A 121,896-nucleotide genomic window follows, 5' to 3' on the forward strand; every position below is an offset into this window, starting at 1 on the left:
CTGGGATGTGGCGGTGCTGTAAGTTTGTTCTTTTCCATGGCAAGATCTGCTGGGACAGGTTTGTGGTGCTCCAGGATTGGGCTGAGGTTCCTGCTAAGGAATGCAGGCATCACTGTGGAAGGATGTACGCAAAGAGGAAGGTTTTGGGATGTTTTCTAACTGAGTTCAGATACAGACTTTTAAATCCCCACATTGCTTCCAGCTCCTGAGAAGGCAGTGACCAGCAGCAGGCTGTCACTGTGACTGCAGACGGCCTCAGTCTGTCCCTAAGAGCACCTGTGTGGTCCCCTCCTCCCTCAGAGGCAAGGCTGCTGTGGTGCACACTTCCAGGTTGGGTCACCTTTGCAAGCTGTGAGGGTGCAGACCTGTCACCTCCCTAAGCTGTGTCCTTTATTCCATCATTACCCCAAAACTGACTTCCTGGGCAGTTTCAGAGCCTGGCTGCCTCACCTGTCTCATGTCCTATTAATTAAACCAGAGGAGGTGGGAATTAGTGGGATAAAAGGTGGGGAGCAGGGAAGCACTGAGCAAAGGACTTACCAGGTTTCTCAAGGGCAGGTTTCGGGAATGCCAATGTTTTCATCATTTAATGTTTTAATTAATGACCTTGGTATAAAAATTAGTCTTATGCTAATGAAATGCTCTAGAGATGCAATGCTGTGAAATATCCTCAATAGAGAGGCACATAATGTCATAGCAGAAGACCTGGGTGATCTCAACATGAGTAGAAGTGATTAAATCTAAGAGTGCCAGCAGTGCAAGGTCGCTCACAAAAGGGCAGATGAGGAGAACTTCTGCTACCAGCTGGGAACTGAGCAGCAGCTTGGGAAAAATGCCTGAGTCACGTAGTTAATGGTGGGTGACCACACTGCAGAGATGAAACCCAGCCCCAGGACTGGCCTGTTGTGTCCATCTCAGCAAAACGTGCATGTAAGTCAAATAAAGGAGGAGTATTCCCAGGTGGTGTGTGACCCCCATGGCATGCAGGGGCACCACCAGGAGCTGTACCAGGCTCTGTGCCTCCGCTGGCATCACAATTCATGGTGACAGTGATGGAAGGAGCTGTGTTCCCATTGCTGAATGATTATATTTCACCACCTCTTTTGTACCCATTTTCATTTTGATTCCAGGATAATTTGTATCAGTTTATGAAATGTGGCCTTTCTTTCATTGCAGAAGAACACAAACACAACTATGTTGTCTAAGTATTATTGACTTAAGGCGTATATAGGCGTGTGTTTATAAAAACCTTCATTTTTCTAATTTTCCCCTTCCCATATTCTTTTTCATTTTTATCACATTTCTGGTTGTTAGAGGCCCTTAAATAGAAATAAACTTTCTAGGTAATATTTCTTAATAAAACCCATCATTTATTATTGTTATTCCCTACCAGTAAATGCTCAGCTCCTTCTCTCATTTGTTAGAAGTCTAGATTAACATCTTTTGTGGCAAGGCTGGAATAGATACCTGAATTTGACTGCAGCTGTACCCAGTTGTAGGTGTGCTAACAGGTCAGGTCTCAGCCGCTGGCAGCGTGTCATGTGTGGCAATTCCTTGCTGCCACAGCTGGACACTGAATATGGAAGAGATTCTGTTTCAGGCTCCTGCATTTACCCTGTAGTGCTGAGAGGTGAGAGGCTTCTGACACCAGTGCCTGATCCTGCACCACTTGTTGTCCTTGCTGCTCGTTGAATCTCAGCTCAGATCCTTCCCCTCCTGTTTGCTTCAACAGTCCACCAGGAAGTAGGGGTAGAGATGCCTCTGGAAGACACCTGAGCTGTTCTTTACTGTATTGCCATTTCAAGGAAAAGCCTTTTGTGTAAAAGACAAAAATAACTAATGGCATTAATATAAACATATACTTTAACTACCGTTTAAGGCTGTTACTGGGCTAAAATAATCCCTGGTGCTGCATCCCAAGTGCACAGTAATTATGTGGCGAATCTCTTTATTACAGGGTGTCAATCAAGCAACGATGTAGCTGCGAGTGAAATCTCTTTGTGTCTCCACTGATATTCCCAGCATGGAGCTGCATGCTCCACGATGCTTCTGGAGCTCTGCGTGCCTGTGCCCAGGATGTCTCATTAAAACATGGCTCTAGGAAGGAGAATTGGGCATAACAACTGTGCTTGGCTTTTGGAGAAGGAGATGCTTCAGGAAAGTATCTGTCCAGCTCCCTGTGTCAAAGGAAAGCACACAGAAATATTTGTTCTAATTGTATGCATGGCCAGGTGATGCTCACAGGCCACTGCACTGCAGTCTCCAGCCTGGATGGCCAGGTGGTTGGGCAGAAGCTGCTCCTGCCTCTGCTGGTCCTGGCAAGCACTGAGCTGTACATGCAGCCAGCCCCACCACAGCCCCGGCCAGAGCCTCAGTGGTGCTCCCAGGACCTGCCTGCACCACGGGCTGTGGTGTGCAGCCTCCCCTGTGCTTGCACAGGGGGTCCTGGGACCATCTCTTGCCATTCCTCCTGCTGGGACCAATGCATGGTGGCCAGGGACAGTGGCATGGAGCTGAAAGACTGCCAGACCTTGAGTGCAGCTGGCTCCTGGCATCCCCACACAGAGGCTGGGGCAGAGGTCAGGGCAGGCAGGTTAATCCTGCAGCCAGGGTCTCTGGACCCCAGCAGGTTGGGTGGATTATTTGGTTTTAGCCTGGAGGATGTTCTCAGCTGCTGGGATCTCATCTGCCACTTCTGCAGAGACAGAAGTCCTTGGGGAGAGACATGGCATGCATCCTGTGGGACTGCACAGCACCAGGGACTGCAATGAGTCTCTCCCTCTCCCACCCTACCTGGCCATTGCTCATCGAGGATAAATATTCCCTTTACTTTTACACTTCCAGTTGCACTCCTTATCTCCTCCCACTCCCCTGCCCCTCCACCTTTCATTTCTCCACCTTTCCTTCTAACACTGCCTTTCCCTTGTCCATGCTGTAATATTGGTGGGTCAGACAATTTTTGAGCAGAGGTTATAGAAATAATCCAGTGTTTTGCTCTGTGAAGATCTATCCAAAAGAAGGGCAGAGAAATGCATTTCCACGTGTTCTTGACTGAGGACCAGAGATGGTGGCTCAGGTCTGGCAGCTGAGGTGAACACAGGCTGTGTTCCCTGGGGGGAACTTGTGTCCAGTGTGGAGCAGTAAGGCATGGGTTGGGCTTGAGGCTGGAGCCACTGCTTTTCCCAGGAGCAGTGTCCCAGCCTGGCCAAGGTCAGAGTTTGCCCTGTCATCCCATCTGTCTATCATCACATAGACAGAGTGGACTGTCCAGTACACAGATCTTTTGGGTAGGACCATAAATCCCACATCCCTGCTGGTTTGTGAGGGTCTGAGGAACCAGGATGTGATTTTCTTGGTCCAAATTCCCCCTTCCTCTCCCCTATAACCAGGGTAGTGGCTGCTTTGCTGCTGTTGCTTCTCACCAGGGCCTGTGTTTCAGCAGCTTTCACAGGACATGATAGCAAATCACTTTGGGGACTTTTTATGATAAAAAGTGCAATACAAATAGATAACATCATCATACTCCACTATTAACAGGCTTAAATCCCAAGGATGGGGAGAAGCTCCTATGGAGAGCAGAGCTATATCTCAAACACTCCTGCTGCAATTTAAAAGCACTCCCTAGCCTGGCAAGGCTAATTTCACTTTTTTTTTTTTTTTTTTTTTCCTCCAGGGATTACATTCGGGGCTCTCCCTGCTTGAGGCAGGAGCCCTCCATGCTGATTGGATTCAGACAGTGGTTTTGGTGATTGCTCTCTTTGAGTTCTGATGGAACATGATGGAGAAGAACATGTTACATGGTTGTCACCCCCACTGAGGCCAAATCAGCTGTGAGCTGGGCAGGATGTGCTTACTGAGTTGTGTCCCAGGGAATGTGCCACCCGGGGTGGGCAATGGGGACAGCTGGCCAAATTTCCCCTTTTTTTATTGCTGCCACTGCGGTCCTTGGCTGGTCTGTGTGGGAGAGTCTCGGAGGTGAGGCAGAACAGTCAGTAAAAATAAAATAGAAAATGAGAAGAGCATGAAAAGCAAAAATCCTTTTCATAATTAAGGCAGATATTCCACCCTTTCAGTTTGTACTGAGGGATGGAAATTGCTTTTTCAGATTATTTCTTTGTCTGGAAAGATATTTGTATTCAAATATTGCTGGTGTGGTTGGTGTCTTGACTGGGCCTTTTCATTTCAATGGCCCTTCTGGAAGAGCCACGTTTTCATGCATTAAATTTGGTTTCTGCCTTGAACAGTGACTCACTGAGCCCTAACCTGGGTCATCCCTGGTGATGCACACGAAGGCAGTGGGAATGCCAGGGATGAAGAGTGGATGAAAGGATGTCCTCAGCAGGAGGAAAAGGGATAGTAAAGATTGAGTTGTGCTACAGCTACAGCCCCACAGTGCCTTCAGGAGAGCATCTTCAGTTCCTGCAGCTCACCCTGCTGCCAACACCTGCTCAATGCACGACTGGGCCTCAGTTCAGGCACCTCTTAGTTCTGACTGGTCTTAAATCACTGCCTTTCCTTTCTCGATTTCTTTTGCAGTGGGGGCTTTACCCCACTCAGCATCATTTCCCTGCTCATCTCCGGCTTAGACAAGGCAGGAAACATATTTTCAATGTATTAATTAAAATGTCTTTGCAGCAGAACATCTGCATGGAGAGCGATAGATCACCGAAGTGTGCGTGTGCGCGTGTGCCTGTGCGTTGCAGCCTTCCAGATAACGCATTGCTTTGCATAATTTATTCCAGCCAGCACAGCAATAATTTTCATAGCCTGTGATCTTCAAGTATGTGATTATCAACCTGCAACTCGGCTCCATGTGACCCAGACTTTAGATTATTCCCAGATAAAGGAGATGCAGGATGTTTGGTGCTCCATCACCTCTGGCCAAATGGTTGTATGGGATAAAATCGAGCATTGTTTTGTTAGATCCCACCTTGCTGAAGCAATGGATCTTCTCAGGTATTCATCACTGTCAGCTATTTTGGGAAAGGATGGTCTTTGCCAATGATGCTATTCAATTTCCTGATTGTTCAGCTCATATCAGTTTAGCTTGAAAGATAATAAGATAGAAACCAGAGACTTCCCAGTCAATAAAAGGAAACCTCAGAGGCTTTTTCAGTCTTGCATCTGTCATACTTTGTTGATATTTTAGCTGCCAAGCATTTGACAGCTGGTTGTAAAACTCTTATTTCCTCCTTTGAGAGAATTAAATGAAGAACATTTAATTTATTCCATGGAGGTTTCCCCAACTGACCCATGGAACAGGCCTCTTTCTGGCAGCTGGACCAGATCTGGAGGGATTTGGAGCTTTCTTCACTCAAGGGAGGAAAAAAGTGATTTCATTAACTTTTTCCTTCCTTTTTTTATCATCAAACCAATTCTGCATTTTCCAGCATTGGTCCTACTTCCCATGAATACCACAAACCATCACTGGCATCTGTGGTGCCAGCCCAGCCCTGCCAGTGGCAACTAACATCAACTGAGTGGAGATCTTGCACTGGATTGCACTGGGGTCCAACCTCCAGGCACTGGTGCAACTGGGAATGGCAACTGGGAGCATTTCTCCTGCAACAGGCACAGGGTGCTCCTGCATCAGCACGGGCACCCAGCACCGTCACTGGGGACATCCCAGCCCCTTCAGCAGGCCAGGACTTGAATGGGCTCATGGTTAATGTCACTAATCAGTATCAGGGGAAGGTTCCCTTAGCTGTGCCAAGGGCAGGCAGCTGCTCAAAGCAGCACAATAATTATGTATAGCCCAAGTAATTATTTTTGTCACATCTTCCTGGCAGGAGAAGACCATTTGTGGGCTGGGTTTAGCTACCTTCCACAACATGCTTGTGTCTTATTTATCCAGAACAATACACTCAGTGTGATTTTTCTGTAGTCTTTTTCCTTTTAACGTCGTTTCCAGCCCACACTGCTTTTAATTTGGTGAGGTAAATTGAGACTGGGAGGGGAAGCTGCAGAAAACCTCCAAACTCCCATTCTCTGAGCAAAACATTCCCCTGGGATCTGATGGCACTGCTGAATAGCTGGTCCTTCCCTTCCCCAGGGGCTTGTGAGTCTCAGTGGAGACAAATGCTATTTTGGATGGCTGTAGTCACTGCACGGCTGGGGCTCGTCGTGGGATCTGCTCACATCGTTGGATCCTTCCCAGCAGCTCCTTCCTTACCTGGGGACCTCTGAGTCAGCAGCCCCAGCTGCCCTGTTTTGAATGTCGTGTCAATAAAAGGGACATTACCAGAGCGCTGCCTTCGAGTCCTGCTGCTGGCTTGGTGTGGATGGAGGAGAATTGCTCCCCACACTCTTATTTCAAGGATGCACTCAGCCTTCCTGGGCCCAGCTAAAGAAGGTGATGGATGTGAAGGTCTCTGCTCCTGGAATCCTGGGGATAGGAGATGCACCACAAGGCTCATTCTGAGCCCATTTCCATTCCCTCCCTGAAAGTGCTCATGTTCTCCTGGATCTCCAGTCAGCCTTAAAATAGGAGAAGAAGCTGAGATGGTGTCATTAATCCCAGATTTGGTGGATTGAGTAGCTGGATTCCCATCTGAATTTCTAATTTGTTCACTGCTTTCAGCCATCTTAATTTTTTTTCTGCTTTTCAGAGCAAAAGAGTTTAAATGTCCACAGCAGAGCCATAACCAGTCCTGTACTGTAGCTTCACCTACACATCTCAACTATTCTCTCCTTTCTCCCCATCTCACTTTAGCCCAAAATACAAATGACCCTTAAATAGCCTTAAGTAGTGCAGGTGGCCACGAACAGGAACCAGTAGCCAGCCTCCATGGTGGCAGTCATACAGGGTTCTGCCATTTCCCCTTGTTATGGACATCTTGAAAATGCAGCTTGAAGGTCCCAATGAGGTTTCCCTGTCTGGACTTTGCACCCCTCACCTGTTGTATCTGCTGTGGAGTTTCACAGCTTTGAAAGGCACCTTCTGTTTTGCATGGGGACAACCTCCAAGTCTGCTTAATACATGAGTGCTCACTCAGAGGTGTCCTTTCATTTACTGCTTTCACCATCAGCAATCTATAGAAGTTTAGGGAGCCTTAGGGAATTCCTGGCTTTAGCATCTTTTGCTTGGTAACAGCGCAGCTGCTCCTGGTGCAAATGGGTTTCTCCCGGCCCCCTCCCCACCACGTTGCAGCATCGCCCATCCTCTCTTTCTTGGCTTTCTCCCTCCTCCTTCCTCTTCCTCTGGGTGTACTTGCAAAGTGTTTGCTATAACTATTGAAATGGATATAGTGGCAATTTGGGGAGAAGATGCTGTTTAAAGCTCTTTAATTTAAAGGATGCTAATTCACTCCACTTCATCCTCGGGTGAGTTATCCAGCTATGTGCAAACCTCCCTTTCTCTGGGTGTCAAATAGGAAGATGATTTTCTTCAGTCTATATTTAGAGACTTTGCTAAGCCCATGGCCCACAGACCATCCTGCAAGGACAGCTGGGGGAGCAGGGAGCTCGCAGAAGGCAGAGACTCTTTGGGACACCATCCCCATGGAGCTGGGATGCTGCTGGGATGCTGTAGCCTGCACTGGGGTTCCCTGGGCTCTGCTTTGCCTCTCCTGCATAGGACCACAGAACGGGGGGAACCTGAGGCAGGCTGTGTTTGGCAGCCAGGGATCAGGGTGAAGGCAGTTGCTGGGAATAATAATAAGAAACTTGGCTACAGATCTCCGTCCCAGGCGCTCCAAGGGCTGTAGTTAACCCATGTGAAAAATTGGCTGGAGACCTCCCTGCAAACCAGGTTCTGCCTCCAAGTCAAGCTGGATAAATAGCTCTTCAAGCCAGGGGGGCAGCTCCAAAGAGAAGCCACAGGGCAATTCCATGTGTTTAAAAGATCCCTGCAGTTACCACCCCAAATGATTCCTGTCCTGGGCCCGTGTGTGCTCCATTATCTCCCAGGCTGATCCACCTGTCCCCACACAATTGCTCTGCAATCTCCCCCCGTGGGATATTGCGGGGTATTCCACTGTATTAGCAAGTTGAACATGTTTTTACTGCCCACTGTCTCTCCATGCAATATTTCACTGTCTCCCTGGCTATTATCCTGGCGGCACAAAGTCCCATTGAAATTCATGGTGCAAGTCGCCCATTTGTTTCCTTTGAGCTTTGCAGGGTTGTTCTATGCAGCTTTATGCATATCATTTTTTGCTATGCAAAGTGAGGGTAATGACTTTACCTGCTCTCTTTCAAAGCACTGAACAAAGCCTGTCCCCATGCTGTAGAATGATTTTGGAATATTTGTTCTAGGGTTTGAGAGGGATGAATCAGAGCTCTTAGGGAATGTGCAATCTGATGCTCTGTAAATAAAAAGAAAGTCTTGCTGCATCTACATGTCTCCAAGGCAGGCATGTGCTCCCTGTCAACCTTTCTTGCTGGAATCAGCTTCAGGGATGGCTTTGGCAAAACTGAATAGCTTCATTTTAATGACAGCCCTGGAATAGCATCACTTGGTTTGGCCAATGCCACTGACAAACTTCGAACTGGCTCTGCCTTTTGAGGAACAGATGATGCCCCTCATGCATGACAAGGTGAGACTCCTCAAGCAAAGGGTCACTGGAGATATCCTCATGGACATCAGGAGCATGGGAGAACCAAGTGCACGGCAACAAAGGAAGGTTTTGCTGTGAAGACCTTCAGGCTCAGGCTGGCCCTCCTCCACCACCACCACAAAGGAGACTGAACCTTGGGTACCCACAGCATGGCTTTGATGTCTTCAGTGAAGCCCCCAAACCAGTGGCCACTTGTAAAACTGGGGTTCACAATGTCTGTGCTTGGATCTGTGCAGTGCCAGGAGGGAAGAGACAAGGCTTCCCTCTCCGCACACTGGTGTTTGGACATGGCTAAGCATGCAGGGTAGATTTTGGACATTGCCCTGGGATGCATGGTTTGAAATATGTGTTTTGCTGGACCATGATCAAATTGCCACGTGAAGGTTTGGTGACAGACTCCTTACTTTGAAAGCATGCACAAGCTGAGAGTTATTCTCCAAAGAGACTTGTGAATAGCACCTAACAAGTGCACTGGAGAATTTCTCATTTTCTTCATGGACAATGTATGTGAGATGGAGAAAAAACAAAAAAAAAATGGTAAAAATCTTTAAAGAATTTGCTCATTTTGAATTATTTACTCTGTCTACTTTCTTGGAGTCCCCACGAGGAAGATGCTGTGCAATCTGCATTACAATAGCATGTCAAGGTATCCAGAAGGTCTAAAAGAAACCATCAACGGTAGGATGAGTCCCCTGGGGCCTTGGTGAAGGACATCCAACCGTGCTGCACTGAATCCAGAGTTGCAGATGTAGGCTCCGCAGGGATGCAAGCACAGCAGGGAGGCAGTGATCAGCATCAACGAGGATGAAGAGCACCAAATGAAACCATTTTCAGACTTAGTGGTCAATACAAGCAGCACACAGGATGGGGAAGTGACTCTGCTTTGGGAGGTGGGTGAGCAGGAATGTCTGCGTGGAAACTGCGCCGTCCTCATGGACATCTCCTCAGCTGCCAGGCCCAGCAAGTAAGGGTAGAACTAGAGACCAAGCCGGTCCTGGATGTCCCCACCAGCTTCAGGTGGTGAGCAGAGCAACTCACGATGCACAGTCACTCTGCACCTGGGCTGTGGGCTGGCAGGAGTCCCCTGTTCCCACTGCTGTCACCTCTCGCTGACTTTCATTGACTTCTTGAGACTTTCAAAGTCAAAACTGAAAGAGAAGCTCAGAACAAATGAGGACCTATAAAAACACATCCAAGCTGCCAAGTCTACAGCAGATGTGATTTGCAATGGATGAGGTATTAATGCCTTGAAAAATTGGAGTAATGATGTGCAGTAATATTTGTCATCACCAAGGCTGAGTATGTTAAACAAAAATGTTTTGAAATGCAGCTTCTGCCTGGGCCTGGTAACTTTCCCAGATGTAAATATTGCAGTTGTTTTCCAAACACTCTCTAAATACCATAAGGCCTTAGTCCACTTACAGCACTAACAGCCCATAAAATGTCATTTTTTGTTTTCTAATTAATCTGATGATTTTTAGATAGGATTTGACAACAGCAGTGAAAAAGCATTTCAGGCTGAAAAAAATTATCCCTTGGATGTCAAGTCACCCACAGCCAAGCTGGTCCATCGCTGGGTGCTGCAGAGCAGCATCCCCTCATCCTGGATGGTGACTCATGGTTGGGCAGATCTACTCACCCTCCAAGCCAGGGGACACCAGCCAGTCTCGTGGGGATGCAAAGGGGGAGATCACACCCTTCCTGCAAGGATCATCCTCCCTTTTTTCTGGTAAGAGCTCCCCTTTGTGGTGCATATTTCAGATGCCCACAGCAGCGAGGGGAGCTGGAGGCAGAGCCCTCGCGGGGGTCCCAGGTGGAGCAGGGCTGGTTGGATTTTCACCCTCTGTGTAAGGTGGGTTGTTGCTGTTGAGGGTCTCACTGTGGGGCTTCAGGTGCTTGGGATTTTTAAGACAGTTGAAGCCACTGCTTTTGCGGGGAGATGAACAGTGTAAGCATGCAAAGTACACCAGACCTCCATCCCTTGCCCACACGGGGTCCTGTGGAGGTTGGTGGGGACTTGTGACTCTCCCCCAGGCTCTGCACAGAGGCAGTCCCACGGCTGTCACATCCCACCTTGCCCTCCAGACTCCCCTCTTTTGGTGAGCGCTTCCCTCTCTACAAGGACACCAGGCTGTCGCACTCACTGTGACACAAGGAGAATCCAGAGTCAAGCCCTGCTCCCGTGGGCACTGCAGGGGAACAACTCAGTCCCTGCCCTGAGCAAGGACAGAAGAGACATTGCCTACCCAAAGTCACACTTTATTTCCTTATCTTACTCAACACCTCCCCGTTCTGCATGGGCAAATGGAGCAGTGCCCAGCCAACACTCTGTCCCTTGGCCAGCATTTCTTTCCAGGTGATTCTCAAAAAGGCAGCAGAAGAGCTCTCATTCCCATGCCCTCTCCACATCATTGTGGGAAGCAGCCAGTGTTTTATTAACCACCTCTCTCTCCTTGTTAAACTGGGTTAGGACTGCCTGAGCCTGCTGTGTTAGACATCTTCTGCTGGTGGAGAGGAAGGGCTCACAGAAGCTCTCCTGACCCCAGACACCTTTCTCACAGCTCTCCTCCCGCCATCTCGCATAAATAGATCATTCATCCCAGCACGGCTACGTCTTCTTTTACTCCTTCCTGTCTTTAATAATATTATCAATGTCTGGTTTAGATTTTTACTAAATATAGGGGCCAGAATCTGGACTGGCGTCACTTCCTCCCAGAAGAACTGGAACAGCTTGCTCAGAAGTACTTGCTCCTTTTATTAATTTATCCTGGTTTGCAAAGTTGTTTGATTGCATCAAGTCTTTCCACCCCCTGTTGACCTGGCAGCTGGAAGAAATGATGCTGCTTAAAGCCTGTCCTTGATCCATGGGTGAGGTTTGAGGTTTTTGGTGCTGTCTCTCCCAAAGCAACCCTGAGGATCAGGGACAAAGGCAGCAAATTTGCAAAGAGCCTTTGGCAAATCTTCCCTCTCCTCACTGCTGATCTCCATGGGTGAAGATCTCTAATGGAGCACGGGTGGCATCCGTGTCCCCTCTGGGTGGTCCTTCAGCTGCCAGGTGTCAGTTGCAGCTCCAGGGCTGGCATGAACCCACAGTGTTTGTGGCTGGCCCAGGGTTTGTGTGGCACAGACGTGGGGGCTGAACCCTAGAACACCCTGCTCTGGCACCAGGAGAGACCTGGCAGTATCTGTTCCCTGCCCAGGAAATCCAGCCTGTTCCTTCTCCAACAAAGGCAGAGGAGGGATGGGATCTCTATCTGTCATCTCCCCAGGAAGACATTTGACCCCAGAGCCACCCTCATGGTGGCCCTTGCTATTTCATGTCATTGCCTGGGTATTTATTAGTCCAAAGCAATTTCAGTGGGAATTCCTTGCCTTTAGGGCACTCTATGAGACATGGAAGAATGGGATATCCCTGCTCCAGGGAGGAAGGGCTCTTCCATGCTTCAAGGGCATGAGCACAGGTGGTGATGGCGAAGGGGAATGGAAGGACCTCAGATCAACCTACTCACCCAGAGACCAAGCCCCTGGGGACTGGGTCACAGCTGTGGAAGAGAGGATGCTGGATCCATTCTCCATGCCCATCCTCTCCATCATGCAGGGTATCTCCTGCATTCCCACGGGCACTTTCCCTGGGCCGTGTGTCTAATGCAGCTGAGTGCTGTGCCAGGTTGCCAGCTGCCATTTGGAGAGGGGCCATTGCTTGCCTATTCCCAGGCTGTCTCCCAGATATATTACTTCACGCTTCAGGTTTTTTGGCTGTGGTGGTGTTGGTGTTGTTGCTATTAAATTGAAAGGAGTAAAATTTCTCTCCTGCACCCATCCTTTTCTCTCTCCCCTGCCACCTTCTTGCAGAGCTGCAAAACGAAATTGCTGCCTAGGAGGTGGTTTTGGAGATGGTTTGAGACACCTCAAACCATCACAAAAAAATACACGGGCCAGTCCTTACCTCAAATGACAGTGCCTGGGGAGAGAGAAGACCACTTCTGTTCCAAGGGCCAGCTCAGTGCCAGCCACACTTTAATCATCCTGATTAAAGGTGTATTGTGCTGCTAAAACAGCATAAAAAGCCTGCCCAAAATGGGGAGGCAGGATGGCAGACTCTGGGACAGGGGAAGGGAGGTCTGAGGCAGGAGGATGCTTGGGAAGGGCTGAGCACAGGGGCTGAGTAACCCTGGGAGCCGTGGGTGGGGGTCGTGGTCCAGCCCCATCAGTGTCATGGCTAGTCCCAGTTCTCGTGCTCCCAGCATCACCTGGCGCTGCCCAGCTGGGACCAGTTTGGCCCACGGAGGTTCAGATTTGGTGTGAGGGGTGGGGTGGCTGTCATGCACACATGGGGTCACACAGAGATGTTCACACAGGCTCACGGAGACACAGACCCGTGTGTGTAAATACAGACACACAGACACACCCTGGACCCTGCACCCTCCCACTGCACAGATACACCCCAACACACAAACACGATCATCCCTGCACCCCCTCAGGGTGTCACCACACACACACACAAAGGCAGATGTCCCCGACACGGGCACTCACACCTTTACAAGCCCTGCACACTCACAGCCCCACTCTCACAAGGTGTCACTCACACAGGCAGTGTCACACACATGCAAATGTCACAAATACAGTGTCACGTACACACGGTACCGCGCACTGTCACACACCCAGTGTCACAGTGTCACACACCCCGTGTCACACTCGCAGTGTCATCCACACACAGCCCCCAGCTCCCGGTGCCAGCCCGACTCTGCCGGCCAAGCCGTTTATCGCTCCGGGCCGTCACCGAGCCCCGGAGAGCTCTACCGATCCGTGCCATGCCGAGCCGGAACCGAGCCGAACCGGCCGTGCTGAGCCGTACCGGACCGTGCTAGGCCGTACCGAGCCGAACCGTGCCGTGCCCCATGGCACCGCTCCACCCGGCCCTAAGCGAGCCGAACTGCGCCTTGCCCATCCCATCCCAGCCGAGCCGCGTCGAGCCGAGCCGTGCCGAGCCGTGCCGGTGGAGCCCCCCGGGCCTGGCAGCGCTGCCCGGCGCCGCCTGCACGGGCAGGGCTCTTCGCCTGACGCAGTGAGGAGCTGCAGCCCTTCTCTTCTCGGAGGCCGGGCTCCAGCGCTGGGATTTGCTCGGCTCCGGCTGCGTTTCCCTGCCCGCCTCCTGCCCCCGGCCCGCCCGCTTGGAAGGGCGCGGGGAGCCGCAGCCGCGGGTGCGTCCGCCGCCCATCACCGCGCTTCGGGGCTGGGCGCGCCGCCGAGAGCCGGGAGCCGCCTCCGGAGCAGGTAGGTGCGCCCGCATCCCCCGCCGCAGCCCGCCCGGGCCCCCCCCGCCGCCCCCGACCCCGAGCGGAGCCCCCCGCTCTGCTCCGCTCCGGCCCCGCGCCCGGTGTCGCCCCGCCGCGGCGCCCCGCGCTGCCCGGGAGCCCCGCGAGCCCCGCGCAGCCCCCGGTGGCCGTTCCGTGTCGCCAAACTTTTAGCGGCTGCAGCCCAGGTTGGGGCTCCGGCGGGAGGGGAGCGCGGGGCCGGCGGCGGGGGGAGCGGGGCGCCCTCCCCTCCGCGGGCGGGGAGTCCCCAGGTTCGGCCGGGGCTGCTCCCGCTGTCCTTATCGCCAGGGCGAGCGGGAGATCGGGACTGGAGCAGCTCCCCACGGCCGGGCCGGGGCCACGGAGCCGAGAACCCCTCCGGTCGCTCGGCCCGTGTTCCCTCCCCCACCCACGGGGATCCCCACTTTGGGGTCTCCCTCCGCCGGCGGGGTGCGCCCGAGCCGGAGCATCCCCCGGGGGAGCCTCTGCAACTGTTGCCTGCGGGAAGCCCCGGTGCTCCGGGGGAAGAGCCGGTGCCGCGGGCAGTAGCATGGCCTCGGGGGCAGGGGTCTTCCGCCCGGGTCGCAACTACGCCGCACGGAGCGCTCGGACAGGGCAGACCGTCGCCCTGACCCCAAATAACCCTGGAGGCTGCGAACCTTGGGGTGGGAGCTGTGGCAGAGCCGCTCTCCGGCTCTGCTCCCCCCGCCCCCCCAATCCCTTCTGCATTCCCACGCCGGCAGTTGGGACCTGCCTCCCCCCACACGCGCTCCTTCAGCGGCTATTTCTGTCCTCGCCAAACGCGCCGCACATAGAGCTTTAATTAAAGAAAATTAGTGGAGGAGGGCGGGGGGGGGTGTCCGTGCTCCGGAGAGGGGGACGGTCCCCGGGACCTCGCCGGGTGCGGCTGCCGTCGTCGATAGCTCGGGGGAGGTCGGGGGCAAGTGCCCGCCTGAGAGTTTGAGCCGCTTTCGCTTGCTTGGTGTTTTTTTTTTTTTTTTTTTTTTTTTTTTTTTTTTTTTTTTTTTTTTTTTTTTTTTTAGAAAAGGGCTGCGGTGGAGGTGGGGGGTGGGGGGGAGTTGGTACGGACACACGACGACGCGGGAACGTGTTCCTTCCCGGAGGGTGTGTTGCAGTTTTAATTATAATGACAGATCTTGCCGTAAAGTTCCGTCTTGGTTCCTGAATACAGGCAGAGCACGAAGCACCGACAAAGTCGCCCGTCGGACTGGGGTACTCGCCCGTCGGACCGGGCACTCGCCCTTCGGCTCAGCGGAGTTGTCAAATAATTTTTTTGGTTGCGTTTTAAATGAGGCTTGGCCGGGTCTGGGGGTCCTCGGGGCGGCGGCGGGGCGGTGCGTGGAACCCGGGGATACCAGGGACATGCGGGAAACCTCCGCTCTCTGGGCAGGATCCCTCCAACCAGCCCAAAGCCCCGGCGGTCCCCAGTCCTCGTCCCGCTCCATGTGGAGCGTGGCTGCTCGTCCCGTGCGCGGCGGGACCCGCCGGGCAGCCGCGCCCGGTGCTGGGGAGATGCCGGGGTGTCCCCCCCGCAGCCCTTTCCTCCTCCCTGGACAGAATCCTCCGCACCTCCGCTCATCCCTGCCTTTCCGGCTCGGGCAGCCCGCGGGACCTGCGGTGCTGCCCACGTCCAGGCTGTGATTTGCAGCCCCGGGAAAGCCCCGCGGAGGGAGGGGAGGGGGGGACTGGCATCACCAGGCTCCCCCGGGGCAGAGCCACCGCTCCCGCCTCCCGGGCCGGGGACTCGCCTCCTCCCGTCAGCTTCGCGCTTTCCGCCGCCGGTTCGCGCTGGATTAAATATTTAGAAGTTTGCAGCGGTGAATAAAGCGATCGTTAATAGAAATTGATGGCACCGATGCAAAGGGGGTGGCACCGGCGGCAGGAACGGCGCGGCTCAACGGGAGCGGGCGGGGCGCTCCTGGGACGGTTTTTAAGGGGTTTCACCCCAAGTTGAGGGTTTATCGCTCCGAATGCTGTGGCAGCGCCAAAACCCGGGAGCTGCTCTTCACATTTCCGACGATGTCTTTAAAAAGCATGTTTTTTCCGTCCTGCCTGCCTGGAAAGAATAACCCCCTGCTTTCGCAGAGACGAGGCAATCCGCTCGAATTTAGCACCTAAAATCCCCCGTCAGTATCTCCCGCCGTGCTGCCTGACACCAAGCAGGGCTCACACTCCTCTAGACCCTCTGGATTTGCCGTGGCAGCGGGGGGATGTCGGTAGGGATCGAGAGCGTGTCCCCAGCCCCTCGAAGCGCAGCACTGGGCAGTGGGGGGACCCCGTCCTGGGGAAGGCTGGAGCAGGGATGAAGTTTGCCCGATGACCTGGAGGAGCGAGCGGCCCCCGGGGTGGGGGTCGGGATGGCCTCCGCAGGGTGGGGTGGGAAGGACACGGGGCTGGCCGGGTGGCCGGTGAGCCCTGGCCCCGCACGCCGGGCTCCGCCGCCCCGCTCCGAGCTGGAGGCAGCGCTTCTGTCAGCGGCGGCGATGGGGCAGCGCTCGGCGGAGCGCGATGCGGTCCTGGCGCGGGTGCGGAGGCAGCGGGAGAGGGCGAGGGAAGACGAGCTGGAATAAGATGGAGGGACGAGCAGAGAGGGAAAGAAAGGGCGAGGGTTGCCCGGGGAGCGGCCGGGGGTGCGGGCCCACCCGTGCCCTCTCCGCAGAGCTGCTTCTCGGTGCGAGCGGCTTGGCGTGGGGATGGGGAAAGCGGAGGGCAGAGCGGAAAGCTCTGGAGCCGACCCGACGCCCCTGCTACGGGTGCCAGAGACAGTCTGTACCCACCAGGGCGGGTCGGTGCCGTGCCCACGCCCGTCCACGCCCCTCACCCCGCGCTGGGGGACGCTCCCCCGGCCCGGTGCTGCCCACGCGTGTCCCAGCCCGGCCGCCGCTCCGGGCTGGGGCAGCGCCGCTCTGTGACAACAGAAAGTGGCTGGAAAGGGGCGAGGCGTCACACGGTCTGCCTCCGGGAGGCAGGGAAAGGCTGAGGGACCGATGGGAAGGCATGAATGAATGAATCTCCATAAAGAGCCCCAAGCAGCAGGGAGAGGGAGAGAGGAGGAGGAAGGAGAGGAGGAGGAAGAGCCGGAGCAGGGCAGGCAGCAGCAGACGTGACGCCGGCAGGTAAGGGGGTGCCAGTGCCCCACGGCCCCGCGGTGCCTGGGATGGCAGGTTGGGGGGCACAGCCAAAGGGGACAGGAGCTACCGGGACCCTGCATGGGTTTAGTTTTTTTTTTTTTTTTTTTAAGGAAGCATGTTTTCCTCCTGACTCGTTGCAAAATGTGGAGTCCCCAAACTTCCTAGGACTCCTTTCCTCCCCCGGAACTGCCGTCCCGAGCCCGCCTGCTTTGGAGGGTTGCGGGCTGAGCCCGGCGGCAGCTCCCGGCGGGGACCGGCCCCGGCGGCTGGACCTGCTCCGCACCGGGGCAGCCCCGAGCCGGGCCAGTCTGCCCGGTGGCAACGACACTCAGCTGGGCGTCTAGAGTTACATTGCTGGGGATATCCAGCTTCTGCCGCGGCCCCTTTGCTTTCGGGGCTCAGTGGGGAGCTCCTCTCCCCCCGGTCTCCATCCCCCTTCGGCGTTCCGTCCGTGCCGTGGTTACATAAGGCAGAGGAGCCCGTAGCCAGCGCTGACGCGGGCCGGATCATCGGGATCGCACCCAGGGATGCCCAGAGCTGAGCTCAGCCTTGTCCGGCTGCTCGCCATCCTCGGTCACCCCTGCCCCGCTGCCCGCGCTGAGGCACCCGCTGCCTGTCCCTGCTTGCTGCGGGGACTGTGCGGCGCAGGTAGCCCTACACACACAGACACCCTGCCCTGTCCTGCCCTGCCCCTGCCCCTGGCTCTCCCGCAGAGCTGCCCCGCACTAACGCCGCTGGAATGCGCGCAGCCCTCGGAGCGCACAGCCGCACGCACACCCCGTCCATGGAGCAGCCTGGCTCCCGCAGACGGGCCCACGCCAAGGCGATGCACACTGGAAGTGTTTGCACACAAACACAGCGCTGCAGGCAGCACACGGGTCACGCTCCCGCACACACGTGGGCTGGTGCTCGCCAGGGGCTGGTGCTCGCCAGGGGCTGGCTGGTACTCGCCAGGGGCTGGTGCTCGCCACCGGCGGCACAGGGCTGGTGGGTGCTCTCGTCGTGCCGGCCGGGGCCGGCTCCCAGCCCAGGCAGGCGCTGGGAACTCTGCTGGGAACGCTGCAGGCCTGGCAGGGCAGCCCTGGCTGGCTGCGGTGGGCAGCTCTGCGGCTGCCCGCAGCTTCCCCCTCCCTGACCGAGGTGCTCCGAGCAGGGATCAATAATGCCTTTCTGATTGGCTTCAGTTCCCCATTCAATGTCACTGCATTAGGACTTGATTTTTCTCCCCTTTGACTCCTGGCCAGATTAGATTGTGAATTTGGCTGATTTCAAGCTACTGGGGGAGGGAAGAATCATACAGCGAGCAGAACTGAAATATCCTACAGGATCCCCTGGAGGGGAGAGAAATCAGGTCTAGATAAGAGCTTGTTCTTCCTGTCTGGCTAATGCTTCCCTGTTTGATGATCAGAAAACACAAGATCTAACCTCTCACCAGGATGCTTAACTGTGAAAGGTCAGGCTTTTGGCTTGTTCTAGGTGTAAGGTTTGTTACTGTGAGCAGTGGATTATGTATTCTGCTTCTCCGGTCTGTGCTAAACACAGGAGCGCACGATGCATGCAAACAGCAGGACGTGGTCAGTGCTTCTGAGGTTTATGAGTTGAGCTCTGGGTGTAACACTGGGGTTGGAGGAACTGTGATGGGGACAGGACACGAGGTCCATGCCCTGGGGAGCCCAGAGCTGTCCCATCTGTTCATCAAGCCTCAGCCCCATCCTTGGGCAATTTTTTCCAATACTTATTTCTCCATGTATGTGCTGGCGATGAGTGAGTGGGTTATGTCAGTGAAGCCCTGCATTCCAGAGGGACACAGAAAGCAGCACCCAGGAGCATCCCAGCTGTGCTGGTTGGGATGCTCTTCCCTGCTGGCTGCTCCAGGACCAGGATTTCATGCTGAGAAAAGCCACAGCAGCACAGCATCACCTGCATCATCCCAGCTGCTAGCACTTGCAATTGGTGTTAGCTCCAAGTGAAGCAAAAGCCTGGGATTATGTGGTTTTTCAGCAAAGGGCACTGGGAAGTCTGGTGGAGTGGAGAGACTTGTGAAGGAGCGGTTGCAGGGTAGTGAGGAGCCTGAGGAGAAGGGGATGTGGGGCTGGGGGCTTGCTGCAAGTAAGCTGTGCTGTTCTGGGCAGTGGGAAGGCAGCTGTAGAGTCACCAACAAGGCTGTGAGGCGCAGGGCTGAGGAGATGGGAAGCTGTGTGGAGGCTGTAAAGGGGGTATGAGCAAGGAGCACAGCCTTTAGCAGTGTTTGGCATGATTTTGTGCAGCTGCTGTATTTTCTTGTTGCTGCAAACCCAGGGCTTGGGGAGGGTTGGAGTGAGCCCGATGTCAGGACAGCACTGGGGGGGAGTACCTGGGTGTGGGGAGATGGAGATCTGATGGCCAGCAGTAAACTGGGCCCAGAGGAGGCTGGTGGGGAGGAGAGGATCTGTGTGGAGCTCGATGGGACAGCTGTGGAGTCATACACTGCCCAAACTGTGGGTGAGGAGGGAGGCAGAGCTGTGAAAGCAGTTGGTCTGTGAGGACCTTGGGGTGAAGGGACTGGAGGCCCTGAGCCTTGGTCCAGGATGCAGAGTGGTGCCAGGGGCTTGGTGGGGAAAAAGAGGACAAAGAGCATGAAATGATTCGTGTGGTGTTACTTGGCTGCTGGAGTGGGGAGTGCATGTATCCAGCACAAGGGTTATCTCAGTCCCTGAGACATCTGTGTAATAGGAGCAAATAATAATAAATACCAAAGAGAGGAGTTGTGAGAGTTAGCTCCAGGTGAGGGGGACCTGGAGCCTCATTGTGCCATGAGGAGCTGGGGCAGGAGGGTCTGGGGGAGGTGGCACTGAGGGGTTTATGAGCCTGGGTAAGGAAGCTGGGGGGACACAGCAGGAAGCTGGGGAGGTGGGAGTTGGTGTGGTTATGGCAGGAGCCCATGAGAAAGCTGTGTGTTTAAAAAAACGCCTCAATAAACAAACCCAAAGTGCCTATCAATCAGGGCAGGCTTAAATCTCTTGTTTGGGCTTGGTCTCTGCACTCCCTGGTCTGGTCCCCTGTGCAATATGAGGTTCAAGGTACAGTTAAAGAAGGCCCAGTGGCTGTAGAACCAGTGCTCATGAGGAAAGCCCTCAGCTAATGGAAGTGTGGACAGCTCCCTCGGGGAGCAGAGCATCCCACATCTGTGCCCTGAGAGCTCCTTGTCCTCTCTGGGGACTGATGAGGGAGAAGTGGGGTCCCAGGGCTCTGACCTCTGTTCTGCTGGGTGGGGTCCTGCCCTGCTTGGTGACCAAACCATCAGGGTATTGTTCTAACACATCATATGTGTTCAGGGCTCTCAGAAAAGCCAAATGACCACAATTCTGCTGGCTTCCCCTACCCCTCTCTCCTTTGTGCTTAGAGGGAGTCAGTGGGAAAATCTCCAAGATCTGTTTTTTTTTCTTTCCTATTCCAGCATTTCTTTATGAGCTGGACAAGGGCAATCTCTGAACTCATTCGTATTTTTAAATCTGCAGGAATAAGTGTATGGAAATGTATGTGTTTTACTGTATCAGCTGCTATCAGCTTTTAACTTTATTACAGTAAGTGCAGAGTTTTCGTGGGCCAAACTCATTTATTGGATTTAATGGAGTTAAACTGCAGGCAGATTTGGCTACTTGTTTGTGTATATCTTTGTAAAATGGACAGGCAGAGATCATAAAATCTTATACTCTCTATGGCATCTTTTAGGGAAAAGTCTTCCAATATGTTTTATAAACAGCATACATATTTTGCTACAGTGTATTCTCATACCTAACACAAGGCACTTTAGTGCTGCTTCTTTTCCCTTTCCCAGAGCTATATGTATGTATATGAACTTGGATTTGCCTGCATTCTTTTCTCTTGCTCCTTTCCTTAAAAGAGTCTTTAGCAGTTTTAAACAATTTAACTGGATTTCTTTTTTTCTTTTTGGTGTATTTGTATATCTTCCTAGAAATGGTAATAAGAACTCTTGCTCTGAAGGGCTCAAAACGAGGGAAGAATAATGTTTGTAAAGCCTCTTGCTAAATATCCAAAGCACTCCTAAACCATCCCAGCTGCAGATGCATGATCTCAGGAAGTTTCACAGGTGCTGTGATACATTTGAGGGGCTGTCTTTCCCCCCACCCTTTTCCCTGAGATTCTGTTTTCTTCTATTTTCACAATGTGATGCTATCCATCTCTTGACCTATCCTGGGCTGGGTTTAGATGCTGCATGTGCAGGGCCTTTCCCAGTGTAACATGGGAAACTGACACTTGAAGCTGTAGAAAAAATGTATTTCTAGGAGATGGATTTATTTTCTAATGAGGTATTTGATGTTTTTCCAGGCTCAAAACAAATTAGACCCAGATCTGTGGCTGCAGGGCATTGGGAGGGGAAGTGGTTGATGAGCTGAGCTAATTAATTGCACTTACTTATGACTTATCAAATGGTGATCACCACCCCATATGGAGCGCTTGAGTGTGTGGAATTGAGGGGAGAGGATATTGATATGTGGGATAAATGTAAAGCAGTGGTCAATGGCAAGGACATAAATAAATCTGGAGATTCTGGTGACATTAAAATAAATTGGGGGTAGTGAGGTATGAGAGAGACTGGATGTCAAAGGAACCCTATAATGTATTTATATTCCCACTCAGGATTTGCTGGGGTTTCTAAATAATGCATTAATTCAATTACACATTCTTAATTAGTGTTTTCTCAAATTGGAGCAACATCATTAATTTACTGCGTCATATTTTTATTTTGCTGGTGTGGTGAGTTTCATTTTCGACTCTTTCCCCTCTCTGGTTTGTGAGACTCGTAACACTCAGCTGTGATGCTCATGCCACAAGCTGCAGCTTCTTTGGGAATACCAGTTTTCTGTATTATGATTTTTTAAAATATTTTTTTTTTTTACGCTGACAGGCTGCACAGCACTGACCTGACCCTGTAATAGAAGGAAGAGGGAGAAAAAGAGCCCAGATCTGAAGCAGCTCCTTTTGAATGCTGAGCAGCATCTGTTCTCCGTAGAGCAGGGTGATCTGCAGCATGCTGGGGCAGGATTAGACCCTTTGGGCTCCCCCAAATGGGGTTATTTCATATTTTTCCTCTCTGAAAACTCATGGTACTTGCAGGGGTGGGTGCTCCCCGTCCCTCTGGGGTGAGTGCGACACACAGGGCTGCTCCTCCCAGGCCCTGGCACTGCGCAGGGATGGGGGGGCACAGGGAGCTGCGTTGCCACCCCGTGGGGCTTGTCTGCCTGCTTCTGCACGGGGAAGGTTGAGGGACAGCTCCTGTGCCCTTCACTGCTCTGTCTGCAGGGAAGATGTGCTCCCGAGAGCTGCTCTCGGGCATTTGTTCTGCGGCAGCTCCTGGAAAGCAGAGCTGGGTCAGTGGCACGTGTGCAGGTGGGTGCTGGTGCCAGGGCTCTGGTCCTCACCACGAGCCAGGCTTGGGGTTAGCACTTGCTTGAAACAAATGTGTTTCCTGGTTTATTGAAGTTAGAGGATGGTAGCTGATCAGGGGGACGAACGCAAGCCAAGACTGCTCCCTCCAAGCGACGCCTTCCAGACCGACACTTGTCCCAACTTCGCAGAGAGCAGTCTGGGCTTTTCTACCCCCCACCCCATTTCTTCCTTTTAATTTTTGTTCCTGGCTTTGCTTCTCTTCCCCGCCCTCTGCCCACGCTCTGCTCTGGCTCGGAGGCGAGCGGTGCAGCCTCCAAAGCCCCATTCATCACCGCCTGCTCGCCCGGCACCGGCAGCCGCCGCTCCATTGATTGACTGCGGCGGGGAGTGAATTTTAAATCGTTACGCTCCTGAGACGGCTTTTAAATATGAGGAAAATCAAGTCTGTTAAGAAGCCTTGTGGAAAGGGTGTCTCCAGCCAGGGAATTCCATGTGGCACCGGGTGCTGTTTGGATCCAGGGGAGATTCTGCTGCTCTGGACCTCACGGGTGTTCTTGTGTGAGCCTGGGCCACTCCGTGCTGGTGTGATGAGAGTGGGCAGGCAGCTGCTGGTGGAGAATTAAGTAGAAATATTTCACTGTAGAAAACACTATTGTGTAAAGCCATCCATCTGCTGCCTGTCTAATGCTTTGCATGAATTAATGAGCTGATTGATTAGGAGAACCTTGCAGCAGCCGGCTGAGGGAAATATTCTTGTCCTCATGTTACAGGTGGGGGGAGCTCAGAGGTGCACAAGTTAAGATTAAGGTTTCCAAGCTGGGTTGGATTTTTTTGCAATTAGTGAAGTCTACAGCTGAAGCATTTGTCTGTCTTGATCAGTCAGATTTTTTTGGATGTGTCTTACCTTCAAGAGAAGTTGTGAGAGCTTGCTGTGGCTGCGACTCAGCCCCGGACAGTCTCTCTCAGGATCTGATCTTCCAGCATGTTTGTGGAAAAAAAAAAAAAATCTGCTTCAGCTCTTGGCTGTGGTGTTTGCAACCAACAGTCTCCTTTCTTTCTACTCTCACCATTTCTTACAACGTTGGCTGTTTAACACACCTTCCTGTCGCTCCACAGCCTTCACCAGTCAAAGCTTTCTGTAAGCATCCCCAGTTCCTCACAGTATCTCTCCTGGCCACCTGCAGCTGGCAGAGGCAGGTTACTGATGGCTGATGCATGGAGCATCCCTCTCCTCCACGCTACGACGAGTGCAGCTTTTCAGGAACGGTGCATTGAGCAAATGTCACTCCACAGCCCCAAAAATCTATCAAAGGAAATGACAGTGGCTGTAAGCATTAATCATCCCGTATCATCAAAATAAAGTTGTTGCAATGGAGTATTGTCAAAGGATAAATGTCTTAACTTCAGCTCAGTGCTGGTTCCTTTAATGCTGGTGGTTCACCAAGCAGGAGATGGTACTTGTGTGGCCCAGGGCCTCATCTTGTGACATTATTAATTAACCTTTCCCTCTCCAGGATAAACAGTTGGTCAGTTTGGTTACCAGGAAAAAGCCTGGGACACTTGAGAAGCTGAAGTAGTTTCTTTTTATCATTGTCCTGAGAAATTTGTGCCTGGCCTGGAGTAAAAGCAGGGGTGTGTGGAGCAGCACTGTAGGGGCACTTCCCACTCAGCCTTCTGAGTGCCCACTGCCCCCCCCCCAAAAGAAGGGTGGATTTGTTAAAACAATGCAAAAAAGGCAGTGATTAAAAAAATATATTAAACATCTGATTTGCAGTGTAAAAATGCCTGTTTCTGCTTTACTCCTGCCAAAGGACGGGGCTGGAAAGCAAACCCTGTAACCCTTGTGGTGGTCTCACCTGCTCAGAGTGAAGCAGGTACAAATGCTGATGTGGGCAGACATCAGGAGTGTGCCAGACACGGCTTCCATCAGGACCAGTGGGATGAGGGATGGGACTGCTGGTGGATTGGCTCCTGGGGGTGAGGGAGGCACTGCAGTAATGTCTCTTCCAGCCGCCGTCTCCAGGGAAGGTGGTGCTGAACAATCAATTGCAAAGTCTGGTGTGTGGCCCAAGGGGGATGGAGAGCTGCTGGAAATCTCTTTGTGTTTAAAATCTGGGCATTCAAGCCAGTCTCCTGTGTTTTCTGGCACCATTGAACTTCTATGCTGCCCGGGTTTGAGCCTTTGTCCTGTAGGGGCTGCAGGGACCTGGCCTGTGCTAGGAGCAGGCTGTGCTTTGCCAGCTGTGCAGCAGAGCAGGACACTGAGGGGGCAATGCAGTGGAGCTCTGCCTCTGCCCAGCCCTGCTGAGCAGGCAGCTGGGGCTGGAAGTGAGGGGTGCACAGAGGGTGGATGGGGATTATTCACACCTTGCTGAGCCCTTCTGGTGTTGCTGACTTGTCCTGGCTCCTTTTTTTATATTGTCCATGGAAATGCTGAAGCCTGGGCTCAGGAATGATGCAACTGCTCGTGAAGAACATCTACCACAGAGGACCAAGGGGAAAACTTCAATAAATCAACACGTTTCAACCTCTGTCCCAGTTCACAAAGGAGCAGAAACTGGGCTGTGGAGTTCGTGTAACTGCTTCATATATAAAGAAAAAAGGAGAAATAAGTCTGTGGGATGAGATTCTTAAAGCTTCATTAGAAACCATACAGTTATTTAGGTTGGAAAATTGCCTAAAAGATAAAGTCCAACCATAATGCTTAGAAGCAAAGTGAATGTCACAGCCCCATCCAAGTTCAGAGAAGTTTGTGTCTTTGTTTACTGCATGGGTCAGTTTGTTAATCTTGAGCTTCACTAATGGACTTGATGATCTTGGAGCTATTTTCCAATGCAAATGATTCTGGGATTCTCCAACAATTTTGCAGAAAAGTCCTCTTCTGTATTAAAATAGTTTCCAGTTGTGACCTAGCTTGCAGGTTCTCTAATACCACATTGGCTTTAGGAAAAAGCCCCAAACTTTCTGCATGGCTTTTCCCCCTCTCTGTCAATAAAGAATAGATGATTCATGTTATGAATTTTTTTTGTCCATTCTAGTCCCAGTCTTAACAAAACAGCCATGAAACAGCATCATCTTGTATAGCCCTTATTTGTGGGGGTAAACAGAATAACACGCTTTGTTTTAATGAGGCTGGCTTGGGAATTAAGCGTGTGTCACTTATTGATCTTGCTTTTTCTCCCTATTTATTTTAAAAAGCTGTTGTCTTTATTTTCAGCAGGTGAAATCTGAAGTGTTGTTGCAAATGCTGACTTTCTTCTGTGGTTTAGATTGCAAGCAGCTCCTCGGAGCCAGGGCTTGTGGGGTCCTTGGAGGTGCTGAGTTACAGGTAACCTGTCCTGCACACAGCATGTAAAGATGGGACATGACCTCCTGAGCTGGTCAGGTTTTCTGTGACCATCTGAGAACCCCTTACCTGTCATCAGAATGATATCTAGAGCTGGCAGCTGCATTCAGTGGGTAAACCTGGAAGTGAAGTGACATGCCCAGGGTTATCTGGGGTGTCAGTACCAGAGCTGTGCTGGGACCAGGTCCTTCAACACCTGCTTCTGCACTATCCACAAGACTTCCTTACTGTCTTTGTCCTTAGTTTTGCAGTGCAAGGAAATTCTTGTTTAATTTTAAATGTTCTCCTAAATCTTGGTGACGGCAGATTGACGTAAGCGTGCGCTGGATCAGGGCCTGTTCTCTTATGCATATGGATGCAGACACAGCTGTAAGCCTTTTCCATCTCAAGGCTTCTGCAGGGAAAGGAGAGATCTTCCCTCCCTGCCCATGGGTGTGTCCCCTCTCCCCTTGCACCAGGAGCAGCAGCTGGCCTCCAGTGTGAGAGCATGGGGGTGAATTTGGGTAGAATGGCTGCTTGCTTGGCTCAGTCATTGTCCATCAGGATTCCTGGTGCAGCCTGTGTGTGTGTGCAGCCTCCTGGGACATTTGGGAGCTGGGCATGGCAGCAGGGAGAAAGCCTCTGTGTTGTGGTTACACCTTCCTTGGACCTCACAAACTGGGAAATTCTTCAAGCTTGATGCTCTTGAAGGTTTTGTGTTGTATGTCAGCACATGAACGACAACATTGCATGTTGGCCATGTCTTCTCTGCCAGCTTGCCCAGGATTTTGCTTTTGCTGGTGTCACCAGCAGCCAAAATGTGGCTGCTGCCCTGCGGTGGGAGAAGCAGCTCCTGAAAAGGGCAGCACAAACAGGCAGGGTCAGATGGCAAGGCAGGTTGTGTTCATCCCAGCTGGTCAAAAGCAGACTGGAAAGCCCAGGCTCTGCATCTCTCTTCATGTGCACCATCCCCTCAGTCACACCATAGCCCCTGTGCTTGCTCCAGAGAGCACGAGCTGCTTCCTCATCCCGCTACCATATCTGCAACATCCAAGGGGGCTTTACCAGCATGGATTGTGCCCAGGAAGCTCCTGAATCAACCTGGATGCAGCCTGATGAAACTGCAGGGAGACAATTAAAGGAAAAAAAGGTGGTGGAGAGAGCAAGTCAGCCCAAGTCTGTTGATGGCGATTCCATCTTACTTAAAAAGGATAGCAAAGTATAAACCATTTAAATATTTCATCTGCAGAAGAGCTCTGAATGAGTTTGTACTACGTGTGCATGTGTGATGAATGACTGGGGGTGGCAGCAGGAGCAGCAGCAAGCACCAGCCCTGCTCAGGCCCATGTGCATGTGGGGGAAGTGGTTGTGTTGGTTAAAGTGCTTTACTTAGAAAGGGAATTCATATTTTATTCTTTTGTTGGTGAAAGTTATCACTGTCTTAACAGGTTGGGTCTGACTATCTGAAGACAAGGGCCTTATCCTGCTCCTCGGTGCTTTTTGCCTGTGGGGTGCCTGGTGACTCTGGAGGATGCTCAAAATAGCCCCAAATCAGAGCTGTGCCTGCCCAACCTTGTGGAGAGTCACGAGGTCACTGGTGTAACTGGGAGGAGAATTTGTCCTTCTAGCTTTAAAAATAGCTGTGTTTTCTTTAATGGCGTTTTCCTTGGGGCAGCCAGGAGCTTGCAGGAGTGCACAGCCCAATTGAGGTGCTGCTGAGCGGGAAGGAGTGCCTGGACACCCCAGTTAATCCCATTTCTAAACCACATTTGTCTCTAAAAATGAACCAAACCAAGCTGGATTTCTTCTTCCTTCCAAAATTTTTTATTTGACTGGATTTCTAGAGCCAGATTGATGATGTTTCCTTTGTGGAAAATGCTCTCTGGTATAACTAAATAGGATTCTGTAATCTCCAGCAGGTGAAGTGTTTAGTTAGGGTCCAAGGGTGGTGTTTTTTCATCCCAACTCTGTCTGCCCTTACCAAAGTGCGGGGTTTTCTAGCGATGAGTGATTTGGGGCTTATCTCTGGGAAGTGCCGTGAATGCCAGACCTGTGCTTACACAAGGAGAGAAATGCATGAATTTTTCCACATCAGTAGGAGCTGGAGATTTTGCTAAAGGTGTCTCCAGCTGCAAGGAGCGAGATACGGCTCTGCTGGAGAGCTCTGAAAGGCAGAACCGAGTAGAAAATTTAAATGTGGATTTAATGCCTCAGAAAGCCATCTGTAAGGGAAGGTGCAGGTGCTGGCTGGCTCTTGGCCATGCAACAGGTCACTTGGGCTGGCTGGTTGTGAGGCTGCTGAAGCACAGGCGTGGTGTTTAATCTGACTTGGGAGATGTTCATTAGGGAGCCCTGGGCTGTGGCACAGCCCAAGGCCGGTGATGTCTCTGTGAGTGCCCTCCATGCACTGCTTGCACAGGGTCCGGCTGGATCAGCTGCTTGTGCCCCCATTTTTAAATGGAAAAGCTGCATTGAAGGTTGTCAGGACCTGGGATGCAGACTGACCACAGCCAGGGCAGGGTGACTGGGATGCAGTTGTCTTCCAAATTCCAGCCTCTTGCTGAAGAAAAGGAGAAGCAGTACATACAATCTGTTTGCTGCCCTGTTAGATGATGAGGCAATGGCTGGACCTCTTAGCTGATACTACACAGCACTTTTGTGGAGTTACAGGGTGCCTTGGTTAAACCCCAGATCTGTATGGACACGGGGCTGACAGCTGCACCTCCTCCTGCTGCTCATTCCATTTTGGCAGGGAGGCTGTGCTGGGCATTCTGGTGTCCAGGGCAGGTCTGTGCAGAGCAAACCCGCGCTGGGAGGGAGCATCACCTCTGCCCTGCTCAGCTTCTCAGGCCTGAGAACCATCTGTGCTCACCCCACCAGAGCAGTGGTCGTGGTCAAGGTGCAGCAGTGCCCTGTTTGGGGGTCCCTGCAGCCCCCTGTGCCCCAGCCTTGCTGCTGCTGGGTGCTGCCCTGAGCATCACATCAGCCTTGCCCCTGGCTGTGCCCCCTCCTCACACCCCCCCGCGGGCTTTTGTTGCCCAGCACGTAGCTGATGTCAGTTTGTAAAACAATACTTCAGCATTACCCAGAGAAAACACAGACAGCATTGTACAGCTGGGAGCAACATTGATTGAAGTGATATTTAATCCAAGGAAAATACATGATACATAGTCTAGGATTCCTCGCTTATCCATCGCATAATGCAGTTCATGGGGATTAAATATCCCTCCTGTAAAGTTGGTTGAGATCAGTGTTGTTATTTGTTTTGCAAATGATCCTGACAGTGATGCTGAGAGCTATTGATTACCAATGATTCTTTAAAAATTACTATTATACTGCAAATTACAAACCTTGGGGGTATCCAGTTATATGATAATGGAAAGGCATTGGTGTGTAATGACACATGCATCATAACAAATTTGCTCTGGCTATATAATGGAGATTGAAAGGGACATGATTTATAACCAAGAGAATTAGCTGCTTGCCATGATACATCTGAGGTAACATGACAACTGTCTAGTTGTTCATTGTGGCAAGAAGTTCTGATGATTAGAAGGATTTAAAAATAAATGAAAGGAAAAAATAAAAGCAAAATCTCCTCTACTTTTTCATTTAAAATATGTAAACCACTCTTCTAATGAATAAATAGCAAAAAATCCCTCCATCACTCTCCCAGGAGCATCCACAAAGCACTGCACAGGTGCAAACCAAGGCTGCCAGTCCTGGTGGAACTCCTGGGTTTGCCTGGAAAGCCTGCAGAGCTTCTGGCCGTGGCTGTGATGGAAGTGCAAACAAGATCCCTGAATCTGCTGGGAATTTCAATGCATCTGTGCCCTTGAAGGCAGTGGAGGACACTCGTGTTGAGTTGTGTGCTCTCACTCCTGATGATGAATGCCTGATAACACAACTGCTTGTCTTCCAGGCTCTCCTGGTGTTCCCCAGCTCCCTAGCTGAGGACTGAATACTTGATGTGTTTGAGTGGAGCCTGAGGGCTGCTTCAGCCTATGGTGGCTTTAGCAGAGTCACAGGAGCCTTGGCTACTCTGGGGGCAGAGCTGGCTGCTGTGACCTTGCCCTGCCATCCTGGGATGGCACAGAGGGCTGGTAGGAGGATTTTGCATTGAGGAAGGTGTGTGGTGTGAAGGTTAACTCCTGTGGCATCCTGTGCTCTGGGTGTGCTGCAAATAGCAAATGCCAGCAATGCAAACAAACCATTTCCTCATCACCCAGCTGATCCATAGTGGAGCCCACAGACAGCAGTGCCTGGGTCTGTGCTTCTGTGTTAACATGTTCAGCTGGGCATGGTGAAATGCATGTCCAGGAGCCAGTGCCAGCAGAAGCACTTGTCAAACAAAAGGGAGGGAAAAACAGTTTCCCTTCTTCACCAGCACCTTCTCAGCATCTTTTGTCATGAAGGTGTGTATTGCACTGAGAGTCACCAGGCTGCCAGTGTGGAGAAACACCCATGGACCGGAGTCCTCCTCCACAGACACTGATTTACTTTTGCCCTGTGCTCTTTTATTCTTTGGTGCTGCAATAGTAGGGACACTTGCCCAGTAATTTCTTGAAAGAATTTTAGCACTTGATAACATGGCTCTTCAGGTGGGAAAAGAAAGAGGTGCATACTTGTTTAGGTATTATTCTGTACAAGAGCTGAAGATCCAGCTCCAGCCTCCCATGAATCCCACTGGCTCACTTGGGAGTGGTATGGAGGATGTTTGAAATAAGAAAAGGTAACTTGGAGCCCACATGCCCGAGTGGTTGGTGGGAGGTGAGTGCATCCCTGAGCACAAGCAGCACTGTGCTGTTACCCACCTTATCCAGAGGAATTACTCCCTCTGCCTGAAGTGTAAGCAGTGTCCTGGGATGAGGCTGCCAGGCTTCCTCCCAGAGTGAGGAGAAGCAAGGGCTCTTTGAGACCACACCATAGAAGCAGTTTGTGAGATAAAAATCAGTGCAGAGTAAAATTCTCCTCCCTGTGGAAGTGCTGGCCCTTGACTTGCAATAAAGCACTTGTGCTTTTTACTCTGCAGGTCACTGTGTGCTGTACCCTGTCTTGTGGCCTGTTCCTGTGTGTGCTGTGCTTCAGGGGTAATCAACAGCTGCAGAGATGCTGTTTGTTTTTCCAATAAAAATGAAATCCCAGTGTTTTGTCAGTACTTCATATATGAGAGTTTCTGCTTGTGGAGACAGAGAGCTTTCCAGAGGAGCTGCAGTTTCAAGATTGTGGAGGAGGGTGAACCAGAGGGGAAGACTCTGGGACTCTGCAGCTCAGTTTCTTTTTTGAAGCAGGACTTTTGCCAGTGGTGACTCAGGTTGGTGTTGACTTTGTCTGGACAAGTCTTAGAACTCCTCCCAGGGTGGATATATGTGGTGGGCTGACTGCTCAGATTCCTGCATTCTGTGGGGAGAAGAGGTATTTGGGGGAACAGGTCATGGGCTTCATCCTGTGACTGCAGACCCAGTGTGAGATCCTTTGGCACTTCAGAAAGAAGGAGGGGCGAGGCCCTGAGCTGGAGAAGTTGTAGGGCGTGGGAGAAAGGGCTGGTTTTGGCTGTTTGTTCATCTTCTTTATCACTCCCACCTGAAGCTGGGTCAGGGTACAGAACTGGACAGGAGATGCCCTTACCCAGAGCGTGCCTGACCTCTGCACAGATGTGCACAGACATGAATGTGCTCAGGAATGATGTTTTTCCCACCGTTACCTTTGTAGATGACCTGACCTGATGTCTCTGATCCAGGCCCTCCCAGATGAGAGGGCTCTCTTGCAGGAACTCTTTGACTAGCAAACACTTCACAGTGGCTCAGGGGAGGCTGGAGTGGGAGGAAGAGAGCCCTTGTTCCTCTCAGCTGCTCTGGGTTGGGTGGACCTAAAAGTAGCAGGTATGAATGCAACTGTCATTACCTTAATGCTTTGTATCACAGCTGGAGTGGGACACTGTCACATGTATGGATTCTGGGAGGTCTTTTGATCTAGCATTGTGTCACCTTTTATGACAAAAATCAGTGTAAAATGGTCGTGGTTGAGCTGTGTCCTTCAGCCCAGTAACCGGCTGCACAAGTCACTGAGTCAGTGTGCACAGCAGCAAAGCATTATTTTATATTACTGGGTAATGCATAATTCAGGAGGGACCTCTGGGTGACACAGGGACAGAGGGGCCACGCAGCTGTCACTGCACTGTGTGAGTCAAATTGGCTGGGTGAAGGTGGGGAGTCCCCCCTGTCCCCAAAACACTCTGGGCAGAACCTGCTGTCCTTAGACCAGCATCACCGGGGTTGTGTTGTGTGAGACACACATTGGGGCAGGATTTGCTTCTCCTTGGGAGAGTTTATCTGGAAAATGTGGGTGTACAAGCATTTCTGGGTGGAGTACCCCACCCTGGACCATTGCCTGGCCTTAGGAGTGAGTCAAGCAGCCCCTTCCAGCTCTGATAGCATCTCCCTTGCTGGGACAGAGAGGGACAAAGGGAGCCTCAGGATGATGTGGTCATGGTTTAGAGAAGTTTGTACGGGATTTGATGACAGCTTAGGAAAACTTCCTTCCTCTCCTGTGTGCTAGTGATAACTTTCCATTTATTTCTCTGCCGTTGTAATGAAAGTCCAAGTGCTACACAACTGCAGAGCTCCTGACATTGGAGCAGCCAGCATGCACCATTTCTCTGGAAAAAAGGATCCATCCAAATGGTTCCTTTATGTCATGCTCTAATTTTGCTGCTGTTGGTTTATTTTTGTTTTTGGCTTCTTTTATTCACGGTATTCTTAAAACTTCCCTTTCAGGGCTTAACAGCTTAACCATTTCAAAATCATGCCAAGCGGAAATGTAGCATACGATTTTCTCACTAAACATTGTGCTGATCGCTCAAATGTATTCTGGATTTGTGGAAAAGCTGCAAAAAACTGGGATGAAAGAGAGTGAGAATTAGCACTCAAATGAAGAGCCAGGTCTTTGCATGATTGGGAAAGGTCTGTGGAAGCAAACAGAGTGCTCCTGGTTACCTTCTTGCTCTGCAACATGCCACACTGGCATGGCTCACAGCAGGATTGGTGGGCAGGCAGGTGGTGAAGCACAGGTCTCAGTCTTTAAACATGGGTCTTAGTCCTGGTTGTTGGTCCTTGATACCTGAATTATGCCCCAGGCTCTGCTACCAGATTACTCTCTGGGCTTCAGCAGCTCCTTCAGTCTCTTGGGCCTCCCTCTCTTCTTCACAGGAAAGGGATTATAGTGCCAAAAATAGCCTATTTTCCTAGGTGGGCCTCTTTGTGACTCTCTTCTGTGAAATACGTCTTTCTCCCTGTTCCTCCGAGTGAAATACAAAGGGGATGTGATTCACCACCAGTGCTGATGTGCCAAGGCAGCAGGAAAGCTGCTGGTGTGCAAAGGATGCTTTGCACCTGCACATGTGCCCTTCTGACACACAGATCCCCTGCCTGGGCTGGTGGCTGCCTGCTCTGCTTGTCCTACTGAGTAGCTGGAGGATTCAGGGCAGAAATGGCCCTGCTCCTGGTGCTGATGGAGCACCTCTGATGGGAGCAAATGCCGCATTTGGGAGGCAGAGTGGATGTTATGTGGTCATATGGACAGTCCTGTCCTGTAAGAACTGATTTGGGATGGGTCTGTTGTGACTTTTGTTTGGCTCTTGCTCCTGCAAGGAGCTGCATTTTCCCAAGGAGGAGGAGGAGGGCAAGGGACACATTTGGAAATGCAGACTCTCTCTTGGAACTAAATTATCACCATCTAATGACTGCTGTGACTGCTGCTGAGCAAACCTGGGCTCCTGGGATGATCACAGGGGTGCAGACTGGCACAGGAGAAGTCAGATCAGTGTTGCAGAGCTGGGAGACTTGTTTTAGTCCTGACTTTCAAAGACAAGGATAAGAGAGTTATTTTTTTTGCCATTTCTGGCTTTTTACAGTTGCTTACATTAGAAGATCTTTAAGGGTTCCCACTTCTTGCAGAAAATGCCTGTGGGACCTTGAGCTGCGGAGCTGGGCTGCAGACCACAGCTTACAGATGCTCTGAGCTGGAATTTGCTCTTTTGTTACAGCTCTCAGGCTTGTGAGGTGAAGTGAGGGACAGCTGATGAATATTAGTAGCTTTAAAATGAATATTGCTCTTTAGAACATTTAATCTTTCATTAACAGTGAATATAATACATGCTGGGGTGCGTGCAGACCAAGAAACACTCAGGTTCCTGCAGTGCTACAGCTTGGGCAGCTGTGAGTTCTGTGAGCAAGGGATTTTCCAAATCATCAGAGGATGTGAAGAAGGGCTCAGTTTGATTTCCAGAAGTCTCATCTGTGTAAATCCTGGACAGGGGACAGGCAAGACCCTGTGCCCTGCCAGAGCCGTGTGTCTTTGAAGCTTCCACATCCCTGTTTGCACCACAGACCAAGAGCTGAACGTGGGCCCTGATTTATTTAAAATATTCCTGGGAGAAGGGGGGCACGTGATGGTCTGGACTACAAGCAGAGGTGAAGAACATGGCCTAGGTACAAACCACAGTGAGGGTGCAGATTGTGGACATGAAGTGAGAACGCTGAGTGAGCGACCACTGTTTGAAAAACCTTGGGATGCAGGAGAATGGAGTAGAGGGATTCCTCAATTTGTCTCCTTGCCTCTCCCAAGTAAAGCCTTTCTAGCTGATGTGGTTGGCTTGTGCAGAGCATCTTGGCTTGGTGCTTCAGTGGATGGTCTCCAGTTGGGGTAACAGCTCAGAGCTGGTGGGGGGGAAGCATTAGGGAGCCCAGGGGGCAAAATGTCTTGCCATGATCTTCAAAGAACAGGAAGGAAGAGCATTTTTTCTGTTCTTGTTCATATTACAGGAAATTTCCCCACTCTCTTTTCAGTTAATAACCACTGGGGCAAGAGGCTTTCCTAGCTCGTAGGGGAGCAGATCTGAATAAACCAGTAACAGTCATGTTGTTGAAGAGTGGTTCCTCTTGAGTTGTTTTTCCACTGTTTGGATAAATAAGACAATAAGAAGAGCTGCTGAGATAGTTGGCAGAGAAATGGATCCCCCAGGAGATTGGGACAATGTTGTTTATTCGTGGGAGCTGCCTGTGCATGAGGGGTCAGTCCTGCAGTTCTGTAGAGAGAAAGGAAACAAACATTCTCTGTTCTAGCACTGGATTCATTGCAAGGAGGTATGCCAGGGATCATTAGTGCCACAGCCACCATGATCTTTTGCTCAGATTAGTTTTCTCTTTTTAAGGCAAAAAAAAAAAAAAAAAAGAATAATGGCAGGTTCCCGTTAGATCAGATACAGACAAAGTAATAGCAGTATCACAGAGATTGAGGTCTGCAAGATTAAAATGTGAAAGGGAGGAGAAATGATAGCTTTGGCCCTGCTTGCTGTTACAGCAGCCATGTGAATAAATGACTCTATGCAGATAAGCAGGGCAAAAATAAAAGGGATGCTTAGGACGAGACGGCAAAAAAAAAAAAAAGGGAACTAATCAGCGGATTCAACCACTGTAATAATGCAGTAAACATGGAAAATTACATTATATTAGCTCCTCTGCTTCCCCTTGTAGACACTAGCCACAAAGTCATCGATAGGTGATTCCCTGTGAAGGTGCAGTGCTGCAGAATCCAGAGCTCCCTGCTCCTGGGGGAAGGCGTGAGTGATGCTAAAGGGGAAAGTTGACTTTTGAACTGCCTGAGGAAGAAGTGGCTCAAGTGGAGATGCAGAAAAGCTCATAGCTCACCGAGTTAAAAATCTGCTCCCAGGAAAAGGATGGCCGGTGTGTTTGTCCTCAGTGCCCAGGCAGCTGTAGGGTTTGTGCTGAGCTCCAGCTTAATTGCAGTCCTGGGATGTTCCCCTGATGCGGGAGAAATTGGTCTGCTGCAGATTTTATATATATATATATATATATATATATATATATATGTGTGTATATATTTCTTTTTTAACTAGTGAACTGATTTCCATTTTGTTCAATTTCTCACAAAGAATGACAAGTAGCCACTGCAGCTTTTCCCTGCGTTCAAGCAAAACCAGCATGTAACATTATTTGCAAATTAGCTTCATCCCTCTGGCTCCCAGTTAAAGCAGGAACTGCTTGGTCCAGAGTTGCTCCCAAAATATCCATTTAAACCATGTAATGATTCTGACTCTCTCATGCATAGTAGATGAAAGACGATCCGCGATTTATTTTTGAAGCTTTGAACCCCAAACATGGTCAATCATAGAAAAAAAGATTAAAAAAGGAGGAAGTCATGATAATGCAAAGCTGGGAGAAAAGCAGCCCTACGCTTCACAGTAAAATCCGTTTTCTTTGCACTTTTTTATTAACAGCTTCAACTATGATCAGTGCATAAATCTACCTGCAACACAGGATGTTGGAAAATTACCAAGAGACAGCGACGTCCTCCCTGCTGCTTGTTGAGAAAAGAAGGATGCACCTTCAGGTATGGGCTGGAAAATTGTTTCATCCTCTGTTCCCTATTTGTGTTTCACTAAGCTTGCTCGTTGCATTGATTAGAGGGGGGAAATAAGGTGTTTGCAAAAGGGAAACTTCAGAAGGGATTCTCTAAACTTGTCTCAAGCCACAGATAAGTGTCTGCCTGCACCCAAGCAGTGCAAGGCTCTTCAGGCTCTAGTGGGGGTTAGTGGTGGCATTTTATCCTGCATTTGCTGTTGTTCTTTCCCTGCCCCCGTGGAGGTTTTTGATCCTCCTTCTTAGTGAGAACCAGATCAGCTCCGCTCTGGGTGCTCCGGCAGCATTGGGAAGCAGATCACGGGCCCTGCCATTCCCTGTTCCTGGTTCAGGGAGAATCAGCTCCCCTCTGGGTTCTCCTGCAGCGTTGGGAAGCTGAGCACATGCCCTGCCATTCCCCGCTCCCGGATCACGTCGAACTGCGCATACGAAATCGCCGCTTCCCCGGCCCTTCGCAGGGATCGCATGGAGGGCTGAGCAGGATCAAGCTGCGTTGGCTGCTGCTGCTGAGCAGCCTTTTTAGAGCAGGAGCAGAGCTAAGCACTCCTCCTGGGTTTTCTTAATCCAGCCTCAATCCATGCACTTCAAACAGGAGCCTTGTTTTAGGGCTGTGCTGAGCACTCTAGTCTCCCAGAAAGCTGTTCTTGTGCCTGGAAGGGCAAGCCAGAAGCCAAAAAGCTGGTTTTACTCTCTTTTGAAGAAGATGGGAATTGCTCCCCTTGAGTAGGGGAGTATGGAGGGGAGTTGTGGTTCCCAGGACAAGAAAAGGGAGGGTTGGTGACTTTCTGAATGTGGATTTTTCTGACAGTTGTCTGATGCTTTGGGCTCGACACGGACAAGCCACTGATCCTGAAATCCAGCATAGCAACTGGATTATAGCTGTCACTTCCATCTCCCTAGGGAGAAAAAAGGGGTTTTCTCCCTAGGGAGGAAAACTGAGGCCAATTTAAAACATGCCAGCCTTCTCCAGCATGCTTCCCTAAATGTATGTTTTGTAGCAAACAAGGACCTAAGGGCTACTTAACTCTTGGCAACTGGTCAGCACTGTGATGTTGCAGGTTGGGGTTTCTCATTTATCTAGGTGGTTGCTTGCTTGTTTTGCCACCTGTGCAAGTGGTTTGAGGAAATAGTGGGAATTATCTCATCTGTCATCTCCGTGTTTATAGATGCCTGTCCACTGGGAGTTGTTTCTGGTAAAGATCTTGCTCTTCATCGTGTCCATCGCTCCTGTTTGCATTTCCCTTATCGCAACATTTGCTCCCTGCAGTGATCTCTTGGGACTTGAAGTGGACAAATTGCTGTCACTAGGGCTGGTTTTCACCTGGGGCCTCTAGGAAGGTGGCACTACTGTGAGCACTGGGGTCCCCAGCATGTGACATGGGCTCCAGAGGAAGCCTGTGGTGGGACCTGATGTCCTGACATTTCTGTTGGAGTGTATCTGTGCCAGTGGGTTAATGGGGTGGAGCGAGATGTGCTGGGGTCAGAAAGGAGCTGCAGATTTGGGGACTTGCCTAGTCTTTGTTTCACTGATGTGTTTCATGGATGTGCTGGCCAGCACCAAGGCTTCCTCATCTGTGGGAAATACTGGCAGTCTTAGAGAGGCAGCTTAGATTGAGTTGTGTCTGCTGAATGGTGCTGGGTGCTGTCTGGATGTGGATTAGTTAAATAAGTAGTTCTGTATGTGTTTTCCAAAGGTGAGGAGACACAAGAGGGGGCGGGTGAGAGCTGCCCTCATGGTGCAGGATCACCTTTGTGCTGAATTTTCAACTGGATTTCCAGCTTTTTGCCACTTCTGCCTTGGCTGTGGTGCTCCATCAGTACTTTGCACCACACTGATCTCTCCCCAGTTTTTTCTTTAGCCTCTCCCTGCATGACACACGATGCACAAGGGCCTGACGCCATGTGCCAGGAGACACCATGAAGGTGGGGTTTGCTCCCTGCAACCTACTGTTCCCACCCTGCATTTCTTGGGAGAACTCTGGCATCCTGTCAGGCCACGGGGGAGATGTTTTTCACCCCTTCCCACATCCACGCATGCCTTCCTCCCTGCAGGGAAACCCGCCTTGGCACAGGACAATGTCGGATGATGCTGCACATTCAATATGAGGATGCTCCTCTAAAGCAGGATGAAGGCTGAGAGTAACGCCTTTTAATGTTCCTTCTCATAATTATCCTCTTAATTACTCAATGAAATGCCCAATAAAACAAATCACTATAATTTCTATTTTATTCCCTGCCTTTTGCGGGTTATTTAAGAGCTCAGGATACATTAAGGAGGCGCTTTCTCATGAGGGAATGCTTCCAATAGACGATACTTGCTAAATGGTTTTATGTCCCTGTCCTGTGTGTTTCATCCTCATTTTCCATGCCAGTTTGCTAATTACCAGAGGCACTGGGAAGCACTGCCTCCCTTGCTCCCGATCTCTGCTGTGATGAAGTCACAGCTCTGAGTTTGTGACATCCCCATGGCAACAGCCTGTGATGTCACTAGTGGGGATTACAACTTTGCAAAGCATCCAGGCGCAGGCAGCCAGGCTGGAACTCTTGGGCTCTCACATGTCTTTAAATAGCAAGGAACTTAAACGCAGGGAAGTCTTTAAGAAGGCTTTAGATTTCCCTTTTTTTACCCTGAAGGAAGGGAGGCTATTGACTGCAGGGCTGCCAGCAGCAGTCCTGTCCCCTTGTCCTGCAGCAAGCCCAGCTCCCTCATGCAAACTTGGGGTTTGCTTAGGGGGAGCTGAGCCCTGCAGTGACCTTGGTGCAGGATTCCGTGGCCAAGGGCTGATGTGTTGGGCTTCTCCCCAGTGTCCCTGGGGACTGCAGGTGTCCCCAGCCCCATGCAACTCCCTCTTGCTCTGTACTTCTTGCTGATAAAGCGAACATAAAGCAAACCTGGGGACCACTGATCCCCACAGCCCCTCTAAACTGCTGGCTCCACTGGTTTTCTTCTGTGCTTTTTGTCTAATACTCCTAGTATTTGCGTAATAAAACATTGTTCATGCACAGGCAGTGAGGGAGGAAGATTCATGTGTGTGCCTCTCTGGCAACAGGAAAATCATATAATGACCACACTTTATTTTGCACCTGGGGAGGAAATCCAGCTCCCACGGCTGGCACCACAAACACTCAGCCCCAAAACTTACACAGGGCAGCCACCTGACTGGTATTTATGTACCTTATTTAAACAGCAGAAGCAAATCAAGCAGATGGAAGAGTCAATCTCTTTATTTTAGCTTTTCTAAGGTAGGAATAAAAATGATATTTCAAAGGCCAACGTGTCTCAGCTGAGCGGTGGTGGGGAAAAGCCGGTGCCGCAGAACATACTGTCCTGTCTCCTGCTTCCTCAGATCATAACTTCTAAGCTGGATTCAATAGAAATAAATGTTCAGTAGTTCCGGTGGTGGCCTTTGGAAATGGAGCTAATGGAACAAGACAAAAAACTAGTTACAACATTTTGACAAGCGCTTAAATGTTTAATGCTATGCACGGCGCAGCCCAACTGTGGGGAGGTGGTGGGTGCACCTGCAGGGAGCTGTGCCCCTCGTTAGCACGACAACGAGTCCTCCCACAGACACAGGGAATTAAGCAAATGCTGTTTGAGCTGTGTGGTAGTAAACAGGCCGAGGGCTGCTGTGGCTTTGGCAGCCTCACACCGTGCAGCAGGTGAAGGGCTTGGTGGCCTCACGCTGGAGTTCCCCAGAGGGAGAGGAGGGTGGCCAGTTCTTGGAGAAAAGCGGTGGAGGAGAATGCATAACATTACCCTGAGCTGAGACAGGGGAGATGAAGAGGCTGCAGTGATTAAATTGGATCTACTGAAATCCTTCCAAAGCAGGCTTAGGAATTAAGAGCCATCAATGTCACATTGAGGGTCACTCGCTGCAGGACACCTCCGGCCGGTGCCCGGCCTCCCCCCCGTGCCTCTGTTTAGCCCCATCTGAGCCTGAGGAAACTCATCCTTTGTTTCAGGGTCCGGTTGGACATTCCCCTCTGCCACAGAACAGCGAATCTCAGCAAGGAAGGCCTCTATGAAGCCAATTTTTCTGGAGAGACTGTGTATGGCCAGATTTGCTTTGAATTCAGGTGTCATCAGGGATTTAATAACGGGGGAAGGCAGTGGGGACAGAAGCCATTGAATGGGCTGGGCTGACGTTGCCTTGGTGCAGAGATCTGCTGGCTGGTCCCTTGGCAGCAGCAGTGATGGAGACTAAGCCCAGGAGGTGTCAGCTGGTGTCCCCTGTGTGTCAGGGACAGCGTGGTTTGCTTGCTCAGACGATTCTTACCATGCTTGTGGGACCCGACTGAAGCCACCGTGCTGTGCTGCAGGCTGGTCATGCCTGCCTGGCCCTGGGGCTGGATCCAGCTCACCACAGGCTCACCCAGAGGAGTCCCAGCCCGGAGCAATGCTCCAGCAGCACGGCAGTGCCATGGCAGCCTGCACACACCAGCTGCACCTCCAATGCCACTATGGGAATATTGGTGGGACCAGCCAGAGCCAGGATGGAGCCCACCCATGAAACTGGCAGGCATTCCTTGCCCGGGAGTGAGCTACCAGAGTGGCTCAGATGCTTTGGTCATGCTGACCTGCACTAGATCAGGAGCCCAATTCATCTGCTGCCACTGGTGCCACATTTACACACATCCCCATCAGTTCTGTGAAGCAGGGCCACCTCTCAGCCTCATACAGGCACTGAGCAGAGCCCCAGAGGGACTGTCCTGCTTGACAAACCTCTGTCTGATCTGGGACTCCCACTGAAGGTTTTTTTATGCCCCTCCTCCGCCTTTCTCCTTATTTTCCACAGCTGGAACGACGGGTCACAGCAGGGAGATTTTCACACATCATTAGAGCCAAGTGTCCAATTCCACACAGCCGTCAACCCCAATCAGAGCGATTTAAAAGGCAGCGCTTCCTTTAATCATCCGGGGACGCTCAGATCTCTTAGTGTGAACTGAGTGCTCCCATAGGCACGGGGAGAAGCCGGGGAAATGATGCTGAGATGAGACTTGTGGTGTTCAAAAGCAGCGACTCCTCACTTGCAGATCAGCCCCAGGGCAGACCTGGAGAGTGAGGTCCTTCCTTCCTGTCTGTCTCTTCTGGTTTTCCTCCATGGATGACTGAGGTGGCCATGGGTCCGTGTGTGCATGAGGAGGGCTGCTGTCTGCAGCTGAGACCTGAGCCAGGGGTGATGGATCAGAATGTTCCTAAGCAGGCGAGAGCCTCAGCACCAGCATTTCTGACTCACGAGGTGGAAGCATCCTGCTGTGTGAGGCCCTGAGCACTGGAGGTGTCCTGGAGACCTGCGGGCGCTGCGTCAACCTGCGGCTCCACGAATTCCCGCGGAACAAATGAGTAACCCAAAATCTCGGAGCTCTGCTTCACCTCTGGCTGCTCCAGCCAGCATCCCTGACCCTGGGCCGCTGTAAAAATGCGTGCTGGGCTCTGTGAAGTGATGCAGCTCCACGTCTGTGCCAGCAGCAGGAGAGACACAGGCACAAAGTCCCGCATTTCCAAACGGCACCTGGAGCCCGCAGAGCCGTGCGTGCGCAGCCTGCCAGGGGCACGCTGCATTTTCCCTCTGTGCAACCACACGACCTTCTCTTGGCCTTCTCACAGTCCTGCCACAGCCCCCATGCAATGCAGATTGCACGTGGATATGGGAAGGACGAACACATGAGAAACATCACGGAATTACCAACACACCTGAGCGCAGGAAGATGAATATCCTTCCCAAACGCTCTGGCATGCGCAGAATCACTTCCCACAGTCTCCCTGTCTCAGAGCTTTCAGTGCTCATGATTTGTCCAAGGGCAACTTTGCAAAATGTCAACGTTTTTATCAAAATTCCCTGTGACAGGCTTCAAGGTTTAATTAATGGAACTTGGGGGTGTTTGTTTGTTTGTTTGTTTGCATGAAATTAGTTTTATTTTTTTTTCCTAAGAAAGCAAATGTTTTTCCAAGGAAGAAATGACAGCCCCTGTTTTTTTTTTTGCTACTCTGCCATGTCTTTCTGGCTAGCCTGCTTTCTAAACCAACCTGTGAGCCTCTCCAGCAGGAAGCTCAGCAGCTTCGTGGTCCTGTGTCACAGGTTCCTCTGAGAGAGTAGCACTGCCACAACCGCCCAAGGCAGCATGTACACACCACTGGCCAGACCCACACGTGCCAAGACACCTACAGCCCTGAAAACACAACCAACTGATGCTGTAGATAAAATCAGCAACTTGCAGACAGGGTTCTACCTTAAAATCCCTGAGACCAGCAGCAACACAGGCAAAGGCTAGGAGAAATTTTGCCATTACCCTCTGAAAACCCGAAAATTTCTGCTAAAGAAGCAATCACGTTGGTGTTTGTTCTGCCCTTGCTGCTGCAAATTGATTGGATTGATAGGAATGAAGGCAGTGGTGTAAAAGAGAGTCAGAGCAGCCTTCTGGACTTCGATTTGATCTCTGCCTTTCATGGTCTTCCCTTTTGTACTTGCTCATCGCTTTTAAAAGCAACTCTTTGATGAGAGGTGGCAAAATCTCACTTAGGCAGAGCTTTCTTGGCAACGAACATTTGACTTTTGGAGCTGCCCTCATCTGTTGGGTAAACATGAAACGATCATCTTTGACTGGAACTGATCCTCTAGAGCCATGTCATTTCACTGGGGAGAGGTATTTGCACCGATTTTCAATGTGGATTATTTCTGTAACTGACTGTAATAGTTTCTTTGGCAGCATTAGGGCTTATTATGTCAGGATTTATTTTGGCGTGAGGTGATTCAACATGCTGTTGTCCTGTAACTTCCCTTTGCTTGCTGAAATCCAGGGGCCCATCTCCTGCTCCCACCACAGACACAATGGGAGCAGCCTCTCTCCCAAGGTCAGCTTTCCCCCAGCTGCTTCATAAATGCTGAAGGAGCAAGTTAAGAGAAAAAATGCCCTGTGAAGGACAGGTAAAAACTCACCTAGGTGAAACATCTACATAGAAAAGCCTCCTAGAAAGAGGAGGAGAGGGCAGCAGGGAAGGGATTGCAGCTTCAGAGGAGCAGTGCAGGCTCTGGGAGCTCCCCGGCATTAGCAGAGGGGTTTGCTGCAGAAAACACAATTGAGGATTAAATGTGGATTATACTGCAGCGATCCTGAAACATCAGCAGTGCTGAGGCAACTAACAAAGGACTTTATTTCCTTAGGAGAAGAACTGCTGGGCCCAAAGCAGTTGTAGATAAAACTCTCCAGGAGCTGCTTGTGATGAAGTGGTGAGGCAGTGAGCCAAGGCAGCATGTTTTGGTATCTGGTACCTCCTGGAGAATTTGGCAATGCAAACTGGTGGATCTGCTCCCCAAAACCCCATGTAATATGGGATTTTGGACATCACTTCACCATCAAATACTGCCCAGGCTCCACCAAGTATCAGAAGAAAAGGTTCTCATAAACCCCTTCAGTGCTGTTCAGTAGAAAAGAATGAGTAAGACTGGCTGCTGTTCTCTCTCTGTCAGCATCATTAAAATAATTTGGGACCTTGGGCTTATGGTGCACCTGTCTTGCTGGGATTGGGAGAGGATTGGGCTCATTATTTTTGGTCTCCCCTCAGCCAAAACAAAGGCTTATGTGTAGGAACTCCTCTGGGCTCTGCAGTCAGCCAGGCTTGGGACTTCTTTGGTTTGGCAATTCCAGCTGAACACCTCAGGGCAAACATCAGCTCGGTGGAACTCAGATGGAGAGATGGATGATTGGGATGGATGGACTAGGTCATGCTGAGGTGGCAGAGGCCAGGAAATTGGGACCTCACCTGCAAACCCTGCCTTTCTCAACAAAAGACATTGAGCAACACTGACCTCCTCAAGCTGGAGTTTGGATCATGCTGTGCTTGGGCAAAAGGAGGCATTTCAGCCTGCTGAGCTGACCCCTCTGGCTCCCTTCACAGGCTGAGGCCCAGCAGGGGTGTGTGCAGGGAGGGGGATGTGCCCTCTGCTCCATAACACAATCAGCAAGGCAGTGCTTACACCTTGTCTGCAGCAGCAGGGCGTTTGTCGGTCCCCTGGCATGACCTCGGGGCTGGGAGGAGCAGGGGGCTGTCTGTCTGTCCATCCTCTCCCACCACACCAGCCAGAGTTAGCCACAGCTCCTTTTTGGCAGCCTGATTCCCTGCTCCAGCAAGTGCTGGGCTAATGGGGAGGCGGCTGCAGGAGGAACACTCTGTTCAGCAGCTGCACATTCCATTAATTTAATGAGGATTTTCTTTTTTTACAAGGCAGATGGTAAAATAGCTATTTTCTGTTGTCTAATAAATACCATCAGCAAGGCAGAAAATGTGCAATCTCGCCAAGTCCTTTCTGATTCCTCGCCCTCCTGTACTGGTGCGTTTCCCCGTTCTCTGCTGGCAGCTGGTGGGGCAGGGAAGTGGGATGGGAGGGAGAGGTGGGACACCAAAGGCAAGTCCAAAATTGCTGGTGGGACCTGCAGATTGAGTTAGCAGCTTTCCCTGATTGGGCAGAGCCTCGGTGTCCTGCTGGGAGAGCTGTGCTCTGGCAGCCTCTGCCGATCCAATTCTCACTTCATCTGATTGCAGTAATAACAACTCACACAAATTTCCTGCCTCAACCTGAAATCTTCCAGCTCTGCAATGCAAATAATATAATGTGTGATGAGGAGCCCAATGACGGGGATAATAATAATAATAGTGATGAAGCCTTTATTCAATGAATGAATGAATCAAGCAAGCAAAAATAAATGGTATTCAGGGCTTGGAAATCAATAGGAAGAGAAATCAGGAGGAAATGCAGGGGGACTTGCATCTCTGGGGGAGCGCTGTCCTTAGGAATGGCGTGAAGGAGAGATGAGCAAAGCCCTCTGATCTGGGCACTCCTCGTCTGCCCGTGCTGCTCCTGGGCTCGCTCCTCTCCTGTGGTTGTACTGCTCTGCTGAGCTCACTGCTGTGCCTGGCCCCAGCCTCCCTTGATCTCTTTGGCCCCCTTGATTTACAGCTCTCCTGGGCTCTCTGAATGTGTCTAGGCAGCTGGCAGGCTACAGACCTGACCTGGGGTTGGGTAATAACTTGTCTTTTGTCCCATGCCCAGGAGGTTGGCCATAAAAAAGCTCCAGACATCAATTTTCCTCTCCACCGGGGTGGAATTGCAAAATGATGAGTTGGTCTTTGCCCTCATTTATCTCTTTTTTCCTTTCTCCTCCTCTTTTTATCTTCCTCTATTCTTCCAACTCTACTGTTCATTGCTCTCTTCTTCAACCCCTTTCCACTATCTCCTCCATCATTTACCAGCCTCCCTCCCCTCTGCACATCACTGCTTCTCCTCTCTCCCCCTTTTCCCCTCTTCTGCCTCATTTTTTCTGTGTGTTTCCTTCCCATCTCAAAATTTTCATGATTTTTCTTGCTGTGCATAGCAGTTTGATATCTATACCTTTAATAGCTTGCTAATACAGTAATTCTACAAGAGACCCTTTAAAAACCCAAAGCCTTGGCAGGTAGTAAAACTCACCTTTTAACTTGGCTTCCTCTTTATCAGGGATTCATTTCAGACAGGATTTCAGGATTTCTGTGTGCACAGCTCTGACACTCTCTGTTAGTAAAGAAAGAAAAAAAAAGGGATTAGTTCCTGCAACAGGTGAATATGTGAATATGTTTCACAGCTCTGGTGAGCAGGATCTATTCTCCACCTCCTGCAGGTACCTGGGAGATTTAATCATCTAACATGGTGCTTCTCTTTGTCCAGTCTGTGTTTAAACTGTGCTTTACCTGTACCTGTGCAGAGAGCTCCTGGGGAATGCACCAGTGGGGCATTCCCATGAAACCTTTCCATTATCCAAGGGATTTTTCCACTTTCTGGAGAGATGCCATGTAGCAAATTCTGAGCTGACATCCTGCTCTCTCAGGTGCTACTGGCATGGGTTGAGGTTACTGAATGCTCTGTCCCAGCACCACCAGTGCCAATCCCTGCCCTGAACCCACCTGTTGAGGTCTCCCATGGCTCCTGGCCTGTATCTCCAAGCAGTGCTTGCTCAGGTGAGGGACTGGCACAGCTCCAGCCTGGCAATGCCCCTTCTCCAACCTCTGAGAACAGAATCTTCCATAAGCCTAAAGAAAAAGGACAAGCTTCTCCTGCCCTTTTCCCCTCTAGCCTCTTTAGGTGGTGTCTGCAGCTTTGTATTGTGTTTAAATCTATGCAAATATGTTAGTGGATAAAATATGCAGAAGGCGAACCTGGGAAATTTAATCTGACTTGCAAATGTGCTGGGAAGAGGCACTTGGAAAATTGAAGCCAGGCTTTTACTCCTTTTGCCCCAACACCTCCAGCAGGACCTGCCCTAGGGCAGTAGGGAAATAGCTGAGTCCTGACATCCTCTCCATCTCCACTGTTATGTGGGCTTGGGGGTAATGAAGAAACCTGGGTACTCTCCTGTACTGTAAATATTGCAGTAGGACTGACCTCTCCTGGGCTCCCCAGTGTCATATAGTTTCCCTGCTGGTCCCTAAGTGTGGGTGGAAAGGGCAGCATTTGGTTTCTCTGCAGTAGTGGCTGAGGTAGTGGTGTCTTGGTGGGAACATTGAGAGTGATGGGAACAGGCAGCGAGCAGCCCTTGGAGCTGGCAGCAGGCAGTGAGAACTGCCTGCCAGTTCCTGCTTCGGGACTGCCAGCCCTCTCCCAGGGTGAGGAGCCCAAATTTCATCATCTCTACTGGGTTCCTGAGCAATGGGGCAGGAGATGGCACTGAGCAGGGAGATGTGACTTGCAAATCTTCCTGTCAGGCTGTTTTCTGGACAGCACAAATCTGGAATAATTCCCTGACCAGGCTGCCAGCTTTATACACAGGAGATGAGGTAGGAGATAATGCAGCATGTCTTGTGCCAGATATTCAAGAATTTCTAAGTACGTTGCAAACAGGGAGCTACAGGGCAGCATTGCTCTTTCCATTTCACATGCAGGAAGGCCCTTGAAAATGGTGAAGTTTCCTGCCAAGTCACCCCAGGGACCATAATCTCCGTTTTATATTTACAAAACTTTGGAACAATGGCTCTCTGCGCTTCCCTGACAAGACAGGAGAAAGTATTCATCTTTTATAAGATAAAAGAACCTGATCTGACAGAGGTCCCACTCTGGACTAGTCAAACATGGTATTTTTCAATAGCAAAAGCTGGCTAGCTCCAACCAAAATGGGATTTTCAGCAAGCAGGGTGACCAGAGTTTGGGGAGAGGGCCTGCAGGTAGAAAGACAGATACAAAAAACCTGTGGTGAGTCATATTTCCTTGATAACAGAGTTGTGAGATGCCCTTCTTGCATTGCTGAGCAGAGCACTGGTTGCCATCTGGTCTTCCTTCCTCATCTTATTGACCCTCACCAAAAGAGTTGAGAGGAGCCCAGGAGCCCTGTTGGGGAGGCACAAGTGCCTGGCGGGAGCTGACCCAAGAAGTCTGTGGCTTTCTTGATCTGCTTTGATGTGAACTGCTGGTTCCCTTCACCAGCACTGTCAGACCAACATTCCAGGGCATCCAGACAGCAGGATCCAGGTTGGAAAGGCAGCATGAAATAACTACAGCTGCTTGGACAGAGCTTACAGAGGTGACAGAGCCAAACTCTTCCCAAGAGCAGCAGGCAGCCTCACAGGGGGCAGAGGGCACACAGGCAGCTTGGAAGGTTCAGGCTGGGATCTTGGAAGGAGATGTGCACTGAGAGTGTAGCACAGCTCCACAACAGATGGCCAGAAAAGGCTGTGAGATCTCCATCCTTGGAGGTCTCCAGGACTCAGCCACACCAAGCCATGGCTGGTCCAGCATTGAAGATAATCTTGGAGATAACTTGCAGGAGAGCTCCCTCCTGCATCCAAGGGACAGCAGGCTGTCACCTGCATGCCTGGAATAGATTTGGCACCCCAAACTGTTGTGTACTTTGTGCTGAGAGGAGAGCCAGGCTTGAAATGTCACCTCATTAGAGCTGATAGGTGAGATCTGTTACAGAAAAGGAGAGCTATCACTCTTCTGGCTCCTGAGGGGACGAGCTCTTCAGCCAGAATGACTGGGGGATTGTAATGGAGTTAACTGAGATTGCCACCAGGGAGCTCAGACGCTGGCATTTAGCTGAAGAGCAGAAAACATCTAGACTTCTTTCAAACCCCACGAAAACAGCATTTTCTCAAAGCAGAAGGAGGGAGCCCCTGCCACCTTGGATTCCTGCTGGAGGCTGCATGTTTGGGGCAGTGAGTGTGGTCAGTCAAGGTTACAGCAGGTGGATCAGCCCTTTTATTTGTGGAGGGTGGTGCTGTTGTCCACGGTTACTCTGGGTCTGCCCAGGAGATCTGATGGGCTTCCATGGAGCCAGGGCTGCCATGCAGCCATCAGTCTTCCCTTCCTCTCGCCCAGGTGAGAAATCTTTCTTCCAAATCAGCCTCTATCATCTTACCTGCAGTGGGAAGCTGCCCCCCTTTACTGGGGGCAGACTCAGGTGCAGGGGAGATTTTAGCAAACATCTCTGAACTTCTGTGTTAAACAGCATCACCCACGGGGGATGGTTTTGCTGCACATGATCCCTCCCTGCTGCAGAGGTGCCCACCTGAGCCCCGACCCAGCCCTGGCCTGGCAGCTGCTCTGCCCTGAGGGTCCCCTCTCCAGTGGCTTTGCTTCATTAATTTCCTGATAAGTTGAGAGTTCAGCGCTGAGTCTTAAGAAATTGGCAAAAACGCCAAGCCTTCATACAAGGGTAAAAATAGCCCTAATAATTTAGGCAATTAGTTAATTAGCCTCATTTACTTGAAAGCACAGAGTGGCGTGGGAAGACTTTTCTGCTGGGTTTGTTATGCTTTTCTCATTCACTTTGTTTGCTTTTCCCTTGCCATTTTCTCTGCTCCCTGACATAGATATAGGGACCCACAGCATTCCAAAGCAGTGGAATGCCAGCAGGGAAGTGATTGCCAGCCAGGACAGGATGCAGGGCAGTGCTGCAGGGAAGCAGGACTGGTTCTGGTACCCAGGCTTAATGTGTCACATGGGCAAGTGGGTAGTTCTTTGTGATAGGGACTGGTGGTCATGGTGGTCTTTTCCAGTCTCAATGATCCTGTGTTTTTTTCCATGCTGTTCCTTCCTGATCCCTCCTCTGACCCTTCATTGCAGGTAGAGGCTGTGGCACATTCAGGGTGTCTCACAGCTCTTTGTCAAATACCTAAGGGCAATACTCCATGTTCATAGCATTCCCTGTTTGTTCCCAGTTAGAGAATTCCTGTCTAGTCTAATTCCTTAGACTAGAACTGACTGAGAGCTGAAAGGAGGCAAGATAAAACAGGTGTTTACTGGGGGGAACTGGGGTGCTGGAGTAGCACAAGGCTCAAGACTATGTTGGTCCTTAATATGGTGGCAGAGCAGCCTCCTGTTGTTGGCCTGTACCTGCCAGCCCCAGGGCTACTGCAGCCCTTGGTCCTCACTGCTCCCACCCAGCCCCTCTGCAGCACGTGTGGCTGGAGCCTTAGGTTTTAACTTCCATATTTCTCAGATTCTGTGCTGCCTAGGTGTGTAGCTCTGAGCTTCATATTAAGTGTTAGTAAAGTCTCTTCACAAAGTTAGACAAAACAATCCTTTTCCAGCTTGAGACCAAGGACAACTGTTACTAGCTTCAGGACCAAAAGTATAAGCAATGAAGAGCTGAGGGGAGCAAACAAGAAGGATGGGACTTCATAACCCAAAGCTGTAACTGGGCAAGTAACCCCAATATGGAAATGGACCAAAACTTATAAAAGTGTGAAACCTCGTGACTGGTTGTCCATTTTGTGACCATTTTGGGTCCATCTGGGGTGTAGCCCTGGCTGGGCTCTTGTGCTGCCCAAGGTGTATCCACTGAGGCCTTTTAATAAATACTTTATTCTTTAGCTCTGTCTAGTCTCTGTTCCAGGTTCAGCCTCTCAAGACATCACAGCCTCCAGTCCCAGCTGCTCAAAGCCTTTGTCAGTGCCCTTTGCATGGCTGCACAAGCTCACCTGGTTTTGGAGAGCTGCTGCTCAGGTCCCCTCTGTCCTCCTGTGACTCACACGAGTCCCATTCATTATTGACCTGGGCACCTGAATGAATTCTGTCTTCCTGAATTATTTCTGAAGACATTAGATCTTCTCAGATTGTTCATCTTCCCCAGAAATGACAGCATGCAGGCACCTGGGAATAAATGGTGCCTTGGAACAATTTCATTGTTTCTATTCCAGGCAACAGGAATTCCTCAGATCTCAACATCAGTCCCTAAACCCTGGTGTGTTAGCATAACCTCCAGACAGCTACGAGTTTCTTGACCCAGAAAAAGGATGGGATTTATTATGAACCCTGGGAGACCAGTGTCCTTGCAGCTCGTGTACCCTAATGGTGTGCAGCATATTGTGTGCTCTTCTGGCTGGACTTTTCTTGTCAAAACAGCTCTCTGTCAGCAAATGCCACTTCCACAAAACAGGCTTATGTGTGTGAAATCAAATCTGTGTTGATTAATTTTCAGTTTGGAAAAGAGGGGGGGAAAAACCTGTTAAAAATGTCAAGATGCCTTCTCCTTTCATTCTTGCAAGAAGAGCTTCAATTCTTTATCTCTTAATGACCTTTTGTTTAAAGCCTTTGTGTTTTCTAAGAAGTATTCAGAAGAGGACGAAGCAAAATGAAGTGTTAAATATCTTTTGAAGGAAATTGTGTCCGGTTCCATAAGCTATTTTTTTTTCTAATTATTATTTAAAGGGAGGCAGGAATCACACTTCTTTTCTCTCTGATTTTTTGCTGTTTTGTCCCAAACCATGTATACTTCCAAGGCTCCTTGCTCTGCCCTGGCTGACACATGGACCCTGTGCTGTGCACTGTGACAAAACAAACAAACCTTTTAGCAGGGCCAGTAGTGGTAGGACAAGGGGTGATGTTTTTAAATAAAAAGAGGGTCAATTTGGATTAGATAAAGGGAAGTTGTTTAGAATGAAGGTGGTGAAACATTGGAACAGGCTACCCAGAGAAACTGTGGCTGCCCCATTGTTGGAAGTGTTCAAAGCTAGGTTGGATGGGGAGTTGAGCAACCTGATAGTAAAAGGTGTCCCTGGCTGTGACAGGGGGTTTGGACTTGGTGACCTTTAAAGGTCCCTTCCAACCCAAACTCTTCTATGATTTTATAATTCTATGATTTTTTTGCACAGACAGTTGTGACAAAGCTTTTATATAGAGCTGGTCCACATTGTTTCACTCACATTAAGGGCTTTTGTTTAGGGTTTTTTTTTAATCCTGGGAAGAAGTTTTTTTGACCTACATAAAAAAGTTTGCTGAAAGCTCTTGCATCCTTCAAAATCACTCATAAAGCTTAAAATTTTTTTCCAAGTTATTTGATACTCATGTAAAAAATTTCATTCTGGTTTTGTTAGTTTTCCTTTCGTCATCTCGGGTTTTTTTTAAACTCTAAGTAAAAAGCAGAGTAGTGGGGGAGAAAGGAGTCATTAAAGAAAACTGAACATTTCTACTTGAAAGGACAAGAGTTGAACTGGAAAATGTTCTTTCAACTTAAAGAAAAAAATAAGGAAAAAGTTTTGGTTTTTTTTTTTTTCCTGAAGGGTAAATATAAACGTTTCCAGTGAAAATGTTCTGAGGGGAGAATGGTTATTTTGGAGCATTTCTCTTCCTCAGCCCCATGGGATGCCCTTAGTTGTACACTTAAAAATCTGAGCTGCACAGATCAGAGCCAGTGAATGCTTGGGCTCCTCCTTGGGACTGTGATTTCCTACTGTTGCTTGGGGGGACAAACTGTCTGGGTGGGGGGGTCAGGGTGAGCAGGGGTTTGCTGCCAGACTCAGGGACAGTTTTAACCTCTGGAGCTGGGATTTCACCCATGAACAGGGCACGAGCACTCGCTCTTATGCTTAATGAACCCTCTTTAAAAAAAACTCTTTACTGATGCTGTGAGGGGCAGTCTCAAAGTCGTGGAGCCTTTTATTCAATCTGCATCTCTTCCTGTTGCACAGAGCTGAGCTCTCTGTGTGTGCATCACTTTTCTCTTTCCTGGCACCACATCCCTCTCAGCCTTCTGACACATATGTCTCTTGCTGGATTTTTTTTCTCCCAGCCTCCAGCACTCAAGCAGCCGAGCAGCATTTGTGTGTCTCCAACAAGTAGCCACTGAGCCTGAGAAATGCATTAGCTGCCTGACCTGGTTCCATCCAGGTGTGAAAAGATGCAGTGGCTCTGGCTCAGCTCCACCTTTTCTGACCATGTGAGGAGAAGCAGAAGGCTTCTCCTCTCTCCACCAGTTTGCATCATTCAAGTCTATTAAAAAAAAGAAAAAACAAACAGGATAGGAGTGGTGAGCGGATAGACAGAGCCAATCATGGGGAAACTCTGCAGACTAAAAGGCATTTACTGGGTTTTCTGTACTAGAAATGAAAGGAAAACCCTTGAATTAGCTGTCTGCCTGAGGAGCTGAGCAGAAAGGGATGAAAGCTGAGATGCTTTTGCAGGAGCAGAGGGAAATTGCCAGCCAGGAATGGTTTGTGGGCTCTGAGTCGGGCGTCATCGTCAGAGGGGTATTCAGCATCTCCTACTGCAAGGTGGAAAGCCTCCCTCTGTCCAGCTTTTGTGCCTTCCCCTGCTTTCTTCCACAGCTCTCCTTCTTGGCAGTGTTTCTGCAATCCTCAATTCATGCTCAGGGCTTTGGAGCTTCGCCTCATCAAGTGCTGGTGCTCATGTCTGGAGCACTCAGCTTGTCCCTGTGCCCAGGAGGGTGATGTGGGTGCTGAGCAGCAGGATTACAGCTCATGGTCCTTGTCCTCCTCACCCAAGGGCCTCCTGCCCCATGCCTCTGTACCCCATATATCAGCACATCCAACCCTCCCAGCCAGTGCTTTGGGCCACTTGTCACCATTTTGTAAAGCAAACAGGTCACCTGGGAAGGGAAACAGCAGCTGTTCTGCTTCCCAGGGTTTCAGGCATCTGCTCTTTGCACACACACACACACACACACACACACACACAGACACACACAGACATACGCAGGCTGCCTTTACCTAACAAACAATTATTTAACAAAGTATGCAAATAGTATAATTACTGTTATTTGTTTAGCTGTTATAAGTGTTTGAAATGTAAATGTCAACTTTGGGATTTTTTTGCAGGGTATGTGTGTGTTGCTGGCTTTCTCTCTCTCTTGTGTGTGCTCTCCCTGGATTGCAATTTGATGAATTTCTCCTTGTCCTAGAAAAAAAAGCTAATGTGATTTCTCTGCGATTACAGCTGAAGACGTCGAAGTGGGGATTACTCACAGTAACTCCTCTTACTTAGCAGATCTGAGTGGGAGGCAGGATTCATTACACCGAGCAGAGAAACAACGGGGAAATCTCTTTCAGCTTGTGTCTGCCGAGGCAGCATCCTCACCAGGGCTTCCCTCCCTGGAAGGCAGAGGGTCAGTGACAGCGATGTCAGGATTTTGGCAGCAGGCTCACAGGAGCCTGTTCCTGGCCTGCCACAGTTCCTCCATGCACAGGAGGAGCAGCAAGTCTGAACTCCGGTTTTCTCCTCCTGAAGGAGACTGGAGAAATAGAAACAACGTTACAGCCACCAGCATGCTCCAGGTAGAGCCCTGGTAGTCAGTAGAGTGACATTTCCAAGGGTGTGCCCCACTGTCACCCGTCCTGGCTGGCATTCCGTACAGATGGAGCTCTGAGGAGATGCTCATCATTGGTCACAGCCTGTGGTTCAGGCAATCAGTCCAGGGCTTGTGACCATTGCCTCAGTCACTCTGTACTCTTGCTCCTGACTGGCTTTGCAGTCCAGGCTCAGCAGCTGGTCCGTGCTGGGAAGGCTGTCATGGACAGAGCCCTCCTCTGGAGCTGCAGCACCTCTCTGATATTTCACAGCATCCCATACCTGCTGGGCAGAACCCAGCCGTGCTCTGGCTTTAGAGCTTTCTCAGATGCACAGATCCAAGATGAATCCAGTTGGATTCATCAGCTGGCAGCAAGCCTGGCACCAGCTTTTCCTTCAGTTGGCTCAAAAGCCAGCCCGGGAGATGGAGTGAAAGTGGAAAGGCTGCACTGCTGCCATATCCCACCCTCCGTCCTGTCTGTGACCCCTGTTCATGCAGAGTACTGGGATGAGGAGCTCGTGGTTTTTATGGGAATCCCAGGGCTGTGAGAGGGGTAAGAATTTTCCAGTGTGAACCAGAGGGACTGGAAAGAATGAGGCAGTAAACACAACTAAGAGCTCGGCTCCTGGAGGAGCAGGGTGAGCTTTGTGCCCAGCTCAGCACCAAGGGGTGAGCCCCAGGATCCAAGTCTGCTGGGATCAGTGGCTGTGGCTGAGGGTGTGTTGGGGCATAAGCCTGCCCAGAGTGGTGGAGGAGCACAACCTGGGCTCTGTGGCATGGCAAGAAAATGCTGAACCAGGCTTTGCTGCTGCTTCAGGTTTCCCCCTGCTCTTTGGCAGGGCTTGAGTTGCTGGCACAGGAGCACTTTGGTGTGCTGGCAGAGTGCTGGGAGTTGGTTCATGGCTCTGACACATTTGTCTCCTAACTGGGGCTGTCTGTGCTCTCTGGACCAGCTTGTTAGTGCCCATCAGCAAGGCTGCTGGTCCCTGGGCACTCCCACCAGACAGTTGTGCCATGGGGTGGAACCAGCAAAGCCATTTGGTTTTTAGTTGCAAAGGCAGGAATGCAGTGACCTTTGGCAGATTTCATAGCCCAGCAGGCTCGTGTAATTGAAGCTGGTGATGATTTGTCATGGCTCTAAGCTTTCCCTATCTATTTCATTCCTCACTCCCTCAGTCTCTCTTGTTCCCTCTTTCTCTCTCCTTCTTTGTGATCTCATTATCTCCATGCCTTTCTCTTTTTCTCTCTTTGACCATAGCATTTCCCAGCATGGAGAGGTACCTCAGGATCTATTAGTCTTCGAGGGATTTAACTTCTGCCTGTCACAGTATTTTCTCCACTTCACATCCATTATCCCAGAAAAACTCTTTCTACCCATGACCAGGAGACCTGCACCTGCCAGAAAAATCCAGGCCATTCCATCATAAATAATACTTTGCTGTGGTCAGTACCCCCAAGCAGCCATGAGCTCCAAATCCCAACTTTCCTCCCCCTGTCAGGTGAAGGTTGAAGTGACATTATCACTTTTATTGAAATTCCCTGGTAGAAGGTAGGTTCAATGCTATTAACATATTTCAATTCAAGCCATTCTTATTTTAATTAGCCTTAAGTAATTAGTTCTAATTCATTGCCATTTTTTGCTCTGCATATTTTGGGTTATTTACTTCCCTTGCTAAGTAACAATTTGATGTAATTATGTGCTACTCATTCTTTCTATTTACATATGCTCACTCACTCAGATTTCCTCGTTGAAATTTCAACAGATCCTTTGAATTCCCTCTTGAATTGTTTTCTGAGTTGTCAGCGGTGTGGAAATTGTGGGGTGGAGAGAGAATTGATCCTCTTCTTTGGACATCCCTGCTGCCAAAGGCAGTGAGAGTGCCTGTGAGCACCTGGGCTGGCAATGGGCTGCTCTTGGCAGGGAAGGTCCATTGCCAGGCTTTGTTCCTGGGAGTCTGGATTCCCATATGAAAGGAGTTTGGGGACTGTATCCAACTCTCTCTGTCTTCCTCTTGGGTTGCTTTAGCCCAGATGCCAAAGGGACCAGTCAGTGTTGCTGCTTCCTTTCATTTTCTTTGTGCAGCCAAGGATGCTTTGGCTTTCCAGAATGGAAATGCCCTGGATTTCCAGAAGTGCACCTTTTCAAGTCCTGTATTTTTTAGACATTTTGAGTACTTCGAGCAATTTGTCACATTTACATATGTCAGTTTCTTATCTGGAACGTACTTTTATCTCAGCAACCATTTTTCTAATTCCTCTGAAGGACTACATTGTTGTCTTCTTCTTTCCTTAGGGATTGCCCTTTTCTTACACCTTCTCCATAGCTGAGGTTCTCAGAGGGTTGTTGTTCATCCACCTGAGGCTGTTTGCTGTTAAACTGCTCTGAACCCCTCTTTTTTACTGCCTCAAAACTTGATTCTGAGCAGTCTTAACATCTGCCTTCCTGCAGATCCTGCAAAAACGTGGATTTCATGCTCACATGGAGTGTGTTTATACCTGTGTGTATATGCCTCACAACTTTTAAGTGCATTATCCAACTCCAGCCGAATTTGAGAGAGGGTAGCAGTCTCAAAAATAGCAAGTTCCCTCAAGGTTTGAGCAGACAGGCTGAGGTAGAAGAGAGATGCCCTACTTCTACAGAGGAAAAAGCTGCCATGTTGTGCTGAGCCTTTATTTGATGCTGGTGAATCCATTTGGGAGAGAGCACAAATCTCAGCACCCCACCCACAGGAAGGACTTCAATCAGCCCGTGCTCCTTCTTGGTGCCCAAGTCAATCAAGCTCAAAGAAAACAGGAATTCATAGTTCTGATGCTCATGGAACTACTTGGGGTTTTTTTGTTTGTTTGTTTGTTTTTTATTTCAAGTATCTTTTTCACTAAAATCTTATCAGCCGTTTGAATCCATGTTCCATTAGCAAATCCTACTTGCTTCATGAATATGCACGTTCACAATGTGTAGCATTGGCTTAACTGCTCCCATTGAAGCTGGTAACAAAACTCCTGCTGACTTCAAAGAGAATAGAGTCAGGCCAATGCTGAGTGCTTTGGAAAATCCCACCCCTTGTTGTTATTTTATTCTTAACTCATCCACTCAGGAGCTGTGGGATGAGACTAAATACTCCAGAATAACTAAAGAGGGGGAAAAGTTAACAAAAAGAAAAGATCAAAGAGCCAAAAATGAAAATCCAGATTCTGAGGTAAATATTTAAGGACCTGTCCTGCAAGAGGGGAAGTGAGAGCAGTTCTGCTTTGTTTGAGGAAGGGTCACAAGCTGCAGCCTTGAGGCAGGAGAGGTGCTTCACACCTCACACCGAGGCCAGCGGTGGAAGTTCAGATCTGAATGACACAAAGTGTGGGACCTCCAAACTGTGTCAAAGCCACACATGATCATGAGTTAGAGTAGAACTGATTCCTTAAATTCTGTCCTTACACATCAGTTTTCCACGTCTAGGAGGGTCCAAAGAGGTTCTGGTCGCCTCTGCTGGCACCAGGAAAAGGCAAAAGCCCAAAACATCCCATGGATTATCAACATCTTCAAGTGAGCAGATCCCTCTTAAATTACCTATTCCTCTGCTCCTCTCTTGCTGTGAATGATGCAGAGAAAAGGTGTTGCAGAGCTTTACAGCTCTTCACTTTTTTTTTTTTTTTTTTCCCCAGATGAATGATGTTCTCAGGTCTTCGTTTTCCCAATATTTGAAGCCATAGCTCCCAAACTGCCATGGGAAGATGAAGGTTCTCTACTACCACCCAATTGAGTGGTACATTATGCCTGCTGACTTTAAGGGGACATAAACAAAATTGTCATACCCAAATGATTTCCACTGGGCAGAGCTCCCTTGGCATGAACACATTCTTACCTGTTTTGCTGAATCAGGGCACGTTCTTCTTGCAGGGACTTTGTGTTTTAGTGTGGGCTATTTTGGTATTTTCTTCTCCTAAGATTATTTCCACTGGAAAAACCACGGTATTTTTCATTCCAGCAGTATTTTTGGTAACAGTTACTATTTCCTGACAATATGTCTGTATTTTAGGACAAAACCAAATTACATGTTGGAAGTGCCTTTCCCCACTGCAGTTTCTCCAGCACTACTCAGAAGCCAGTTACATCAAGAACATAATCTGGAAGAGGCACAATAGGGGCTATATTAAGTTTTATACAGACTTGCCATAAAATTACATGCAATAGCTACTTGATCATGTTATATCAATCCATTTTTGCCTGGCCATTTGGAAAGCAATTGCTTTTATCTTGATGGCTTATTTTTTAATTCAGACCTTGCAAGGATTTTACCAAGAGTTTTTTTGTCCAGTGGCTGCAGAATTCTCCTGGTCATGTGGTTTAGTACAATATGACTGTTAGTGCACTGTTGCATGATAAGGGGTATTGGCAAAAAAACCCCTTTCACTGTTTCGTTGTTTTTCTGATTTTTTTTTTTTTTGTCTTTTACTCTCTGCTCCTTGACGTCTATAAAAATTTTGACAGTGGTTAGAACTGGATGCTATAAAACAGGCTAGAAACTGTGACAAATTTTTTTTTTTTTTTTGCTCTCCTGCCTGCCACTGTGCTCCAGAAGAATGTGAATTTACCATCAAACTTCTGCAGAGTTAGATCCTCTCTTTTAAGCTTGGTAATAATAGGTAAAATCCTACTCCCTGGCTGCACCATATAATCATTATTATCTTACAAATCCTAAGTGCTTTGTGTAATCTTCAAGGATGTGTTCCTAGTACTGTGCTTTAGGAGAAAATAGAAGGATCATAATTGTGGAAAATTGCATTTTGTTGCATCTTTTGCCAATTCCCTGAGATCAAAATGGTTAATTTCCCCTTCCTCTATGCCTTGTACAAACTTTGAATCAGTGCAATTTACTCTGGTGAGCCAGAACAGGGCTGCAGATTTATACTGCAAATTTTTCTTGTTGCTAGATTCCTTCAGCTTGGTTGTGGAAAGACCTAAAGAGGTTGAATGTCCAGTTTTGATTAGATACACATTATTCCTAATTTACCTCCCAAATATCTGTTGTTCTTCTGGTCTGTACTTTAACTTGAAGATTAATATTGGTTTTCTCTAAAAAGAGTTGTGAGGTTGATTTTTAAAACAATAAAAATTAAGTTTTAAAAATTAAGTTTTAAAAATAAAACTCAATAAAACTCAGTAAGTTTTATTATTAATAAAGGCCTGTATAGATACGGTTGCACTTTTTTTTTAAATGACAAAGGAATTTTGGATAGCTGCAGAAGTAACCCTAAGAAAGAGGGGAAATGATGAAGGAAGAAATTCGTACAAATGCTGCCTTGTTGGAACCTCTGTTCTACTTTGCAGTTTCATTCTGAAACTTATGCAAAAGCACCGTATGGGATGAAACTTTTAGGTGTATTAAACCCATCCCATAATGTTTATTTTTGTACATGGACAAGAGATTAGAGCTTTTCCATTGAACTTCCAAAATCATCATCAAAAGCCATCGTTACTTTGTGAGCACTTTGTAGTCTGGTGTCTGTCCTACACTAGTTAATTCATGTAAATCTAAAGAAGTGGTTGCAGGCAGGATGGCATCAGAAATATGGAAATAGAGCATCTGGGTAGAAAGGGTAGCTTTTTGCAATGTTTCCACTGAAATTATTTTCTCCTGCCAAGTGAACAGATGCAGTGAAAACAGACAGTCTTATCGGCAGCCTTTCTTTTGGGGAGAATAAATGAGTGAACGATCTATCAAAATATTTCTTTCATTTGATTAAACAGATGATATTTATAGTATTTCTAAATATAAACCAAACTGAGGTGAAAAAGAGGAAGGTTCACAAAGAATGGCTACTCTACAAAGTCAGGTGCTGTTCCTGTACCCAAAAGTATTTTTAAATTCCTATTTCTTCACCTAAGCTGAGTGAATGCAGTTCACTGCACGCTGAGGATGTTTAGCAGACTTACAGCCCTGATGCTCATATTTTGGTTTGATGCTGTGGGCTGCAGATACGTTTACTTATAGGTTTCCTTTTGTTTCACATTAAAGTAACAACAGTATGCCTAAGGGTTTCAAGAATTTGCCTTTTTCTTATGTTACAGTACAGGTTCTGGAATAAATAGCTAGAAAGGCTGAAAATTTAGCAATGAGATAATAGAAACATTTGTACCTTGCAGAAAAATACAAGATTCTGACACTAGGTTGCATTCTGAATAGAATATTAAGTTATTATTAAAATATAATTTAGGTTAATTTTAATGTCATTTAGATATGAATGTATAAAGATTTTGTTATGTGATAAAAATAGAAATGGAAAATTCTCCTGAAGTCTTGCAAATGAAATGTTTATCAAAACATTCCTAATTATTTTAAAATATGATTTTGCCAGAACTAATTCATGTCATGAGAAATTTCAGCTTTGTTGAAATGCAACTTTCTGCTGGGAAAGTGAACTAACACCTGACCAGGGCTGCCTGGCTGTAGAGCCTGCTGGTCACATTTAATTCCTTTGCCAGAAATTGCATGTTATCAACCCTTTGACCATTGGTATGATACTGTAATGTTGGGCTTTTTTGGTTTTGCCTTTTTCCAAACTGAGCTACATCTTCTTATTAAAATAATTTTACATTTGTTCTGAAAATTTTCCATATTTTTTATATTTTATATAAACTCCCTTATAATAAGACAAAGCAAACCCTTTTATCTTCCTGCCCCTTTCATGGAAGTCTCCTTTGGCCATTTTATTTGTGATTTTGCCTTTTCCCTTGATTATTTGTTGAGATTTCTGTTAGACTCTTTAGCATTCTGTCCTGCTTTTGAGTTACAGTATTCATCTTTGGAACTTGTTGTCCCTGTGTTTCTTTATCAAGGGAAGCAGCTTTTTCACAAATGCATTTTCTTTGCATTGTTAGCAATCCCAAAAACTGTCCTGAAATAAGAGTTTTCACTGCTTAATGTAAAATGTCCTCATGAGTAATCCTGAGTCATTTAATTTCATATCTTTTAAAATGTCTTTTCTAAGATGGTCAAACTGACATTTGTGTTCTCTGTCAACATAGTATTGAGTCTAATACCGTGTGTTCCCTTCTTTCCACTGAACAATCTGAACCCAGAAGATATCATTATTTGAGTGTTTTTCCTCAAATATTTAAATGTTGGTATGGAAGATGATTATTGACTTTTTACTTAAATTATGTAGTCATTTGCAAAAATCAATTTTCCTTATATATTCACCAGCTGTATTTAAGAACTAGCATTTGGCTAGCAATTTTCACAATTTAAAATAGAAAAATATCTCATGTGGTGGCTTTCCTTAAGAGATCTCCAACACTTCCCTGTCACATTAATCTCTTTTTAAATAGAGGAAAATTGAGGCAGAGATGTACAAATTTGTCCCAAGAAACTCAGTGGTTGGAACAGGAAGGAAAAGAGAAACCAAGTCGAAAAGGAGAAACCAAGCATTGCTATCTGTCCTGCTGGACTGTCATATTGTTAAATGAACCTGTTCAATTCACAGGAGGGTAATCTGTATCACTTAGGCTCTAAGAATCCTCTGTGTTCCCTGTTTCTGGACAGACAGGTGGATGCTCCCTTCACATGTCTGAGTTACTTTTGGTATCACACTGTGAACTGAAGGTCTTGCTCTGCCTTGTCTTGAACACGTTCCCATGAGCACTGCGAATAGCCTGTTAAATATGAATGATCCATCTTGATTTTCCAGATGAGTCAAGAAAAAATACTGGGAATTTTTTTTTGACAGGTGTAAGCCAGTTGGTGTAGAGAGCTAAAGTCTCCAAGGCATTTCCCTGGCCCCCAAGGAACCCCTTGGCTTCCAGCCATGGGCTTTTTGTCATCAGCTGCATCCCGTTCCTGACAGCAGCATGCCCCAGGAAAGAGCACAAATCTCTCTCCTGGTGAATTAGCACTCACAACTTTTCACTGATTTTATCCCCACTCTTCCTCGACATTTGTTGGCTTTGGAGAAGGGTCCTGACATACTTCTTGCAATTTGTCTGCCCTGCTCAGAACCAGCTGCAACATTTCCTTTGGAAAGCTGTATATGGATGGCAGCCTGGCCTTCCTCTCGTGGCTTCTCCTGCCATTTAGTTCCCTACTTGTTCTTCTCATGCTGATCTTTGAAATAGCAATATCTGGTCTTCCTTTAGAGTTCCTGATTCCTGACTTCTGGGTTTTGCACAGATGACCTGTCCATGTTATATAGCAGGAATGGAATCTGGAGAGGTTTTGGCAGGATGGCTCTAGGAGGTGGCTTCAATGGCTCTAAGATCTAAAACCTGAGCTGGCACTAAGAACTGGTCTTCTGAGAGGACTAAAGCTGGCTCCCACTGAAGTCATGGAAGGTAATAATCTCATTTATATATGGAAGACTTATAGCAAGAAGCTTCCTAGAATACAGTAGGATTATTTTTGCAGTGTGGGTCATTAGCACTGACCCTGGACTATGGCTAAACAGAGACATGAAAACTTCTGTCTGCAAAATAGCTCTCCAGGTTGTAAGGAAACCCTTAAAATTGCAATACATGGCTATTCAAGACTGGGAAGATGGGTAGAAGAATACAGGTGGTGTCTCAGAAATAAATTGGTGGTTTGGAGAAGTTTGGAATTGCTAATCTCAGGAAAGCCCAAACTCAGTAAAAGGCTTGGTCTTTTAGGAAGACTGCCTTGAGAGTTGCACACAGTTGAGAGACCTCCTAGGACTGCAAAATTATGACTTGCAGGTCACACTTTAAAAGCAATTGGATGTAATCTGTACCTTTTGCATGACATAAAAGAACTAGATGAGATAATCAGGCACCAGCATGTCCTCAGGTCTTTTTTAAATACTGAGATCACTCCAGGGTATGCTTATGATGATTTCCCCTCCTGCATCTCCTGTCTGCTGAGGGAACTGCTTCTCTTGTGTCTGTTCACTGTAGGTGTTGGCCAAGTGCTCCCAACCTACCACCATTACTGGCATAACTTGCATTGTCTTCTCTGGTCTAGCACTCCCTGTTTCAGCACTGGAAAGGTGAAGTGTCTAGGCCAAGTTCATCATCCAGATTCCACAGTCAGTGGAGAAAGTTGAACACCTCCAGAGTGCAATTCATCCCATCCAAAAATAGATGTTTAAGACAGGAAGAATGAATCACTCTCTGGGGGTTGGTGCACGTCTCTCTGTTCACTGATGATAAAAGAAGTCTAGACAATTACCTTAACCTAGACATCCAGCTGTAAGACACCTTCAGCTGCAGGAGATCGAGCTGTGCTTTCAGGTCCCTAAGGACTGATTTCCACCCCCCCGTTCAAATGGGAAGCAGTTTTGATTTCACAGCAGCTTTCAAGCTAAAGTCACTGACAATCAGAATCTCAGTGAGGCACGTATGGCAGTTTTACCATAACTGAATAGCTTTTTAATGAAAGGGTTTTTTACCCTCAGTCCCATCTGGGAGTTATCCATGAGAAGTTGATGGTGTTTTGAGGAATATTTCTTTCTGTTACTTGCTGAACCATTGCTACCATTAAATATTGCTGCATAATTTCCTCCCAAGGAGTCTGTTGCATGTAGATAATATTCAAAATGTGGTCCCCATTGATTACTTTGATTGAACACATGCCACACATGACGTTCTCCATGAGCAGGAGCGCAGCTCTTCAGATAGTGCTTGCAAACACTCTCATTTGTGAGTTCATTTCTTGTGGTCTGAAATTCATCTCTCATCTTCTCTCTTGCCTTCCCATGAGCTCATTTGTTAAAGTATTTGGGAAAGGCAGACAGGGAAAGGCAATGGATGACTGCAGAAGGCAACAGAGCACCAAGATCATAAGGAGCATCCACAGAGCCCTGGAGAAGGAAACCACAGTGGAGGCAGCTGAAAGGAGGAAAAGCCTCCAGCTCTGGACAACCAGAGAGCTGGAGTTGCCAGTTCCCAGTCCACCACTGCAGCTCCTCACTGCCCACCTTGCCCCATGGAGGTGACCAGTGTAGGAGCAAAGCTGGCAGAGCAATCCAGGGTTCTTGGATATTGGCTGCTCCCCTTTCCAGCCCAGCACTTAGAGCAAAGCCACCTTCAGCTGGTGTTCCCATGGAGAGACCAGGGAGCAGGGGCCAGCACTGCTCTTGGAGCACAACCCAGCTCCAGCCCTGTGTGGTTGTCCTTGCCCCCAGGACAGTGGTTCCTGTTGCCATTGATTGCAGAGCAGATAGATGAGGATGATGATGTCTCCAAGGGGACAAAGGGTTCCCTGGCAGAGGTGGGCAGATGTGTTACTGCATGGGCAGGGTGAACTGATGGAGAGGAGGGTGCCAATCTGATCCTAAAGCTTCCATCCCAGACAGGTTAAAAGGTTTGGAAACTACACAGCTTTGGCATCTCTGCAGAGGAGAACATCTCAGCTCACCTTGAAATATGTGAAGATTTAATTCTGTTGACTTTCACTTTTAGATAACTTTTTGCCCTTGCTCTTTTAAAAGTTCAATTTAATATGGAAGTGTTGTATTTTTCAACATGGAAGTGTTGTATTTTCTTCAAGGAAAATACTTGGAAAACATATTGACCAATATGGTTCATGGAAAACATTCATTTTTTCAAGATGTCTTTTGTCTCTCTCTTTTGGAAGATGTCAGGAAGTTTGGATGAAGCCTGAAATGTTTGGGGTTATTTTGTTTGTTTGTTTTGTTTGTTTATTGATTTTGTTTTGCTTTTTGTTGTTTGCATGTGTGTGTGAATTTTCTAGTTGCCAGAAAAAATAATTTGCCCAGTGATGTTACAGGTGCCTCTTTGCTTCCCCTGCCAAGACATCTACCCACTGCTGCCTGCAGGAGCCCTCAGTGGAGTCCAAGCCCAAGCAGTGGATGTATTTCTCTCAGGGATTTCCTTGCTTCATCCCTCGCTGTGTCAGAGCTGAACACATCCTGCCAAGATTCAAGCAAAATATTCCAGAAAAGGTTGAGATATTCACCGAGCTCAAGCTACTGTACAAGAAGTACCCTGGAGCAAAAACAGAGCTGCGAGACACCATCACACCGAGTCGCTTCCCCCACCCCGGCAGGCACCATGCCGTACCAGACAAACTCCTCCAGATAGGATCCAGGCAGAGATGTTTGCTTAACACAGCAGCTCTTTGAAAAGGCAAATAAATGGACAGTGAAGCTACACAGACGTGTCACTGTGCAGCGATTTCCGTTTAGCATTTACGTTTAGTGCCAGGAAACCCTGACTCATGAATATGAAATCAGAAGGAAAGGAAGAAAGCAGTTGTTCATTATTAGAGCTTCGAATTGGGCATGTGGTGGAAATTAGCATTAAAAAACATGCAGGTTAGAAAAAGAGGGGCTGGCTCTGATGGTCCAGGAGGCTTGAGGAGCCTGGCTCTTCAACCAGGGGATGTGCTTTTGTGGGGGCCTCTCTGCTCTCAGGCTTTGCCCATGGGGAGTTGCTGATAGAGAAGAGCCCTGGAGCTCAAGGTTACCATCATGAGGCTCTTGCTCATTTTGGAGAGGGGGAAAGCAGGTCCTGAATATTCTTGGAAATCCTCCAAATTTACCTTGAGGTAATGGTGAGGAAAGGCAGGGAAGAAGAGCCTCTTAATTACCAGAAATAAGAGAAATAACTGAGAGGAACCTCCAAGAAAACAGATCAACCTTAGATAGAAATCCTGAGGTCCCTAAAGGAAGCTCACCTTTAATGAGACTCAGTGGGGTAAAAATGAAGGGACCCCCAGCCCTGATGCTTCTGGAGGTGAGATGCCTCTCTCTGCCCCTCACCTGCATTCTAGAGCTGAGAAAAGCTTCTGTGAGCCTGGGGTGAACGTGGCTCTCTTCAACAGAAGCTATCTTCCTTCCAGCCAAAGATATATTCTACATGTATATCTGCACATATTTCACCTTGAGGGAGCTGAGCTTGTTCTGCCAAGGAGGAATGCGGGTCAGAATCATAGAATATCCTGAGCTGGAAGGAGTCCAGAAGGGTCATTGAGTCCAGCTCCTGGCCCTGCACAAGATGACCAACCCCAAGAATCACACCAGGCACCTGAGAGTCATCCAAACTTTTCTTGAATTCTGGTAGGCTTGGTGCTGCAACCACTTCCCTGGGGAGCCTGTTCCAGTGCCCAACACCCTCTGGGTAAAGAACCTCTTCCTAATGTCTCTAAGAAGAGTGATGCTATTGCAGCAAATATTTTTGATGGTACTGGGAAGGAAGAAGCAAATAAAGACATTGCTGCAGGCTGGCAAGGGCTTGTTTTCTAAAGCAGCTCCTTGCATCAAACCCTGGGAGCAGCTCAAGGCAGCAAGGAAGTGTGTCATCCCCTCCAGTGCCTTCATCTGAATCTGCCCAGCTGTGCTGTATAAGTACCCCTCCTCTTCCTTGCATTTTGGTAATTCCAGTGCCCTTAAAATACGACGAGAGCTAATCTGTCAGCGTGGGGCACAGCAGCTCGCAGTAATAGCAAAGCATTTGGCTGATACCCCTGGCCTGGAGGATGCAAAGTGCCAGGCAGGGGTTGGACAATGGGCTGGGTGGGCAAGTGCCCACAGAACCGGACAGATGTGCCAGGGTGCTCCTCACCCAGGTGTCCCCCTCTGCCCTCAGTGACAGCACTGGATCATGGTTGTTTTGCAGAGGCAGGCTTTGCCCCAAGGCCAGGCCATGGGAAGCTGCTGGCAGGGCTCTGCTCCACCCCATGCAGCTATGACAGCTTCAGAGAGTTGTTAGCAAGCCAGGCGCGCTTGACGTGAATAATTAAAATACCTGCTGTGCTTTTAAATAGTTCAGAGCCAGCCTTGGAGCTGCATGTGTGAGCCATGGCTGCTGTCTGTGGAGGAGGCCAGAGGAAAGAGGAGGGCTGATATCCAGTGGAAAATTCAGGGCTTGATGCTGCTTCTGGCAGGAGGAGGGATGATGCTGGCAGCTTCCAGAGGGATGCAGGCAGTCCCTGCTCCTGAGAGAGACTGGAGGCTGACACAGCTCTCCTTGCTGATGAACAGACATCACAGCACAGAACTCTCCAAAGTCTCCTGTCTGCCAAAAATTTGAGCAGCAGTGGAGCTCAGCACCCACCCTTCCAACTGTCCCAGGGCTCTCATGCTGGTTCAGCTCTCCAAGCCTGTGGGACGAGGACGTGGAGCAGGGGAACAGGGACAACCCCACAGCCTTGGGTCTCAATCAGCACTGGCAGCGTGGGGCCCCTCAACTGAGCACACACAGGTGGGCTCTGGGGAGGATGCACTGTCTTTTGTAAAGATTTCCCCAAGATATCAATTAGACACTGAAATCAAAACAGTTTCTGCATGAACAACTAACAAAGAGTTCCCTGCAGTCTCTCAGCAGCCGGACTCCTTCTGTTCCTACCCCCAGCTGCCAGAGTTTGTATCAGAATAGCACTGAAGGGCCCCGTGCCCCAGCACGGAGGAGCTTCATTGAACAGGAGAAGATATCAAACATTGTGGCTGTGTCAGTGCTGCTGGAGCGTGGAGCTGTAAATCATCTCTTCTCGTGAAGAAAATGGCTTTCTGGGCAGGGGATGGAGGGAAAAATGACATTCCCCATGAGTTAGTTTCAGATTGAATTAAACCATTGTTTGATCATACATCTATATCTTTTTTATATATGTATTTATATATATTTTGCTGTGGAGACCCTGGACAGTTCCAATTTGGGGTCACTGTGCAGTGATTTTTTTTTTCCTCTTTTTTTTTTTGTTCAACCAACGAACCAAAAGATTGGTTATTTTCACAGCTTTGCCATGATTACCTCCAGGGCAGGTAAAAGCAAAGTTTTTAGAGATGGGAAAAAAAAAAAAATCTGTTTGGGGACTGGCACGGTGAGGAGACAGAGAGAGCTGTGTGCTGACAGCTTTGCCACAGTATGTGAACATCATCCTGATGTTTGGCCTGTTCCCTGGTCCCATGTGGGGAGTGGGAGCTGCCACCTGCACCCCTTTCCTGTGCCCATGAAAGGCTGGGGCTCCTGAGCTGAACATCAACAAATTAGTCTTCTTCTCCCCCACTGCAGAACGTTATCCATCTAAATATTTCCTTTAATTTAGAGCCATGTAGAGTTTGAAAAGCCCTTCAAGTTCACTTGGGCTGATGAATTGGTAATTGAGTGTACCTGGATGTCAGTGCCGGCTCTGCCTCTCTCTGCATTTGTATCAGCCCGTGTTTGTTTTCTCCAGCTGTAAATCACTCAGAACTTGGAGAGGCTTTTATCAAATCCTGCTAGGAGCCAGTCGTTCTCCCTTTCACAAACACATTGCTAATGCCACGTGGAACCCACTGGCTTTGCTGTTCATTTAAAAACAATGAGGATGGTATTAAATGGGAAGAAAAAAATCCTTAGCAACAAGGGAGAAGGAGGAGGAAAAGAATTGCTCCTGTCTCTCTGGAGTTTGCTCCTTTGGTCTAATGTCTGTCCCACTGATCTCCTAATGTGCTCTGCTTGGAGAGCCTGATTTATTGCCCCACACTCCCTTATCCCCCTGGGTGTTACAGCACACATTGTTCTCAGCTTCTTCAGCCACCAGCAGATCGGCTGCCAGCCTTGGTCCAGCCTCACCAGTGCTCCCACCTCCTGTGCCACTTTCTCCCCAGCCCTGGCCAGCACTGGGCAAGGAGAGATAAGCAGGTGGTTTTAAGGGTTTAAGGGAGTCAGGGTCATCATCTTAAGGTCTCCAGGCTCACCAGTGTGCCCTTGGTGAATAGCTCTCCAGTGGTGTTGACGATACCTGGCTGTCTCCATCAGTTACAGAGGGACCAGAGCTGGCTCCTTTCCCACATTGCCCATATCCATGGCTCAGTCCAGTAAATGTGCTCCAGCACTGACAGATTTGGCAAAAGGGAATTTCAAACTAGAGAGGTAACAGTCCCGATTCGCATTTCTTGGAGCTGCTCTGATCCCTCACCTAGAGGAAGGACTGGAGGAACAGCACCACGTGTCTGGCATAACCCATCCACCCAGCCTGTGCTTGATTGTAGATTTTTTCAATGAACTGTTACTTTGCTATTTGCTTAGTGGAAAAAAACAGCAAGTTATAACCATTGACAAAGAGACGTGAGGACTTTGCAATCTGTGTGTGAATGTTTTGTGAGCATAAAATGAAGTGAAGTTTGCCAAACAATTATTCATTAGGAATTGTTCATTCAGCTCTAATTGCTTGGGTCTAACTGTTACTAGAAGGACTGTGTGACACCTTTGTAATATGCAGTTAAGGTCAGAAAAATGCTGGTAGAAATTACTTCATGTTAAGCCAAGCTTTTCTTTGGGTTTTCTTTGGGGCTATTCCTGCTTAGCTTAGAAAGAGCAGTAAATGATGCTGCCTGGCTTCTTGTTGGGCCTGTGCAGCCCAGTTAGCTAATGGAGGGTGAGTGGTGCCTTATTGACTCCCCTTTCTCTGTGGAAGGAGTAATTAAATTCACCTGCAGAATCCCCATCTTCTCATGTGTGGCAGTGTATAACTTCCCTGCATCTCAGCTAACTAGATTAGAGATTACTCATGCTGATGAGAAAGCACCAGCTAGAAAGGGCCTGGCTTGGCTTTCAGATCCCAGCTGTTATTTGCAGGACTTATGCTTAGGAAAAGCATCACTTTCTTTTGTTTTGCTTCTAACCTGATAAACTTTGTCTGGAAACCCAGAGGAACCAGCACCAGGGAGCCCCACTGTCTGTCTTCCAGCAGCATTTTCTGAAATGGAACAGTACTTTAAAGTCTTGCCAGCTCAGCCTTTCACTTCACAGAATATGTGCCTGTCTCTAAAATACCAGCTTATTTTTCCTTACCCCCATAATATTCCCATCCAACATTTACTCTCCTGGAAATCAACAATCCAACGTTCACCTACCTGCATTCAAACACCTGTCATTGTTCTTGTGCTACTGATCTTCTCCTTCGAATTTAGAGATTATATTTCACAACTGACCTCCAACTACCTATTGCCTCCCCGTGACACTTCACCCTTGTCTGCCTGATTGATTAGTCTATTATGCTCTGCACTCTTCCTGATGACTTACAGATTGCCCAGTATCTGTCACAGGCTTCCTTTTGTTCTCTAATATTCTTGGAGTTTTGGAACACCCTCCGGCTGCCATTCTCTCTCCATATTCCCTGGTCACCACCTGCCTCTCTTCTGAATGTCTAGTTTGGAAAAATGACAAGAAATCTTTTGCAAAATGAACCCCTACCTGCTGTGAGTTCACACATACGCTGGTAAAACACACTTCTAAGACACTGTCATTTTCAATGCTGCCCTTTATTTTCTTTGCACAATTTGGAGGTATAAAAATGTCACTAGATCAGGCTGTGATCAGTGACATGGCTTGGAAGGCAGCTTTCCCCAGGAAATTTCCTCACCTGCATAAGTCAATGAAGCAGTGACAGAGAGGGAGCAATGTTGTGTTTAATGGTGTGGGGGGTAGGAGGGTTCTGCGTCTGCTGGGGGAGAGGTCTGGGACGTGTCCCAGATCCATCCATCTCCCTGTGCTTGTCAGAGGTTGTCCAGCTCTCTGATATTGTTCCAGCCTTGTCCCAGCTCTGTCCATCACTCTGACATTTAATTAACTGCCCCATTCTCCTGGATCTTGCACCAGATTTGTGTTGTCTTTCTGAAATACCTCTTAGGTCATGTCTGAATATTACTAACAGGAGGAGTAACAAAATGGTTGTCACCAATATTGCTATTATTGTTACTGTGTAGATGATAATAAAACAAGACATGGAGTATCACAAAGATGAGTACTGTTACACTCAGTGTCATTTCTTCTTGCTGTACTGGTTGTTTGGCATCACAGGTGAGCAGCAGCTGACAGCAGTGGGAAGCAGAGAGTGCCCTGGCCAGCCAGGCATCCAAAAGTAATAGGAAAACAATGAAGGTGTGGGAACTGACCACTGAGAGCAATAAAATCACACTTAAGATTTCAAAAGACATTTATGAGACTGATCTTGAGGTATAACAAGGATTATTAAACTTATTAAAACCTGCACGTGCTGGGTGGCTGGTGCTGGTGGTGGCAGTGGCTCCTCACTCCTCCAGGAGCTCTGCACTGATGTTTTGTACCATCTGCCCTGGGCATGCCCAGAGCTATCCATCTTCCCTGCATCTTTTGCCATCTTTGTCTGGCATTTGTCCTATTCTTTTTACTTCAGTCCCAGGTCCCCTTCCAGCATTTCTCACTCTCCCAGATCCACTGGCAAGTGGATTTCTTTTCCCTTTTAGTTACTCTGTTAAGCAGCTGCTCTCATTTGGGCCTCCCTGGGTCTTCTTCCCCTTCACCTCTGGTCCCTGTGTCTCTGTGTTTGATCCATGGCTTAAGCAGCTGTTCTGTCCCTGGGGTGGCTCAGATTTAATCAAGCCATCAATCAATCTTTTATCCCCTTTGGTGAAACTCCCTCTTATGCTTTCTCTTTTATCCTTGCAGTTTAAATACTAGGCTTGGTGACCACCTCGTGGGATCCTGAATGCCGTGTCCAGTGTGCCTCCCAGCCCCTGAGGACAACAACTAGGAGACATTCAGGACTGTGGCTGGGACCAGCAGTGACACACAGGCTCAGAGGTGAGGGGTGGCCTTGTCCATGGCATCTCTGGAGTGAGAGGAGTAGCTGGTGTGAGACAGCTGCCTGTGGGAGAGAGGCAGCAGGATGGAGCAGGTCTTTCTGGAGAGGGCTGAGTGCTGGGAAATGCTCCCCAGGAGTGGGTGGTGAAGGGGAGCCTCATGGCACTCATTCCCAGTAGGAAAGAGTGTGATGCAGACACCTCAGCGAGCCAGGGTTGTGTTTCTCACATTGCTGACCATGGGGTGGCTCCTGGTGGGACTCTTCTCCTAGTGCTGACCTTCCTGAGGAATCCCTGAGCAGCTGAGCTGTGCCTGCTGCACTCCTGAAAGCTTGGCAGCAGTGAGACTTATCATGGTTGCATATTTAATTTTTATTTTTTTAAAGGTTGAATTCACATTCTTCTTTTGAGATTTAGGGAATAAAGAAAAAGCACATTATTTCTCCCCTGCAGATGAGAAGTGCAGTGTGTGCCTCCATCCCAGCTTCTACAAAATTCTGTTTTACAAAGCAGAAAAAGAATATTTGGTTCATGTTGGAGATGTAGCTCAATTTTCTAAGACCAGATTTTGCCCCATGTTCTCTGTTCAAATGACTGGCTGTGCTGGCCACTTTGAAATTTTCTCTCTCTTCCTCATCTCCACCTTGACATTATGAAAAGGGTTTTCATCAGTCCATTGAAAGAAGGAGATAACTTTTGTATAAAAGTGCACGGTTGACAGGGTTGAGTTTTTTGGGTAGTGTGTATTTTTTTTACACTGTTATTATTTAAAAGATGCTTTCTAAGAGGACAAAAGGGAATAGCTTAATGGAAACAAATTTCTGTAGCAAAATGTGCAGCTGGATAAAAAAAAGATTATTTCTGTTATTGCTTGGTTAGACAGGTGAATTTCGAATTTGAGTACAAAAGGTGTTAAAAAGTGTGCCTTAACTTCTCTTCAGTGTGCTGTTGAGATTGAAAAGAATAATTTTTGGAGAAAAACTTTTCTCTGAGCCTCTATTTCCAGCATTGTCAAATCTTTAGCGGCGGCCTTTTCCCACAGCTATTATCATGTTTTCACCTTTTCTTCTTCCACCTCATTTGTCCTTTTTTGAAGAAAATGTAGTGCTGGTGAAAGGCGGGCAGGTCTGTGGGCTGGCACTGATCTGGAAGGGAGGGACAGCAGAGTTGGAGGCACACAGGCATGTCTGGAAGCCAGACCAGACCAGGGATGCACTCCCAGGGAAAGATGGACAGCCTGGCCTGGGGGAAGTCATTTTGAAAGCATCTACAAGCCTACAGCCCTTAAGACCACCTTTCCAAAATGACTTTTAACCAATTAGGAACCTAAGCATCAATGAAGATAAGCAGAGCTTAGGTGCTCAGGTCCCTTGGGGCAGACACAAATATCTCAGCAATGCAGACAGATAGACACTTTGCCTGTCCAGATGGATCCAGACCCAGAGCCAGGCAATGAATTACAAATATAAGTGCCAAAACAGCAGGCTCGGGACACAAAGGATAAAAGACAGTTGTGTTATTTGAGCTGATAAGCTCTGCATCTCGTCTGGAAGATGCTGGCATCAAAGGCTCCTGCAGGGATTTCACAATGGAGTGTTCCACCATCCAGCACTGAGTAACCTAAGATGTAAAAGGGGCCTTGCAGAGAAAGCTTCGTGCCTGCCACAAAGGAGCAGAATTAGGGTTTGTTTTGAGAACTATTAGGCTGAATAATTTGTGATTGATCTCCGTGGACATTGTGAGATATTGCTGCCAGCAGAGCAATGATTGCCATTAGTGTCTCAGCTCCCTTCTTCCTCCTTTTTCTCCCCAGCCTTTGCAAGGGCTGGGTCAAACGCTTCCCAGGCAGCATGAACAATATTTCCTCCTTTTTTGGTAATCATTGTCCCTTCTATTCATTCCTCAGAAGCCTTTTCACAAGCAAGAGGTATTTTCAAGGGTTGTAAGCATTCATCTCAATGTACATTTTTATGCCTATTCTCCTTGGAAGAGCTGGAGAACCAGTTTACTTTATTAGACCAAATGAAAGGAGCTTATGGAGGTAGCCTTGTGCAGGAGGTCAGGGAGCTAGAGAGGAGAGACCTCTGAGGGTGCTATGGAATTTCTTGCAGGAGCTGAGAAGTAGCTTTTGCTGTTTAGACTGGTGCTGTTCTTCCTTGCATTGTGCCGGCCCCGTTTCCAACACTGAGTGCTGAGGACTTCTGCGTGGTCCCATCACTGGTCCAGCCACAAAGGCTTAGGAGCAGTAACAACTGTAAGTACCTTGGACTGGCAAGCCTGGAGGTAGCCAGGCTCACAGCACTGGGTTGCTCTGCCAGGGAGGAGGTGCCCAGGGAGCTCTGGTGAAGGTTCCCACCATGGGGAGCCCCAGCCAGCCCAGCCCAGGCCACACCCGACTGTGCAAACCCTTCTCCAAGCAGTTTCATGCAGTGAGCAGATGACTAAAACCCGTCTCCTGGGCAATTCGCTTCATTCATCAATTAAATTGTTTGCTGTGAACGCTTTGGCCCCATCCAGCTCCAGGATTTCAGCCTTGTAATTTTGCTGGCAGAGGACAGCGGTGCCATGTCCGTGAAATCTGCCTGCCAACTGCTTCCCCTGCTAAGCATTTTCTAGGCTAACGATCCCAAAAACCTTGCCAGCAGCCCCAGCTCTGTCCCTTTCAGGGCAAGCCACTCATTTAAACGTGAGCACATCTAAATGACTCCATCTGCTAAGTGACGTTGGTAAAGAAAAGATTATAGCAGGAGTTAGTGCTGTGTCCTCGGGTTGTAACCCTGTTATAAAATGGGCTGGGAGAGCAAGGGGACTGTGAGGAGCTGAGGCTCAAAACCACCTGGGTGACTGTCAGCTTGATTTATTTTCTTGCTCATTAGATAAATTAGAAAACTGGCAAAAGAAATCATCTCCTGCTCTCAGCTGCTTGGTAACCTGCCACGTGGCACGAGATGCCAGCTGCAGGAAGATGCAACTCCTTCCCACCCCCCTGGCCCCTCTCCCCAGGGACACAGGATGGGACTTGGGTCTGCTCGAGCCACGCATCTCAATCATCCTGCCACCCTAAACCACCTCATTGACCCATCTGGCCGATTGCTGGCAACCACTAGAGTTTCACTTTTCTCTAATACCGTTGATTTTTGAATAGCAGCTATTTTCTACGTGAAAACAGCAGCACCAAGTATTTCTTTTGAACACTGGCTTTGACCTCAGAACTGCTTGTTACCTTCATTTCACAAATCAGACAAGCTAAAGCAAAATAACCTGGTTTGTGGCTGTATCATCAGGCAGGACCTGTTGCCCTTCAGAGATGTTGTTCAACACTTAGATCTTGTGGCTTGTGACCAGTCTGCCTTCAGCAGCTGTCCCCCTTGCTTATGGATTTTATCTGTCTAATTTTTATCTGTCAGAAGAGAAGGATGAAGCTTAATGGTCAGACTTGATTTAAATCCCTGGGTAAAAGTCACTGCCTAGGAGGTTAGGCTCCATTTACAGCACCTTCTAACCTAAAAACTCACTGAAATATTCAGCCTACATAACCAAATGTTAAATTTGGACCATTTAAGCCATCCTCAGTACCGTTAGCTGTGTCTGATGCACTCCTATAGCGCGAAATGAGGCCACTGTTATACACGTATTTACACACGAGGAAAAGCTTCCAGCCAGGATGAGCTCTTAAGAGACTGCAATGCATTTCTCAGCCAACGTGGAGGAATCCCCACTGCAAACAGATGCTGAAACCGGGGGAGAGCCAGGGCAGGAGCTCCTGGGAAGGAGACCTGGGGGTTCCCAGCACTGCTGTGCCAGTGCAAGGAGGTGGGGGGCAATACCTGCCCTGTGAATGATGGTTGGAGCAGATTTCCTCTGCTGTCGGTGCCCCTTCTTCTGCCCGTGGGACTTGTGCACTGCCTGCACAGGATCCTTGGCACCCTGTCCCTGGCCAGCATCGGGACACACGTGTCCCGGTGGCTCAGCCCCTGCCAGCTGTGTGCCCATGTGTGCAAACACACGGGGCGGAGAGACGGGGCTAATTCCTTCCTGTCATATGCAAGGAATCGGCTTACGGCCCGCAGCTCCGATTACTCTTATCTTAGCCTGCATGATGCTGGCCACATCCTGAAATTACCCGGATTTTTTCAAAATCCAGGGGATGGCTTGGACTCACCCAACTGCCGTGAGCAGCCCTGCTTTCAACCCCAGCAGGTTTGAGGGGTTGTGAGTCAGTGCAGAAATTGGGGCATGTGGTTTGAACCTCTAAATGCACCTGATGGGAAGTGCCTGGGTGTGATGCCCAATCCACCTGAAATACCTGATGGAGTCCCACATGGAGCAACACCAGCAGCCCCTTCCCAGCCTCTGTGCAGAGCTGATTGCTCAGGCAGACTGACCTGCTGGGATCCTGGCAGATAACATGCCTCTGAAACGGCCAGCCAGGGAGAGAGGCTGTCAAGCAAAACATGGAGTGAAATGTTTGGCTGCCGGGATTAAGCTGCGAGTCCCACCTGTCTGCTGTGTGACATGTGGCTCTGCACCCTCCACCCGCCACCGCTCCCCATTCCCCACCGCTGCCTGCCAAGCCCACCCCGCTTGGAAATTCGAGTGGGGAAATCAAAGTCCTTCTCCACCCACTCCTGCTGTGCCTCTCAGCCACTGACATTAACACCGAACTGGCTGACATTAGCTTTGAATGGATTTTAATAACCCCCCTGTGAGCCTGAATTACCCACACAGCGTGAGGGCCACTGTGAGTGTGGAGATCTGGTGATGAGCAGGCATCAGGGGCCAGACCAGTTCCCCAGGCTGTGGACACAGGACCAGACCCACTCCAGGAGCAGCAGTGGCTTCTGCCAGTGGCAGCTGCTGGTGTGGAACCCTGGCTGTTGCCTGACCCCTGGAGAGCTGCTGCTCTGGCACCTGCTGCCCACAAATGTCCTGCCACCAGCAGCTCTGCAAGGGGCTGATGAGCTTCCCAGCACTGTCTGCTGTCATCCCCCATCCCACTGGGGATGCTGGTCCAGGTGTCTACCTCCATGGGGTGTTCTCCCCTCTGGGAGTATGGAGTATGGCTGCTGCAGGGTGGTGAGAACCCCCAGTGCCATCAGTGAGAGCCTCCCCAGCCCCTACCAGTGCATGGCATAAAATAGCAGCCTTGGTTGAGCTGCCTCTGTGCATGGGATGCTAAATGAGATCATGCCTGGCCCAGCTGGGAGTCCGGACTAGTGTATGAAAATCTAGCAAGAAGATTAAAAGGTGTCCCCAGGCAGAAGAGGGTATTTATCCCTTCCTTTGTGGCTGAGATGCACATGGCGTGGGAGTCACAGGGACAGTGACCTCCCCTGGGCACCTGCACGTGGGCAGCGCCGTGTCCCCACAGGGACTGGTCTTGGGGACAAGACACTGACCAGAAAAGCTCCTTCTGAGATACAGGTGGACACATCCAATCTCCCCTCCTGCACCAGGAAAGGGCTTCCTGGCCTGAATCTCCACTGCCAGCCCTGCAGCTCGTCCGCAAAGGGAAAACCCCTCATTTTCCTTTTCTTTTACAAGAGGGAAAGCTAAAAGAGATGGTCAGGTGGTTCTCACTTCTTCTGGAGTATGCAGGGCCTGGAAACGTGCTCTGAAGTTACTTTTCCTCAATTAAAGCTCACAAGATCTGAGCAAGGGATGCAGCCTTCTTGGCCAGTCACAAAGTCACATCACCATTTGGGAGGAGAGTGATGATTTCTAGCTGCCATTGAAACCCATAGATATTTCCAGTATGGAAACAGGAACATCCACAGGGATAGGGACAGGAGATCCCAACTGGGGTGGGCCAGCAGCTTCTCCAAGTCAGGCTCTACAGGGGCTGTGAAATCATAGGCACTTGCAAGAACTGAGTACTGATAACAACCCCTGCAAAAAAGTCCATGATAATGATTGAGTTATATTTAAGAGGCTCCTTCATACTAAGTAAATGCAAATAGTTTACTCAGAAAATATTTCCCACTAAGATCTTTTCTACATAAAATGCTAACAGATTGAGATTATGACTCTAATGATTATTTTTATTGCTGGTTTACATTTAAATGGCATGTATTTCCCCCTACTGTTCTCTCTTTGGGTTAAATCAATAAAACCTATTAAGAAGGTTCTTCCTCTAAGATTCCTCCCTCTCTTCTCTCTGTCTCATCTCCACTGGTGCCCTTTTTATCCACCCACCACCAGAGATTTTTCAGAGCTGCCTCCACGATATTGGTGCCAAGGATTTGAACATCCCCTTTGACAGAGTGAAGTGAATCCTGTCTTTGCTGAGATGAGGGACTACAGAGGAACTCCCGTGCTGTTCCTTTTCCTCCTCTTGGGCTGCATTGCAAGGAGATGGAGTTGGAGCCTCCTTTAACATAGAAGCTATACCTGTCTGTACTCCTGTACCTCCTCAGCTATGGAAGCTCTTGTGCTCCTTCAAACACTGGCTGTGCCTCACCAAGGAGGTGCTGGATTTCTGTTTGGAGAGGAATTATCCTGGTATATACGCAGTGAAAACCATTAAGACTCTGACCTTTAAATTGGGCTTCTTCCTGCTCATGTAGGGAGGAGGTGGGTTGAGTGCCCAAATCTTATTCATTTTTATGACAAATCCCTCACACAGAGGCTTTGAAATGCTCAGCATTAATGCAATTTGCCTCCCTCTGCTGCAGCTTGGCCTTGCTGTGCAGGGGATGTCTCTGCTTCCCTCTCACAGTGACAGACCCTGCAGATTTGCTCCATAACTACCGTGCCCAGGTCCCATTGTGTATGGATTTGTGAGCTTAAGGCAGTGCTAACACAGGGATCTCCATGCTCCTTAATCAGTATCACTGACCTTTCTTTTCTTCATTACTCTCAGCATCACTTCCCCCCCCCCTTAATTTGCATAGGTCTCATGTGTTCCATGTTTTTGCTTTGTGCCTGTTATCCCATTACCCTGGATAATCAAAGTTGGCTGTAATGGAAACAGCAGAAACAATTTGCTTACCCTTCTATTACAAGATATTCCCTCTACTAAGTCTGAGAATACCTGCAGTTCTGTGGTAATGCTAATTAACTGTACATACATATAGAAAGTAAAGCAAAGGGCACCAGGATCCTTTGGGATGGTGGGGATTAAAGAAAGATGAGATATTATTCTCCTCCTTCCCTGTGCTTCACTGTCCCTACCCTCAATGGAAATTGCTTTGCACTTACAGAATAAAATGTAATACATAGTGGAGGAGTCACTGACTCTGCAGAGAGATGGAGTTAGAAGGAGCAGAGTTCTCTCTGCTAGAAAACCCACTATGGAAACAGTGATCCTCCCTGATTTTTTGCTTCTTGTCTATTCCCAGACTGGGGTCTTATCCCCATGCAGGTCCCCCTGCCTTGAGCCCAGTGCTGATTCCTGGGGGCCACAGCTATCCCCCAGAGCAGAGCTCCAGCAAAATATGGGTGGAAAACCTCCTGCCCAGCCTCAAGGATTGGTTGGAATAGTGTCTGTAAATGAATGCCCGTGGCAGTGCAGGGTACCTGCTGTTGGAGGTGGCTGTTGTGTCCATCAGGATGCTCACGTATCCTTCACTCTTCTTGGGTGGCTGAGGCAGCAGCAGCTCCAGAGCAGGTGAAAGGCCTGGGGAGAGTAAGAAAGATGGTAATGAAAAAAGAAAGGTCATCAGGAGGGGGGAGACTGTCCCAGCCATCTCTCTTCATTTTGCACTGCACAGTGCCTCTGTCCATCCATGAAGGCACGTGGGGCAATCTCCCACCATTAGTGAGCAGCATCCTCTGAAAGTCCCTCATGAGGCTCTCCTGTGTGTCAGCTAAACCAAGAGTGACTGACGCTGCCAGGCATGCGTGGAGGACTGCTGAGCTCTCCATGCAGGAGAAATCCCACTCAAGTCCACCTACCAGCTCCTTGCTGATTTCCCCAGCTCCTCTCCAGCAGCATGGACAGACCACCTCACTGCACCCCCGTGAAGCATCTCAGACTGGCCCTGACACACTGGGCCCCTGGGTATGGACCCTGTGCTCCAGCAGGGTGGTTAGACAGCCCTTGCCCTACTCCTGCCCCTGAAATTGTGAGGGAGATGTTATTTGTGCTCTGATAACCACAGAACCTTTGATGCAATACCCATGTTTGGGATTTTACCACATCTCTCATCCTCCAGGTCTGTCAAGGAGCTTTACGCAGCCATGACTCAGAGAGAGGCATCAGTGGAGAGTCTGTAGATACAGCCAGCAGCTGTCATGTGGAGGGCTTTAATAATGTATATGCAGGCCTATATGCATGACCTACGAGCTCAGGACCCTCCCTGCCTGAATGGCACCAACTCCTGTAAAAGATCCCTGCACTGTGCCCTGGCTCTGGCCGTGCCAGAGGGCTGGGATTACACAGGCATCACACCCATCTGTCCGAGGTAAATGGGCAATAAAAGGGCTGTCAGGGGCAAGTCTTGGTGCTGCAAGTCTGTCCTGTTCTGCTTGAGCAATGTAATAAATAACTCCTTCCCTGTCACTGAAACGTTCAGTGCTTGCTGCTCACCATCACCCCGTGGGTGGTTTCAGGACTGTGGGTACGACAGTGCCTCGCTCTGCTCACAAACCTGATGTTGTTTAAGATGCTTTGAAACTGCCCCCATGGTATTCATCATTTAAAGCAACCCGGCTTGTTGGTTCAAAGGACTTTTAAGGTGCTTGGGTGAGGCCAAAGGGATTTTCAACCAACTGCACACCAAGGGCCTGAACAGAGCCATGCTGTGCCTTGCAGGTGCATTATCCCAGCAGAGAGCTCAGTCCTGAAACACTTGAGCCTCAGCAGAGGTGAGGACACTCAGATTTGAGTGCTGGCTGAAGTCAGTCCCAAAGTCCAGCCCAGCCATCTGAGATATTTTGGTTCTGATCAGGCAGCACAAGCTCTAAGTGGAAGAATGGGTTTAAAAATGAAAATATGGGTTTGACTTGTAGAAGGCATGCTTGGCATTGGACATGGAACAGTGTATCACTATGATCAGTTGGGAATTTCTTGTTGACTTTACATAGCTGAATCAAAGGCAAACTTCCTATTAACTTCCCTGAGTGACTCTATAATGATCTGACCCTTAAAAGTAAAGATTTGCAGTTACCACCTCCAGCATAGCTGCACTGGTGGAGTTCAAGAAGCACATGGAAACAGCCAGCAGCTGTTGCACTCAGCACTGCTCCGTCTCCTCAACTCCTGACTCATTTGGGGGAAAAAAAAGGCAAAGTTTGAATTCATGGGTTTTGTTTCTCTGCAGTTCAAAGGATACAAGAGCCTGGTTTTTAATTGGCGCTGAGTTCTCCCAGCTGGTGAACAGGGCAGTCCTGGGACTGACACCCAGCCAGGCAGGAGGAGCAGCAGCTGAGGGGGGAGGCTGTTTGAAGTCCTGGGTGCCTGCCACCCATCTGCAGGGACTCAGAACTCTCCTTGCTACATCTGGGGGCAGAGGAGCGTTGCTTCATTTCTGATCATTAATGCATCGGTCTCTTTGTTTTCTTTCCACTGATCTTCTCTGTGCACAGTCCAGGGAGAGCCACATACTGAGTGGTTTGTGCTGGAGATCACAGCGCAGAGATAACAAAGCTGTTTTCTTACCCTTGGTGTTTCCTCACAGCGCAGCTCAGCCTGGTCCCACGTCTGTGCCCAGCCCCAGGGCAGGAGCCTTGCCCTGCAGGAGTGGCTGCATGTCCCTGCAGAGAGAAGGAGTATGCCAGGCTGTGCACACCCTCCCCTTAACCCCAGCACCTTGGCCAAGTGGCATTCAGCAGTGCTGCCACGCAGAGCCCCTGGAGTGCAGGAGCTGCTGGGATGGAGGGGGTGTCAGCCAGGAATGGAGGGGTTGACTTTGTTAGGGAAGGCCTGGGATGCCTCAGTGAGAGTCACAAGCCCTCTGACAAGGGTCACAGGGTGTCTGTGGCACTCTGCAGTGACACCACAGACTTACTTCAAGCACACCTGGGGTGGGGAGCAGTGAGCTGCTTCAATAGGCACTGTTATCTTCCACCTCAATGTGACTTGAAAATGCCCTGTTGACTGAGATCTAACCAAAGCATCTTTCCAGGCCTTTTTCTCCTCTCTCCAGGAGCAGGAAGGCTCTGTAGCTTCTACAGGCAGTGCAGCTCCCATTGATGATTTCCTAAATGCTTAGAATGGGGTCCCACCTGCTTCTCTCTGCAGGTTCAGCATCACTCTCACCTTACTGGTTGCCTGCTTTTCTTGACCTCACCTCTCCTTGGTGAGCTGGCTCATGGCTTTGCATCCTGCAGACTTTTTCACCCCTCAGTCTTTTCTGCTCATTTGTGGTTTGACCTCAGGAAAGCACCATTACAGGTGCCCTCTGCTCTGTGCTCATTGTGCTCCATGCTCATACCTGCTTTGCCCTAGGTGCCTTTATCATTCCCACCAGCACAGTCTCAGTAAATCCTGTGCAAGACAAAAACCTCAGCAAAGCTTTGTCACTCCACCTAGCTCACGCCAAGCTGGAGATGTCAGTCCCAAAAGCTCAGTAGGGTGGATATACTTATTGCTAGAAAGCTTTATATTTACCATGGCCTTTCTGACATTACAGTAAATGCATTTCAGAGCCCAAGAAGTATAAAAATAAACGGCAAGAAAATCAAGACAGCTAATTAGCCAAAGGTTACTGCTGGCTCTGTGACTGTCAGCCCTTTTGAAGTTCTCCTTTACACAGGCAGATGCGTGTGCAATGCTGCTGCTCCTTTGAATAAATGTCTTGGTTTTCAGAGTGGCTTCATATCTGGATGTGACTGAACACATGTGAGGCCTGTCACAGCGAGCCTAGGCAGGATAATCAGAATCCTTTAACCCTGCACTTCTCCAGTACTGAAGAGCCCCTCATTCTGGGGAGTGGCTGATCTGTGCTGTGCTGCCTCCCAGCCCCTTGTGAGCAGGGTGAGCTGGGAGGTGAGGAGGGGCCAGAGAGCTGCCTGTCTGCACAGACAGCCCTCTGTCCTGGAGGTGCTCCTTCCCCTCTGTGTCCCTGCCCTCTGCCCTGTGGCCGCTGAGGCTTGCCCTGCTCATCCAGGGTTTGGATGGTGCCATTGGGGTGCAGCTCTGTGGGGATGAGGAGCCTGGGAAGTGCTGGAGCACATGCCCCAGCATATCATGGTCTCACCCCACATGTCCATCATTCCTCAGTATCCAATATTCTCCTGAGGATGAGCATCTTGTATGGAGCTGCAGGTACACCAGATGGGACAAGAGGAAGGGGAGTGGGGGTCCTGGCTGAGCTGAGAGCTGAGGGAGGGATGTGAGTGTCATGCAGATGACAGAGGCTGAGCTGGTCATGACAGTGGTCCTGGTGGACTTTGGTACTGGGTGCAGAGGAGTGTTTTGCTCATATTTGGGCAGGGGAGCCCTGGAGCAGTGATGGAGTTTGAGCCCAGCCATCCCCTGGCCACAAGCTGTGTGAGCTTTCCCTGTGCTCTGAACTGCTCCACACAGGGATCAGAGTTTGGGCACAATGACCACAGGAACCACCAGCATCATCTGTGCTGTCCTCTCACTTCCCCTCTCAGGTTTTCCTCCTTCCCTTGTTCTGCTTTCTTTGGGCTCCATTTCCCCTAGGGAAATCCTTTTTGCAGCTCCCTCTTCCCTCTCTGCCAGTTTCTCCTGTCTCCTCCTGCTCGCAGCTCGTGCCGAGTGTCATGTGTCTGCTCAGCATCGCTCCTCCCGGAACGTTAATTTGCTGCTCATTTCCTTACAGACTTTACACCACGAGTTGGGGCTTTATGTGCATGTGTGTGTGTGATTCAATTAAACAAAACACAATAAAATCAGGGAAAACAGAGGGAGACACAGACAGATAGCAATTCCCTGCTCTCTGAGGGCTAAGCTTGTCTGCCTGTGAGCTTGGCTCCAGCATGGCTTTCTGATGTTGCCACATGGATTTGCTTGTAGCAGCTCTCTGGATCTCATGCTTGGGGTTTCCATCCCTCTGCCGGGACCCTGGGACAGCAGCTGCTTCTTCTCTGCTGTCAGAAGTTGGGGCTGCTTCACCACATGAGGTGAACCTTGCAGGAGCTGAGTGTTCATTTTGAATAAGCTCTGAAATGCTGAGGCATCTCTTAATACTCAGCCTCCTCCGTCTCTCCTTTCTGCCTCTACAGCTCAGCCCCAGCAGCCCTCAAGATGCTCCAAGCCAGCAACTTCCCTACCCTCCATCCTGCTCTAGCCCACTGGGGTGGCAGATTCCCCCTGTGCTAGGACCAAGCTTTCTCCCATATCACACTTGTCCCTTGCAGTGCAACTTGAGAAGCAGCAGCTGTGCTGTGCAGGGCTTTGCCTGGCTGGTGAGCTTCCCTTCCACTGCTCTGTGCCCCTCTCTGCCGTGCCCTTCCCTTGCTCACCTCCTTCCTGCCTTGTTTTCCTTCCCCTTTTCCCCTCTAATCCATTCATACTGTGAACAGATGCTTTCTTAGCATCCTTTGCTCCCAGGCTTCTCCCTGGCAGGTTTCTCACCTCTCCGCGTGCACGCGGCCGTGGGTGTCTCTCTCTCCTGGAGAGCCTGTTCCTGCTCAGCCTCCTGAGCCTGTTCCTGCTCACCCAGCCCTGGCTGGCTCCCTGGCTCTGCAAATTTATTCTGAGAATCCAGCCTCTTCCCCCGGGTGTGCAGTTGGGCTGCAAATCTGATGCCTAAAGTGGGTCAGTGCAAGTGGAAGGAGGTGGTCCCAGGAAGGGCAGAGAGAGAGCAGGCATGAGAGGCAGCCCCTGCCAGATTACAGGGCGGTGGGAGAGGAGCAGATGCTCTTAAAAAGTGAAGATTTCAGGGGTTTTTAAAATGCACATAAAATGTGATTAACAAAATCCTGGCACTCAATGCCCTCAGCTTAGGAATAAACACTGACAGGAAAAAACACTGGCAGCAGAAGGGACCCCTCCCTTTTCCTGATAGCAGCCCTCACCATAAAGAGCCCTCTTGGGGATGTGAAAGGTCTCACTGTGCCACTGCCCCTGGGTTTAACACCCCTCTGAAGTCCTAGGAGGGGCCTTGTGCTGCTGAAAGGGAAAGATTCCCAAGGAGGTCATCCCTGATGAATGCATTAAGGCTTGTGCTTGTTCAACAGGGTAATTGCCTCTTGCCCAGACACCCACCAGCCACCCTCAGGGTGGGCTCCAGAAACACTGCAGAGAGATGCTCCATGCTTTGAGCCTCTGCCCCCTCCATGTAACCTCAGAGCTCCTTCTTTCACAATGCAGGGCTCCTCCTAGTCCCAAAGGGCAATCTTTATCTCTGCTTGATCCAGTGCTTCATGGAAGAGCAGGAAGAGGTGCCACTCCCCATCTGTGTCATGGCAGTGCTGGTGGCTCTGGGTGACACTGTCCCCTCCTGTCTCCCTGCATGGCCAGCAGAGGCAGGATGGATGTGATGGCACGTCTCACTTCAGCTTTGGCTCCTGGCTTCCACAGGCTGAGACTGTGCCATCACTTAGACTGTGTGGACCTTCTTGCTGAGTAAAGTCTAAGGATGGGGCCAATGTTCCTGGTGTGCAAGAGAAGGGAAGGAGCTGCCTTGTGGAGCAGCTCCAGCTTCTTCCTAAGTTTGACCAACACCTCCACATGGGGACCTGTGGTTCCCAAGCTGTTGTCCTTATGGACCACACGTGTCCACAGCACAGGAATAATTTTTAGCTGACAGCAGTACTGCAGCATTTCCTGTGCATGCAGCCAGTGCACCTGGAGCCATTCCCAGATGTCTCTCCTCATTAATGCCCCCTTAGCAATTTTCTGAGGACCAGCATCCATCTCCAGCATTAAAAACAGTTCCTTCCTCTTTGATTTATGGATATTAATCCATGCCAGCAGGCAAGAGGCATGACATGTCTACATAATATATTCATTATTAAATCGTTCCTTTCCTTTCTCCTCCACCTTCCAAGGCTACACCTTTCTTATGTCTCTGTAACATCTGAACCTGCATGCTGCACTCAGAGACAGCTTGCAGCATGGAGCAGTCAGCATCACTTGGTAGATCAGCCTCACAAGTCTGTGCTTCCTCACCAGTGGCCACAGTCAGGCTCCAGCAGAGAGAAGACCCACTTAGCCCCATCTTTACACAGGACAGGCCAACTGTGTGAGCCTGCTGGCAGCTGTGCCTGAAACAGTGCCCAGGCAGGGCTCCAGCGAGGGTGAGTTTCTTCTGCAGTCATGCTCCAGATCAGTGATGGCTAATGCTGTCCATCCCTCTGATTCAGGGGCCAAAACCCAGATGAAAGAGTGTTACCTCCACCAGCTCCAGTCCTCCACCTGCTCAAGCCACGCTCCTGGCTCTGGGTTGGCAGCCACTTTTGCAGCTTGTTGATGACTTCTGTGGCACCTCAGTGTTCCCAAAGTACAGGACAGATCAGATTTAGCAGTCAGTGATCTCACTGTACTATGGCCTGGGAAGAGAGGAAAGGAAGATCTCAGGACGTTGGCATGGGGCTGCTTTAATTTTCCTTTCCCGTGCCTGTGCTGTATGAGAACTCAGCCTGCTGTGCACCCTCAGGACAGCCCTGAGGCCTGGCAGCAATGCCCTTCATCCTGCTGAGATGCCCCTGATCCCCGGGGCAGGCCCATCTCCCTGCCCTGGCCACTTGTTCTGGTAAGGAAGGGGAGAACAGGCGGATTTGGGGATCCCATCCCTGCACTTCCCTCAGTGCATTTATTGCCCATGTCCTGACCTTGCTAACAGCAGTGTGACAGCTGTGGTGGGAAAGTGAGGTAGTTATCTCTGTTATCCCCCTGGATAATCCAAACCCAAGAAGTCCCTGCAGCTCATACACCTGCCTGCTCAGTTGCCCTGGAGCATTCCTTCACCTCTCAGCAGTGCCTTCACAGGGACAGCTGCCCACTGGGCTCAGCTGCTGGTGGGCTCTATGTCCTTTAAAAGTTGTGCTTTTCTCTGTCCCTTAAAAAATGGAAATACAGCCTTGCCTGGATGGCTGTGCTCCTTGAAACACAGCCTGTCCCATGCCTGCCCCTCATCTCCACCCAGGCATAGCCAGGTTTCTCCACCCACGTTTCTCCAGACCTCCTGTCTCCCTACCATAAAAGAGCAGTTAGAGGAAAAGAGTGCAGCTAAAAAAACTGATGGCATCTCTCTTTGGCATAGCTGAGCCTGCTCCAAATCACCTTCCTCCCTCTTGCCCAGGGCTGAAAGGACTGTCCCCACTTTGCACTGCCCACGTGTTCCTGCTGGGGCTCTGTGTCACCGCTCCCTGGGACCTCCGTCAGGGGAAGCAGCAAGAAATTAGCAACTTAGGGAGCTCAAGAGCAGCTTAAAAAATACTTGTGTTCTTTTGGTAAGTATGAATTTGTCCCAGTGGTAATAAGGCTGGTTTTGTTCAGCAGGCTCTTAGCAGTGATTATTGCTGTTTTTCAATTTAAAAACCAGACGGTCTATTTATAATGCATAGTGTGTGGACTGAGATTTTTTTTTTATTCTCTTTAACCCAGCCTTTAAAACGTGCTGTCATTTCCACTACTGCAATCCAAGGAAGCAGAGGGGCATCTGTCACCTGCAGAACCCATGGGTGAAATGATCAGTAAAATGAAGTTAACAGAGCAAGGCTGCAGTGATGCTTTGGGGAACTGGTGAAGGGTGCCAGGAGGGAAAGGTCTGGGCATGCACCTGGGAGGTGTTTTTGGTGGGGTTGGAGGAGCTCTAGACACAAGTGCTGAGTATTTGGACTATCTGTGGCCACACTGTCCATCTTTTTCTCTCTTGTCCAGAGCTCAGCACTTACATCAGCACCATCCCCAGCACAGGAACCAGGGGAAAAGCCAAGCTCCAGTCTTGGCCTGGCACTGGCTCCAAGATGGCAAAGACCCCTGAAAAGCAGCCAATACCCATGGATGCTGGGGTGATACTGGGAAGGATGGTGGGCCCAGGGGTGCATTAAGGGATCCAGCAGAGCACTGCTGTGGGCTCTGGCCTGGCTGACAAGCTCCTGCAGGCATTAGATGAACATTTCTCCATGCTTTGGGCAGTGGCCCAGCTCTGGGCTGGCATGGCCCCTTCCAGGCTAACAGCTTGCCAGCCCTGTGCGCTGCTCGGCTGCAGGGCTTGCTTGGCTGTGCCGATGCCAGACATTAGGAGACCTTGGACACTGAGCACAGAAATGCTGTAAGACAGTTCTGCTGTGGCAGTGTTGAAGGCGTTCATTGAATGCTCCCATACAGGGTGTGAGGGCTGCTTTGGCTCCTCTGTGCCTCGCTCTCCATGCACAGCCCAGCATCACTGAACAGCAGGGAATTTCACACTTGCATGTGAATGACTGAGTCCCTCTTGGCCAACTGCAGCTCACCTGTTGACCCAAGAAGCTTCTTGAGGCAGACTTTACTGCAGACAGGTGTTCTGAAGGCCAGGTTACCTTGTGTTTGCAGCCAAGCTGGAGGCCACAGCTCTGCTGCCTCTGCCATGCCGAGGCTTCTGTTTGTTCCCTTTCTTATCTGACAGTGTTCCTCTCTCCATTTTCCCACACAGCCCCTTTTACTGCCACCATTTAGTTATTTTCTTAATTAAATATAGATTATGGCTCTGGGAATAAGGGATTATTACTTATTAATAAGCTACTTAGATTTTAAAGCGTGTGCAGAGTAGAGCTTATCACACGTCTGTGTCATCATTGCCATGGCAAGAGCCAAGGTGAGCTCCTGTGGCTGCCAGGGCTTCACCCAAACCTTGCTCCTCTTCTCCCCTTGTGACCTCTGCACCCAGAGGAGCTCTGCTATCTCTTCCTTGCTATCCTTTTTCCAGTCGAGGCTTGCCAGCCTTTTCCCAATGAAACCATTTCCTCTGCCCTCTCCCAAGCTGTTCCAGCCCCTCCATTACGCCTCTGCTTTGCCCCCTCCCCAGGGTTGTTGGCAGCTCTCTCCCAATGCTTCCCCAGCCTTCCCGCTGTGCCAGCAGCTGTTTCACCTGCCCTCCACAGGAGAATGGGGACTTGTCAGGAAGCAGCTCTGCAGGAGGTGCTTTTCTGCAAAGTTTTCTAGGAAATTCCTCCCAGTATGTGGGTAATTGTTGACTGAACTGCAGCCCTCCTGAGGGGCAGGAGGAGGAGGCAGAGGAAGGTTGGCAAGCTGGTGGGAGAAGCAGAGGAAGGAGAGTGTAGTGGGAAGGTGGATACTGTTGTATACCCATAATGTTTGTCCAAAGCCTTGTGCTCCTGCAGTGTGCCTAAACAGAAGGGTTGGGAGCTGCTCCTTCCACCCCAGGACAAGCAGCAGTTTCCCAAGACTTTTTCTCTGCCTTAAAGAGAATAATAATAGCAATAATAATAATAATAATAATAATAATAATAATAATAATAATATAAACAATAAAACCATCTGACCTGGTCTGTGCACACCAGGGTGGACTTCTGCCTCCATCTCACTCCAGTTTTTCTGTCCCAAATAGTGCCATTAATGCCTGATGCTGCAGGGCTTCTCCTGGTCTGCTGGCGAGCCCTCAGGTGGGAGCAGGCAGCTCATCACACGCTGACCTGAGAGGAAAGAGGCACCATTAAATCCCAGTGCTCATTTCCCCTCCATCCCCTGCTCCAGGGCTGTCCCCAGGGCTGCAGCAGGGTCCCAGCATCTCTCAGCAGCTATCCCTGCTCTCACCCTTGGGAACCCATTAGCATTTCCATCTTGCTCCTCTTGTCTCCTCCTCTTGCTTCTGCTCCTTGCCTGGCTGAGGTGGCAGCGTGGGGCTGTTCTGTGTGAGCCAGTCTGTCACTGCCACCCGCCACTGTCCCCATGCCTCCTGTGAGGTTCTTTCTGACTATTTTCAGGACTAATGCAAAGCTCTGGCATGCTAGCCCTGAGGTCTAAAGACCTTTTGTCAACAGAGCAGATATAAGACAAGCTGCTGCCAGATTCCTCTGAGCAAAATGATCTTGATAAATTGGAGAAATGGCCTGAAATCAATACACTGAAACTCAATAAAGTCGAGTGCAAAGTGTTGCACTTAGGAAGGCAATATCAAAATCACAGATATAAGACGGGGAAGGACTGGTAAGCCAGCAGAAGAGTGGCTCAAGCAATGGAGTAGCCCTCAAAGTGAGCAGCAGACAATAACCTGGTGCTTGAGAAAGGGAGAGCAAAGGCACATCTTGCCCACAGATGTATTAATAGTTTCAGATAGAAGGCAGCAAGGTAATTTATTTGGCTCTATTTAGTGCTAGTGATGCATCAGCTGGAGACATATATCTCCAGGCTTTGGCATCACAACTCTAAGAAAGATTCAGACAAATTGAGTGAGTTCACAGAGTTTTGAAAACATGCTCCAGGGAAGATGGACTGAGAGAGCTGGTTTGGGCTCCAGGACCGAGACAGCTGGAGGTAGGATGTGTAACATTCATCAGGGCAGAAAAAAGCAGTTATAAAAACGGTGCTGATCAATTGGTCAAGGGCTGGACAAGCTGTAATAGGCTTAAACTGCAGCCAAGAGGTCTTGGGTTAGATGCTCAGGAAAAGCTGCCTAAGGACAAGGTTGACTGAGAGCCTGTGCAGGGGGTGTGTGGGAGTCCTGTCCCCAGGAGAGCTTCAACAACCAGCTGAGGAAGCATCTGCATGGAGGTCACCTCCACAGCAGGGATGAAGTTTCACCCCAAGCAGGATTAGCCGTGTCCTTGGGATTACCAGGTTGAGACAAGCAATTTGCTTTCTCTTGTCTCATGTCCTCTTAGCAGCCATACCAGGGGCACCTAGATATATCTACAAACACTTTACATTTATCCACTTCTCAGTCTGCCTTACACCACGAACTGGGAGAGCCAATAAAAGAAACCAGAGACTGAGATGGTCAAGCCACGTGTCACTAAGGATGCTTTGCTGTCTGGACCAACCCCACTGATTTGGTGTTTGGTAATTTGGTGGCTAGCTGCCACCCTCCTCCAGATCAATCCCTCTCAGTTGCATTTTCTGATCATAATTAATGTTTGCTGTGTAATTACATTGATTTTTTTAATGTGCTCTGAGAGATGAGGAGAATTCTCAGGCCGAAGAAGTGAGGGAGGAGGGGGTGTGATGCTGATGCTGTGCTGAAGGGGAGAGCAGAGGGGGCTGCTCCCAGGATGTGCAAGGGGGAATCTGCTCAAAAAGCCCATGTTACACGGGGGTGTTGCCAAGCTGCAGTGACAAGGGGCAGGACATGGAAATGTTTGCACTGCTGCTTCTTTATTCCCTGCCCAAGCTACTCAGCTGGCCCCTGCTTTCTACCTGCCAGCCCTGCTTGTGTGCTGCCCTGGCAGCCCTGCTGCCATTACCGAGCTCAGCAGGGAACAGGGTTTTATTTATTTACCAAGTCACAGTGGGAAGAGGGATTTTAGGGCAGCCTGAGCTTCCCAGAGCTGTGAGCAGTGGATAAAACCTCCTCCAGCTTTGTACAGGAGGAGGCTCCTGCAAGGAAGAAACCTCAGCCTGTGCACAGCCAGAGCTGTGTCCCTGCTGCTCCTTGCTCACTCATGCTACCAAGCAGCTTTGTCATGAGCATGTAGAAATGTAACAGGCACCTGTAAGCCTCCCAGGCTGCTCTCTGCTTCCTGAGCAGCCAAACTGTTAGAGCTCAAGCTCTGGGAGGTGCTGCAAGGAGGCAGCTTTTGGTAGGCAGCACTCAAGGCTGTCAAAATCATGAGGATTTGGGTGGCAACACCAGCAGTGAGCTACAGGATCATTCTACTCGTGATAAAGACTACCTGGGTGGTGCTGGGCCTCCAGACCTAACAATGAAGGAGAAGGATGCTGGGCTTTCAGCCACCTGGGGGTGTCTGCTGCCTTCTGGGGTCACTGTCCACAGCTGGCAAGGCCAGGGCTGCAGCAGCTCCTCGTGCCGCAGCACGGGTGGTGACATTTCCCAGCCACATCTGGGATGCTGCAAATGTGCAAATGTTTGTCAGAGCAGGAATGAGCAGGGCAGGTCCCCACAGCAGCTGTGTAAATGGCAGAAGGGCAGTTTGTATTCCTGCTGCCAACAGCCCCCTTGGGCTCAGCAAATCCCAGAGCTGTAAGTCACTGCTGTGGCACAGGCTGCTGTAAAGGGCTGCAAGAGGAGGACCAGCCTTGCCCATGCCCCCCTCAGGGAGCAGGCAGCTCTGGGCTGGAGCTGGGGACAACCACAGGGTGGATGCCCAGCAAGATCTGATGTGCAAACACAGCCCAAAATGCTGATGGAAAGGCCAAATCCCCTCTGCCACCTCCTCTTACCATAACACCAGAGCTGGGTTGGCAGCCCAGCTCTCCACCTGCGTGCCAGCAGCATTTGTTCAGGTGAACCACTGCAAACTCACCACCTGCTCATCCCAAGCTTTCCCCTTTTAAAAGGGATGTCTTTCATATTTTTTCCTCAGCACCCTGTTTTCCATCACATGTTAATTACTTGCCCTCCAAGGATCGTTCTTGCCTGAGCAGTTCAGGGGAGGCCACACAGCACTGACTCAGCATTGCCCAGATGAGAATGCTGTGACAATCACTGCTGAAAATCAGCCTTGTTGCTCACAGGTGTTAGGAAGCAGCCACAGATGTTACACAATTTTTTCAATTAAAACCCCATAAATTAAAAAAAAAAAAAAAATGAGGCAGGCATTGTGCTCAGTAGAGACAAAGGAACAAGCTGTCAGTGGCATTGTGCTGGGCCCACTCGCCACTCTGGGCAAAGAATGCTTAGCTGGTCACACAGTGCAGTGGCCAAACACCTGTGGGGACTTTGTGTTACAGAGGTGGTGAAAGGAATAATTGATTTCTCCACTGGCAAAGGCCGTCCAGCCCTGCTGCTCCCCCCTCTTCCTGGCTGGACTTGGGGAGAGGCAGGACCAGTCCTGGAGCTGCAGTGATTGGTGAGCACTCACAGCATTGAGTGGATATTGCAGGAATTGGGAATTAGCCCTTTAAGTAGGCTGAGAGCCCATTGGTACAAGAAAGGTCGTGTCTTCGGGGCTTGAGAACCGTGGTGAATGGAGATGGCTCTCCCTTTTGTGTTGTGTGCGTGCCCTAAATGCAATTATTTGGCTCCTACCATGTCTGATATTATTATTGTTCTTGCTATCTTTGGTACTTTTATGGCCCCATCACCATAGTAACTGAGCATCTCAAAACCCTGTGAGGAGGGAATAATATTATTCCCCTTGTAGAGTTGAAGGAAGAGAACAACAGCAAGGCTCAGAGCTGGAGGCACAGGAGGACTTGAGTCCACACATGGCCAGGGACTTTGGTGTCATACTCCTGCTACTTCCAGTTTTAAGCAGTCACACTAAGTTTTCCTCGTCAGCCCGAGGCCACATTTCCATCCCACTTCTCTTCTTCCTTCCTTGAGTTAGTGCAATACCAGCCTCCCACCTGGAGCTGCTCCCTCCTGCTGCCCCCTTGCCCTGTGCACCACCAGCTGATGGGCACCGCCCAAGGCAGGGAAATGTTGGTCTGCTCTGCTGAAGACCTTTCCTTTGCACAGACTATTCCAATGCATCTCGGGCCAACCCCTGCTCAAACCCATCTTTAAATATTGAATGAAAACCAGAGTAACGTCAGAGCCAGGCGTGTCAGATTTTCTTCATCCCTGACCTATTCCAGACTAATTTCCTCTCTGGGGGCCTAGCTGTTTTTCTTGAGAGACAGCTGACAGAGAGTCAGAAAGAGGGATTTGAAACCAAGTCCTCAGCAGCACAAACTAAAGATTCAACAGGTAAGGGCAGGCCAATGTGGTGGCCAAAAGATTAACCTGGATTTCCACCTGCCTGCCTCTGGCTGTTTTTCTCTTCCCTGGGCACCTTCTCCCAGTGTGATGAGACTGCTCCCTCCCTGGCTTCCTCTGCCACCAGTTCATGGCTTGTGGTGCTGCCATCACACTCCCCAACACGTTGTCTCTTTACTGCCTTCCCAGCCTCAGGTTGTTCTGGAATAAAACAATCTTCAATTATTTCTCTCCTTTCCCCCCCCCCCCAACACCTTTTTGTGCAATATATCATTTTTTAATTTAAAAAATGCCTTGTGGAAGTGAAATGGGCTATTAAATGTTTTGGTCCATAATTAACATCAAACCCTTGACTTAAAATCTTTATGCATTGAGCGATCTTCATTAGCTGTTGCACGGTTAACACTGCACGGCTTTTGGTGGCCCAGGGGCTTCAAATCACCCGTATTCCCCTGGAAAGGGAAAAAAAAATCCCAGAAAGTCCTCACCAGGGACTCTGTTCCACTCCAGCATTGAGACCCACCTTGGGCGAGCAATTCCCCGCAGGGAAGGATGTCAGAAGTGACAACGGGAGCCCACCCCTTTGCCCAGGGGAAGGCAGGATGCGATCCTGGATCCTGGAGGGAAGTTATCTCCCTGCACAAATCACTGCCTGCAAACACAGCAGCAGCAGCAGCGGTGCAGATAACGCCGCGCGCGCTCCCCCGGGCTTGTCGCGGTGGTGGCGAACCCCGTGGCGGTGACAGGCGGCTCAGGGGGGGCTCTGCAAGCAGACAGGAGTGGGCATGAGTTACTGGGGACTTGCAGCACATTTCTCACCCTCCTTCCCAGCTCCCAGGGGAAGGGTGTCAGCTGGCAGGCTGCCTCGCGGCGTTGTGCTCGCGTTGCGGGTTGGAGACAGCGCTGTCACCGAGGAGGGATGTCGCCGTTGAGGCAGGACGGGAATAATGAAGACTCCAAGTCAGAAGGCGAGAAGAGAACTGATTTATTTCAAATACAGCGCTCTTTTTACAGAGCACATCATGCAGACCAATTTCATTGGTCTGATAGTAAAATCATCTCACACCATTGGTGTGCTGTGAATGGCGCACGGTGGCAGAACATATCTATAAACAGTGTGAAGAACAAGAGAGATAGTGAATTATTTACATTCCTTTCAAACTGTTTCCCAGGCTCAGCCTGGTAGAAATCTCTCCTTTTCTCTCTGACTGAACTGGGAATATCCACAGAGGGGACAGAAGGGGCCCGTGTGTTGTCCCTGCAGCACAAGCTCAGCAGGCACATTTTAGCTTGTGCTGGAAGTGTCTCCAAATCGCTGGTCCCCACCTCCAGCCCAGGTGCTGGGTGCTCAGCTTCAGCAGGGCACTGATCATTGCTGCTGATGCATGTCCTGGGCACACGCTCGCTGCCTTCTCCAGAGCACTTGGGGGTTGACTTTTGAATCCCCTGATGATTCTAAGCACTTGCTGTAATAAATTAATAGCATTTCATAGCCTGGGTCACCATCCAGCATTGGCTCTCAGCAGAAGAGACACATCTGTTGGGGCTGCTGGCAAATTTCAAGCATATTTCCACTCACACTCTAAAGGTGGAAATAACATTGGCGTTGAAGAAGTGGTCTATGATCCTGCCAGATTTTATGGATGACCAGCTCTTGTTTGAGCTGATGAATGCAGCTGCCACCTTGCCAATTTATGGTATTATTCTTTCTGGGCACCTCCACTGGCACATTTGTTATGGCCATTGGACACTAAGTGACAACTTCCATATTCTTGGCTTCCTGAATGAAGCTGGAGTTAGGAGATACTGGTGTTCTCATTAGGTCTCTGCTGTGTACTTAGCTATTAGCCTGCTCTTGCTAAGCAGCTCTGGACTGTCTTTTAGGCTTTGCTTGTACATGAAATGAGCTGTCAATTCAAAAACCCTTGGCTGTATTTCATAGCCTGGCTGTCACTTAGGCACCTCATAACAGTGAGGACATCAGAAGCAGGCACTCTCCAAGGTATGAGAAAATGGTCGACTTTCAGCACTTCTATATTTTTTCTCTTGAGCCTAAAATGAATTTTTCCTTGAAGGAATATTGGTTCACCTGGGACAGGATCCAACTGCAGTCCCCAGTGCTACATTGGCATGGCAGCTTGGCCATCCTCTGTAATCCATCTTCTCTTTCCAGCTCCAGCTCTTGAGTGAGGAGAACCTGAGAAAAAGGCCAGGCTGTGGAGGGGACACTCATCTCCCGAGCAAGACCTGCTTGGGACAGCACTGTCCCACCAGCATCAACAAGCAAGGAGTGCTGCCATTGTGGACAGAAGTCAGACTGTGCCACAGGCACAGCTAAGGATTCACAGGCTTGGCTGCATGGGCTATGTTAAAATGACTCCAGGTCCCAGTTTGCTGCTGTTGTAGTGTGGGAAAGAATTGGCACCATGTTCCACATGGCAGGGCTTGCCTATACCTGGGGGGAACTGGAGAGATATTTTAATAATCTAAGTATTAGTTGCATCCCCAGTCCCCTCCTTGAGACTGATGCTAAGCAGTGAGGCTGAAAATTAATTGCTTACAGGGCTTTAATTTTTTTCATTACTTCTTCATTTTTCTTCTTTTTATTTTTTGATTCTCATCTCAACTGTATTAAACTTTAAATCAATAGAATATGGGATATACAGCAGGGATTCTGCCAGCTCTCTTCTGCTCTCCTCCACTTCAGTCTGCAGTCCCTGTGGGTCAGCCAAAACATTTGCTGCACATAGCCAAGAGCCTGTGGGGAAAACAAAGCTGGGAAGAGTCCATTTTCTGCTGCTTTGTTTCCAATCCTGCCCAGGAATGGAATAAACTCAAACAGGCACTGTTTCAATCAAGTTCGCTTCTGCTGAGTCAGCTCCATTTAAAACTTGGCCTTTGCAAAAACCTGCAGCTCTCAGAAACCCCGGCCAAGATTCTATGGGTAAATATAAAATGAATTAGGAGGCAGGTTTTTAAAATAAAGGATTGCTCTTGGAACCCAGGGGTAATAATAATTCCTCAGGAGAACACAGAATCTCTTAATCAGTAGCCCCGAGGTGCATGCTCAGCAGCACAGGGGAGGTGCTACTGGGTGGATGTGGACGGAGCTGCTCTTGCACACCGTGGTGGATCCCCCATCCCGGCCACTGGCACAGTGGCTGCTGCTCAGTGGGGGCACAACTGGGTTGGAAGGGGCCCTGGTTTTGTTTTCTTTTTGTCTCTCTGGTAGCAACAGTCCTGTGAGCTGGCTGAAAAACATCTCCAGGCAAGTTTGTGCACTCAGAACTGGTGATTCAACCACACCCGAGTGCCTGGAGGAGAGAGATTGGTTTCATTGTTGTTTTCAGCAAGGACATTATCAAACAGGTTTCATTTGGATGGTGTCATTTCAGCTTGACTGTGTGGTGTGGCTGGGATGCTCTGCTTCGTTTGTGTTACAGCTGAGTGACTGAAAGAGATGAGAGGGAAAAGGAAAATCAATTTTGAAGTATTTCTTTACTGCAAGAAAAATAATCCAAAACATTGACTTGTGCCCCTAGTCTGCTACCAAATCAAGTTTTGCCATCTTGAATCTTCTCACAAGCCAAAATGTCTGGGGTTTGTCCAGCCAGCTGAAGTGATTGCTGCAGGATGATCTCACTTTGGACAATCCAGGAGCTCCAGACTCATGCTGAAGGTACCACAGGGGCATGGAGAGGGGGCAGCCCTGCTGCAGGACAGCCCCCTCTCCCCATGGATGTTTGCCTTCATGTTTGTAGTGACAGAGCCCCTCCACTTCCCAGGTAATCACTGCCTTGCTCCAGGAGCCTTTTTTGTCCCCAAGTCTAACCTGATTTCTCTTGCTGTAATTTAAGCTGATTATTTCTTGTCCTGTCCACCATGGACATAAAGAACAGATTATTCTCTTCCCCTTAGCAGCAGCCTTTTAAGCACTTGAAAACTGTTATCACATCTCTTCTTCCATCATCTCTTTTAGGCAAAATAACCCAGTTCTTTCAATCTTTCTTTGTAGGTCATGTCTCATAGACCTCTGATCATCCTGTTTGCTCTGTGCTGCCTACAGCAGCGCCACCTCCTTTCTCATATGAGCTGCCAATACCAGAATCTACTCCAGTGTAGGCCTCACCAGCCCTGAACAGATCAGAAAGAGGATTTTGTGAGACTCCTAGGCAAGGCTGCAGCTCATACATCCCAGGGCTCTGTCTGCCTCTTGATGAGTCAAGGATACTTCATGTTCAGCTTGTGACCCATGATAATTCATAGACCTTTTTCTGGGGAACTATTGCTTGTGGGCTTGGTGTTTCCCATGAGGTTTTGAGGTGAATGGCAAAAGGCAAGAATGAAACATCTCGAATGAATGTTTTGTTCTCTTGTATTTGTCAGTCTCTTGCAGGTCCTGATTTTGGTGTGTTCATGCATTCAAAGCACACTTTTGGTCAGACTTTTGGCTAGGCTGTGTGATACCTGGGTTAGACGTAACTCTGTCCATGCTGAAGAAGTTTTATTGATGATCCTTTCAGTTGCTGACTCCCATTACCTCATAATTTCTATAATGTTTTATCTCTTTTGTGCATGTCCTTTCACTGTCTTAAAACATGCTTATGTTTAGCACTCGTTAATCAGCATTTTATGCAAAAGAGATGAGATTTTCAATTTTCTGCAGCCAACAGAGCATTGAAAAGCCTGTCTCCATCCCTCAGGAGCTGTTTTTAGAGTGAGCTGAGCCTTTTTCCATGACTTGACTTTTTTCCTTGGAGGCTGGAGGTTTTTCTGCAAAGGACTCCATAGTGGAAAGCTGAAGGCTGGTCCCTGGGGCTCAAACCTAAAGGGACTCAGTGCAAGGACTCCAGACGATCCCAGGAGAAGTGCTTCCACCACCCAGCCACAGAATCAGTCTCCAGTGAATATTTAAATCGTTTATGCCATGTGGAAAAGCCCATGCCCCAGAGATGGGGCAGTGCTGGTGCTGCTGCTCAGTGAGGCACGGGGTGGAGGAGCCCCCCATGCTGCAGGTGAGCCTGGGCCAGAGCCAACCTGTCAGCAGACCTGCCTGACTGCCTGTCCTCCTCCTCAGGGGCTCTTCCAGCATCAGCTTTGTTCAGTGCTGGAAATCCCAGTCATGCCAAAGGTCCCACGGGGAGGGAAATGCAGGTCACTGCTGGGACAGACGTTCCAGGCAGGGGAGCCGTGCCAAGGTACTTGGGCTATGATAGTAATTAATGTGGACATTGCTGGTAATGGCAGAGCTGGTGCTTCAAGTAAGTGCACAGAGGCAGGAAATGAACCCCATCAATTTTTAAGGTGTCAGCTGTTTCATGGGGCAGCTGCAGAGATGGGAACGACTGGACCTCGTTTGTTAGGCAGGTCCTGCCCACAGCTGGCAGCTGGATACAAACACTCTCCTCCCGTGCCATGGGGTGAGCCTGCCTTGCTGCCTGCAGGGGGATGGTCCTGGGAAGCTGGAAGTGGTCCCAGTTCAGTGAGTGTGCTAGCAAGACTGTGGATATTCAAGCATTCAACCAGAAGGTGTGTTTGCAGGGTGATGATTTAGATGAGGGTCTCTCTGTTGCTGTCTGCAGCTATTCAGTCCATGCTTCCAATGGGTCGCAATTCAGCAAAGCGTGTTTGTCTGCAGGTGAGGGCATTTCCACACCAAATCCTTCTCTTGCAGTGGAAGAACCCCTTTTTGTCCAGGACCTGAGTGGTATTTGGGAAACCACCCTGTTCCCACTGAAAACCAGGCATCTCTTGTCCCCAGTTCCACAGAATCAGTACAGAGATTGTCGCAGAGTGGGTGTTTTTATGAACTGGCTGCTCTCTCCCTTCTCAGTTCTAATTAAGTTGTATATTTTGGAAGTAAAAATGTCCTTTTTGATGATATTGGTCAGGAAAGCTCTCCAGCATCTCCAATAAAGGGCAGGGAAGAGGCAAGTGATCAAAGGCAGGCTGTAATGAGCTATCAGAGGCAAGCCCAAGGTCAGTGGGGGCAAAAGGGCCATTGTCACGCTGGCTCGTGGTGCTCAGCTGATTCGCTGCTCCTGCACACTCCCATCCCCATCACTGTAGCTGAGGATTTGGGTCTGAAGTCCCTAAACATGCTCTGGTGTGGAGAGACAGTCCCTGCCACATGGGCAACACACTTTAAATCCACTCGGTGGAGAGGAGGGATGCTCACCTCATTTTAGGGAGGGGACAGACACATGCCAAGACCAACGCCCTTCTCCCCACAGGGGTAAGAGTATCCAGTTGCTCTGGAAGAGCTGGAAGTGCTGCAGGAGTCGTCTGCAGGGAGAGACACCGTCTTGGCAGCAGGCAGAGATCTGGGGCACTGATGAGAGGAAATCTAGGGCATCAAAGAGCAGAGATCAGGATAATCAAGGAGAAGAGATCTAGGGCATGGAGGAGCAGAGATGTAGGTAACCAAGGAGCAGAGATCTGGGGCATCAAAGAACAGAGGTGTGGATAATCAAGGAGCAGTGATTTAGGGCAGGGAGGAGAAGGGGTCTAGGTAATCAAGGAGTAACAATCTAAGGCACCAAGTGGGGTTGCTGTAGGGCATCAAGGAGAGGGGATCTGAGGCACTGAGGAGGGCCGTGCAAGAAGCTGGAGACAGGGCTAATGTCCATCCCTGACCAGCATTTCATAGTCCAGGGTGGAGGGGAACAAACTTCCACAAGAAACACTATGCAGCACAGTAAGCTGCCAGGGCTGTCTAGGACAGCTGAGCCTCAACTGCAGCCCCAGGCTCCTCCAAGGAGGAACCCTGGAGTTGCTTCAGCCAGTGGGAGGGAGCCTGCCTCCCCATCAGCAGGCAGCAGCAAACATGATCTGTCTGAAAAATAGAGCCACGTTAACAGTTATTGATCTATAACTTTTAACCAATTTCTTTTTTACAATATTGGATTGCGTGCTAATATTAGCTTTTTATGGTCGGCACTAGGCAAACTCCACTCCATCAGCGAAAAACAGCTCCTGTGGGCCAATCTGCACCTCCCATTGAGCTGAATGATAGAAGACTGGAACAATGTTTTTTGACAGATCAGTTCCTGTTCAGGGTAGCGGTGGCCATTATGCAAATCGAGCTATAAGAAGTTTAAAAGTCTGGAACCATTATATTTCTTTATTTCATTAACATCAATGCAAGCCAGGCAAGTTAATTCAACAGAGTGATCCCATTCCAGGGCTTGCACAAAATGGTCCCCCCATCATTTAACAGGACTGGTGAATTCCTCTACAGGTGCTCCCAGCAGCTGTACTGGGGCACTGAGGCATTTTTTTGCATCATGCAGCTGGGAGAGGGGTGGGTGACAAATGTCTGTGAGCAGATTAGAGCACAGGAATCCTCTGCCTGAGCTGGCAGATGGCTGGGAGGGCCCTGCTCCTGGCAGCAGGCAGACATCCAGGAGGATGGGGGACAAGGAGGGGATCCATTACAAGGGCCTGATTTCCCACTGGTCCTTGGGGATCTGCTCCCACCTCGGAGCACCTGCACAAAATCTCTTTTGTGGCTTCCCCACCCCTAATTCTCTGCATGGGCCATGAGAAGCTGCTTGGGCAGAGCTGCCCTGAAATCATAGAGTGCACAGAGGCATAAGCACTTAGGATCCAGGTTTATAGGGCAAGGCAGCACAGTGTTAAGCCCATTTCCTCCAGGCCTGGTGCTGGACACACATTTTCCCAGCACAACAGCAATATGAGGAGCTAAGCATTGATGTAATCAGGTATGATGCTATAAAGAGCAGAGATTTGTGCCCCAGCACATGCCCTGACACCCAGGTGGTGGCCACCCTCCTCCTCCTCCATCATATCAGCACCACCACAGACACAGACCTTCACAGCCATCCCCATCCTCCCACAGCCCCCTCACCTCCACCCCACCAAGGCACAGGGGCATTCACTAAAACAGCTTTGCAGAAGAACACCCATCCTACTTTGTGGCCCCCTTCAGCTGAGGGTATCAGCACCTCTTTACAATTAGAAAATTAATACACAATGCAAGGAAATTATGGGGTCCTGGCCTCAGCCCTTGCACTAGTGTTTTAAGGAAGGGAGTGGGTGATTCCTGGTGACCCACAAAAGCCAGCAACCCCGTGAGAAACTGATTCTTTGCCACACCCTCTTCCTGCCATATAACTCCCACACCAGACACAGCCACATGCACACTCACACTTACTTATTTGCATAAATCTGGAAAATAAAGATCACAGCCTGCCACACTAATGGATCCCGGCACTACAATAGCTCCATTATAAATGGCAATGTCTTGGAGAATTACTGCTAAAGACTCTACCTTTTAGTGTTGAAACTTTTAATTGATTTTAAAATACACAATCAATCACAGTTAATCAAGGAATCATGAAGAAGCTATCGTACACAAATAGGCAAAGACAGCATATAAACTACAATTAATGACCACTTAAACAATGGGGGGAATGAAAATAGGATTATTTATTAGTGTTTATGGACAGTAATGGATAAAGTAAGAAGCAGCAGCACGGTGGTGTGTTAGAAGCCAAAGTTGGTGATACTTAACACCAAGTGGCCATAAATGACTCTTCAGTGGATGGGTCAATGGCACAGTTTAGAGAAATCTTTTCCAAGGAAGGAGATGCCTTCCCCCCCTCCTCTAAACATTACCATGGCCCTGCAGCTGCTGGTGGAGGTCATCCATCCTGAAGGAAGGATGTAAAAAGTAATTCCTGGGTTCTCACCACAATCCCCATCTCTGTCCTAGGGCCAGTTAAACCTGTCAGGTACAGCTTTGCTCTGGCAGGGAGTCTTGTAGCCCCCCAACAAAACCACCTCTGGGCTGCCTTCAGCCAAATGCCCATCTGTCACCTGCCAGGGAGATGTCTAGTGCAGCTAGACAACTCTTAGCTTTAGTATTGGGGGAGAGGTTAAAAACCCAGCTGAGTGCCCTGTCCCATCCTTGGAGAGCCAATTCTTTGTGTCTCAGGGTGGCAAGCATCCTGATGGGCTAGAGAAGGGTGAGCAAAGGAAGGGCTGGGGGTTATTTAAGCCTTAGCCAAGGACAGTGAGCTTGGGCAGGGCAAAGGAGGTAAATTCCATGGAGACATCTTGAGGCCCCTGAGGTCTGTCCTTGTCCACAGCTCCAGGTGGTCTGTCCAGGATTTAGTACAAAAGACTATTTTGTCTAAGCTGGCTTTATTCCCACCCACGTAGCCAGAGCCTTGCAAGCCCAGAGCCAGGTGCTGCTGAGGCACACACTGACACAATCCCACCTGGGCTGCCTGCACACCCAGTTTGCTCTTTGCTGTGCTGGATCAAAACCTTTCTGCACCTCCAAGCACTGTCTGCTGTCCCCAGGGACAGTGAGAGGCACAGAGCTGTGGCATTCACACAGGGAGCAGCCTTTGCCTTCTGCCTGTGCAGTTTGCAGCTTTGCAACCACAGCTATTTAGTTCTCTAAATTAATAAGCAGCACCCAGGTCCCCACTCCTCTCTGCCTGACACATGGAGGCAGTGAAGAAACAACTCCTGGTAAGGAGAAGGGGAGAGTCCAGAGGAAAGTTTGTCCTGTTGCACCATTCCCTGGAAGGCGAGTGCCACCTAACTCCAAAAGACACCACCAGCACAATCCGTGTGCTGGTGTCCCTGCACCAGGTGGGGACTGTCCCTCCTTCCCTCCCGGGGCAGGGCTGTGGGGACATTTTTGTGCTCAGATCTTTCTGTAGTGAGATGAAAGTCTCATGCTTGAAGAAGGCTGCTTTTAGCACTGGACTTAAACTGCTATTAGTCATCTCAGATCTCTGAAAGGGAGCTGACAGCAGGTCAGCCCCCATAACCACATCTTCCCCGGGGCTTTGGTGGGGGCTGAGGATGCTGCAGCCCCTCTCTTCCAGCCCTGCCTGCCAGCAGCCTCCCTTCCCACAGTGCTTGTGCTTGCTCGCATGGATCAATGTCTTCCTCTCCTCCACTGTCTCTTTTATTGCCTTGCAAGTTGGCCCCAGGATGTTTTATCACACCACAGCACATAATACAAATGAAAAACAAAGGGGGAAAGTTTGAATCATTTTTTTTAATATATTCATCCCTGTGCTGGGGAACAATGATCCGTCTGATTAAATCCGCATGCCAGAGTTTATTAAACCAGGTTGGCCTCTCGCTTTCTCTCTCCTTTAGGCAGGGACAGGCTCATTAAAATGAGCATACTCTGCTCCCTCTCCAGTGCAATCCTGCTTCACACAGTCCCTGTGCTGCTGCTATCTCAGAGACATCACCAGAAGCTGATGAATAGGGCTCTGCAGCTCAGTTTTCCCTGGCAGCAGCACAGCAGCCAAGCTGTGGCTTTTTGGCAAAGGGCAGGAGATGCCTTCAGCCTCACAGCTGATGGGAACACACATCCAAGGAAAGGCCCCTTAAAACTGGAGGGAGGTGGGGGGGCAGGGCCTGGCCACCTCTCTAGCCCTGCCCCAGCACCTGATAGGTCATTTAGCTCCTCCTGGGCTCTGTTTCCCATCTGTAAAATGGGTTTCACGGGCACTGCTTCCCCATTAGGATAATTAATGGCTGTAAAGCACTTTGGATCCTGCACTAAGAATAAACTCATCAGCAATGACAAAGTGACAAGTGGGCATCTAAGACACTCTCTCCCTGGGACCAGGTGCCTGTGTAGGCTCCTAAGTCTGCCAGCAGCTGCTGTGCCTGCAGCTCCAGCTCCCCTTGGAGTACCCTGAGGAGGGTCCCCAGCCCACCCAGTCACCCTCACCAGGAGGCATTTCCAGCAGGCCGGTATTTGCTGCAGCTCCTCTTCTTCCTCAGGAGCCCTTCAGAGGCAACCTAAGTCTGTTCCACCCTGGCAATAACAGTGGCTTAGGCCCTGTAATCCCTCCTTTACTTGACTTTGGGTTATTTTGAGCAGGAGATTAAAGGCGATTATCTGCATCACCTGAGACGCTGCACTTTCCATCTCTACCCCCTTTCCTCCATCCCCAGGAGCTCACCCAGGCCCAGGCAAATAAACCCCTCCCTCCTTCCCATCTCTCTGCCACGCTCTTGTCTTGGGACAGCTGTCTGTCCACAGGGTGCTGCCCTGTGGTGGTCCATCATCAGCCTTGCTTCCTAGATCCAGCTTCTCACCTGGCTACCCATGTGTCCTGCCCCTCCTGAGCCAAGTCCAGAGATGCTCCACAGGAGGGGAAGACACAGGAGGGCACCCCAGCACACTGTAGCACTAATTGGGATTAGTTCTGTAGGCTTCTTGAGGAGAAGGTGGTAGCAGAGAGGATAAAGTCAGTCCTCCTTTGGGCACTACAAGCTTGGCAGGGTGTGCTAGGTCCAACATCAGATATTTAATACCACAGCTGGAGGATGGAGAATTATTGATTGTTTGGGGAATCCCACACTATTAAAAAAAATAAAATCCAAATAACACAGGAAAAGCACTGAAAAACGTCTGTTTCATGCCCAAGGAGGAATCCCCATCACCTGGCAGTATCCAGCCATGGGCAGGGAGCTCCTTTCCATGTTCTGGGGACCACGTGCTGCTCTCCAGCTCACTCCAGCTTGGATTTAGCAAAGCACTTGGTGTTGAATTCCTCCCGAACCCTTGCTGAAATCAGCAGCTTTGTTAAATGAAGGTGTAAACAGGCAGAGCTACGAGCAGTGACCAGAAATGTTAATTTACCTTCCTTTGACTGAGTGGTGCTCAAACATCCCAGTGGGGATTAGCAGGTACCTGGAAGCAATTGTTCCCCTGGGAAGCAAACTCCCACACGTGGCATCGCACCAGCGTGTGTGACCAGTGCACACATTCACGGCAAGCCTGCACCTTCATGGGCTGTTTTTCCTCATTTCAGACTACACCAGCCTAGAATCCATCTGCCACCCTGGAAATTAATAGCAATCATTAAACAAAAAGAGCTGGCAGAAAGAAGCCTGAGGTGAAAAGCAGCTATTTCTGCCAGAAAAAAAATTAAAACTATTTAGACATACAGAAAGTCATTTATTACTGTGAAGTCCTCCCTCCACCTGGGGTTTAAATCTCATTACAGTTTGTCCAAAACAGATGTTACCCTTTAGCAGTAGATTATTAACAATAAACTCCAATCCTCCAAAGAGGGTAGGTATTTTGGGTTCACTTGCTTTTTCGGCTTGGGTAACCTCCACAGGAAATGTTTGGGAAAAGGACGGGCAATCCAAACACTGGCACAGCTCCCTGCTTCTGTTGTCTTGCACTCCAAAGTTTCTTTCCACTCTCCATACCTTCTGGACAAGCAGGGAAACACAGAGGCCCAGAGAGTGGCCACAGCCCTGGCTGAGGGGCAGCCAGGATGCTGAGCAAGGGCTTTGTGTGCTGCACGCCCATGCACCAGCAGCTCCTACTGCTGCTTTTCCACCATCACTTTGGCATGTGCCCAGATAAAAACAGTTTCTTTTGGAGTCTAGCATGTGCACAACCTATTTTTACAAGCTTCCCTGTGTCTGGCCACACACTTTTAGGTAGAAGGCTGTTTAGCTGAGCTTTAGGCATGCTGGCACTATAAAGGAAACCCAGTGGTCCCTCATCCCTGTAGCTGAGTATCCTCTATGGGCAAAGATGGGTTTTGCTTTTTCCCACCAGTGCATGGGCATAGTCCAGTGGGAAATCAGGTACTCTTGAGAGAAATGCTGTCTGGCACCATGTTTAACCAGCAAAGCCCACAGTGGGGTATCTGTGTTCTGTTTAGATTTAGCATAGTAAAGATACCTGCTCAGGAATCTAGGAGCCTTTTAATCATGCTGTAAACATAATCAAATTAGACATTAATATCAGCTCCAAACAACGTGTGGCCATCTCCCTGACCATCTCAGGTAGCAGGAAGCACATTCCCAGTGTTCTCCAGAGACACTGCTAAATAGATGTTCACACAATGCCTCCCAGCACGCCTGGGAAGACAGTGAGAACCAGCTATTTTGGGACTGTTGATGGTGAAGCCAGTACCTGCATCTCAGGGCTGCCTCAGAAAACTCTTTTTGCTATCAGTACAATTTTTCCTGCACCCCGAGGGAAGCATCAAGAACTCTTCTGGGCTATGTATGTCTGTGAGTACTTATTGCTGAAGAGAATTTTTCCCCCAGCACAGCACATCTCAGGCCTTCGGGCTTTACAGCTTATACCCAATGCCTTCATGGAGCCCCAAGAAAGCAGTGTACTCACCTCCCTACAGGTGCAGGTATTCTTGGGATGAATCTGTTGCACATCCTTCCATGTTGTGTCAAAGGCATGATGGAATAGCTGCAGGGGCTGTGCTGGTGGGAAGAAAAGGCTGTAATTCATGGCTGAAATTAAGCCATTAAAGAGCAGCTGAGGTGAATAAATGCACACAGCCATCTTGTGGACTCTGCCCTCTGCCAGAGGGTGCAGTCACCTCTGTCTCACATCCCTGTGCCTCCTCATGTGCTAATCTCCACCAGCCCTTCATCCTCTCACTTCCATCCCAGACCCAGCTGGAGCACAGACCTGCAACATCCAGGCCACCACCACCAGGCTGAGACCACTGACCCACCTCCCAAATATCCAAATAAATGGATATTTGTTTGTAGTCTGGGTATCTGACCCATGAGGAGTGTCCTATTAAAAAAAAATAAAAAGGTGAGCATGTATTTCCACTGCTGAAAGAACACAACCTGGTAAATTGCTTTTCTGTAGAAACACAGCATCTGTTTGGGTTAAGAGAGCAGGGTTGGAAATGTTGATGAGGACCTGAGCTGACCTAGGGAAGAGTCTCCTCCAAGAGTGGACCAACGTGAGCTGCTCCAGCAGAGCCACCTGCAGGAGCAGGGCTGTGATGGGTAAGCTGTACGTGGAAGGTGGTCATGCTTGGTTTCCTCTGCAATGCTGTTATCCTGAATAAACATTAGATTGGTTTTGGAGGGCTGCCCAGATGATCATTAACCTTCTCCTGGCCCATGACAAGAAGCCAGCCTGCAGCACTGAGCTAAAATTAGGCTTGTAGGGCACTGGGGCTTGCAGATATAGCAGTATCTGGGCAGAAACCCCTGTCAGAAAGTGGATAGCCAGAGGGTCCAGCCTTAAGCTGGGCTTCTCAGCTCCAAAGGACCATTAAAATCACAAGATAACCTGGACTGGAAGAGACATCTGAAAGTCTCCAAGCAGAAAAACAGGACCAGCTTCCAAGGTGAGCGAGTAGTGAGAGGTTAGCAGAGGTATTTGCTTACAGCACAGACATAACAACTCCTGTGTGCAGGACACGTGCTGATGGGAGGGTGAATTCTGTTCTGCCTACCCAGAGATCACAGACCATTACCATGAGGCCCTTCATGAGTTGTGTGTTTTCTTGTCCATCTCTCCACACTCAGCTTTACAGCCTACCTAGAAACTGTGATGTTGCACTGGCCAGAGACCCCTTCACAGGGGAAGAGCAGGACAGAGGGGGAAATGTTCTTCTGCATATGCAACCATAAAAATATCAGAGCGAAAAAGACGCTTGCACCTCTAAAAATAATTTCTAACAACTCACCATTTCACAGATCCATCACCAGCTTTTCCCCTGTGTATAAGTGGGTTTTCCCATCTGGGAGGCAAAAGGTTATGCAGGCTTCCTGCAAAAATAAATTAATGAATGGAAGCAGTAAAGCCCTTTTCCAAACAGCAGCCTGAGGATGACAATGCAGGGGAGACAAGGCTCAGCTCAGATTGTCACTGCTGAGGAACACCAGCAGCTCCTCTGCCCAGCGTGGGGCTGGCTCCCTCCATTGCATCATCGGTGCTGGGAAAACATCCTTTGATCTTCAGCACTATTTATGGGGGAAAATGGGACTCTTGCTTCCACACCAGACCTCTGCTTTTCCCCAGCCTAACATCAGCGTAACCATCCCATAATGAAGCTGTGATTCAGACTGATTATTTCTAAGGAGAAATCGCATCAAGAAAGTACTAGAGAGGCTTTCTCCCATGGAAACACATCTTTCTTATTGCTAGAGTAGTACCTGATCACAGCTCTTACTTCTCTACATTCCCTAAAATGTTTTCCCTTTTCACCTTCCCCTAACTCTGTCCCTCTCATCACATTTCTCAGCTCCTTGAGGGCTCCACTGCACTGTCAGGAGCTGGAGCTGATGTTCTGCTGCAGCTTGTGCTGATGTTTTGGAAGGCTGGTTTAGTGCACAGGTACCCCAGCTGGGCTTAAGAGGTTGCTCACCAAGAAAATCATTTATGCATTTACTTAAACTCAGCAGAGGCTTCTGCTCAGCAGCCCACAGCAGCATGAGATAGGGTTGTCATCTCAACAGACCCTGGAAACCAAGCAGCATGAGATGGATGTAAATGATTTCAGACTGCAGCTGAGTAACAGCAGAATGGTCTTATTTTCTGAAATCCCCACAGTTTGTCTTGAAAATGTTGTCATTTTAAACCAGAATTTATCTTGCCATAGGAAAAAAAGGGTTCTTACAAATGTTTGTGCAAAGAAGGTCTGTTCTGGCCATTCCCAGTCTGCAGCTCTGGCCTCATCCTGGCTTCTGGAGGCACAGTGGCATTGAACTAGGGTTCCCCTCAGACACTATAGCACCAAAGTTTACTGCTAAATTAAAAGAGATTGAATATCAGCTTCCAGTAAAGATCATAACTTTTTCAATCAAGGTTAAAATAGGAATAAACCAAGGAGAGATTAGCCCCAACACCATAGAGAGCCCAAGAGTGTTGACATACTGGTGATATTAATGTCCCTGTGTAGAGACCAAGCATGTAATTTCTCTTTGTTTCTCCCAGTGTCTCCCAGAAAAAATATCTCTTTGCCATCCCTCCCACCTGGATACTTGTCATACAGTCTGTGACCTCCCAGAGTCCCAGTAAAAGCTATCCTGGATGCAATCCTGAGCACTTCTTTCTCAGCTTCCCCTTCACCTCTCTGCTTCACTCCTTCTTAATCTCTCCTCAAACCTCAGTGGAAAATATATCTCTTCTCCCTTGCCTGTTTTTCTTAAATAATAAATAATAGGAGAGACAGTAGAATTGACTGGAGAACTATGTTATCTAACACAGTGAGGTGTTTGGGAATAAGGTTGGGATGCACAAAATGCTGCCTAAGCCCTGTCAGTGAAGGGTATTGGGACCAGGATGTCTGGATATAAAATGAACTTGAATTTTACAGGCCAGAGTGTTTTTATTATCCAGGGAGGTTTTGATTCTGACCAACATCACCCAGCAGGAGTCATGGAGCAAAAACCAGGAGTATGAATGAGGGAAAAACCTGCCTGGAAGCCTCCTTTCCGCATCTGACACATACAGGATGGACATTAGCTATTTACAGGTGATTTCATCACTATAAAAGGCTTCATCTGCCATCTTGGAGCTGCCTCTCCAGATTATTTTACACATCATGAAGAACCAAGGTTCACTTTAAAATCTGGTTTCTGTTAGCCAAATTTTCCCTCCCCTTCTGTTGGGTGACCAAACATCATGTTTGTAATGCACCACTTCCATTTTCCTCTGGCTCTCTTTGAAGTGGGGATAATTTTTTGATAAAACAGCCCAAGTTGCTGTGAAAGAGGACCTAAGAGATGCTGGAGATGGAGCAGCTAGGGAAAAGGAAGTTGTGGAGATGCAGAAATGCCAAGGAGAGGAGCACTGCTGTGTGTATACACGCGCACACGCATGCGTAATCTTGTGTTCCCTCAGTAAATGTAATCCACAGTTTGAAATAACTCATTCAGTAGAATAACAAAATTAGGAACTGAGTGCCAGCTCTCTTCCCAGCCCCCACAGCTGCTTTGTTTTGCTTCCTTGCAGCTGCTGCTCTGGTTTAATTTTCCAAGATGCCATTAGTTGGGAAATGGAAGCAAAAACTTCCCAGCCAGCTTGCACTGGTTTTTGAAGCTCCAGCTTTTCCTTTTTCTTTCCACCTCCCATGCTAGTGGTTTTCAGCCAGGATAAGGCTGCTGCTGCTCATCAGGGCACAGGCTGCAGCCCCAAAATTCCAGTCATCCCTCTTTTCTGCTGGGCTGCTGACAGGGACCAGGGCTGGAGAAGCAGAGATGGGTGCGAGGGGAGCATATCAGTTCAGGGCTGAGGATTAGCAGGGAGAAGCATGGATGTGGGCTCCAGCAGAGATACTGGATATCAGAGGCAATGTGCAGGAGGAGCAAGGAGTGAGGGAGTTGTCATTGCCCCTTTGCTGGCCTCTGTTAGGCACAAAAACCCAACATCATCTCAACTGGTCAAACCATTCTGCCTCCTGAGAGCAGAAGGAAAGGGAATTACAGCAGAGTCTGCAGGGCCCAGGAAACTGTGCAGGAATGGGGCAGGAATTTCCTGGGTGGCTACCATGGCCTTGTCATGGATGTGGCGTGTTGTCATTGTCACCATGGTGCCACACTTCAAGATATTCTGACTGAGATTAAACCCATCATTCCAAAACATTTCTAGTGTTATTCCACACTCTCTTCATTGCCACCTTTTGCTTCATTCTCCAGCAGCAAAAGAGACCCCCAAATTGCCACTTTCCTGGTTGCTTTTCTTGTGAGAGTTTTGCTGGTTTATTCCCAGGTTTTTTCAGCTCTGTGGGGGTTCAGAGGACTGGAAAAAGTGATGTGCAATTGTTTAACCAGGAGGATAAATTCAGGACAATGGGGCAAAGGTGAATCAGGCAGGCAGGAGAGTTAAACCACTAGAACCTTGCAGGATGCTTGGTGCTGGTGTTGCTTGGGCACACCCCCACAGCCACCACGGGCTGGGATGGAGGCTCTCAGAAGCCAGCAAGATGAACAATTATGTCTTTTGTGCAAAGCAACAAGACCCACTTCTCCACTCACCAGTCATGTCCCGCGAATCTAATAAAAAGGGAGATTAGCCCCTCTTTCCTCTCTCACATCTCCTTAATGCTGTCATTTTATTCACACTTTGTAAAGCAAATAAACCAGCAAATTGCTTGCTTTAATGAGCTGAAATTAAACTCAGGCTGCTGATAAAATGCCATTTCTCTTTTCTGTTGTTGGGAAGGACCTGGCTGATAGGCAATGTATGGGAAATAAGAGAAAACATGCAGTGGGACACTTACTGAATGTGTTTGAGGCATTTACTGCTGCTCTTCTTTATCCCCAACACCTCCAATTAGATGGGGGAAGCACAAAGGTGCTGTAGGGGAAGGCTATAGGGGATCAGCCTGGCAAGATCTGTGGGGAGTCTGTCTCTGCTCCTTGCTCATGGATGGTCCCACTCCACAAATTTCCTCTGTGAGGAAAAGGCTGGTCTGGCTCTGCAGAGCCTTTCCAAGCACAGGTTTGCCCAGACAGGGTGGTTGGGTCACAGTGGGAGATATAGGGGACTGCACAAATGCTTGCTGAAGAGAATGTGCCAAGTGCATCCCTTCCTGCTGCCTGTGCTCGGTTTGGCAGGGCTTCCCTTGCCTGCAGGAATCCACAAGTCCGTGGAGGAGGACAGGGAGGTGCTGGAATCAAGTGCCACCCCAAAGGGACAACTGGAGCAAGCCATTGCTGTTGGCTCTGCAGGCCAGGAATACCCTCATCCCACACCCTTAGGGGCAATACACATCCCCACAGGATGCAGGAGGAGCTGGACACCAGGCTGCTCCCTGTGGCAGAGGAGAGCTGGCACACCTAGAGAGAAAGTCTCCACCTGCAACACAATGCATGTGCTGGGATTTTCACCCCAACAAGAGGAGCTCAGGGCACTTTGCTTCAGTCTCCCACCACCCCATGAAGTGCTATCATTATCTCACGGTACCAGAGAGGAGGCTGGAGAGCAGAGAGGTTAATTGAGTTGTCTAACACCAGAGGGATGTAGCAGCAGACGTGTTTCAGTCTGGCACTGCAGCCTGTGTCTCTGTGGGGGTGGCAAGGGGGGGCACTCACCTGCAGTCTGCCAGGGAGCACAGTCCCACTTCCCTTCCTCGCTGGCTCCGAGGACTCAGCTATGTTAAAATGGACTTCCAGGTACTGGCAGAGCATCTCAGGGAAGTGACAGCACACGGAGGAAAAGGTGGCTGGAAAGTCTCATGTGCAGAGAGCTGATGTGAGAGAAGGCCTCATCATTCATGTAATGGAAACATAACTGTCACCAGGGAACAGACTCATTGTTCACAATCCAACCAAATAAACTGTTTTACTGCTTATTATTACTGGCCTATTTTCCAAGGTATAAACTGAATGGTGGACAGGGGTCTCTGCAGTGAAATATGCTCTCCTTCCCTGCCTGGTATTGTGGCTGGAAAAGAACCTGGTTTCTTTGGGACAAGGGTCAGAGTATACATCTGCTTCTAAACAATCAGCTCCACACAATTTTCAGGTATGTAGCATCAAGAACAGTCCAGCCTGGGCACTGTAAAATGGTCTGGAAAACTGTTTCTGGGTTTATACTATTTTTCAGATTTAATGAAAGAACACTTGGATGTAAGATATGGCCCTATCTCCGTCACAACTTCCCAGGAAACCTGCAGTTCTAACCAGCTCTGTTTCCAAGGAGTATTGGTGGTGTGTTCCCTGGCTTCTACAGTCTGCCCTTGGACAAGGGAGACAAACACTGTTCCTGTTCCCAAAAAAAGTTCAAAGAAAGATTTTTCTAGATAAGCCACGATGATTTCTCTCCATTTGTGGGTAACTCCATCTCTGCTACAACATCTCACTGCCTCCATGCTACCAGCCCAAAGTTCTGTTTGGCAGTAGAGATATCCACAGATTATGTTTTCAATATCTTGTGGAAAAGCATGACCCAGGAGATACTGGTGGTCATGCATTTCCCACCTCTCCACTTTTGCCTTTCTGTTTCCCTAAGAAATCAGAAAAAGAAGTAAGAGCTGTTCATGGAAATTTATGCTTAGTAAAAAATTTAGGGGAAAAAAATGGAAAATGTGAGCCAGAAATGAGTTTCTCTGTGGGGAGTGAGGCTGCTGCAAGTCCCACAGGTTTGTATCTAGTGAAGGCTTTTCCTAGTCTTCAAACAGCTGTTTCTGGCTGGGGAAGGAAGGTCTTGTCCCATCCTCTGCAAATGCTCTTGTTATGCCACTGAATGTTTGCTGGTTTTTCACACCTCTGCATCATTTCACCTGGGAGGGAGAGCCTTGGAGAAAGGCAACAAGCCCCCAGCAGGGCCAAGGACACTGGGAGGTTCACAATCACACCAGTGGGTTTTGCAAAGGTCCCCAGAAACAGGACAAGCATTTGATGCTGGGCTGTATCCCAGGTGCCGCATGGCAGTGCAGGCAGAGAGACACAGTGTCCTCAACCAGCACCCCTTGTGTGGGCACTGCTGCTGCGCACACCAGCACATGAGACAGTCAGGATTCCCCTCAGCAAAACGCTGCAGCATCAAATCTACATCAGAGCGAGTTGTCTAGACTTCATCTGCTCTCAGCGGAGAGGAACAGACACTTCTGGGGCATCACTCCTCTCCTCCTCAGGTAGACACCTAAATAGGTCAGACAAACGGTGTGCTGGATGTGTGATGGTCTCTCAACTGCCAAAAAAGTGATGCTGGACAAGGGCTCAGAGGGTGACCTCAGTGGTCAGTGACTTCCTCTCCTTGTGCTGCCAAACAGTGCTGGTGGCAGCCAAATAAACCAAAGGCTCCGTGAAAGCTGGTTGTGAGAATGAGAAGGCACGTGCCTAACTAACAGGGGAGTTGGATGGATCTCCAACACCTCTGACTGCTGACTGTCTTTCCTTTGTGCTTAATTTGTGCTTGTGTTTTGTTTTGAGCAGGTGAGCCGGGGGACTGAGTGGGGACAGCTGAACACACGGAGGCACAGGGAGATGGGGACCAGCGCCACGATGTGCAGCAAAAAGAAAACAAGGAGAAGTACTATAAAAAATGAGAGGAAGGCTTGTCTCTAAGCCTGAACAACTCCTCTGCACAGGCGCTTAACTTCATGACTCCCTCCTCGAGATGCCAGAGGCCTGGTGATGTGGGACCAGCCTCAACCACCAAGGCCTTGGTAGCAGCCCCTGGCTGCTGGCTGCCAAGTACCGTGGGCACCGAGGTCTGCTTTCTCCAGGGACGCTTCCCTCCCGTCTCTGAGCCATGAGGAGAAGGGAGAGGCAAGCAAAGCTTCTGAAGGAGCACTAGCCCACACCTTCCTGGCCCCTGTCCTGTTCCCCACTTCCAGCAGACCAGGAGCCCCTTCTCCGTGCTGCCCTTCCAGATGGCAGGTCGCCGGTGGGCCGCGACGTCAGCCCTCTGCATGTGCGTGGCGGCCGTGTCTCTCCTGCACGCCGGCGGGGTGCGGGCAGACTGCTGGCTCATCGAGGGGGACAAGGGCTTCGTCTGGTTGGCCATCTGCAGCCAAAACCAGCCCCCCTACGAGTCCATCCCCCAGCAGATCAACAGCACCATCGTGGACTTGCGGCTGAACGACAACAAGATCAAGAGCGTGCAGTATGCCTCGCTCAGCCGCTTCGGCAACCTGACATACCTCAACCTGACGAAGAACGAGATCTCCTACATCGAGGACGGTGCCTTTTCAGGACAGTTCAACCTCCAGGTGCTGCAGCTGGGTTACAACCGACTGAGGAACCTCACCGAGGGCATCCTCCGGGGCCTGGGGAAGCTGGAGTACCTCTATCTCCAGGCCAACCTCATCGAGACTGTCACCCCCAATGCCTTCTGGGAGTGCCCCAACATAGTGAACATTGACCTGTCCATGAACAGGATCCAGAGACTGGACAGCAACACTTTTCGGGGCCTAAACAAGCTCTCTGTCTGTGAACTCTACAGTAACCCCTTCTACTGCTCCTGCGAGCTCCTCGGCTTCCTGCAATGGCTGGAGGCTTTCACCAACATGACACGCACCTACGACCGGATGCAGTGCGACTCCCCACCCGACTACATGGGCTACTACTTGTTAGGCCAAGGCCGGACTGGCTACCGCAATGCTCTGAGCATGCTCTCGTCCCTTTGCACTGGTGGCTCCTACACTGTGATCCCTCGTTTTATCCCTCCCAGGTACCAGGTGACCACGGTGCCCTCCGAAAGCCCCTGCTCCGAGGAGGAGTGCTCCTCTGGCGACGGCACAACGCCGCAGTTCTCCCTGTTCACGCCCATCGGTGAGACGGAGGTGCGCCCCAACATCCAGGTGAAGCACCTCAACCACAACTCGGCCGTCCTCACCGTGCAGATTCCCTACCCCTTCAGCAAGATGTACATCCTCTCCCAGTTCGAAAACGGCTTCTCCTCCATGATCACCAAGCTCAGGAAGAAGGAGGAGAACATCACCGTGAGCAACCTAGTAGCACAAAGAGATTACACCTACTGTGTAGTCTCTGTTCACCAGTACTCCAAGTACAACCACACCTGCGTCACCATCACCCCCACCAGACCCAACCGCAAGGAGCCGGTGCCCACCCCTTCCACTGCCACCCATTATATCATGACAATCCTGGGCTGTCTCTTTGGCATGGTGATTGTCCTGGGCGTGGTGTATTACTGCCTCCGGAAGAGGCGCCAGCAGGAGGAGAAGCACAAAAAGGCTGCCGGCAGCATGAAGAAGACCATCATTGAGCTGAAGTATGGGCCAGAAATGGAGACCACCAGCATCACCCAGCTGTCCCAGGGACAGATACTGGGTGGGGAGACAGTGACCCGCATCCCCTACCTACCTTCTGCTGGTGAGGTTGAGCAGTACAAGCTGATTGAGAGCAGCGAGACCCCTAAGGCCACCAAGGGCAACTACATGGAGGTGAGGACAGGTGAGCAGCCTGAGAGGCGAGACTGTGAGCTGTCCCTGCCACCAGACACGCAGGGCTCTGTGGCTGAGATCTCCACCATTGCCAAGGAGGTGGACAAGGTGAACCAGATCATCAACAACTGCATCGATGCCTTGAAATCCGAGTCCACCTCCTTCCAAGGGGTGAAGTCGGGGGCAGTCTCCACGGTGGAGCCTCAGCTGGTGCTCTTGTCAGAGCAGATCCCCAGCAAGCACGGATTCCTTTCCCCGGTCTACAAGGAAAGCTACAACCACCCTCTCCAGCGACACCACAGCATGGAGGCGGCCCCCAAACGCTCCAGCACCTCTTCCAGTGGCTCCATACGGAGCCCGAGGTCCTACCGCTCCGAGGGATCGGGCCACAAATCCGAAGCCAAATACATTGAGAAGACATCCCCCACCACCGACACCATCCTCACTGTGACACCGGCCGCGGCCATCCTGCGGGCAGAGGCGGAGAAGATCCGCCAGTACAGCGAACACCGGCACTCGTACCCCAGCTCGCACCCAGGGGAGCAGCACGACAGCATGGGCGGGCGGAAGCCCTCCATCCTGGAGCCTCTGACCCGTCCTCGCCCCAGAGACCTGGCCTACTCCCAGCTCTCGCCCCAGTATCACAACCTGAGCTACACCTCCAGCCCAGAGTACACCTGCAAACCATCGCACAGCATCTGGGAGCGCTTCAAACTCAACCGCAAGCGGCACAAAGATGAGGAGGAGTACATGGCAGCCGGCCATGCCCTACGCAAAAAGGTCCAGTTTGCCAAAGACGAGGATCTTCACGACATCTTAGACTACTGGAAGGGTGTCTCTGCCCAGCAAAAGTCCTGAGTCCTCACACAACTCGTGACTTAACACACTAACTGGACCAAAAGAAATCCGCAGCAGCTATTTTTATTCAGACTGTCTTTGAAACAAAATAAAATTAAAAAAAAAAAAAAAGAGAATCAATAAAAAGTTAAAAGAGAGAACAAATAATGAAAAATCTATAAATATTCTATATAATATATACAGTGAGATATTAAAATGTCCTCACGTTGGTGAGACATGCACCAAATTTGAACACAAACTTTGCAAACAAACCAACTGTGGAGTGGGAAAAAAAAAAGTTTTGTTTCATTTTGATTTTTTTAAAAAAATATAAGAAAAAAGAAAAAATTGAATATAAAATGAAAATGAAAGAGCGGGCAGAGAGCTGAGGTCTGGCGTTTTCCAATATTGCATTGCATGAGTCCCTATTCCGTGATTTTGTGGATTCTTTGTGAACAGTTTGTGTTCTTCCTTCCTTCCCTTCCAAAATCAACAGCGACAAAAACAGCAACAAAAACCAAAAAGAGACCAGAAGGAGCTCCATATTTTGGGCTGTTTTTGCAAACGGAGTCTTCCAGTTTAGACTTTTACCCGGTCGAAGGCCCGTTCACATTTTCACTCACTAAGAGGTTTTACCACACATTGCATTGTAAACCGAAGTCGTTAATTGTACAGAGAAAATTTCTATATTTGCAATGTTTGCTGTATAATGAGAAAGAGAGAGGAGAAAAAAAACAATACTACATCTACTAAAAAAAAAGAAAATATATATATATCTATATTCACCTGTTTGTACCAGGTTTTAATCATGGATTTTAGAGAAAGAGATGGAGTTTTATTTGAAAGACTTCTTTGTTGGTTGGTTGGTTGGTTGGTTGATGGGATATCTTTTGGAGGGGGGAGTGTTTGGATTTCTAAGTGTTTTGTTTTGATTTCTTCCACCAATTGTCTGTGTCCAAGTTCTCATCACTTCCAAGTGCATTGAAGAAAAAAGGCTCGTACCCAGGAAAATAGAATCCCTCACCTTATTCCAGGTGGGAGACCATCACCACCAGGAACTGGGAAGGGGATGAGAAGGGAAGGGCTCTTGGCTGAGCAGGTGCCACCATGCAGTGGGATTTCTCCAGCAAACCAGAAGGTATTGGTCTCTGGGCAGTGGTGGCCCTTGGGACCAGCCACTGAGGGGTGGATTATCCCCCCACTTTCAGGATGGGGAGGCAGTGATGGGTTAGAGCACAAAGCCTCTTGCTGCTCTGTGGAGAAGGAGAGAATGGAGGGTGATTTTGCTTTTGAGGTAAAAGACACTCAGCATTTACAGCCTGCCCCGTACTGAGACACCCTGGGGAGCCCCTGACCAGCCCTTGGCACTCTGAGACTGGAGGGGAAGGAGATGGCTCTGTGTCAGTGGGTCACCCAAGCAGCCACATGCCCCTCAACCATTGCTGTCCAGCACTGTTCCAAGACTCCACAGCTTTTTGCCCCAAGTCTAAAATACATGAGGTGAGAAGGGAGGTGTTGAGGCTGTGAAGGCACTTCCAGGCCACACTGGTGGCCAAAGGACACTGTTTTGTCCTGATCAGCTCCAGCTGAGTCCCAAGCCCCTGTGTCTCACCCAGCCATGACCAACAAAAAGTGAGGGCTTCATGAGGGTCTGAGAGCTGCACAGCTCCCAGGTGAGCGTGTGGAAACCCAGGGAGCCAGCACAGTGAGGTGAGGTGCTAAGCTCCTCAAATGCAGCCCCGTGAGGCCCTGCTGCTTGCCAGAGTTTTTCCCTTGCATCCTGCTCACAAGTCGCTTTGGATGGACATCCTAAGTCCTGATGGATGAGCACTAGGGCCCAGGAGCAAACCATATCCCATCCTGTTATTTCAATATTTCAAAGTGATTTTGACAGGTATTCTTGCAAAAGGTTATGTTTGTTCAGAAAGGAGCTGAGCCAGGAAGACACAGAGCAGGCTGGGAAGTGCACGAGTTCATTCCCCGTGGTTATTTGTGTAGACAACAAACCATTAGCAGGATTTCATAATAAAAGGCAGGTAATTTCTCCAGGAATGCATTCACTCTTCCTCCACCTCCTCCAGGTGCCCCAGATCCTGCCCACAGCACGCAGCTTCCCGGGGCTGTGTCTTGCTCACCAGGCAGTGAACAGGACCTGGAGGGGGGAGTTGAGGGTCACCCCTCTCTTGTTTAGTGCCTTCATGGCAGGTCCCTCCCCAGATCTCAGCTCCAGCACCTGGTCCAAAGCAAACCTTTCAGCTGAAACAGCCTTTCCTTGCAAACCCTGAGTGCCTCCTCATAGGACCATAGAAAGGTTTGGGTTGGAAGGGACCTTAAAAAGTCATCTGGGATTATAAAATAAAAAGTCATCATCATTTAGTTCCAACTCCCCAGCCATGGGCGGGGATGCCACTCACTAAATCATGTTGCTCAAGGTCCCAGCCAGGAGAAATAAGAGTTGGTCAGCAAGGATGGGTGATGGAAACAGTAGTGGGGCCTCCTGACACTGTTTCATGGTCCCACAGGATTCCTTATCAAGAGGCTGGGGTGGTCCAAAGTGATGGCAGCTCATGAGTTAATTTGGGCTCAGGTTCTCCAGTGTTGACAGTCACTGATAGACACCCAAAGAACTTCCTCAGCTGATCTCTGCATTGAGACCATTCCCACACCAGTTTGGAAATGGCATCTCCATGGAGCTGGGAGCAATGGCCCAGCCAGTGCAGTGTGAGGACTCACTGTGGAGGCAGCAGCCAGCTCAGCTCTTTAGCTGGGGCAAATAATTTTGCTCCTCTGCCTCTGTTTCCTCCTCTGCAAATGCTTCCTTGTGGCACTGAGGGCACAGGCTGGCTGGGGAGGCTCAATTAATTAATTGGCTGTCTGTGAAGCCCATTTAGCTCCTAGAATAAAAGCTGCTATCGAAATGCAAAGCTGTTAGTGGTGTAAAACAGCAGGGGCAGATGAAATCAAAGCCTGATTCTGTTTTCACACCAGGATTTCACTGGTGATAAACCAACAGAGACTGACACAGGAATGTGATACAGCAGTGCTGGCCTTTCTAAATTAAACACTTCCCACATGCAAATGGTCTGTAGCTGGAAAAAAAAAAAGAGAATTAGAAAAAGTCTAGGCCCTTCTACATCCAAGGTATCTCTAAGGCATCACCCAGTACCCGATTGCTGGTGGGGCCTCACCACAGGTCTCCAGATGGCTCCTGGGCTGCTGAGCACCTTCCAGCCCCTTGCCCTCCCTCCAAAACAAGGTGCAGTCCTGGCAGCCATGGCCCACATCCCTTGGCAGGAGATGCCATAAAATGAGCTGTGAAAAAAGCCAGACAAGAAAAGGGAAGAAGCTCCACTGTCCCCAGGGCCACCACTCCGTGGATGAGCTCCAGGGCTGGCTCTGCACAGGGCCTGGAGAGCTCTGTCCGCAGCAGCTTCCACCCCTCCAAGGCAGCTGATTTACAGACCCCTCCGGGGACAGAGCAGGGATTTCAACCTGTGATGTGCTGGGTGTTTTTGTTCTTTGTTTTGTCTCCTGTTCAACCACCAAAGCTCTCAAGCTGCTTCTGCAAAGAGAAGTGATACCTTGTGCAGCCAGGCTGCTCCTGCTGCCCCAAACTCATCCAAAGGAAGACGGCTCCCCACCCAGCAGAAAGGAGAGGGCACAGGAAAGGCATGTTGGAGTGAAAAGGAGGGGAGGCTAGGGGGAAAAAAAAATCACAGTTCCCTGCAGTACAGTCATAGCCCTGGGGCCATGTGGAAATGCATTCTGCTGATGCCCTTTCTGTGTCCACAAAACTGCTGTTGTCTCAACAACCTGTCTTCAAGGACAAAACCAAGGCAGTACTAAAAATCCTTCCTCTGATCCCTCCCCCAGCACCCCAGTGAGAACAACCTCTAGTTGGTGTGTAAATCCAAGCCCACAATACCCATGGCTCATCCTCACTCAGAGAATGCAAAGCCCAGAGTCAGCAAAGGACTCTGCTGTTACAAAGCCTGTGTGGCATTTAGAGTCTGGATATTATTTAATAACCTGTAAATTAGGACAGAAACGTCCCTTTATATAGAAATGCACCATTTAAGCCCAGGATTCCCGAGGGCACCTGCCAGCCCTGGTGTGCACACGAGGTGTGTCCATCCGTTCCAAAGCATGGCCTGTGGGAAGGGTCATGTTCACAGGCAGAATGTGGAGCAGCACAGGGTGGCAGTGGTGGCAGGCAGTGCCTGCCCAGCTCCCTGCATGATGCAGCAAAGCGCTTGAGAGGGGAGCTGGGGGCTGCCTCCATCTTCAGAGCCGGTGGGTGTTGGAGGTGTGAACTGCCACCCTCCCTGCCCAGCATTTGAGCCTCCTGATGGCTTCAGCTGAGTTTGCCATGAAACCAGGTGCAGATCTCATGGGAGGGGTCTGTGAGGGTGCACAGGGGCCCTAAAAGGGAAGATGCTCCCATGCACCACCCTGACCAGGCAACAGCCAGACTTCATCGGCTCTGCTCAAATCAAGCCAGTGACCAGCAGTGCTTCCTGGGTGCTGGCACTTTTCCTAGGGCTGTCCCTCTCCCGGCCCCCTTGATGCTTATGGATCAGCATGCATCAACACCTGGGTGATGCCCAGGGCCGCTGGAGAGCCAGAGGCAGAGCAGAGCCCTGGGCTCCAGCGGCCCAGCCAGCTCCTGCATGTTCCCTCGCTCCCAGCGCCCTCAGCCAACTCCCCTCTGCCCATTTTTGAGGTCAGTCCTTCCCTCAGTCAGGGCTGGGTCTTGGCCAACCAAGAGCTGCGCTGCCCGAGAGCCCCAAACTCGTGCCGGTGTCGGACGTGGCTCTGCGGAGATCGGGAGCCGCACGCAGCCCCCGGCCAGGCGCCGGCTGCAGCCGGGCTGTGGAGCAATGAATGAATCACCTCGCCGCAGGAGAAGGGGTCAGCAGGGGTGGAGGACGGTGCGCTGGAGGCGGCCTCGTCGCACAGACGCTTTGGACGAGGAGCGGTCCGGGGAGGCGGCGGAGGGATGGGATGGGATGGGATGGGATGGGATGGGATGGGATGGGATGGGATGGGATGGGATGGGATGGGATGGGATGCGGAGCAGCTGGACCAGACCCAGGAGCGCGGATCGATGAGGGTGATTTAAGCCAGCGCGCACTGCGTTGGGCTATTTTTAGCACAGCCAGCAGAGCAGGAATTTGGGAGCCCAAGTCAGAATTTATTTGCATCTGTGAGTGCTTGTCAGGGGGAGGACAAACAACAACCACCCAGCGCGGGTGCAGCAGCGCCCTGCTGCTCGTTTTGGGATCTGCTCACCTTGGCTTCAGCTCCTCTTGGGTGCACATCGTGTCCCTCTCCTCTGCAGTGCCCTTTGGGGACAGTGTCACCCCCCTCAAAGCTTGGAGCTGTGAGCACGTGGATGCACACGGATATGGGATGGGGACAGAGCAGAGAGGGGAGGGGATGGACTTGAGGGAATGAAGGGTTTATTTGGGAAAAGCACTGATCCTACTTTAAATGCACAGGGC

General features: G+C 49.5%; 1 protein-coding gene across 2 annotated transcripts; it reads left to right on the forward strand.

Annotated features, from left to right (window-relative positions):
* Window positions 1-13,725: 13,725 nt before the first annotated feature.
* Window positions 13,726-117,177, forward strand: ELFN1 (extracellular leucine rich repeat and fibronectin type III domain containing 1). Of its 2 annotated transcripts, none has more exons than XM_053957984.1 (4): window positions 13,726-13,832; window positions 36,018-36,130; window positions 71,090-71,224; window positions 113,583-117,177. In XM_053957984.1, exon 4 carries the CDS (start codon window positions 114,023-114,025, stop codon window positions 116,411-116,413), a length of 2,391 nt encoding a protein of 796 aa, XP_053813959.1. In that variant the 5' UTR covers window positions 13,726-13,832; window positions 36,018-36,130; window positions 71,090-71,224; window positions 113,583-114,022; the 3' UTR covers window positions 116,414-117,177. The 2 variants fall into 2 exon arrangements, with proteins under 2 accessions (XP_053813959.1, XP_053813960.1); XM_053957985.1 differs by lacking the exon at window positions 13,726-13,832 and adding an exon at window positions 16,906-16,989.
* Window positions 117,178-121,896: the final 4,719 nt, after the last annotated feature.

This window comes from Vidua chalybeata, chromosome 16, assembly GCF_026979565.1.
Source record: "Vidua chalybeata isolate OUT-0048 chromosome 16, bVidCha1 merged haplotype, whole genome shotgun sequence".
Lineage (NCBI taxonomy): Eukaryota > Metazoa > Chordata > Aves > Passeriformes > Viduidae > Vidua > Vidua chalybeata.

Excerpts from the sequence above, each read along its gene's own strand:
- ELFN1 (XM_053957984.1), top strand. The coding sequence starts at position 114,023 with ATGGCAGGTCGCCGGTGGGCCGCGACGTCAGCCCTCTGCATGTGCGTG.